The sequence below is a fragment of the Pelodiscus sinensis genome, chromosome 3 (genome assembly GCF_052426305.1).
Source record: "Pelodiscus sinensis isolate ZL-2025 chromosome 3, ASM5242630v1, whole genome shotgun sequence".
Lineage (NCBI taxonomy): Eukaryota > Metazoa > Chordata > Testudines > Trionychidae > Pelodiscus > Pelodiscus sinensis.
Window position 1 is genome coordinate 145310480 of NC_143054.1, and position 144179 is coordinate 145454658.

Here is a 144179-nt window from a genome sequence, read left to right on the forward strand (position 1 = left end):
ATGAGTCCCATCAATAATGGATCATTATTGGCTGTCACTTTTGCATCTGGAAGTTCTGCGCTCAAGGGCTGGGGAAAATTCCTTACACAGCTTCCAAGAGAATGGTTTTTCTTATCCAATGTTCTGGCCACACAGCTGAGTATCCAATGTTTCCATCCCAATGGAGTCCTGCTCATTCTGGTTCAGAAGAGGTCTGCATCGGGGACACCTGCCATGGGACACTGCATCTGCTCAGTCCATGCCTCCATGCACATATGGTCCCCAGCTCTTATTGTTGTGCCTCCAGCTTCTTCAGTCAGCCTCTGAAGTGCTTTCCACTATTTCTTGGCAGAAGCATCTCTGAAGGCACACACACACAAATATAAAAAACCCATCACCTCCATAAAAGGCCACAGCTCTTGGTCTGAGTTACCAGGGCAAGCACAAACCATACCTTTGATATACCACCACATCGCCTGAGTCCTACCAGGAAATGTCCTCTCAGGACCCCCAGTGGGCAGACAAGTTGCTCCACAACACTTTAGGAATATGACCAGAGTGTGACACTGTGAATAGTAGCATTATGAATCTCAGGAGATGCACCCAGATAGCTGTATTGCTTATCTCAGTCAGATACAGCACCAGTGTGGATGAACGGCCTAACAGCAGAGTGCTTACATAAACTATATGGTTATGCTAAAGCTGATTATGCAAGTGCATATTGACAGAGCCATGAGCACTTAAACATGGGATCTAGTCTTAGTCAGATGGAAATATACTGAGTAGAAACTTCATAATTGCCTACATGTATGTTAATGAACATAAAAGTGACACAACAGGATCTCACAGCTCTCTCTCAGATCTGGGCATAAGACATCTTATTTTATTTCAAGAACCCAGGCAATCCGCATTGAATGTTGGTGGAGTGAGGGTTGGAGTGTTAGGGGTTTCTTATTCCCGATCTAGTATCTGTATTCACCGTGCCGCTTTGTTTTGACGAGTTCTGTTTTTAGTTCCTCCTTGTTATGGTGCCCTGACACCTGCAGGCTCCGGGCAGCCAGAAATGGAAAATTATTATTATAAGAATGAGGACAGGAACCAATTATTTCTGATTTCTAACAAGACCAGGAAATGGCAATTAAAATAAACGTCTGTTAGAAAAATTAAATTTACCTACTAGGAAATGCTTAAAAATAATTACACCTATTGGAAAAACCTGCCAACAGAGGTGGTAGAAAAACCATCACTGGAGCTAATCAAGGATGATATCGAGGAGGTTGCTAAGAAGGCCAGAGAGTCTTTCTTGGTGGGAGAACATATTCAGCTGGGTCCCTTCCATATTTGGCCTTGGGGCATTAAGACAGTTTTTCTGGTCCCTTTGTGTCATATTGCTGGCTGTTAGCTTTGTGCTGTGCTTGGTTTGCGGCATCTTAAAAAACTTCACGAACTGCATCTCCGCCCTACCTATCTCCACGCCCGAACAAGAGGGGCTGCTCGCCTTTGAGGAAGCGGAGACGGACGAGGAGGTGGAAGTCTAGGTCTTCCCAGATGCGGCCATGGCCACGGGGGCATGTTAGAGAAAAGAAACTGCTCCCCCAGTAAAAAAGTTTGGCCAGGCCGCTCTTGCTATAGTGGGCTGCAGTACTCCTTGGGAGAAACCGGCCGCTCCCTTCCTGCATACCATTGCCTTTAGAAAAAGGGAAGGTGTGAAAAGGGAAAAATAGCCTCAGACTCTCCCACCTGTCACCTTGGCGTGAGAACTGTGGGGCTTACCTGGTCGCATGAAACCTGCACAGTTTTGGCCCAACCCCTGGGATACAGACCCCCCACTTGGTGACCATTGGGCCATATATGGTCATATGCAAGCATGGGAAAGCGATGTGCAGATTTGGGGATAAATACCCATCGCACAGTTCGCTCTAAGAGGTCTTCGCAACACATGTACCACTGTGCGTGTGCCTTCTCGTATACTTCAAAGCGCTGCCGGCCTGATCAACCGACCAGCCACCTCCCCCGACTCTCGGGCATAACCAAGGCCTTCATAATCGAACCAATATCTGTGAAATGTTCCGTGTGCTGTGTAAGTTGGTATGTATGATTTGATTTTTTCTTGTTGTATAAGCGTAGTGTTGTAGTTGTTTTGGGTAGTACATAGAGTTTGTAGTTATCACTGTTATTTAATTAGTGTAGCGCCGTTCCCATCCTTATATCTCTGACACGTTTAACTAGAAATCATAGAATAAATATAATAAATACTGTAAATTCATTATTAACACGGTCTATTAAAAATCTTAGAATAAATACTATAAATTCACCATTGTCATAAATAAATATTTTTTATTTGATAAAACTGTCCACCTGGTTCTGTCCTTCCCCCCTTGGGTATTTATCATCGGACCTGTGATTCTCGCGACATTCTACAGACTAAACAAACCCAAATCCCTCAGGGTATGTCCACACTACAGTGTTATTTCAAAGTATCTTATTTCGAAATAGTTATTACACGTATAGACACAAAACGCATTTCGGAATAATGTTTTGCTATTTCAAAATAGCGCGTCCACACTGATAGGACGCTGAATCGCATTTAAGGCTGGCTCGGACTGGTTCTGGCAGGGCATCAGTCCAGGAGCTACCTTGTGTGGTTGCTGCCTGAGACTATCTGAGACCTGTACTTAAAGGCTGCCTCCTCCTCTCCCTCCCCGGATAGCCAGTTCTAAGGTTTCCCTGCTTGCTTGCCTACCTCGCTGAGGGACAGCAAAGCATTTTTTTCTCTGCGTGCTCTGGTTGCCCTCACTCAGGACACCACAGCACTCTGTGGCATGGAGCCGGAGCTGCCCCTGGGCACTCTGGTGCTTCTCCTGGATGTGTTGCTGCGAGCCTGGGAGCACGTTCTGCAGGCAGTAACAGTCTCTTTGGTGTGCCCCACTGGGAGCTTAGGCCTCATTCCTCCCTCAGGTCTTTCCATTTACCCCTCCCTAACCCCCCTTCCTGCTGTACTATAAAAGACAAATGTGTTCATTACAACAAAGCTTCTTTATTGAACAAAACTGGGGTGGGGGAGAATGAAACTGAGGTGAGACTGGGAAAAGAAGGTGGGAGAGGGAAACCTGGGAGGAGGGAGATGGCAAGGAGATGCAAGGGGAGGAAGGGAGAGGAGAAGCTCAGGGCTCAAGGTTGGGGGGTCTCGTCAGCCCAATTGTCTTCCAGCACCACAGGTGTGGGGGCCTCGGCATCTCTGGGGGTGTGGGGAGGAAGAAGCAGGAGGGGGAGAAGGAGTGGGAGGAGGAGCAGTAGCTGGGGAGGCAGCAGGGGCTGGAGCAGCAGGAGGCAGCAAGCTCTGCCCCAGGGTCAATGACCACCCGGGGGGGCATGGACCATCCTGCCCCCCAGGATGCAGTCCATGGCATCAAAATAGGGGCAGGGGTTTGGATCTGCCCCTAGTTGGGAGCTGCCCCCTGTGGACCTGGCCTACACCTGCCGCAGCGCCTTTATCTTCATGTGAACCTGCTCCTGGGTTCACATGTGGCCTTTGGTGGCCAGGCTGGCAGACATCCATCTGTAGAGGATTACATTCCTCTGTTTAGTGCGGAGATCATGGACATTGGAGGCATCCCCCCAAACCTAAATTAGGCCCCAATCTCTGCACTGGACCAAGCAGGCGCCTGCCTTTTCCGGCCCCTGGCAGGCTCCTGGGAGCAGGCAGACTGGTCTTGGGGAGCGATGTAGAGCTGGTTGGCACTGTCTGCCTGGCTCATGCTGGACCTACTGGGTCAGATGCAATGACTGCTGGCTCTGGGCTGGCAGGCTTGGAGCTGGCACAGGCACTATGGCCAGAGTCTATCCCTTTAAGGGCTCCAGGGAGGGGGGAGGGAGAGGAGTTTTCTTGGTTGTTCCCAGAGTGGCCACCAGGGTACCCTGGGAAGGACCGGAGGCCCCCTATTTAGAAATAAGCGTCTACACAGCACTTATTTTAAAATAGCGATTTCAAAATTGGTGCTATTCCTCATGGAATAAGGTTTACCAATTTTGAAATAAGCCCTCCACTATTTTGATTTAATTTCAAAATAGCGGTTTGGCTGTGTAGATGCTGGTAAAGTTATTTCGAAATAACAGCTGTTATTCTGAAATAACTTTACTGTGTAGACATAACCCCAGTCTCTCCTCATAGGTCATGCGCTCCAGCCCCCTTATCATTTCAGTCGCCCTCTGGATCCGCTGGCAATGCTCCTCCTAATCCACCCTAATATGCCATTAGCCTTCTTGGCTACAAGGGCACACTGTTAACTCATATCCAGCTTCTCATCCACTGTAATCCCCAGGTCCTTTTCAGCAGAACTGCTACTTAGCCATTCATTCCCCACGCTATAAGAATGCTTGGGATTCTTCCATCCCAAGTGCAGGACTCTACTCTTGTCCTTTTTGAACCTCATCAGATTTCTCTTGTCCCAGTTCTCTAATCTGTCCAGGTCACTCTGGACCCTATCCCTGCCCTCCAGCGTATCTACCCCTCCCCCTCATTTAGTGTCATCTGAGAACTTGCTGAGGGTACAATCCATCCCCTTATCCAGGTCATTAATAAAGATCAGATCCTTGGGGTACTCCACTGGAAACTGACTACCAACCTGACATTGAGCCATTGATCACTATCAGTTGGGCCTGACAGTCTGGCCAGCTTTCTATCCATCTTACAGTCCATTTATCCAATCCATACTCTCTTAACTTGCTGGCAAGAATATTGTGGGAGACCGTATCAAAAGCTTTGCTAAAGTCGAGGTATATCACATCCACTGACTTTCCCATATCCACAGAGCCAGTTACCTCATCATAGAAGCTAATCAGATTGGTCAGGCACGACTAGCCCTTCGTGAATCCATGTTGACTATTCCTGATCACTTTCCCCTCTTGCAAGTGCTTCAAAATGGATACCTTGAGGATCCCCTCCATGATTTTTCCAGGGACTGAGGTAAGGCTGACTGGTCTTCATTTTCCCAGATTGTCCTTCTTCCCTTTTTAAAAGATGGGCACTACATTTGTCTTTTTCCAGTCATTTGGGATCTCTCCCGATCTCCATGAGTTTTCAAAGATAATGGCCAAAGGCTCTGCAATGACATTTGCCAACTCCCACAGTACCCTCGGATGCATTAAATCTGGGCCCATGGATTTGTGTGGGTATGTTTACACTAGCCCCCTAGTTCGAACTAGGAAGGCTAATGTAGGCATTCGAACTTGCAAATGAAGCCCGGGATTTAAATATCCCGGGCTTTATTCACATGTTCCCGTCCGGTCGCCATTTTTAAATGCCACTAGTCCGGACTAACTGTCCGCGGCTACACGTGGCCGTTAAACGGTAATTCGAACTAAGTCCTTAGTTTGAATTACCTGTTACACCTCATTCCAGCTAGCCCATTGGAATCTCCTTCCAAATTCAAAGAACTTTAATGGTACTGATTTCCCTGCAACAGGAAGGTATATCCTTGACAAAGAGCAAACAATTCAGCCTTAGTTGGAGAAGTTTGGTTAGCAGAGACATTCCGCACAGGAATGGGGGCTTACCGACACCCTGAGGATTAAATTGAGAGTCTTGTGTAGCACAAACCCCAAACAATTCCTGATATCAATCCAGGGGATCTCTGAAGATTCTGCCACCTTGGATTTATTGGGAATAAATGCAATATGGAGAGGAAACATGGGTACGATTTTCAAGCATTTTACAGAATGCTACCAGAAATATTTCATAGCATAAAAGCTCCCACTAAAACTGCCTGGGTTGCGCTGGCTGTTTCTGACTCGCATCCTTTCTCTTTGTTTTCACTCGCTAGGTCACCATGTCTTCAGTGAATATGCAGGCACATTTTGCTCTGTTCATTTTCTTTTCCTTTGTTGAACTGCTGATTTGGAGCCAAAGGTTTGTTTGTGTAGGTGACAATTTAGTGGCAGACACCAGTTTAAATCGCATTCACCCTACAAACACAGTCGTGCCAGCAGAGCTGAATACAAAGTAGTTCAGTTACTCCTTTCCAGAGCTTCGGAAGGATTCCTAAAGGAGAGGGAGCGCTCATCCATATTGCAGACGGGAGCTGTGTTTTATACGGGTGGGGACTCTCAGCTTGAGGGCTAACATGGGAAGGGGGAGCATGGTGAAAGAGAGGCAGGGAGGCACTCGGGTACAGTGTTATAAAGGGACTACAGCGGGAAGAGGTGGGACAAGTGGGGCTGAAAAAGAAGCAGCTGCAACTCACTCAAAACAGGAACAACTCTTAACGGAACACCAGATCCACTGGCAATGGATTAGATGTGTCCATAATCCAGTTCCTGGACCAATGTGCAAAGGGTCCAAATATTTAGAATATGTCCATGCTCTCTCATGTGACCCCAGAAACAAATCCACATTGGATAAAATAAAGTGTTCACGCACCAGTATCCTTGATGGGAAGAAGCCCAGAACTGTAGCACGGGCCCAATATTGCTTACAGCAAGTAGCCTCTGAACAAACAGTAAGGCCCTTTTAGAAAAGGAGACTCAAGGGTTGGCTCTCCTGTCAATGCACAATGGGGGGTGGCCATAACGGACTGCATGGGAACAGCTACCAGAGACAAGCTGGGCTGGGCAACTTCTGATTCTGACAGAGACAAGATTGAAAGAGGAAGTTAGCAGGACACAACGATCTGTAAACCTCTAACCCTCCCTGTTAGCCTAAGGATGGCAGACGTGCTAACGGGCCACTCCACCTTGATTAGTCCCTCCTGATATGCACTAGGGCATGTCTAAACTAGGACATTATTCCAAAATAACTAAATCTGAAATAATAACTCCTGAAATAACTATTTTGAAATAAGCCTATTCCCCAAGGAAAGCAGGAGTGCAGATTTTGAACTATCCAGCCCGTTATTTCGAAATAACAGGCATGGTAGCCTGGACACTCTGCTTAGTATTCCAAAATAAGGGAAGTTATTTTGAAATAACTTCCTGGTCTAAACCAGGACCTAATTACTTGTGCTAAACAGTCCAGAGCATTTTGCTGAGAGAGCTCTGGTGGCAAGCATGTCCCTCTCATCAACATGAGTGGGTCCAAGAAAAGATATTATCTCACCAGGTTGTTTCCCTTATATCTTCAGCCCACCATGACTACTCTACACTGTGTTTTGACTAGCATGACATACTTGCATGACCATGGGAATTGTTATAAAATAGGATAATGCAGCACAGCAGAGAAAAGAGTAATTAGGATGAACAGGAAAGGGGAACAAAGAGAAAGACAGGGAAGTGGACAGAAATAACACCCCTTTTTAAAGAACAGCCTGGGTGTTTACTGCATAAAGTCTGAACGTAATAGTTTTTGGGAGCTGTCACTGACCTCTTAGTCCTAGGTCTTGTTGTTTTTGAAAGAATTAACACTTAAATAAATAAATTATGGCAGTCTCTGAGTCTTTTCCTCCCTTCCCCTCTCCAGAAAAGCTTCTTTGGCCCAAGGGAAGATAAGTTTATCTCTCCGTATATCTACACTTGCACCTTAGTTCGAACTAGGGATGCAAATGTAGGCATTCAAAATAGTCAATGCAGCAGGGATTTAAATATCCCACGTTCCATTAGCATGATCTCACCGACGCGTTACTCCGATCAACAGCTGTTTTGAAAGTGAAAGTGTGCGCCGAGATGTGTTAATTCAAACCAAACCCCTTGGTTACAACTAAAGTTACTTCTCAACAAATTAACCCCGCTTCATTGACTATTTCAAATGCCTACATTCGCATCCCTAGTTTGAACTAGGGTGCAAGTGTAGACTTACCCACAAATATTTCCAAGACCATACGCTGTATGAATTCACAAGGTCACATATTGGGTCAGAAGGCAACCATTTATTTAAAAAAAGAAGCAAATTTTGAGATGTAATCCATTTCCCCCTCTATTTAAACAGATCAAGTATTTTGAGATAGAAAATAATGTTCCTCATGCCTGGGCCGTTTTTAGGGGTAGGCAGTGTTAGCTGCCTGGAATGACTCATGACCATTAGTGCCACAGGGCAGACACCTTGCATTGGTGGTAAATTCTATCATTAGATTTCCCTAAGCCAGTAACAAGCAAACTCCTGAATCACTCTGACAGTCTCATCAAGCACGAAAGTCCTCTTAGCATCTCTAGTCTATGTTGGCAAGCCGGACTTTGTGCTAACTGGTCACTTCTACCAAAAAAATCACACAACATTCCAAGTTGCTTCCAGTCCCCAGAGACCAGTCACTTACTCCAAATCAATTTGAATCTTATGATCTCTCAGATAAAAGCACCACCATACATGGGTGCCATTTCAGATTTGGGGGATGACTTGTGCATGCCGTGATGTGGGAGGGAGGGGAGAGAAGAGAATGAGAGCATGAGGGGGTGGACTGAGGACAGAGGCTTCAGCAGTGTTACTGAGCATGCTCAGTAGAAGCCAAGCATCAAATTGGGGGAGGGAGGGGCGACCCCATCTGCCCTCCAACCTATACAACCTATACAGACCATCTCTATCCAGGGGCTACAAAGGCACTGGAAACATCTACTTTTTTGGCAGCTAACTTAATAGTTAGCTGATAAGAGCACTGTATCTAATTCCTATATAAAAGAAAGAAAATTAAATAAATATTAGACCCACTCAGCTCTAACACTAACTTATTCTGACACCTTGAGGCAAATCACTTAAGGAACACTAGTTAGCCTTAAAATTTGAATGTATATTCTTTCTTTGTTACTAACTCTTTGGGCAGAGAGAGAGAGACACATTGCCAGGACTCTTGGGCTCGCTCTCAGCTCTGGAAGAAGAGTGGGGTCTAGTGGGTTACAGCAAAGGGGCACATTCATTTCAGTTCTATAAAATAACATCAGAATGGCCAGAATGGGTCAGACCAATGGTCCTTCTAGCCCTGTATCCTGTCTTCCAACAGTGGCCAATGTCGGGTGCTTCAGAAGGAATAAACAAAACAGAATCATTTTCATCATGATCCATCCCATTGCCTATTTTGTTTGTTTTAAATCTGCTGCCTATAAATTCAGTTGGGTCAGCTTCTTCTGTTATGTTAGTGAGGGAATGAATAACATTTCCTAATTCTATTTTCCCTACACCATTCATGATTTTCTAGACTTCTAACATGTCCCTCCATGCTTTAGTCATTGCTTTTCCAAGCCCAAAAGTCAGTGTTGTTAACTTCTTCTCATATGGAAGCTGTTCCTTATCCCCTATTCATTTCTGTTGCTCTTTCTGTACCTTTTCTAAGTTAAATTTATTTATTTATTTATTTTAGATGGGGTGAGCAGATCTGCATACAGTATTCAAGATATGGGCGTACAATGACTTTATGTAGAGGCAATATGGTATTTTGTCTTATCTATTCCTTCCTTAATGATTCCCAACATGCTGTTCGCTTTTTAGTTTTTAGACCACCATTGCACACTGAGCAGATGTTTTCAGGGAACTATCCACACACATTCCAAGATCTCTTTCTTAAGTGGTAACAGCTATTTTAGACCCCATCATTTTTTGAATCTTTAGGTGGGATTATATTTTCCATGTGTGTTACTTTGCGCTTATCAACACTGAATTCCATCTGCCCTTGTGTTGCTCCATTTCCCAGTTTTATGAGATCCCTTTTGTAACGCTTTGCAGCCAGCATTGGATTAGTCACTTTTTAGCCCTTTTTCAAGAACATTAATGAGAAATTTAACAGCAGTGGTCCAAGTGCAGCACAACACTCATTCCTACACTTTCTCCCTCTCCCCAGTCTTTTAAGTGGAGTACCCAGCAATGTTTTCATAATGATGTAATGATCCTTGAATTACCTGAATAACCAGCCTTTGGTTATTCTTAAATCACCCTGCCTCCCTCTTTTTATAATAAACTCCCTGACCCAAAGGCAAAGCTGCAAGCAGCTCAATCTCTGTTGCAGTTAAGGACTGCCTTTGGAGTTAGGACATGGGGTATAAGCAGCCTCAAGTATGAAATCCAGGGGTCTAAACTCAGGAGGGCCCCCCTTAATCTCCATTAATGGAGCCTTGCCACAACACCTGTAGCCATTCCTGTTCTAAATGAATGGTTTGCGAGCTAAGGAAAAGATTTACAGGTTAAAACAAGAACACATATATACACAAAAGAGTTATCGGCTAGGATTCCTGAAGATGACAAAATATCTGCCAGGACAGATCCAGGGTGTAATTCTTAGGAATCTTTAGCTCAGGGGTCGGCAATGTATGGCTCAGTATGGAACTTCTGTCAGTCCCAAAATACATGCAACTTTTAAAATTAAAATGAATTTGACATTTTTAAAAGCGCAATTACTCATGTCAAGATGATCTTTGTGTGTCTATTTTGCTGTTAGCCAGTGGTGAAAGGAAGGCGGTGCACCCACTAAGACCTGGTTGCACTCCGGCAAGCGCTGGTGGGAGGGACTCTGCTCGTTTAAAAAGAGGGCTGAGGGCATGCTGGAGGGAACACATGCACACTCCACGCTGGATAGGGGCTGGTGGCAGCAGACGCCTCCATCTGGTCACAGTGGCCTGGCTCCAGCCCACATCTGACAGTCGCCATCTGTCCTCAGCTGCCATGCTCCTGGGGGAGACCCTGCGGCCCAGCCATGGCAGCCCTGCAACTGCTGCAAAAGCCCAGCCATGGCGGCCCAGCTTGGGCTCCTACCGAGGCAGCCTGGCCAAGAAGGCCCCAATCAGAGCCCAGCCCCCATTTGGCTGCAGCATCTTGTCCCCAGGAACCCGGCTGGACATTGGCCTGAGCAGACCAGGGCTGTCTACACTGTATCCCTCTTGCGCAAAAGCCTATTCAAATAAGTGTGGATTATCATATTGCCACACTCCATTTGCATAGTTAATTAGGGGCCGTTGTCGTGCAAGAGGCTTTTGCGCAAAAAGGAGCCATGTAGACATCTCCTTTTTGCACAAACTCCACCGCCTGTGCAAGAGCCATTCTTCCTCATTTTTTCAGGAAGAACAGCTCTTGCGCAAGAGCTGTTTAGACGGCTCCTTTTTGCGCAAAAGTCTCTTGTGCAAAAACGGCCCCAATTAATTATGCAAATGAAGCAGAGCAATATGCTAAGCTGCACTTCATTTGCATGGGCTTTTGCACAAGAGGGATGCACTATAGATGTAGTCCAAGAGTGCACCTGCTATCACAGAACTCCAGTCCTGTTTTGCCAGTACCAGCATTATTGACTATATGCCAGGGCCTAGCCATGAACCACAGAAGGATGATTCTGAGCATAAGAATGGCAGTAAATCCTTCTCCATACGCAAGAAAGACACTGAACCATCCATGAGTTCTGGCCACCAAGGAGAGGTGTGTTCCAGGGCCCATAAGAACAAGACATTGTTGCGTCATTTGTTGAATCTGCTGACCCTGGTTCCAGAATTGTGTACTCCCCTCCACGATTGGCTGCCTCTAGCTGTTCCCCTTCCCGGTCCCGATTCTGTCCATGGACCAAGCCCTGTTGATGCTTTTCCTGTTCTGCCTCTGTTTAGCAGTATTTCCACCTTTCCTCAGCTCAGGACTCAGCATTCTTTAAATCTCCCATGATGTTGTGTGATGCTGGGTTTATAGTAGCTTAATTCTGTAGACAGTTTCATGTGAGATCTCCTTTTTCATGCACATAACCACTCTTAATCCCCTTCCCCATCCTGGCTATAGAAAAGCTTTCTTTCTGTGGCTCCGGAGCACACAGCACAAGAAAGGAAAGCAGTCTCCAGTCTTAGGAATTACTTTCCTGTTCATCACTCCTTTCTGCTTCCTCAAGAAACTTCACAAGGAGGCGTCTCTTCCTGGGCTGTCTCTCTTATCCTACTGGTTACAACATCCCTGGATAAGCTCTCTCTTTAACTGCTTGTTTCTACAGGCAGGCAGGCAAGGTAACTAGGGTGAAAGAAGAGGCAGACCCACATGGCCATCAAGCATGGAATGGTATGTGCTTTGAGAACCTGTGATCAACCAGCCACTACTGAACTGTTTGCCATGGTGTATTTATTAGTCAAGTTTAAGGTGTTTTTTTTTTGTTTGTTTCTTCTATGACTCAAAGGATGGGACTTCCCCCTTTCTTTAGGAAACCACAGGACAAGACAAGCAGGTCTCTCACGAATTGCTGCTTCTTCGTTTCATCAGAGCCCTCTTTTATGAACACTTCTGATTTTCTTTGGCGTAAACCACCATATCACTGTGCGATAGCAGGTGGCTATAAAATTAGTACAATAGGCAATGGTCCCCAATAAAAATGCCCACAGCATATTGCTTACTGCTAGTTTTTCATTAATTTCCCATTTTAGTCAGACATTGAAAATCACATACATTTCCTTACTAATTTTGCCTTCTTTTCCCGCTGTGCCAGTGATGGAGCTGGCAGCAGGCCCAGCCTGAAAGTAGAAAACTATTGGAAGAGGTAGTTCATGCCTTGAGCTGCGCCCCTACTTTTCCACTGATTGTCAGCATAGAGCAGATAAGCAACAGTTCTTCCCATGCAGCCCGCATGCAGAACAACCTTGGCATTGTAAATGAAACCTTTATCACCCTTGCTTCACAGGGTGTGGGAGTGAAGACCAAACTGAGAAATACAGCATTCATTTCTGGCAGTAAAAATACAGCCAGCCACATGCAGGAAGGCAAAGAGGAAGCTTTATTAGGTAGTCTCTACTTGTTTTATAGCTGCTTTCTAGTTTTTATGAAGCTTTTCCTACAGGCCTGCATGCTAGGGAACAAATTGATTTCCTTCACACTTTTGGCCATACATCTTTTTTTATACATAGGCTATGTCTACACTTTCCGAAAATGCTTTTAACGGAAAACTTTTCCATTAAAAGCATTTTCGGAAAAGCACATCTAGATTGGCAGGATGCTTTTCCGCAAAAGCACTTTCTGCGGAAAAGCGTCTGTGGCCAATCTAGACGCGGTTTTCCGCAAAAAAGCCCCGATCGCCATTTTCGCGATCAGGGCTTTTTTGCGGAAAACACTACTGTGCTGTTTACACTGGCCCTTTTGGGCAAAAGTCTTTTGGAAAAAGACTGTTGCCCAAACGGGAGCAGCATATTATTTCCGGAAAAGCACTGACGATCTTATATGAGATCGGCAGTGCTTTTCCGGAAATTCAAGTGGCCAGTGTAGACAACTGGCAAGTTTTTCCGCAAAATCATATGATTTTGCGGAAAAACTTGCCAGTCTAGACACAGCCATACTGTGCATGGATAGGATGTGTAGTTGGGATAAGTGTTTCTCTCTTTTTAGCATCTGAATTTTCTTTGTAAAACAAAAATCCTGTGAGAAATTTTAAAACATTTATAAATAAAAGCATTTTAAACCAAAATATGTTTCACTTCAAAATGTCAATTCAAAAATTTTAAAAAAGTTTTGAATGTTCATACCTACAGTTACTCCAAACAATTATTGACCTTTCCAGGAAGAAAATTAAAATATTTCAATATTTCATCAATGTTTTCAATATTTCATCAGTGTTTTCACATGATAATGCCAGTGTCAAAAACTACTTTTTTCTTTTCCAGACAAACTTTTACAGTTTCAGTCAACTTTTTGTTTTATCATCTCTAATAAATACCAGTTTTTGAAGATTGTCATACCTAAAGTCTTATATCTTGTTTGACCCCACTGGATACCTTACATCATCAGAACATAAAATGTGTTCACCCACTATCCTGCATGTCAGAAGGATTCTGTCCATAAGTAATAGCTCAATATGGGAATGTGGACATCATAGAAAGCATTTCTAGCCTAGCTTGTTTTCAAGGTCTGTTTCTGGGAGATGGTATCTCTTTGAATTCTTTTTGTGTGCCCATTCTTCCTTTTGGGTAAACAGCAAAATAGAGACAATGGATTTCAGGAAGGCAGATTTTAGTAAACTCAGCTTGTGGGTAAGGTTTCATTGGAAGCAAGACAAAGAGGCAAAACAACTGAAGAGAGTTGGCCTTTTTTCAAAGGGATATTATTATAAGGGCCCAAAAGCAAACTATACCACTGTGCAAGAAAAATAGAAAGTATGATAAGAGACCATCTTGGCTTAATCAGGCAATCTTGCATGATCTAAAAATCAAAAAGGAATTATAAAAAGTGGAAAGTAGGTGAAATTACAAAGGATGAATATTAGGAAACACCACAAGTATCCAGGGGCAAGACTAGAAAGGCAAAGGCACAAAAACAAGCTCAATCTAGCTAGAGACATGAAGGATAACAAGAAGACATTCTACATATATTGTACAAGCAAGAAGACGACCAAGGACAGGGTAGGCCTACTACTGAGTGAAGAGAGAGAAACAGTAACAGGAAACTTGGAAATGGCAGGAGGTGCTTAATGACTTAGTTTTGTTTCTTTGTCAAAAAGATGAATGATGATGGGATGCCTAACACAGTGAATGCTAGTGGGAATGAGGTAGATTTAGAAGTTAAAGTTAAAAATTACTTAGAAAAGTTAGATGCCTGCAAGTCACCAGGACCTGATTAAATGCATCCTAGGATACTCAAGGAGCTGATAGAGGTATCTGAGCCTTTAGTTATCATCTTTGAAAAATAATGGAAGTCGGGAGAGATTCCAGAAGACTGGAAAAGGGAAAACAGTGCCCATCTGTAAAAAGGGAAATAAGAACAAACCAGGAAACTACAGACGAGTCAGTTTAACTTCTGTGTCAGGAAGGATAATGGAGCAAATAATTAAGGAATTCATCTGCAAACACCTGGAAGATAAGGTGATAGGCAAAGGCCAGCATGGATTTGTAAAGAACAAATCATGTCAAACCAATCTGATAGCTTTCTTTGATAAGCTAACAAGTCTTGTGGCTAAGGGAGAAGCAGTGGACATGGTATACCTTAGACTTTAGTAAGGCATTTGATACAGTCTTGCACGAACTTCTTATCAATAAAGAAGGGAAATACAACATAGATGGGGCTATTATAAGGTGGTTGCATAACTGGATGGATAACTGTTCTCAGAGAGAAGGACATAACGAGTGGGGTTCTGCAGAGTCTGTTTTGGGATGGGTTCTTTTCAAAATCTTCATCAATGATTTAGATGATGGCATAGAGAGTACGCTTATTAAGTTTGCATACAATACCAAGCTGGGAAGAGTTGCAAGTGCTTTGGAGGATGGGGTCGTAATTCGAAGTGATATGGACAAACTAGAGAAAGGGTCTGAGGTAAACAGGATGAAGTTTAATAAGAACAAATGCAAAGTGCTCCACTTAGAAAGGAACAATCCGTTTCACACATACAGAATGGGAAGTGACTATCTAGGAAGGAGTACTGCAGAAAGGCATCTAGGGGTGATAGTGGACCACAAGCTAAATATGAGTCAACAATGAGACACTGTTGTAAAGAAAGCAAACGTGATTCTGGGCTGCATTAACAGGAGTGTTGTGAGCAAGATAAGAGAAGTCATTCTTCTGCTCTACTCTGCACTGATTAGGCTGTAGTTGGAGTATTGTGTTCAGGTCTGAAAAATTGGAAAAGGTCCAGAGAAGAGCAATAAAGATGATTAAAGATCTAGAGAACATGACTATGAAGGAAGACTGAAAGAATTGGGCTTGTTTAGTTTAGAAAAGAGAAGACTGAAAGGGGACATGATAACAGTTTTCACATATCTAAAAGAGTGTCAAGGATGAGGTAGAAAAAATTGTTCTCCTTGGCCTCTAAGGATAGGATAAGAAGCAAGAGGCTTAAATTGCAGCAAGAGGTGTGTAGGTTGGACATTAGGAAAAACTTCCTGTAAGGGTGGCTAAACACTGGGATAAGTTGCCCAAGTTGTGGAATCTCCATTTCTGGAGATATTTAAGAGCAGGTAAGACAGACATCTATCAGGGATGGCGATGCTTGGTCCTGCCATGAGGGCAGGGGACTGTTCTTGATGACCTCTTGAGGTCTCCTCCAGTTTTTACTGTTCTATGATTCTATATCCACGTGCACCTTGCCACCCTTTAGTAGACTTCTATTCCTCTCTCTCCTCCCTCAGAGGCTTCTTCTTTTGGCTTGATTTTGTTGAGAGTTAAGTGCAAGAATGGGCGGAATGATGTCCTAATTGAGCAATGTTATAAAGACAACCTCTGTTCTGCTGGAACATGCCTGCACATGCGTAAGCAGAAATGATGCCAGATGCCATGGGCAGGCTGGCATCTGACAACATAGAAACTAAATAATATTCCCCTTAATACATGAAATATCCCAGGCAGTGCAGGGTCCACATGTAATAATTGAATCTAGTCACCCTGGAAAAAACTACCCAAAGGACTCCTGGGGAAAGCAGGGGCTGAAAACCTAATCTCAACATCAGGAGATGTACACCAGGAAGAGGGAGGGCAGACTTCCCAGCAGTCCCATGGCATGGTCCTGCTTTGATCCACAAAATGCTCTGTACTTGTTGAGGTGGCTTCTGTACTGGAGAGCTGGCTATACTCAGTGGCTCTGTGCCATCTCGCCAAAACTGCATATGCTGTGTGCCAGGTTGCAATGCCTTGAGCTGGGAGCTGAGCCCAGCCAGTCCTGCAGAATCAGAGCTGCTGCAGTGAGGGGTGTGCTTGCTGGGCAACTCCTCTCCCCTCCCCCCAGCCTGCCAACCATAGGGTGGCAGGACCTCTGCTGCCTTCCCAGCTAGAAATGTTGACAGGAATGGATTTGGACTCTTCCTTTCTGTCTCTCTGTATTCTTGGTTGCAAGGGTTGGGGAGCTCCTCAAGCTCCACGTCATAGGAGCAAATGTGTTGGGGGGGGGGAGAGAATGCTCCCCTCATTTACAGTGTCACCAATATTCAGGAGACTGTGGCAACTTCAGCCAGGGCTGAATGGAGCCAATCTAGCGAGGACACCGAAAGTGCCAGGCCTGTGGAACATTTGAGCCCTGGCTGGAAAGAGGGGGTTCCCCCTGCTGGCTGGTTGGCTTCTCTAGTAGACATGTGAATGGTTAACTGGTAATAGACGAGGTTTACTGGTTTTGGTTAACTGGTTGGGGATGGAACAGCTCCCTGCCTGCTGTGTGTGTGTGTGGGGGGGGGGGGGGTGTGCTCCAGCCCAGTGGGGCCTGCCACAGGTTGGGGGGAAGTCACTCCAGGCAGCTGAAGCAGCCCCCCCACACACACAGCTGGAGCAAGTCCCTCCTCCCCAGCCTACCTCATTTAATCGGTTACACATTGTGTTTAACCGGTTAGCTAATTCAATGAGATTTTACATCCCTGTTCTCTACTGCCCTGGTCTCGCCTCAGGAGCAGAGCGGAAAGGGGAGCAGACCGTGGCACTGAAGGAGAGGAGGACCCACGGCAGGACTCCTCACTGGCGGTAGGGGCAGTGTCACTCCCTGTCACGGCCAGCCCAGGGAACAGTGACAGCCATCAGCCAGGGCCATCCTGCGGGGCCCTCTCCCCAGGGCTGGGAGCTGGAGGAGTCAAGCAGCCAGGGATTGCATAGAACTAGGCCTCCTGCCAATGCAGGGGAGAGACCAATCTGGGCGCAGACTAATCAGAGCTCTTTCTGAGCTGCAGCCTCTGCTTGACAAACACACTCGACATTTCCTTGTATTTGAAACTCTACCCCAGAGGGCTGAGGCTCAAATAAAGAGGCATAATCATGGAATACCAGGCTGGATAGTAACCCTAAGAGGAAACAGCCCAGTTGTTCAGGGTAGCTCCCCTTCCTGAAACAGGTAGCTCCTCTCTCTGTTCTCCCTGCAAAACCAATCCAGGGAAGGGGCCGCGGGGACTTCCCTGAAGTTCCCCCAACCTGGGAAAAAGGGGCAGGGGCTAAACCACCCCAGAAGTGCAGGAGGAGTGTAGCCAAACTGTATATTTTAGTATTGGTTATAAGAACATAAGTGTGATGCATAAAGACTTGCTTATAAGTTCCGCCTGCTTCTATTTCACCCTCTCTCTCCTGATTAATGTTTATTGGAAGGCTGTACTGTCTGTTAGCATAACTAATGGAGTTGTGCCTCAGGGCTGAATTGCGAACTAAGTTGTGTCTTCCAGTAACTATGTATGTCTGCACACTGGTTGGTGGGAGTGGAGAATGTGTGTGAAATTTATCAGGAAGGTCCAGACTTGAAGATGAAGAGAGAACACCCTGCATGCCTGAGGCAGGAGGAGGGCTGAAGAAATGAGCAGAAGAATTGAGCCCTGGAGACAGGCAGCCACTCCCGAAGGTGAGAGACAAACAAGAGCTAAGAAAGCCTGACCACAGGCATCAAAGGATAACTGCGGGAAACACAGATTAACACCATTTAAGGATGGATGATTGCACCATGGCACTGCAATACCCATAGACCCAAATGGGTACTTACATGTATAAGACAGGGAGCTGTGGTCAGTAAAACTCTGGGTTCAGTCCTCAGAGGAACCCTGAGCTCGTCTCTCAGCCAGCAAGACTGATTTGGGACACGACCGACTGGTAACTGCATCATCTGCAAGACCTGTGTGTGCATCCACGCAGGTTTGTCTTTCTGAAGCAGATGCTAACTGCTTTTCTACTGTATTCACAATAAATGTGGCATGTTGCCTTTTCCCTGGAAAAATATCCTGTGTGCCTCTTAGAAGCACAACAGAAATAGAGAGGTGCAGGAGCAGTAGGAGAAGTGGGCAGGATGAATGTGGGGGTAGGAGGCAGAATTAAGTGCTGGGCAGGGGAATAAGCAGGTATAAGAGAGATTCTGCACTGGGGGAGCCCCACCGTCTTACCTCAATATCTTTCGGAGAGTTGGCAACACTTGACAGACAGGGCATGGACTGGGGCGGGGGAGGAGGGGGCGCACACATGATTAGAAACTGAGAAGACAAACCCAACCCCATTTTTTAAAGTCTTGTCTGGCTCATGATTTTCACCATTAGGCTAGACAATATCACATTCCCTTTCTTTCATTGTGTACCCTCCTGTAATCTGTCCTCAGTGAGTCACAGCAGCAACCACCTCTTCTTTCTCAAAGCCAAACAAGAACGGGAACAGCAGAGACAGACAGACAGGATGCCTGCTCCTCATCACAACTCCAAGAACCCCAGCTCCTCTCCCAGGAGGCTAGCAGCTTGTGAGAGGAAAGCAAGCAGAGCTTGGGGTCAGTACTGGCTCACCTTGAGCCACCGGACTGCAACCATCTCCTCCCAGCTGTTCCCTCCCGGCCGAGACGCAGCTGGATGACCCCCAGTCAGTCTGGTGCCTGCTCACCCCTCAGCTAGATGGATGGCACACCAGAGAACCCCAATAAAATGCAGGCAGCTGTGAGAGGGCCGTCCGTGGGTGTTGCACAGGTGATACAGGACACCTAGCAGTGCTGTGTATTGTGGGCAGGGCTAATTTCATTACTTATATATATAACCACAAAATCGAATTCCTCAGTCATTCCAGAGTCCAGGCATTGTACATAGGATCAGCTCCATCATCCAGACCCTGGCTCAGCATGTCATTCTCTGTTTGTAAGAGGGGCAAAATCTAATAAACCCTGTACTTGCATAGTAACCTTTCAGTCAAGGATCTCACAGCACTATGTATCATCCATGTTCTACTGGAGTGTACACACTAAGGTGAAGTGACTTGCTCAAAGAGATATGATGAGTCAGCAACAATCAAACAGAAACTGGCTGGCTCTAACTAATAGACAGCACTACCTCATAGCAGCAGGGATGCCACCACATAAAAGCTGACCAGAGCACTTTCCCAAACTTCGAAGCTCAAGGCCGGTTAGGGCCCTTAGGTGAGAGCACTAAAAGAAAAGTACCAGATATTACAGATACTTATGTCAGATTGCAAAAGGTAGAACTTACCCTGTAAGTCACTGCTGAACAGTGTCCCAACCTCATAGGCAACTGGTGCCTGCAGGGGCCAGGGAGGACCACCTTGAGGGACAAGGAGAGGACAAGAGGGAGCACCCCAGTTAGTAACTGACATTGGATGGGATCATGCAGGGGCAGAGTGGGGCGGGGAGAGAGGCAGTGAATCTCTTGAATGCTGCCACGAATCCCCTGTGCCTGGCTTCGTACTTTCTGTCATCAACTGCTAGATATTAAATAGCTAGAGTGCGCCATTGGAACATATACAAGATATTAGGCCATATTCAGACTTGGGTACCTGTGCAGTAAGTGTTTATCACCCCCCATCTCCCGCTGATCTTTATGGGAGCTTCTGGTGCTCCATATATTAAACTGCTGGAGACAAAGTGCTCTTCAGTATTCTAGCTCTTTCAATGGTCAACTGAGGATTGTTCCTAGTTTTAATTCGATTATTTTTTATCTGCCTCCCACTTAGACATTGTGGAACGAAGGATTTAGAGCACGGATATAGGTACACAAGCATACATGTGTATAAAATGTCATTTTGGCTAACCTTCCAAATGCTGGGTTCTGGTCCAACATGTCTTTGACAAACTTTGCTCCCTCAAAGTACAGTGTATTTAACTTGCAATGGTATGGGGTCACAGAAATAAGACTCAGTTCCTTGATCCCTCTTCTGCTCCCTTCTCTCCCCACCCAATTATGAATGAAGGAAACCTACACAATTCACGTTTTATTGCAAAATATTAAAATAAATTACATTTGACAGAGTTATCCAATATTTACATACATTGTGATTCCAGTGACAATCACCAAACACACAAAGAACAAACAGACGTGTTCATGTGACGGAGTGACAGAAATGAGATCACCGGGGCTGCACAGACCTTAGGGTCTCTTAGTAGACTGAAGCCTAGAAGGCAAGAAGAATATAGAAAAGATAGAGCTCTCAAGCTCCTATTAAGGGCATTAGGGCTTCTGTGTTTTTTAAATTCCTATTTTACTGAGAATGGTGGTATATTTTTATATGTACCACTGAAATCAAATGAAGAAGAGTCAGATCTTATGTAGGATAACAAGGTCAGTAAGCACTGGTTTTAAGTTTATGACATTCATTGGCAGCAACAGATTCACACAAAACCCCAGCATTGGAAGAACCCGTGCTCATTTTGTCTATTACTCAGCAGTTTTGTACCAATGTATCAGATTTATTAGTCTGCCTGCCACAAAACAGACACCACTGAAACCCTTTTAGTCACCCTAACTGGCGTAAGACAAAGGGAATAACACTGATCGAGAGCTAAGTGGAAGATGAGTCTGCCTTGTCTTTATAATTTGGATGTAGTCTTCATCACAAGACCCTGTTGTGACTGCCAATGTCTTTTACAGCCTTAGATCATCTTGGCAAATGGTAATCAGGCATGAAAGGGGAAACCACATTCAAATTTAATGGCCCAGAGATGGCTAGAAGTAGGTTAACAGTTATTAGTCAGCTGGAAGGACTTCCCCTCTACATACATCTATATCTGCCATTCATGTTTTTATTAAAGTTAGCAGCTGACCACATAATCCCATTTATAAAACTGAAATTACTGAAGAACAAAGCACAGCCTCGGTTCACAAACCCCAGTCAAATTCTAAATGGTGGTAAATCGTAAACTTAAGTTTCTTTGAACTACTTCACATTATACAAAATTTTCCCCAAGCAGCATCTGGGAATTGATACTAGCTAGAGGCACTTTTATGATCAAGAGCTAAAACATCGGGCACACGTCTGGTTCACTACACGTGGCTCAAAGGGCAAGGAGACAATGCTAGTTTTGGCCCCAGACTATTACTTTGCTAAAACACGGATGACAGAGACAGCTGGCTGGCTTAGAACTCAAGCAATTCTGAGATGGCACTAGGATCTGAAGAATACTTAGGGAAACAAAAATCACCTCTTTGCTTTTGTGTGGGCCCTCTGCAATATACCAATTCAATTCTACTTAATCTGTGGATGCAAAGCAGGATTTAATTGGTGCACAGCCCTTGTGCTGGCCCACTGCAAAGAGGTGAATTTTGCTCAATAGCTTTACGGTAAGGCACATGGGTGGGCTGTCTTGAGCACAATACTATCAGGTGTGTTTGTCTCAAAAAAAAAAAAAAAAAATCTGCATTTAGTTCCAGGAAAGTTAATCAGTATCTGAAAATCCATGGTGTTTATACTGTAGACTTTTATACTGTAGGTCAGGAAAGTCCAAACAAGAGCCATGTCAGCAGCATGGCAGAAGGCTGCAACTAATTTGATAACATGGAACAGATTATGTCCCTCTACATCTCTAAAAACAGATGCATTTGGATATGGAGGTTATAAATTCCAAGGTACAACATTCTATCTCAGTCAGTCAGAGTAGCCAAGCAAAGTGTCTGGGTCATGTAATTCCTGTATTAAAGAACCATATTCTAAAACTCTACAGACCACATTTTGGCTGCTTCTCTTCTCTATTTAACATAGAATACCGAGCAGCTAGACTTACTTTCGTTATCTCTTTGGTGTGCCTTTCTCCCCTACCTTAACCCGCAGGTAACTGTCACTAGAGCTTTTGATTTTGGTGTCAACAATGGAAGACAAGCTGGAGAACAAGAACAGTTTTTGGAGTGTTTTTTTTTTTTCCAAGTGATGTGCATTTTTTTAAAATGAGACTATAAGACCTGCTACAGTAAAGTCACACCTCCATAAATGGGGCCCTGCCTCATTTCTTATGGTTAGAAAAAACCCTCAGTGGCACTAAGATATACCTGTTATCCATGACTCTCTACACAAGGAGGCATACCTGAAGGGCTGGAGTCATAAAAGGCTGTGAAAAAATGACCTATTATAATTCATCAAAACCATCCTAGTACAAACACTCACTTGTTCTTGTCTATTGCAAATCTGATGTATCTACTCATCAAGACTCCAAAAAGCAGTAAAAGTATGAAATTATGCTTTGAGCTAGATTCCCTCTTCCACTATGACACTGTAAAGGTGGAATAACTGCTGAAACCAATTCAGTTAATTCTACTTTTCCCCTCAACATTTTTTAAACAGAGCAGGATCTTGCCCTTTGTTACAATCAGGTTATACGTTCATGAACATAATACCAATTTCCAAAGCGCAATCAATACAGACATTCCTGGTTTTACAGTAGGTGGCTTCAGAACTTCTTGTCAACAGGATATCTAACTGAATACCCACATGGATCATGCTTTTAAAAATACCATAAGCAAAACGCGACTGTTTTTAAAACGATCTCAACTCTAAATCTAATCTGAAGTACTAAATTGGGGAGATACAGCAAGGATATCTAAAACAGAGATACTGGTCATATTGTACAGGTTTCTGTAGCAGCTCTTCAGGTCCATTCGACAGGCATTGAAACATGGAGACAGGATCAACTACTAAAAAAAGGTGATTTTGTTAAAAAGGAGAGAGAAACTAAAACTTCATCTCTACAGACAAAGTGTATTCAAGTATTTTCTTTAGACTATGGACCGTAGAAGGACACTTGCAATGTAAAAAGTCTGTCATATCTTTTGTGCTCCTCTATGTTGATCAAGCAGGCCTTGTACAGTTCTTGGCTACTGGACACAGTGAACTTTAACCACAAGTGCTTTTCATGCCCCTAAGGATGATTTTGTCCCAGGTAGGTTTTTGTTTGCTAAACAGGCTCTCTCTAAACCAGTTTCTTTGGTGTTTTTAGTTTAATACTTTTGTTCATAAATTTACTGCTCACCATTTACTAATAGCATTGGCATAATCCAGACAAACACCATGATAGCACTTTGATGCTTCTTTACTTACTGTTGCCAATGCACCTCAACTCTGACCTTAAGTACATCCTACTATTCTAGTCCCAAACTTCTATTAGAGAGACGCTACCAATTATGCCACATCTAGCGATAGCAAGTTGGCAATGGGTAGCTGGAATAAGACCCCAAATTTATTTTCACTTGTGATCCACACAGGACTTGTATCCACCTTTCCAGAGGTGAACACCTAGTTCAGTAATCTACCATGGTTTATATGCCTAAACCAATTTGTCTGCAACTGGATAGTTTCACAACAAATGAATTCTCCCATAAAAAGCACAAAAAAATAGGCCCAGTGTAACAACTTTAGTCATTTCCTCCCACTTCAAAGAACTAGAGTCCCAAGAGGAAGGAAGATGCGTTAAGCTTTGAATTGTCATCTTGTAACTGGTCTAACACAGACAAGCAAAGCTGATTGATTGGACTCCAAAAGCAAATAACTTTTGATGACATTAAGACATAAGAGGTTTTTGGTTTGGTGTTAGAAAGAGAAGGTGCTAATACATTTGCCTTCCTTCTGCGTAAGTTCTGAACAGACAGTATTAATCACCTTCAAAAAACCATTGCTAAAACATGTGCTGGTTCATGTTGCAGCTGTTACATTGTTTACTGTGTTGTACACATTCATTAGTTGTTCATAAGGCACTGAAATCTCTGACTCGTTACTCGTACAGGTAGATTCATCAGAGGATGGGAATTTCACCAGTTTTTTGGGAGTCTCAGGTTCCTCTGCAAGATTGTCATCCATGGAGGACTTTGAAGTTTCCTCATCATCTGAAAGATCTTCCTCATCGTCTTCTTCCTCATTTACAAAAGTTATATTGGCACTTTCTAAGATCAGGGGTCGGTTATCCCTGGAGTCCCAAGTTTCCCCTTCTTCCTCGCTGATCCGGTCTAGCTGGTTTACAAACATGGTGTCCTCCAGATGACTCTCTCCAGTGCATTTGTCATTTAGGTGCCTCATGACATGGCCATTTCTAAGTCCCAGGGACACCTTGTCAAAATCAAAGGATTTCCTCTTTGTGTATATCACCTGGGCATCCTTGTTGGCATGCTGGATATTTGGTTTGGCATTTTCTGCTTTACTCATTTTCTCATTGCTTGTCTTCAAAGCCTTCTTTCCAATCTGCTTGATGAGATCATTGTAAGTTTCTTCCTTCTTGGAAAGGAAGCTGAAGATGTTCACATCCTTGGAGCTGCCCATCTGGAGAGACTTTTTAGAGGGAGAGTGGTTTCCAAAGGACTCTTTTCTTTTTTTCCTCCTTTTCTTGATTGCTTTGTGGACTTCCACAAACATGCTGACCTTCCAATTGACAAAGAGTGAAAGCCAAGCTAAGCCCAGATAGATCCACAATTCCACAAAATATCTGTAAAGGGCATGGTAGTTTGCATTCGGGTTTACGCCTGTAAAGAAGGCAAAACAAAACAAGTATATATAAAGCTGAAGGAAGTTTTTGTCTGGATATGATGTAAAATCCAATAAAGAATCTTGAAGTGTTTTCAAAACACCATTTTCACACCAAGAACAAAGTTGAAACTGAAAACATGGGGAGGTCTGTATTTAAACTCTCCTAGAATTAGTTACTCTATATAAATCATTTTTCTATACAAAACCCAATGTTTTTAAATGGGTTAGGGAGAAAGAACAATTTAATTATCCAAGTCTAAGCCAGGAATCATTCTGTTTCAAACTCTACTGGGTGGATTTGGACAAGCCAGGTCCACATTTTCAGGAGTGCCTTCTACATTATGACGATGAACTCTGAATATTGAGCCCAAGATATCTAGAGGTGCTAGTCATCCACAGCTCCCACTGCTTTGAGTTAATTTATGAGCTCACTGCACTTCTGGGAAACTAGTAGAACTCAAAGCAAAGTCTAGGTGGCTGAAGTTGAGCACCCAAGATGGAAAGTCACTCAAATATTAGGCCTCAAAAGCTGGTGTCTCATTTTCTCCCATCTGAGAAACAGCGACAACACTTGCCTAACAAGTATCAGAGCGTTAGCAAAAAAATGTTCTGTGGCACCTTACAGACTAACAGATATATTGGAGCATAAGCTTTTGTGGGCAAAGACCCACTTCGTCAGATGCAAGCCTTACATTGACTCTATGAGGCTTGTTTCTAAAAAGTTGTGATTGTTGCAGAAGTGTGTGTGCGTGAAATATTTATAACTCACCTTATGATTATTGAGATAGCCATAAAGAATTCAATTGACTTGCCTGATGTCAACTAAAAGTTGGGGGCTTCACGGTTCCCCAGCTCTTTGGCCTAACCCAAAGCTTTTTAATTAATGAGGTTAGACCACAAGTCCTCTGGGTCACACCTAAAATGATGAGACACTAGCAAAGTCCTGTGATTGCTATGATCAGCACAAGTAAGGATAAGAAAGGAGCAGCATCTCCTACTCCACAGTGTGGAGACAACTCTCCTTACCACTCACTCTCGTCAGCTCAGTGCTCTGCAGAGACTGGGGAAAGAAAAGAGTCTAGAAATTGCCATTTTTGAGAAGTTGCTTGCAGGGCCAGCTCCAGAGTCTCTTGGAATAATGCTGATCTTTAATAAAAGCTTCAGTAATGCAAAAGCCTCCAGATGCATCCACACCTCAGGAAGCTGAAAACACACACACACTCACCACTGACATTTACACAGACATTACATTTACATTACACACCTCAGGCAATATATAAAAAAACAGGGAATTAACTGACCAGCCACAAAGTCTCCAAATCCTATGGTGGTGATTGTGATGAATGAGAAATAGAGACCTTCAATGTAGTTCCAGCCTTCAGTCACCATAAAGACAAAGGGAGGAATGACCAGATGAACTAAAACTCCCCAGACAATGAAAATAGCTGTGCATGTAATTTGTGCCTTTCGCTGTGAAGGAAAAAAAAAAAAAAATTTACATACAAGTCGTTTTCTTCCACCCCATGCATTTTATCTCACATCCATCAATACTGGCCATAAATACTGCCCACAAGCCTATCACCGACCCTGCACAGTTGCTGCTGGAGTAAAAGATAAGGCATGTTTCGGTAGAAAGGAAGGGGGCTGCAAAAGGACAGTGTAGGCAGAAGCACAATTGTCAGAAAGGGAGCAAATGATCAGTGTAGGAGTACTATGGGGTTGACAGGGCTCAGGAGAAAAAGGAGAGCCAGGATATGTTACATGAATTAACCATGCAGAATTCTGAATTCCTAGGCTTCAATTCTAGCAAAGGTTTTTGGAACCCACACAAGCCACTCAAACTGCATTAGGGGGGAGGTGACACCACCAACACCTTTGAGAGAACCGGCCTGAAAGTAATACACATCTGCCTGTTAATTCTCTACGGGCAAAACTCGTTCTGACACCGAGCTTGGGCCCACAGCACTCATACTCTGTACTGAGGGCTGAGGATATTGCGATGGGAGTAGCTGTAAGAATAATCACCACACACACTGCAATTCATGATATATATGGAGAGAATTTTAGCAATTTCCTTCCCATTCTTCCCCAACTCCTGCATATACCCCATTTACTTGTCTGCATACATACACATCTATATTTCGCCCTCAACAGTGTCCTGTACTTGCTTGGATTTACTGCAAACACTCAGCTATGTATAATGTTGTACGCATCTCTGTTACACTCTTTTGTAACTGTCGCCATAGCGACTAGAACATTATTAAATGTCTGTATGACAGTATAAGCTAGAGGCCCAATCAAGGCCCCTTTGCGATAAGTGCTGTACAAACTCTAGTGGACATGGACCTTGTCTGAGAGAGCTTACGAACAGGGCTCAGTCCTTTGCTCAGTTCAACCCATGTAACCCCATTGCAGAATATGGCCCTTAAGAGCAAAGTACACTACCAAGATTAAGCAGATAGCCGAAGAACTAGATGTTCAAGTCATATACCAACCACACCCAACAAGAAGAAAAACAAGCATAAATCCATACCAGGCTTACTCCTCTCTTTGTTAGGAACTGGCCTAGCCTTTTGGCACGCCCACCGAAGAACTTTCCCAAGGCACTGATCCATGTCAAGCAGAGAGGAACTCCAAAGAGGCCATAAAATACGCAGAAGACACGTCCAGCGGGCGTCTTTGGAGCAACATTTCCATAGCCTGAAAGAGATAAAAGACAATTACACAGATGCCAATTCAAGGCAGTTCAGAATATACACAGGGAATTGTAGTCTCTCTGTGGACCAGATAAGCAGGAAATTAAAGAGAGACCTGACCTGGAGAGTTCTAAAAAGAATTCTTTCTTCCAGTAAATATTGTGAAAATTTTTAGTCTTATACATTATTCAAACCTGAGTCAGACTTCATCCTCTACACATTTACTAATGGAGACATAAGAATAAGAAAAAAAAAACAACAAATGGTTGAAGTGCCACGAAAGCTCATGATACATCTACATGTTTTGTTAGCCTATAAAGTGCTACCAGACCATTTGTTGTTTTTTTTCCTGTACAGACTAACTCAGCTACCCCCTGAAGCATAAGAATAAGAGTATGTCTAAGACTACAGATGTCTGCTGACATAGATGTTCAGTCAGGGGTGTGGAGAGGTGTGATTCCTAATAAACACTGCTGTGCGGGCAGAATTCCCTACTGTAGATGCATTACCAATAAAGCTATTCTGTTACCAACATGGTTTGCTTCTCCTGTGGGCTGTGTCTAGACTGGCAAGTTTTTCCACAAAATCATCTGCTTTCGCGGAAAAACTTGCCAGCTGTCTACACTGGCCGCTTGAATTTCCGGAAAAGCACTGATGATCTCATGTAAGATTGTCAGTGCTTTTGCGGAAATACTATGCTGCTCCTGTTTGGGCAAAAGGGCCAGTGTAGACAGCACAGTACTATTTTCTGCAAAAAAGCCCCGATCGCGAAAATGGCGATCGGGGCTTTTTTGCAGAAAACCACGTCTAGATTGGCCACGGACGCTTTTCTGCAAAACATGCTTTTGCAGAAAAGTGTCCTGCCAATCTAGACACACTTTTCTGAAAATGTTTTTAAACGGAAAACTTTTCCGTTAAAAGCATTTCCGGAAAATCATGCCAGTGTAGACGTAGCCGTGGGATTTATAGGTGGGGGTGGTTTTACTTTACTAGTACTAAGTGCACCTTTAACCATATAGCTACATCCACACCAGGAGTACTTTGTTGGTGTAGAACACTGGCATTTCTATACCAGTAATATGCTCCTAATGAAGACACAACCCAAGGAAGGAGAAGCCAAAACTGTCCCTGGGGCATAAATTTTCTTTTTATGAGATCCATCTAAGCTTTGTCCTGGCATTTCCGCAGCTAAAGAAAGCCTGCTAGGGAAGAGGTGGAGGAAAGGTTTGACAGAGCAAGATGCCTTGGCTAGGGCTTGGGCCTCCGATAGTGCTGAACAGATATTCTGACCACAGTCCCAGTAAGGACAGCTAGCTACGTGTCTAACCCCTCGGCGTCAGTACTTCCTTGTTTAAATCCGTTTTTGCTTTCTTTAACTTTTTACTGGAAGTTTAAAGAACAATAAAATCAGGGTTCGCCCCCCCTCCCCCCAAAAAAGATTTTTAATAATAGTAACAAGCAGAACAATTTGGTTTAGCAGCAAGGTTTCCACCTCCCATGGTCAGTTTGTGTTTGCAAACACTTTATGTGTTCCTTGTCAAAACAAAAGCAATAAACAGTGCCCCTAATGTTTTCCTGCATCTTGCAGGGCTCTCTGGGCCCATGGGAAATCCATATTTTCTGCAATGGTAAAGAAGATCTTTGCAAAAGAGCTGCAGCTAATTTTCCAAGTTCTGCAGCACCATCTGTTTGCATACCCTATGAGGAATAAGTTTTATGGTACTACAGGGTTTCACATGAACAAATCAGCACACAGATTTAGGAGAGTGACTCAATTCTGCTGAGCTTTACCTATGAAAAATACAAGAGACAGACAGGACAGCCTTCAGATCTGTCTCTTTCGCTAATAACAGTGCATTTATCAACAGATTGTTTGGGAGCGCGTGGAACTATACGTGATAGGAGAGTTTCACAAAATCTCTCACATATGCGGATGCTCCAAGCCCCAAAGAACATTCCTTTAAGTTAAAGGCAATACTCTGGGCAAGCGTAAGCTTCGACTGGCACTAAGAACACATGAACCCCACCTTGTCAGCACACTGCATCTGCAATGACTCTGCAAGGGAAACATTTCTATGATGTATTTCAAGGGATTGAGTACTGTGGAAAACAGACTGAAAAAGTGTCAGTTCCCCACCAAATGTGCCTCAAAGATACATTTTCTAAGTTTTTTTTTTTTTTGATTTATAGATACTTCCTATAAGCTTTTATTGTCCTTCAGCGGACAGCCCTTTGGACATGACACAGCATCATTGGGGCTTAAAAATTAAAGGCCAGACGACTTTACATGTGAAATACCCACCGATTGTAGTGATTACTGTAGCAGCAAAGATAACAGCATTAGGCCAATTCCAGTTGTTGAAAGTGTTGTTCCCAGTGATAGCAACCCCTTGCCCAGCAGCATTTGACACCTCCTACAAGGAAAAAATTGATACATAAAGTCATCTGGATACAATGCCCAACACAAAGCTTGAAGTAGAATGCCCATCATGTCAGTTCAACCTTGAAAAATGACAATGAAATTTTACTGGGCACCAAGTTTACTCACCCATCCTTACTAAGATTGGGGGAGTGGGGAAGGAGATGCAACCAACTATAAGAATGACCCAAAGTGAGTCAGATCAAAGATCCATCTAAGCCAGTGTTTGGTCTTCTGACAGTGGTCAATGCCAGGTGTTTCACAGAGGGAATGAACAGAACAGGGAACAGAATAGAATAGTGAGATAAATAGAAAGGAACATAAACACTGTCAAATCAAGTGTAAAAATGTAATAAGAAAAGCAAAAAAAGATTGAGGAACAGCTAGCCAAAAACTCAAAAAGAAATAACAAAATGTTTTTTAAGTACATTAGAAGCAGGAAGCCTGCTAAAAAACCTGTGGGTCCCCTAGATGATCGAGCTAGAAAAGGAGCAATCAAGGACGATAAAGCCATGCGGAGAAACTAAATGATTTCTTTGCTTCAGTCTTCACGGCTGAGGATGTTGGGGAGATTCCCGAATCTGCACTGTCCTTTGTGGGTGATGAATCTGAGGAACTGTCCTGGATTGAAGTGTCATTAGAGGAGGTTTTGGAACAAATAGAAAAACTTAATGTTAACAAATCTCCGGGACCGGATGGCATTCATCCAAGGGTTCTAAAAGAACTCAAATGGGAAATTGCTGAGCTATTATCCGTGGTTTGTAACCTATCCTTTAAATTGGCTTCCGTACCTAATGACTGGAAGGTAGCCAACGTGACACCAATATTTAAAAAGGGTTCTAGAGGCGATCCTGGCAATTACAGACCGGTAAGTCTAACTTCAGTACCGGGCAAATTAGTCGAAACAATAGTAAAGAATAAAATTGTGAAGCATGTAGAAGAACATAATTTGTTGGACAAAAGTCAACATGGTTTCTGTAAAGGGAAATCCTGTCTTACTAATCTATTAGAGTTCTTTGAAGGGGTTAACAAACATGCGGATAAGGGAGATCCAGCAGATATAGTATACTTGGATTTTCAGAAAGCCTTTGACAAGGTCCCTCACCAAAGGCTCTTGTGTAAATTACATGGCCATGGGATAAGAGGGAAGGTCCTTTCTTGGATTGAGAACTGGTTAAAAGACAGGAAACAAAGGGTAGGAATGAATGGTAAATTTTCAGAGTGGAGAGGGGTAACTAGTGGTGTCCCCCAAGGGTCAGTCCTGGGACCAATCCTTTTCAACTTATTCATTAATGATCTGGAGAAAGGGGTAAGCAGTGAGGTAGTAAAGTTTGTGGATGATACCAAACTGTTTAGGATAGTCAAGACAGAAGCAGACTGTGAGGGACTCCAAGAAGATCTCACCAAACTGAGTGACTGGGCAGCAAAATGGCAAAGGAAATTTAATGTGGATAAGTGTAAAGTAATGCACATTGGGAAAAATAACCCCAACTATACGTACAGTATGATGGGGGCTAATTTGGCTACGACAAATCAGGAGAAAGAGCTTGGAGTTATCGTGGACAGTTCTCTGAAAACTTCCATGCAGTGTGCAGCGGCGGTCAAAAAGGCAAATAGGATGCTAGGAATTATTGGGAAAGGGATAGAAAATAAGACCCAGAATATCTTACTGCCCCTGTATAAAACTATGGTATGCCCGCATCTTGAATACTATGTACAGATGTGGTCTCCTCACCTCAAAAAAGATATTTTGGCCTTGGAAAGGGTTCAGAAAATGGCAACTAAAATGATTAGGGGTTTGGAACGGGTCCCATATGAGGAGAGGTTAAAGCGACTGGGACTTTTCAGTTTAGAAAAGAGGAGACTGAGGGGGGATATGATAGAGGTATATAAAATCATGAGTAGTGTGGAGAGGGCCGATAAAGAAAAGTTATTTATTAGTTCCGTAAATAGAAGAACTAGAACACACCAAATAAAATTAATGGGGAGCAGGTTTAAAACGAATAAAAGAAAGTTCTTCACACAGCGTGTAGTCAACCTGTGGAACTCCTTGCCAGAGGAGGCTGTGAAGGCTAGAACTATAATAGAGTTTAAAGAGAAGCTAGATAATTTCATGGAGGTTAGGTCCATAAAAGGCTATTAGCCAGGGGATAAAATGGTGTCCTTGGCCTCTGTTTGTCAGAGACTGGAGAGAGATGGCAGGAGACAAATCGCTTGATCATTGTCTTCGGTCCACCCTCTCTGGGGCACCTGGTGCTGGCCACTGTCAGTAGACAGGATACTGGGCTAGAAGGAACTTTGGTCTGACCCAGTACGGCGTTCGTATGTTCTTATGGGAATCATTACGTGATCCATCCCCTGTTGCTTATGTCCAGCTTCTGGAAAATTGAGGCTAGGGACACTTCAGAGCATGGTTTTGCATCCCTACCCATCCTGGCTAATAGCCAATGATCTTCCATGAACTCCATGCTGCGTCCTCCCCTGCCCCCAGGGATTATAGAACAGCACAGGACACAGAGCCAGGAGACGTGAAAAGTGGACATCCGGCTAACTCCAATCATGCTGGATGTTTCCATCTCAGAGAGGTTTAACCTGTACTGTGTGTTCTAAGGAGAAGGCTTTTTTTTTTACCTTGGCCCACACCATGCAGCTGAGTCTCTCTCCCACCCACCTTTCCTTCCTTACTAAAGTGGATCAGTTACTGTACTTATCACAGAGACCCAAACCCAATTAATAAAAACAAAGCACTAACTGAATAAATATTATACAACCCAGGTTATTGAATTTTGAGCCCCACTATACAGAACAACACTTCCTGCAACTAAATTGTCCTTAAAGTGCATTTATTGGGTACATAGTGTAGAAAACCATTAAAAAAAATTAAACTGCATTTCACTATAGGAGCCCATTTAGAGATTAAAAGAAAAGAACCTTGGAGTCTGGGTGACTACAGATCTCTCTACTGAGGAAGCTTGAGAAGCATGCAAGATTGTACACAATATTTGTTGTAGGCTAAAGGCTGTAACTAAGGTGCAGATAGACAGCAGGGCTGGTCTGCTGAGGATTGTTATCAGTTGACAGAAACCACAAAGATGGGTGTTGCTGTGATCATATTCTTCAAAACCACAAGTGTCACTAGAACGGCAAGAAGGAACTAAAAGAAAGCTGAATGCACACCCCTCCCCTCACCACTTGAAATAAACACACACACTATTTTAAAAAAGACTCACTATGTGTTTGATCCCTGTTAGTCATGCCTCTGGAGGTAACACACTTGGGGCAAGATGGACACATGAGCAGAAGTAAAAGGTGTCATGTCACCCCTCTCATAGACTTTAAGGTTAGAAGGGACCATTATGATCATCTAGTCTGACCCCCTGTACAGTGCAGGCCACAAAATCTCACCCACTCCTCCTAGAATAATCCTCTCACCTATATCTCAGATATTGAAGCCTTCAAATACTTTGAAGACCCCAAGATGTAGAGAATCCTCTAGCTGTGAACTGTACCCCATGCTACAGAGGAAGGTGAAAAACCTCCAGGGCCTCTGCCAATCTACCCTGGAGGAAAATTCCTTCCCGACCCCAAATATGGCGATCAGCTAAACTCTGAGCATGTGGGCAAGACTCATCAGCCAGACACCCAGAAAGTTCTCTATAGTAACTCCTATCATCCCTCCATTGACCTATTTCCCACTGAAGGGCTTTTCCCACCATCCTCCTACCAACAGGGATTAGTATGGCTCCCACCAAACCCCCCGCATGAAACTATCCTGCAGTTGCATTAACCCAATGTGTGTGACATTAACTCGGGGGCAGAGAGGCTGGGGGAAGTGTTCCCTCTAAGGCTATGTCTACACTCGCGGCTTCTTGTGCAAGTACAGCCATTCTTGTGCAAGAACCCACAGATCATCCACATTGCGCAAGAGCAATTACAGTACGGCATGGTAAGACTGGGCATCTTGCGCAAGAGCTACGCTCTTTTCTAACAGGTGTAAGCTCTCTTGCACAAGAGGGCAGCATGGATGCTTGGCAGCGATATCTTGCACAAGAAACCCGAAGGGCTAAAATGGCCATCGGAGCTTTCCTGGGCAAGAGAGCGTCCACACTGCCATGGATGCTCTTGTGCAAAAGCACAACTCACACATGGCAGTGTGGACGTGTTCTTGCACAAGAACCCTTGTGCAAGATGTTCTTGCACAAGAAACTGCCAGTGTAGACATAGCCTAAGAGTTTCCTGCCAGGAGCAGAAAGAATTTTGTGTTGTGCACCAGTAATGAGTTCATGTGGCTTGTTTGGATGTGCCACTGTGGCACCCAAGTTATTAATAAATATTTTTAAACCTTTATCTTTTCTCTCTGCTGCCATATCTCCTCCCCCTTGTTCCATCAGCTCCCCTGGTGCCTGCTGCCCCCTCAACTCCTCACCCTCCTCTGCTGTTCTGACTCCTGCCCTTCTCACTGCCCTCAGCCCTCCTGCGACCTGCCCCCCTCCACCAGCCCTTCTCTGCCCCCTGTGCCCACTCCTCCAGTAGCCCCACTCTGATCATGTGAGCTACCCTCCTTATCCACTCTTCTAACACCTCCCTCTACACACATGCCCTGCCTCTCTCCTCTGGTGCTGGTCCCTTCCTTGCAGGTGTCTGCCCTTCTGCTTTACCCTCAGAATCCCCTGGCACCTGCACCTTCCCTTAGCCCTGCACCCTCCTGGTGCCTCCCCCTTCCCTCACTGCCCCTGCCCTTTTCCCTCTTTTTCCCTGATGCCCACCCCCTCACCACTCTCTGCCCCCATTCCCTTCATGCCCCTCTGTGCTTTCACACATGACTTGCGCCATCCTGGCCTTCCTCATGCTCACTCCTTCTTTCAAGCCTTCTCCCAGCGCCTCCTCCTCCAGCCCCCAATGTCTTTACCCTCTCCTCTCCAGTATCACCCTGTCCCCTTCCCATTGACACCTCCCCTCCCACCCTTTTCCTCTTTGTCTGCACATGGCCCCCTGTCTCTCCTCTACCCTGTCCCTTTGGTGCCTTCCTCTTTCTTCCCCCTCTCCCCCCCGTACAAGCCCCTGTCCCTAAAAGCTAAGTAATGTAGATACACCCTTAGATTCATAGTAATTCCCCTGTCAAAGGCACACCTCCCTCTTGTCCCTGATGCCAAGCAATTCTAGCAGCTCCAGTCTTGTCTGAGACTCCATTTGCATTCTTGTCTTAGTATCTTTTGGCTGTAAAGAGCCTGTGTGTGTGTGGATCAGAGGCCACAATGCACATTCAACATCTACAACCCAGCAGTAGAAGCATAAGATAAACCCTTCTTTTCTCTCCTGCTTCCTGTAAAAGTAATGTCCCTTACACAGTACACTGAAAAAGTTTTAGTTAGTATCATTATGGACAGTGCTCGAGTCCTTTGTAGGAAAAATGTGCAGCCTTGAATTGCAGACCATGTGTCTGATCAATCCAGCATGAAATAAGAGCACAAGAGCAGAAAAGTTAATTTTGCTGCAGAAGGAAAAATATGTAGCAGTTTTCTAAGGAGAGTGCAACGTCTTGACCATTTTGAAATTATCATTTTTTTGCCATCAGTAGAAAATTCAAGCCGACGCTAATACCATTAAACCACAAATGCACTTTTTGGGCAGAAGATTGTTAATCTGCTAAAATCTTTTTTAATTCAAATAAACTGTATCAGAGAGACAGCCAACTCTGCCATTCCTCACTACAGTATACAAGTTCCTAGGCTTCGGAAGTTATTATTGAAATTAAATAGGGATTGTAGAAATGGAATCCAAGAAAGGGAAAAAACCAATACATCTTTAAATAATCTCAACAAATATGATCAAGAAGGAAAAAGATCATTTCAACATAATCAAGGTTACTAAGTTCTCTCCCTTTCCAACGTAATTCCCCTGGATAAAATAAGGCTCCAATGTAGCATTAGGTTTCCTTCGGTGACATCTTTACTGTTAGCTATTAATGACCAGCTTAACTTGATGATTTATCAAAGGTAAAAGTGCCACTCTAATAACTTTCTACCCTTTGCCCAAGGCTACATATACAGGAGCTAATGCTTAAAGAGTTTGAGATATGTGCCGCATCGATTGTCCATAAAAATAAAGGTCTGACTGCAAACAAGAACAAGAGAGCACATTTAAAAAAAAAAAAAAAAACACACCATAAATTACAGGCAGTCCCCGGGTTACGTACAAGATAGGGACTGTAGGTTTGTTCTTAAGTTGAATTTGTATGTAAGTCGGAACTGGCGTCCAGATTCAGCCGCTGCTGAAACTGGCCAGCGGCTGACTACAGGAAGTCCGAGGCAGAGTTGCTCTGCCCTGGGCTTCCTGGAATCAGCTGCTGATCAGTTTCAACAGCGGCTGAATTTGGACGCCTGGGACAGAGCAGCTGGGGCGCTGCCGGGTAGGTCCCCGCAGCGCTGCACCTCAGTGCTGCGGGGACCAACCCGGCAGCACCCCAGCTGCTCTACCCCAGGTGTCCCCAAGTCAGCCACTGCTGAAATTGATCAGCTGCTGATTCCAGGAAACCCGGGGCAGAGCAACTCTGCCTCGGGCTTCCTGTAGTCAGCCGCTGGTCAGTTTCAGCAGCGGCTGACTTGGGGACGCCTGGGGCAGAGCAGCTGGGGTGCTGCCGGGTTGGTCGAGGAGCCCCAGCTGCTCTACCCCATGCGTCGTCGGCGAGAAAAGCCTGGTCTGCTGGGGGGGGGAGGGGAAGGGGGCGCACTAGCTGTGCCCCCCCCCCCGCAGACCAGGGAGACGTGGGTGGCGGGACCGCCGAGATGCACCACGGTCCCGCCTGTATCCTCCGCGGCTTTGCTCCGTGTCTCCCTGGTCTGCTGGGGGGAGGGGGGCTCAGCTAGTGCGGGGGGAGGGGGGCTCAGCTAGATTCTACATTCTGAAATGCTGTTTATAGTCTTTGCATAGTTTAGAGGTTTTGAAAGTCGTAGTTAATTCTGATACTGTAAAGTGATTATGCTTGGTCTGAGGGGGTGTTTAATCTTTACATTAGATATTTATCTCTGCATAGGAGATTTTCGCATTCCTGTTTTTTCTTGTGTGTCCTCATATACAATAACCAGGGCTCGACAAATAATGCAATCTACTCGCCCGTGGCAAGGAGATTGCAACCCAGAAGAGCCGGGTTCGGGCGATCTGCTCATGCGCAGATTGCCGGACAGCGCAGCTGGCGAGCGGGGCTCGTCGCGGTTCGGCAAGCCCTGACAATAACCATATCAGGCTCAGCTGTTAGCTACCTCTTCATCCAGTTTTAGATTCACCTTTAAAGGCTTTTTTGTGATAATAAACTTTTAATTCTAGTTGTTTAATAAATATATCAAATCTGGAAACCGCCCCACGTTCATATTCATAATTACGCACCAGTTATTAGAAGAATTTAATAATTGAGCATGTTATAGGTTATAGGGCTGTAGTAAATAACACCCCTAAATCGTTATTTTATAATATTCATTGCAAAGTATATAAAATGAAAATTTTGTATAACCAATAGCCTTAAGTGATTTTGTATAACCAACAGCCTTATAATCAGCAGCTAAACAGTTTCAACAAAGGAACAACAATGAAATTTCAAGAGATCTCTGTGCTGAGATTGCCTTCCTGAAATGTAAACATTCCACCAACTTTAAATCGGACTGCAAGCCAAAAGAACTGCTTCAAGAAATATTCGATCTCAGCCCCTCGACTATTTCCTAATATGACAATTGCATTACATATTTTTGTCAGTCTCCCTGCATCCGTGGCTTCAGGTAAATGCACATTCAATGTGTTAAAAAAAAGAACTATCGTCGTTCTACAATGGGACAAGAGCACTGAATGGGCTCACAATACTTAACGTTAACAGTGATGTTGCACATAAATTAGATTTTTCTTCAATTATAAAGGAGTTTGCACACAACAAAGCCAGAAAAGCATTGCTAAAATGAAGAGTTTTGCTTGCAGTGGAAACTTACAATTAAAGTTACATTTTTAATATACATGCCATTGGTATAATGACTTAATTGTTAATACATAAATGTCTCAAGTGTTCAGTTTCATATATTGTTTTGGTTTTAGTGTGACCCTGTGGATGAGAAGTTAGATACATCAGGGGCCTGAGGCTGGGACTGGGCTGGGGCCTCTTAACTCAAAGTGACCAGGCCTCTGTCATTCTCTGAGAGTGCCTGGCTCCACTGTTAAGCAGGGATGAATGTGTCACTAAAGACAAGTGACCCGCAGGGAAATCTGCACTGCCATTCTCATTCAGTCAAGATCTTTAGGGCCAGTTAAAAGTGGACAAAGGAAAGCATGCATCAAGACCTTTGAAAAAAGAGCGAGAGAAGAGGGAGGGCTTCTATGAAGAATAGAAATGCAGAATGACAAACAAGCTTGGCCACAGTGCCAAGCACCCAACCATGTAAAATTACAGCTCTTTAAACCATTAAGCTAGTGGTTCTCAAACTTTCTAGCCCATAAACCACATGGCTCAATGCAAACCTTTCTGCGGACCACCAGATGTTAATGGAAATTCACTATTAATTACATCATTACACCTGAGCCATTTTGCTAGTGCTACAGCTGGGGAGAACGGTTTAAATTATTAAACAGATTAACCATTTTAGCTGTCTCACGTTAATTTACTAAAACTAATATTTTATTAAAATGAAGTTAAGTCCAACACAAAAGGTATCAATGTTTTCTTCATTTATGGCAGGGGTGGGGAACTTTGTGTGTCGGGGCCACAGACCTAGACATAAATCAGTTGGGGTATGTCTACACTACCCCGCTAGTTCGAACTAGCGGGGTAATGTTGGCATACCGCACTTGCAAATGTAGCCCGGGATTTGAATTTCCCGGGCTTCATTTGCATAAGCGGGGAGCCGCCATTTTTAAAACCCCGCTGGTTCGAACCCCGCGCAGCGCGGCTACATGGGGCACGAACTAGGTAGTTCGAACTAGGCTTCTTAGTTCAAACTACCGTTACTCCTCATTCCACGAGGAGTAACGGTAGTTCGAACTAGGAAGCCTAGTTCGAACTACCTAGTTCGTGCCCCGTGTGGCCGCGCTGCACGGGGTTCGAACCAGCGGGGTTTTAAAAATGGCGGCTCCCCACTTATGCAAATGAAGCCCGGGAAATTCAAATCCCGGGCTTCATTTGCAAGTGCGGTATGCCTACATTACCCTCCTAGTTCGAACTAGGAGGGTAGTGTAGACATACTCTTGGGGACCACACAAGTGAGAAGCAAAAAAACTCCTCCAAACCCCCCCAACCCTCACTGATGTGGCTCCCAACTGAAACACCTCACTCCTCTAATGTTCCAGCCCCACGAGGCGAGGGGAATGGACAGGACAGGGAGGACTGAGGTTCAGGGCTTCTCATAGGCCAGATTTACTTTTCTGGGGTTCCACAGCTAGTAGCTTTTATGGACCCCTTTAGGCTTTGGGATGGGAGCAAAAATGAGAGGTTCAGTGTGCAGGACAGGGCTGCCAATGAGTGGGATAGGGATGGGGTGCAGGATATGGGAGGGAGGTGGAGTGCAGATGCATGGTTGGGGGGAGGTAGGGTGCAGAAGCAGGCTGGGAGTAGGGTGTCTGGCCAGGGTGAGTGAGTAGGAGCAAGGAGAAACCATGGATGCAGAAGCAGGGTGGGGGTAAGTGTCTAGCCAGGGGGGAGGGTGTAGGATCAAGGGAGGGTGCAAGAGCAGGCTGGGGGTAGGGTGTCTAGCCAGGGAGATGGGGGCAGGGAGTGGCTGGGGCTTCCTGGGAGCCATGTGCCCTCCCCCCTTGTGATGGGCGTGTGTGTGTTAGTACATAAGAACGGCCGTACTGGGTTAGACCAAAGGTCCATCTAGCCCAGTATCCTGTCCGCCAACTGTGGCCAGCGCCAAGTGCCCCAGAGGGGGTGGACCGAAGACAATGATCAAGTGATTTGTCTCCTGCCAACCATCTCCAGCCTCTGACAATCAGAGGCCAGGGACACCATTCCTTTTATGGACTTAACCTCCATGTGTTCTGGGAGCTGTGTGCCCTCCCCCCTCGTGGTGGGGGAGAGGGTTCCAGGAGCCATGTGCCCTCTCCCCTTCCTGGGAGGGGGAAGGGGTCCATGAGCTGCGAGGCCTCTACACTCATGGCAAGAGGTGCAGCCAGGCCTCAGCCCCCCTCCCTGGTGGCTGGCTGGGTGGGACAAAGAGACTGGGGTAGTTTTGGCCTCTGGGGGAGGGGAGGGAAGAGAGAAGAGCTGGGACAACTTCAGACCCTCCCCAGCAGCTGTGAGGGGGAAGAGTCAGGGCTAGAGTGAACTTGGTCTCGGGCCCTCCCTGACAGCCAGGGAGAGAGCTGGGCCAGCTGCGGCCTGGGTCCTACCCCGGCCTGGGTCCTACCCAACTCCCTGGCAGACAGAGGGAGGGAGCTGGGGCTAGCATGGCCTCAGGGGGTCCCGGTGGCTGGTGGGAGAGAGCTGGGGCAGACCAAGGCTGCCACGCCTTGGCCTGGCCCTCCCCAGCGGCAGGAGCTGGGGCTGCCTAACCCCAGAGGGGGGTTGGCCAGTGTAGCAAGGAGGCAGCACCACCCCCTAGTTAAACTTTAAAAAGCTGACTTATCTTGCGTCTATTGAAATAAGCCCCATTCAAGGTCCGAGGCTTTATTTTCCTCTTTTTAAAACAAACCATAACATAGGGTCATATCCACAGCAATAAGATACATTTGTTTCACAAAGCTGCAGTCAATTTTGCCAAGACAGTGAGCCTCTAAAATCACAGAATACCACTCAGGAGCAAATGTACACTTCATAATAATCTGGTTGCATAGACATTAGAAAAAAATCACACACATCACATCTCACCTTGCAAGGGAGGAAAAGAAAGTGACATTGATCATCCAGTCCCCTTGTTTAGACACCTGCAATGATTTTCTGGCTCATCTCCCATCCAGGTAAGCTCTTTAATTGGATTGTTATGACTATAACTAGCATAGCGTTATCTGAAGATAAGTTGGTGCATTCAAAATTTTAATCTGCCCAGATAAGACCAAAGAATGAGATGTACATATAAAAATCTGCTTTGTTACAGCAGTAACAAGTTTTGCCAGGCAATGCCTGTTATCACAGTGTCCCTTGGTACAAAGCTGATAGAATGTCTGGGCTAGTAGAACACCCAGCAACAACGGAGCCAGATTAACTCTTCTATGGGCGCAGAGCTATTAGACTTTGTTGGGCCCCACAAACAAGTCCTTTTTGTAACTGAAAACAAAATGATCACAATTATGGTATCAAGGCTATTCTCACTATGCTAAACTTGCCTTTTAATTAACAAAAAGCCTGCTTCTTACCTTAGAACAGCCGTTATATAGGTTGCATTTCTATAAACCAGAACTCTCTGGCGCAGCAACATATGTAGTCCAGACGGGGCCGGGAATCTGGGGATACGCCAGGGACCGGGTGAGAGAGCCTGGCAGCCTGGTGATGAGGGGAGGCAAGGCAGGGTTTGGGGCTGGCAACAGGGGAGCCAGAAATGACCTCCTCTGGTCTGGCAAAATCCCTCATCCAGGACCAACCAGGTCCCGAGAGTACCAGACCAGAGAGGTCCAACCTGTATTATGCTGTAATAATTAGAGGTTGGACCTCCCTGATCTGGCACCATTGGTCCTGAAGGAAAGATTTTGCTGGACCAAAGGAAGTCATTTCTGCCCCCTTGCTGGCCCCAGCCTGGCTATTGTCTTCCAGGCCGGCCGCTCACCACCCCAGCTGCCAGCCCTCCACTGAGATGCCCTGATCCTTGAATATGTCTGGTGCAGCAGGACCATGGCGTCCCAGTTTAGAGAGGTGCCAACCTATAAGTTTCTTTCTGGGAGGGAGTTAGGGGGGTGAGGGTCTCCAGTCTGGGGCTGAGTGTTGGGGTGCAGGACATGATGAAGGGTGCAAGCTCTGGGAGGCACTTTGGTGCAGGAGGAGATTCTGACCTAGGGCAGGAGTTGGGATGGAGGAGGGGGGGCAACGTGCAGGCTCCTGCCAGGAGGTGTTTACTACAAGCAGCTCGCAGCAGAGCTCCACACTACTCCCCAAAGTGGCTGGCTGCTAGCACATCTTTGTAAGGCCCCTAGGAGAAGGAGGGCAATGGGTTGTCGTCCGCTGCTCATGCCTGCAAGCACTGCCCCTCCAAGGGACAGTGTGCATATTTGCCAAGGCCACAATCATGACGCACCAGCAGCTGGCTGCTTCCAGGTGCAGAGTGGGACCACTACAGGCAGCCTACTTGAACCCTAGTGCATGGCTGGACTTTTAGCAGCCCCTAAAGCCTCTGCATTCATCTTGCCCTGAGTAAGAGATACTCCGTTAAGAGCTGAGGACCAGAAGAGGGATGTACAAACAAGTCTCCATTAGCCCTTTTTTTTTTTAATTAAAAAAAGCAATGATTCCTGAAGTCAACTTGTATATGTTTGGAAGGGAATGGCTAGGCAAGGTTAAATAAGCAACAGAAAAAGAGATTTCCTGAGACTAGCCAGGTGGGGTTGAACTTGGTAAGTAACTACAGAGATGCTACAAGCCAAAATAACTCACCTGCCCAACAGGCACTTTATGTCTCTCTCTAAAGGAGAGCAAGGAAGCATTTTGTCCAAAGAATAGGCCCCGCTGGATTAGCTGCATTTCATCCTTTCCCATAATCCCAGCCATGCTGTGCAGATCTGACCACACAGGTCCATGGCAGCTGCATAGAGAAATTCCTTCACACACTCTCATCCATTTACCAATTAGATTCAATGGCCCTTAACTTGAAATTTGTTTTATAGTGGATCCACCGCACAAAACATTAACCAAGCTTCTCATTTTCATTTCATTAAAAAACCCCACCATGTGAAAAATTATCTTGCCCTAATACAAAATAATTCTCTTCAATCAGAAAGGGTAGGAGTAGCTGAATCCTTTAAACCTAGAATCAGCCCAGTCTGCCCTCTTTATGGCAGTACCAGATTTACTCGATATGCATCAGTGGTCAGTACTGAATATGGCATTTGAGAGCAGAGTTCTCAAACTGGGGTCTGCGGATGGCTTAGGGGTAATTATATCATTAATGGTGAGTTTCCATGAACAGTTTGTAGTCTGTGGAAAGGTCTGCATTGAGCTGGGTGGGCCATAGAACAAAAAGTCTGAGAACTGCTGAGCTAATGGTTAAAGCAGAGATTTATATGCTGTGCCAGGGGCCCTTATTCCCTGCTCTAACACCAATACCTTAAGAAATGAAGTAACTTACCTAACACCTCACATATTCTTCCTCTGCAAAATGAAAACAGCCCTCACTGGGTGCTTCAAGAGGTTACAGGTTTTCAAAGTACTTTAAGACCCTCCAGTAAAATGTGCTAGATAAATGAAAAGCATAAAGTAAATGGAAACTACATGATAATGTATTCAGTAACCCTATGGCTTCTTGGGATTGCCCATTATTCCTCAGCTGAAGTAGAACTTTTTCCCTCACAAACACATCAAAACATATACTAAGCTGGCACCTAGATTTTTATGCAATCCTCAAATCCTTTTCCTGATCCACCACCTTCTACATAGCACACACTTAGTATTTAGCTCCTTTACAGAAGACTTAGTTAAGGTTTACTGGCCCAAGTCAACAAAATGCCCCTAACTGGCTCATGTATCTTTTCATTACAGGCAGTCCCCGGGTTACATGGATCCGACTTACATCGGATCCCTACTTACAAACAGGGTGAGGCAACCCCATACTAGCTGCTTCCCCCCAGCAGACCAGGGAGACGCGAAGCTAGTGCCGCCCCCCCCCCCCCCAGCAGACCAGGGAGACGCAGAGCAGCTTTTCTCAGCAGACACCTCAGCTTGAGAATAAAGGACTGAGGGAAGTGAGGTGTGGGAGAATAAAACTGAGCTCTGGAGAAATGTTTGGCTAGAGTTTCCCCTACAATATGTACCAGTTCCGACTTACATACAAATTCAACTTAAGAACAAACCTACAGTCCCTATCTTGTACGTAACCCGGGGACTGCCTGTACTTGCTGTATCTCTGATTTTAATTCTTTTTCCATTCCTACATCCAGAGTCTTGTATCTAAATTTAAAGATAGAAAACACTGTGGATCAGTTATCTAATCATGGGTATATGCAATACCAACAATTTAGCCAATCACAATAAAACTGTCCAGAGACATGGGGTTTGCTTTTATAATCAGATGAAACTTTACATTACTATTCCTCTTTCAGCAATTTTTATTTTAACTAAATACAGCAGCAGCAGAGTGAAATAGCAGGCAACAACAAATTCTCAGGCAAATCGGCACTACAATAATGAGACTGACTTTACCACAAGCTATTTCAAGAGGGGCAGAGAGATCAAGTCAACAAAGAAGGCCCTCCAGGGGTGCAGCAAGAGCAAGATATGTTTGTACCTATGCATCCACAGGATAGCAGTGGCTCAGTCCAAGGGGAGAGACTCCTCCTCCAGTCCCTACTCCTTTTTGTCCCTGGTTGTAAGAAGACCACTGTGGTAAAAACATTCATGTAAAAAAGAACCTGAAGTGATAATGATGGAACAGTTTATAGTTTCATTTGTAGAGGGGGAAAATAAACTTACTTGAAAAGAGCTCATTCAGATTTTACCAGAAAATTCTACATTAATGCAGATATGCTCGTTCCCAAGATGACCAGGGAATGTCTCCCCTATACGGGGATCTACAATCTAAACTGATTGCTGAGCGCTCTCCCATCACCCTTACTGCACACAACACGCTGCAGTAAGTATGGCAACTTCAGCTATGCTATGTACATAGCTGAAGTTATGTAGATTAGATTGATTTCGGGGGTTAGTGTAGACAAGGCCTAAGAGTCTCAATCCCAACATGTACATATGGCAAGAGAGGTAAAAGCAATCATGGTGCATTATCTCCAGCTTCTTGGAGACAGAAGCCAAGTGAATATTCAGAGCTGCAACCAGTTTAATTCTAGGTGTTATTTATTTTTAACTCCATTCCATAAATCAATATAAACCAGATTATTAACCTAATTTAAACAGAATTAAGAGTGTCTACAATAGATTTTGCATAATTTGAACTAAACTGGTTTAAAGCCACACCTAAAATTCAACCTCAACAAGTATGAATATGGATAAGCCCGGAACACAAGAGACAATATTAGAAGTATGCAAAGCTCCTTATATGCTGGTAAAGGAGTGATAAGCATTTGGCTTGGATACAATATTTTGACCATTGCAATATTAAAGAAGAAACTGATTCATTCACAGGGCAAATTATTCACTAAGGGTATGTCTACACTACAGTGTTATTTCGAAATACAGGCAGTCCCCGGGTTACATGGATCCGACTTACATCGGATCCCTACTTACAAACGGGGTGAGGCAACCCCGCACTAGCTGCTTCCCCCCAGCAGACCAGGGAGACGCGAACCTAGCGCCTCCCCTCCCCACAGCATACCAGGGAGACGCAGAGCGGCTTTTCTCATCAGACACCTCAGCTTGAGAATAAAGGACTGAGGGAAGTGAGGTGTGGGAGAATAAAACTGAGCTCTGGAGAAATGTTTGGCTAGAGTTTCCCCTACAATATGTACCAGTTCCAACTTACATACAAATTCAACTTAAGAACAAACCTACAGTCCCTATCTTGTACGGAACCCGGGGACTGCCTGTATCTTATTTCAAAATAGCTTATTTCGAAATAATGCATCTACACACAAAATGCATTTTGGAATAGCATTTTGCTATTTTGAAATCTCTTGTCCACACTGAGTGGACTCTGAATCGCTGGCCAGAACCAGTTCCGGCAGGGCACCAGGTCAGGACATACTGTGTGGGGCTGCTGCCTGAAGCTATCTGAGGTCTGTGCTTAAAGGGACCTCCCTGGACAGCCAGTTCTCAGGTTTCCCTGCTTGCTTGTCTACCTCAATGAGAGTCAGAAAAGCATTTTGTCTCTGCGTGCTCTGGTTGCCCTCACTCTGGCACCACAACACTCGGCAACATGGAGCCAGAGCTGCCCCTGGACACTCTAGTGATTCTCTTTGATGCGTTGCTGCCAGCCTGGCTGCACTTGCTGCAGGCTGCCATCCGGGAGGTCCATTGGGGAGGCTGTCAGTATCGAGGCGGCCCTGCGGGAGAGCTTCCACCCGGAGGAGCATTAAGAGCCTCCCTGGTCTGCCCCACTGTGGGCTTGTGCCTCATTCCTCCTGCACGTCCTTCCACTTACCCCTTCCTAACCCCCTTTCCTTCCTGAGGTCAAATAAATACACGTATTTTCATGAACACAAACTCTCTTTATTTAAAAAAACAGGAGGGGGGGAAGGAATGAAACTCTGGTGAGGCTGGGAAAAGGAAGTGAGAGAGCAGAGAAGAGAGGGTGGAAGAGGGGAGGGGGAACCTGGGAGGAGGGAACTGGAAGGGGGAAGCAAGGGCAAGGGGAAGCTCAGGGCTCAGGGTTGGGGGTCTCGCCAGAGCAACTTGATTTTCATGCAAACCTGCTCCTGGGTTCGCATGTGGCCTTTGGTGGCCAGGCTGGCAGCTATCCTGCCATCGACGGCCGATTTCCTCCATCTTGTGCGGAGATCATGGATGCTGGGGGCATCCCCCCCCCAACCGTGAATAAGGTCCATGATCTCCACCCTGGACCAGGAAGGCACCCGCCTTCTCCGGGCCCTGGCAGGCTCCTGGGAGCTGGCAGACTGCTCCTGGGGAGCAGTGGAGGACTGGCTGCCAGTGGCTTGGTGGCTCATGTTTTGGGGCCACTGGGTCTGGGGCAGTGCCTGCTGGCATAGACTCTTGCCACAGTGCCTATCCCTTTAAGGACTCCGGAGAGGGAGGGAGGGAGTGGAGTGTTCTTGGTTGAGGCTGGAGTGGCCACCAGGGCACCCTGGGAAGGCTGGATGCCCCCTATTTCGAAATAAGTGTCTACACAGCACTTATTTCAAAATAGCTATTTTGAATTTGGCGTTATTCCTTGCAGAATGAGGTTTACAAAATTCGAAATAAGCGCTCTGCTATTTCCAATTTATTTTGAAATAGCGGTTTGGCTGTGTAGACGCTAGGAAAGTTATTTCTAAATAAAGGCTGTTATTTCAAAATAACTTTGCTGTGTAGACATACCCTTAGGCAGTCTTGCTTTTGAGAGTCATACACATTATCTATGATAGGGTTGAAGTCTGAAGATTTCAACAAACCTCAAGGGTATCAATACAGGCTGACAGCATTCCACACTTGTCTGCAGTAGACACAAATAAAATGACCATGTTATTATTTTAGCAATGAAGTTTTCCTTATATGAACACTTACAATCTATTCTTTGCTATGTGACTTGCAGTACTACATAAGAGGATTTAAAGCAAACAGTTCTTTTTGTGCTGTAGCCTGATACAGATACAGGGAAAAATAAACAAACAGTCTCATCTGTATTTTCATATTGGGCCGGAGTGGGAAAAAAGTGACTTATCAAAGTGTAAATTTAGCCATTAAACCATTTTCTGCCCTTTTCCTCTTGATAAAAAGTTATTTCTATACATGGTTCCCCCTCTTATGCCTTCATGTCTGCCTAAAGAGGTGAAAATTCTATATTTTCCCTTGATTTCTGAAAATAACCACTCTACTGTTAAGGAACCTTGTGTGTGCAACCATCCTTGCTGTTTTTAGCGAAAAACAAGGTGGCATGGGACCAGAAATTTGGCTTTGAGGACAGCTGAAAAAACTGCAAAGCCACTAAAGCAGCATATGAAACAGCTGCATCCTTTAAGATTCGCCTACATTTCTGTATTTCTCCCAGTCATTTGGCCTGAGGCAAGTTGTTCATGGTATGTGTGTAGTGTATAAGTTCTCGAAAACAGGACAATGACTCCTTCCAAATGGATCTAAATGGCCAGGAAAGCCCGCATGTTTAGTTACTGCCCATCCCAGTTTTTTCATCTCAGAGAATGACAGACTCGTTATGATTGTTCACTTGGCCTCTCAGTCCTCAGCTGCTTGAAACATACTGGCACATGACCAGGGTCAGTGTGCACAGCCAAGCAAGCAAGCCTATCAGGAAGCCTCAGGCACTTGATAAAGTCTCTGTGGGACTCTGGAAATGAACAGAACTTAGGATGGCTGACCTTTCATTTCCATCACTTCCCCCTCCCTCCCTAGGATTATCTGGGGCTGGAATAGGATTTTGATGTTCATCAGGCAAACAGCCATACCAGATGAGAAAGAGAGAGTCCTGGATTTCTTACTTTGCTTTTGTGAGCTTTTTTTATAGGATGAAAAAATAAGACAGGTGAACCACACTGTCTCAGGCTAACAGGCAACACCATCGTGACTTACAAACTGGGAACCTTTAACTGTCATTTTATGATTTACACAGAATGCAGTGTTAGGAAGTATGTGGGGCAAAGCCTCCAGGATATGAGTCAACAACAGCACTCATTTGCACCTGCGTTAGGGATGGATGGTAAGTGATAAATCAAGTGAGAAATAAAGTCCAGATTTTAAATAAGAGACATCTGTTTGCTGTACAAATTCAATTCCTGCTTAACAGAGCATGGTGTAAAGAGTTAGAGAAAATGCTTTGAGAGGCAATTCCTCCTAGCCATCTACAGCACGGTGGACTTCAAGGATCTCTGCATCTCCTACAATGTCTGTATAATTTGATTCTTCCCAACATGAATATCTAGCAGCAGCATACAGAATGGGAAGTGACTATCTAGGAATGAGTACGGCAGAAAGGGATCTAGGGGTCAGAGTGGACCACAAGTTAAATATGAGTCAACAGTGTGATACTGTTACAAAAAGCAAACATGATTCTGGGATGCGTTAACAGGTGTGTTGTGAGCAAGACACGAGAAGTCATTCTTCTGCTCTACTCTGCGCAGATTAGGCCTCAGTTGGAGTATTGTGTCCCGTTCTGGGCACCAAGTTTCAAGACAGACATGGAGAAATTGGAGAAGGTCCAGAGAAGAGTAACTGGAATGATTATGGGTCTAGCGAACATGACCTATGAAGGAAGGCTGAAAGAATTGGGCTTTTTTAGTTTGGAAAGGAGAAGACTGAGAGGAGACATGATAGTGTTTTTCAGGTATCTAAAAGGGCGTCACAAGGAGGAGGGAGAAAAATTGTTCCCTTGGCCTCTGAGGATAGAACAAGCAGCAATGGGCTTAAACTGCAGCAAGTTGGAGCCCTTCGATGCCTGGCCAAGCTGGGGCCAGCACTTGGTAACCCCAGGCTCTGCCTGCCCCAACCCTGGAGTCGCAACCTGCAGGCAAAGGGCTGGTCCGGGCAGGGAAGAGACTTTGCTCCCCTGCCCCAACCTCTCCTCAGCCCAGTGCTGCTCCCCTGCTGGTGAGTGCGCTGGGGACAAAGAGATGTGAAAGCAGGAGGGGGATGTGAAGGAGGAGGCAGGGGCAGGATGGGAGGGGTTGCACTGACGGGGATGGGGTGATGCAGGGGATCAGGCTGGAGCAGAGGGAAGGTGTGTGTGTGTGTGGGGAATACAATTTTACTTCGCAGAAGCTGCACTTTCCTTTACTCCCCACTTCTTTGTCTATCTCCCTAAGTACCCATTTGGCTGCATTCTCACCCTCTCACCATTTCTGTGTTACCTCCCCAACACCAACCCAACCCCAAACTTCCTCTTGTAGCCCCGCCCCAAACCCTCTCCTGCCACTAAACTCCCTTCCAGACCTTGCCCTCCTCACCCCATCCCGCATCACACTTGCTGGCAGCCCCTTCCCACACACCGAACCTCTCATTTTTATTCCCACCCCAGAGTCTAAAGGAATCCACAAAATCTACTAACTCTGGAACCCAGAAAAGTAAATCTGGCCTACAGGAAGCCCTGAACTTCTGTCCTCCCCGTCCCTTCCCCTCAAACAATGGGGGTTGGTGTCTCAGTTGGGGAGCACATCAGTGAGGGTTGGGGGATTTTAGGAGGAGTTTTTTTGCTTCTCACTTGCGTGGTCCCCAACTGATTCTTTTTGTGGGTCAGTGACCCCGAGCCCAAAAAAAGTTTCCCACCTCTGCCATAAAGAAAACACTGAAACCTTTGAAGTTTGACGTAATATTTTACTTTATTTAAAATGAAGTTTGATAAACTAACATGAGAAAGTTAAAATGCTTAATCTGTTTAATAATTTAAATTAAATCGTTCTCTCCAGCTGTAGCACTAGCAAAATGGCTAGGGTGTAATTATGTAATTGACAGTGATTTTCCATTAGCTACTGGTTGTCTGTGTTTGCATTGATCCATGGGGTTCATGTGGTGTGTGGTGGAGCGCCCCATCCCTCCCGGGACAGCGGCAAAGCCCAGGGCAGGAGGGTTAAATATCAGCACACCACTTCAGAAAGATTTCTGACCCCTGATCTAGAAGGTGCTTTGTCCTGCCATGAGGGCAAGGGACTGAATTCGATGACCCCTCAAGGTCCCTTGAAATTTGCAGGCAGAGGCAGCAGTGAATTTCAAGGAGTTGAATGTCATCAAGGTACAGGAATTAGGTATTGATAACTGCCAATAAGAATAAGACCAATAAAACCATTGTGAAAAATACTACCAGATTAACTAATTAGTAACACATTTAATATCACTGGAGGGATAGTTACCTCTCCCTCAATAAAGGGAAAAAATCCCAAAGAACAGGTGTATACTGTTTACTTTCCAAGATAACATTTACTCATAGACCATACACATTTTTCTCTTCTGAAGTCATATATAGCCTTTAATAAAGGGATGTATAAATGATATCAGCTAGCAACAACCATTTCAACAAGTGCTTAAACTGACTGTATTATCTTAACAGGTTCCCATAGCAAGTCAAAAGCAAAGTTAACCAAGTTTCAAATGCTCTTTTTCCAGCCTGATACAATGTGCAGGTTGGAGGAACACTAACAAGTTTTTACTTTGAGGTGCATAAAAAATAATCTGGTTGTGTATTCGTCAACATTTTAATGTTCAATTCAGAAGTGTACACATGTGACCTCCATAGTTTTCCTCAGCCCTCAGAAGAAGGGGAAGCTCTTCCACAGGGGTCAAGTCTATGATGAGACAAATTTTAACAAGATGAGTGGCAACTTTCTACTACCTACACTAGCAATTTGTTTAAATAAACCATAGATAGCTTTAAAGGGAGAACAAGAACCTTTAATGAGCCCTTAGACAAGTCATATGAAATTTAGTTATCAAAATAAGATAAAGAAATAAAAAACAAAAAAACTTTGGCTCTATAGTAGCGAACACCTGTAAGCGATTAAACTAACATTGCTTGTGTTGTTGCTTTTCCATTTGCCTAAGCAGTTTCCCCACATTTCATGCTAATTATGCAATTGTGCAGCTCTGTACACAGACATTTGGAAGATCCAAGTTATGTTACTTTGTATTTATCACTCCCAACTTTACTCAGTCCACAACCAGGATGTAAATCTGAGCAAATTTCTCCTTTCTTCAGAGTCACCAGCAAGCAACATGCTGTCCCAGCCTATGAGTCTTGCATTTAAAATATGCAAGTAAATACATGTCTAGTTACTGCTTTGCAGATTAGTTTTGCAATAGGACAGCAAACCAGGTATGATTTGGGAAGTGGAAAGCCAGGCCAAACTATTTTCCTGCCTTTTTTACAGTCTAGGTCTACTAATTAATCGCTCAGCATCTTCAGAATTCCCGCTGGATTTTTAGAAAGCACTGGTGGAGGCTTTTGTTCCTTTCCCCCCCATTTCTACTCTTTGCAATGCTGCTTTGTCAGCAGCCTGGCTACTTTCTCAGAAGAAAAGAATACCTAACCAGCTTACAGTGCACAGGACTTTGAAACCAATTAGGTTCCAAGGAAAGCTATCAAGCATGGATGAGGCCAGGAGGCCAAAGATCAGTGCTGGAGGTTCTTCCAAATTCACTGATTAGCCAGAAAACATATAACAGATTGGTTTTAGCATAACTACATGAAGATGACAAAATATAGCCAGCCACATAGGACACTATTAATGAAAGCTATTAGTGTGTTTTGATATAGCAAAAATATACTTGCATCAAACTCTGCACTACCCAACTCCTTGCCTTGAGAATGGGCATGTTTAGTTCCAAAACAAAAATCAATATGGTTATCCAGAGCAGTGTTTTTCAACCAATGATATGCGTATCTTTAAGGGTACACGAGAGTCTGGGGGGTATTCAACACAACTAAAGTTTGGCAAAAAATGTCTGGGATTTTGCCCTGCAAAGGGGATCGGGCAGGGGGGCGGTGGCACATGATTGTCAAATTGAATGGTCAGAGCCGTGTGCCCGGATGTTAACAGCTACTCTGCACACCCGCCCCAGTGCTGGTGGGAAAGGGTGTGGTGGCAGCAGTGGCTCTGGTGAGACCCAGGGCAGTTCCAAGTTGAGGGACGGGTTTGGGTGGGGAGGAGAAAGAAAGGGAAAAAAAAAGCACTTCTACGGCCACCTCTCCTAGTTCGGTTCCTCTCTGGCAGCCTCCCCAGGATGCGCCAGCAGGAAGGGTGGCTGAACCTGGAGACATGCATCATCCCCACCCCCGCCAGCCGCTCAGTACAAGGCATCCCCGTCGCCCCTTCACCATGGCACTGCAGAGAGGAGTTAAGGTGGTGAAGCGGCACAATAAGCTTTTGCTCCAAAAAAATCTCCCCCCGCATCAGTGGTGTAGTGAAGGGGGTCAGTTGCCCCCAGGCACCATGCTAGGGAAGCGCCGGGCAGGGGTGGGAGTGGACAGTCCCATGCGCTGAGCCCAGAGCTGGCGGGCCACTTGCTCCCTGCAGACAATCCGCTGAAGCAGGGCCGGACGGCGCCACTTCAAAGGTAGGGTTACCATACGTCCAGTACCTGGCTCTGCGGGAGGGGAGGGGCACTGGGTTAGAGCAGGAGGGCTGGGGGTGCCTGGCTCTGGGGCAGGAATGGAGGCATTGGGAGGCACTTCTTTTTTTTAAAAGGGGTACTTTTTTTTTTTTTTTTTTTTTTAAATAAAGGTTGAGAAACACTGATCTAGAACAGAGGATTAAAAGAAAAAGAAAGGAGCCATGCTGTTGCCGCATAAGCTTTAATGATATCGTGGTCATAGAGAAGTTTTCGGTCTTTGTACAGGTATGAAGATCATCAACAACTGACAAGGCTCTGAGTTTCCAAAACTACTAGGATACATTACATAACCAGACTATTGGAGAGACAGATGTGACTCGGTTGTCCAGGACTCTGTCCTACAGTGTCTGATAACACTAGCATTAGCCCCAGTAAAGTTATCGAAAGGGGTTCAGGATGAACCTCAGACAGATACTGCTGCCGTTGAACTTTAGACCTGCTTGCATAGTCTATAAACAAGAGGCAGAGAACATGGGGAAAGAATCTACTTTCAGTTCTACATCACCAATTTTAAGAACACTTTGCTACTTCTTTAACTCTGACTAATACTAGCCCTTTCTGGTTAATAAGTTACAGGTCATCCTTGAAGAGAACGACTTTTTCTGATAAAGGGAGGATTAACTAATCTTCTTTTTAGGTTCACTTATTCTGGTTAAACTGTAAACCTCTGACAAGAAACGAAGAGGCACCCTTTCTAGACAAGAGAAAGTGAATATTCCTGGTAATACAGATTCCTATCCAGGACACTGATTCTCTGTGACCTGCCTGGAGAAAATGAGTTTGTTTGGCTGAATCCCTCTTCAGAAATCAAGTACAATGATGCAACACCACAAATACAATGGAATGGTGGATTAAGATGCTGCCTCTAGCCACAGATCTCACTTTTTCACAAGCGGAAAAACAGAGTTCCTCTCTAACCATGGCTGCCACTGTCAGTCACAGATGGAGTAATAAGATTGATACCCACCACCAAACAGTTTCTGCTTTTAAAAGTCATCCTTCCCCATTACAGTTACCCTCCCCCAACTATAAATTCTTTTTCCCATCACTCATAAGACTGCCCCCATCCCCCCAAAATTTCTAGGGCGTTGCATCTGTAAAAAGGGGAGGCCACTGGTCTATTTTGTAAAATGTTTTGATATCTATTGAGCTAGTTATTATTCTGGAATAAGACTATCCATACATGGTTTTACTTGGGAACAACTATTACTCCAGAATAATTCCATGTGTAGAGAAGTCCTCAGTAGTTGATTCTTAACACTTGTAATTAGAAGACATTTGAAAAGTTAGTTTAAAATTTGACTAAGATATTATTTCTACAGCACTGTTCATGCACACAGCATGGCTTCAAAAACAATTTCTTGCCTTGGACATTTTACAATCAAAGTTGGAACAGGACAGCACGGGATAAAATGCACAGGATACAGAAAAAGGATTATAAACTTGGGAGTTTCTAGTGTGCTCATTGTTAGTATACTTGTAAAAATCATGTAGTCTAAATAAAAAAGAGCAAAGTACACCCCATCCAAATCAGGCAATTAGGTAATTGCCTTCATAGTTCATGTTACCAGAGACTCCTTAAAAAAAGTTATGTACTTGGATACAATAAATTCCAAGAGATCTGTAATTCTTCTGAATTACACTGTTCTTATACGCCACTGTAAAGTAGTCTAAACTATTTGTCACAGCATTTGGTAGCATCTACAATAAAAATACTCTGAAACTGCCAGTTTTGACTGTTGCTGATATTCTTCCCAGAGCATGCGTGTGGAGTGTGGGGTGACTGGCAGTGAACAGAAGTTTTAGGGAATTCTTTGACATTATCACACAGAAATGTACATCTGAACAAGACGCACTAATATAGTGAATCTGCCTGCTGATGGGATTCCTCCAGAGACACCAATGCCCCGGGGCTCTTTTTTTTTGGTCTCTCAGCAAGACAAGGGCTGAGAACTTTTAAGGAAATGGAAAATATCCTGGGAAATAATGATCATTGACATGACAACACCACACTCCCCTGGGGGACATTATTTTATTACAAATAAACAGGCAGAGCCAATCTCCCCTCTCTTAAGCCCTCCCACCCATCCTGTGATGTTTGAAGATAAATGAAAAGTAGTGAATTGAGGAATAGGAGTCCTAGGAAGGGATTTGAACTGCATTTACGCCACAGATGAATTCTTAAACGATGGATGTTAAGCCCCCCCCACCCCCTCCTGACAGTGGAAATGAGCCTGACCTGGATTTAGATTAACATACAGAAAGCCAAAACCGGTACAAATGGGAAGCTAACTATCCATATATTAGTCCTTTGGGCTCCTAGCGGAGCACAGGGCCTCCACCGTCATTCTCCATCTCCTGCAATCCTTAGCGATAGTCTTGATTTGATCCCATGTTAAGCTAGCTGTTTTTACTTCATCCAGGAAGCCAACTGACTTGGCTTAATTCTGTTCTCTCACAGAAAGAAGCAGGCTCAGCCAAAACAAGACTTAAAAGTAGGCAAGTAGGTACAACTTTTCTCTTGCTGGTCTAAAGACCGAATCAAAGTAAAGAAGGGTCTAAAACTCAGTTTTGGGCTAGATGCAAGAGTGATGCCATATAAAAATGCTTTTTAAGATATCACTCATATGGCATATGCTGTTAATAACAAACTAGAAATCCTGAGTTCAGCCAAGCATTACCACCTCACCTGGGTATGCAGGTGCCATGTAAAGCAAGTGCCATTCATTAGCACTTAAGACTCCCTACAAACCTGCAACATATACAGCATGGCTGTGTCTACATTGGCATGATTTTGCGCAAAGCAGCCGCTTTCGTGCAAAAACATGCTGCCTGTCTACACTGGCGGGGAGTTCTTGCGCAAGAACAGTGACGTTCTAATGTGTGAAATCAGGGCTTCTTGCGCAAGAACTACGATGCTCCCACTCAGGAAGAAGCCCTCTTGCGCAACTGTTCTTGCGCAAGAGGCCAGTGTAGACAGGCAACATGAATTTCTTGTGCAAGAAAGCCCGATGGCTAAAATGGCCACCGGAGCTTTCTTGCGCAAGAGAGCGTCTACACTGGCACGGATGCTTTTGCGCAAAAGCACATGCCAGTGTAGACGCTCTCTTGCGCAAAATAACGCAAAAACTCTTGCATTAAAAGTATTTGCGCAAAATCTTGCCAATGTAGCCCATATGTTTTGTACTGATTTCAGCTCTGATTCTGCAAATACCCACATTCAAGTGTAACTGTGCACATTAATAATTCTATTTAGGGCTGTAAAGTGATTAAAAGCTAATTGTGATGATCATACCATTAAACAATACCATTATTTTGGGATGTTTTCTAAATTTTCAAATATACTGATTTCAATTAGAATACAAAGCATACAGAACTCACTTTATTTTGTATTTCAAATACTGGCTCTGTAAAAATGTTTAGACATTTATTTTTCAATTCACCTAATAAAGATACTGTACTGCAGTATTTGTATCATAAAAGTTGAGTCTACAAATGGAGCCCTGCAAATCCACTGATATTCGCTTTATATCTCCAGCTTATTTTTGTGAATATGGACACAAATTTTGGATCTAGCACCATGCAAATGTACAGATACCCACTTAATGAACTGTGAATATCCGCATTCATGTGTTTCAGATGTAGATACCAATTTTGTATCTGCACAGTCCTCTGCCTATAAACATAGAATTATGAATAAAAATAACTATTAAAAATTACTTTAGATCCTACAAGTGCACTCAGTCCTACTTCTTGTTTAACCAACAGCTCAGACAAACAAGTTTATGAGATGAACTGAAAATAAGGGATGTACTCGTTTACATGATTTATCGGGTTCATCTTAACAGTCACATAAACCCCTCTCCCTGACCCTGCTGCCTCTGTATCAGAGGCAGCAAAGGGCGAGTAGAGGTGGGAACAGAAGCCCATAGACAGCAGGCTTTTAAGCTGGCTCCCCTGCAGTGTGTTGGTTCCCAGAGCTATCTGCTTCCCCTACCCCTGCTACCTCCCACAGGCAGCAGCGTGGAAGCAGGAGGGTTGGGGGGAAGCGGATAGGTGAAAGCCAGTGCTCAAGGGAAAAGCCCAGAGTTCTTTATATAGAGAGAGCATACAATGCAGGGACATTCAACAGTCACACCTTTCCACCAGCATGTTTCAAGGGCATGCAGGAATTCTCCCTTAGGAGCTGCCAAAATGTTACAAAGGTGTCTCAAAGAAAAGGAAGGCTAAAGGGTGAAAATCAATCACCGTCCGGGCACATCACTATGGAAATTGGTTGTTTTTATTAGCCAACCTAACAAAACAGCACACAGTAGAAACATGTTCATTTCCATTTCTGTGCAAAAGACTCATTACAAAGATCCTAGCTTTTTGGCCAAATTTTAAAAAATCCAAGTGAATGAATCAGAAGATGTATTTTATTCCTCTGACGTGTGCCCCACTGGTGTTCTAAAAACTGATACATATTGTTTTATGAAGTTTTGATACTTCCTTATAAACTTCTGCTATTAAAAACAGATTCACATTGCAGATTTCTTTTTGTGATAATCCGCACAGTTCTTTACTTGTACAAAAGCTTGGACACGCCTCAGAGACAATACACAAAGCTGTCCTCAGATTAAGGACAGTTTGTATGCAAATATTTTAATTTGTTAATGTAAATAGGAACAAAATCAAGGTGTATAGTGTAACTATACACAGGAATAAAAACACACACACACACACACACACACACGATATTCCCAAGCTACACATTAAACAAGAGCAGGGTGTTGATGTCTTTCTTACCACAGCAACAAAGCAAACAATTTCATTACCTCCACTTTAGGAGATTCATTTATAAACAGACTATATTTTGACTTTATACAAAAGAGATCAAGAAATGTTATTCCCACTTTGTAAACAATAAATCATTCTTGCACTCTGCTACGTTCTAGTTTGATTCCTGCTACTATTTTTTTATATTCCTTCTTCAGATTCACTTGAAATTTGCAGCAACTGTAGAGGCAGTCTTTCTTGCCACACAGCCCCTTGCACCTGCTTTCCCTCTCTGCTGCAAAAGGTTTAACTTTCACAGCTGTGAATTCTAGAATGATTTTTTGTAACAAGGATGTTCAGCATTAGAACCAGAATTGGATTTTGTTTCCTCTTTCCTTTTAATAAAAGCAAGCAGAAACCAGACAATCCCTCTTGGGTCATATCTACACTACCAGAATTACACTGGCGCAGGCCGGATCTATATCACACCCAGAAGGTCGGCTTAAGGTAAGCAACTACATCTACGTAAACAACATAAGCCAAGTGGGGCGCCATCTTCACAGTGGGAGGTCTACAGGAGCAAGTCATAAAATCATAGAATCCTAGAACTGGAAGGGACCAAGGGGTCATCCAGTCCAGTCCCCTGCCCTCCCGGTAGGACCAAGCACTGTCTAGATCAGTAGTCTCCAACCTTTTTACCCACAAGATCACTTTTTGAATTAAAGTGCAATGTAAAATCTACGTCAGACCCAAATACCCTTGTCCCGCTTCCTTCTGCCCCTTCTCCAAGGCCTCACCATGCTCACTCCATCCCTCTTCCCCCCCCCCCCCCATCTTCACTCACTTTCATTAGGCTGGGGTAGCAGGTCGGGGTTCAGGCTCTGGTCTTGGACTAAGGAGTTTGGAGTGCGGGAGGGGCTTCGGGCTTAGCCCAGGGTGGGGGACTGTAGTCCAGGAGGGGTTTCCAGGTGCAATCTCTATGAATGAGTTTGAGTGCAGGGAGACTCACGTCTGGGGCAGGAGGTTGGATGTAGAAGAAGGTTCAGGATGCAGGCTCTGGCTGGGCACCGTTTAACTGAGACGGCTTCTGGGTGGTGGAACAGTGAGTTAAGGAAGGCTCACTCTATCCTGGTCCTGCACCACTCCTGAAAGCAGCTGGCATGGACAGCAATGGCTCCATGGTGCCATGTGCTGCCCCTCATCTACAGGCACTGAGCCAACAGCTTCTATTGGTTCCCCATGATTGATCAATGGGAGCTGCAGGAGTGGTGTCTGCAGGCAAGGCCAGCATGTGAAGACCCCCTGCTCTGCCTTTCTCAGGGGCTACAGAGAGATGCCAGCCTCTTACAGGGGCAGCAGTTGCCACAGGGATAATCACCGCAGCCACAACAGGTACGGCATTTGAGAACTCACTGCTCAAAGTATTAAATTTAAGCTGAGAGAGAAATGAAAATGATGAAATGCACAGGCCAGTCAAAAACCTAGAACAACACACTTGGCAAGCAGTAAAAGTAAGTAGTAACAATAAGAGCCCCGGGGCATTGGTGTCTCTCCCTCCTCCTCCTCCCCCCCGCCCCGTATGTGTTGGGCCGGGAGAGCACAGTGAAGGACAGCGTGTGTTTCTGAGGATGACAGAGACACACAATGTGCGAGAGTGCAAGATTTGCATTGCCAAGCTCCCTCCATCCCCTTCTCTCTGTGTGGAGATAGGGTACAGGAGTGGGGGGCACCTTAACATCAGAACACACACCCATTTCTCCCTCCCTCACCCTGCACAGCAAGCAGGAGGCTCCCAAGGGGAAGCTCCAAGGCAGAGGGCAGGAGCAGGATGACAGTGTGGGGAGGGGCAACTTAAATGCCAGCGCTTGATAGCTTCCCAGCCAAACCAGTCAGGGTCTCCTGTCAGAGGCTCCAAGATCTACCAGTATATCCCTATCTATTGGCTGGTGACCACTGGTCTAGATTATCTGTGATTAGTGTCTGTCTAGCCTGCTTTTAAATATCTCCAGTGATGGAGATTCCACGACCTCCCCGGGCAATTTATTCCAGTGTTTAACCACTCTGACAGGAAGTTTTTCGTAATGTCCAACCTAAACCTCCCTTGCAGCAATTTAAGCCCAATGCTTCTTATCCCATCCTCAGAGGCCAAGGAGAACAATTTTTCTCCCTCCTCTTTGTGACACCCTTTTAGATATCTGAAAACCGCTATCTTGTCCCCCTCAGTCTTTTCCTTTCCAAACTAAACAAGCCCAATTCTTTCAGTCTTCTCTCATAGGTTATGTTTTCTAGATCTTTCATCTCATTTTGGTTGCTCTTCGCTGGACCTTCTCCAATCTCTCTGCATCTTTCTTGGGAGTAGTGTGTCCAATTCTGAGCACCACACTTCAACTGAGACCTAATCAGCACAGAGTAGAGGAGAAGAATGACTTCTTGTGTCTTGCTCACAACACTCCTATTAATGCATCCCCAACTCATGTTTGCTTTTTTTGCAACAGCGTCCCGCTGTTGACTCATGTTTAACTTGTGGTCCACTATGATCCCTAGCTCCCTTTTCAGCAGTACTTCTCCCTAGATATTCGTTTCCCATTCTGTACGTGTGAAACGAATTGTTCCATCATAAGAGGAGTACTCTGCATTTGTCCAAATTAAACTTCATCCTGTTTCCCTCAGACCATTTCTCCAGTTTGTCCAGATCATTTTGAATTTTGACCCTATCCTCCAAAGCACTTGCAACTCCTCCCAGCTTGGTAGCATCTGCAAACTTAATAAGCGTACTCTCGCTACCATTATCTAAATCACTGATGAAGATATTGAACAGAACTGGTCCCAAAACAGACCCCTGCAGAACCCCCACTTGTTATGCCTTTCAGGATAACTACACTCTGAGGGTATGTCTACACTACCCTCCTAGTTCAAACTAGGAGGGTAATGTAGGCATACCGCAATTGCAAATGAAGCCTGGGATTTGAATTTCCCGAGCTTCATTTGCATAAACTGGGCGCCGTCATTTTTAAATCCCTGCTCGTTCAAACCCCGTGCCGCGTGGCTACACGCGGCACTAACTAGGTAGTTCGGACTAGGCTTCCTAGTCCGAACTACTGTTACTCCTCATTCCACGAGGAGTAACGGTAGTTCGGACTAGGAAGCCTAGTCCGAACTACCTAGTTCGTGCCGCGTGTAGCCGCGCGGCACGGGGTTTGAACGAGCAGAGATTTAAAAATGGCGGCGCCCAGTTTATGCAAATGAAGCCCGGGAAATTCAAATCCCAGGCTTCATTTGCAAGTGCGGTATGCCTACATTACCCTCCTAGTTCGAACTAGCGGGGTAGCGTAGACATACCCTGAGAAAGGTTATCCATCCAGTTACGCAGCCCCTTTATAGTAGCCCCATCTAGGCTGCATTTCCCTAGTTTATTGGTCAGAAATCCATATCAAATGCCTTACTAAAGTCTAGGTATATCACCAGGGCTCAACAAATACACACGCCTGCTCGCCCATAGCGAGTAGATTTTACCAGCTGGAGAGTGCACAGGCGGACTGGCCCAGTGGGCCATTGTGAAGGGCTGGCCGAAGCCCGCACTATGGGCAGCGCAGCCCCATCCTATCCACCAGCCAGCAGAGGAGCAGAGCACCGCCGGGAAGGGGAAGCGCGGCAATTCTTGCTGCCGGGCTGCCTGTGTGCAGCTTCAGCGCGAGGAGGCAGGGCGTGAGTCAGAGGGATGCTGGCAGATGCCAGGACGCTGGCGTGATGTGGCCCCGCCGATTTTAAAGGGCCGCGGCAGCTCAGCTCTGGCCACGTGTCCCCAAGCGCAGCCAGGCCCCGCCCCATCCCACCAGCTCCAGTCCTGCCACGGCCCCCTCGCCGGCAAGAGACTGCTCCCTGTCAACCGCCCAACTCACTGTGCCCGTCCCGTGCCCCTTTGTCTCCATGCCGCCCGTTCCCCATGCCGTCCCTGCTCCCCGGAGTCCCTGCTCTCCCTCTTCCCTGCGCCGCCCTTGCACCCTGCACCCGGCTGCCCCTGATCCCAGTTCCCCCCCCAGCTCTGTGCTGCCCATTCCCTGCACTGCCTCTAGACCCCGATCCCTCTGCCTCTCCCATTCCCCGTGCCTCCACTGGACCCTGCTCCCCCCGATCCCTGCACCTCTCATTCCCCATGCCACCCCTGTATCCCCACACTGTTCACTGCACCCCTCTGGCTCTCTGCTGTCCCTGCACCCTGCTCCCCCTGTGGGTCGGGAGCGAAGGGTGCTTGCCCATAGGTAGGGAAAAGGCTGCTGTGACCCAGCAGCGAGTGAAAGGGGGAGTTCACTTGAAGCGACTTTACCTTTATGAAAAAAAATGAATGAAAATGCTATGTGCTATTTATAGGGCTAAAATCCCGAGACAACAATGAAAACAAGACAAACAAAAAACCCACTGCAAAATGCAAACGTGTAAAAGATAACAAAAAGGGGGGGGGGCACCAAAAATGTTTTGCTTGGGGCATCAAAAAACCTAGAGCTGGGCCTGGGGGAGAAGAGGGGAAGTGGTTGGGCTGAGGGGAGGGGAGGGGAGGGGAGGAGGTCAGGAGAAGAAGAAGAAGAAGAAAGCACCAAGGGACAGGGGTGTAGAAGAGACAAATCCCAGGGGGCCAAGTGCAGACAATGAGGAAAAGGGCAGGAGGGGAGGTCATAGAATCATCTCTTCACCTTAGAATCATAGAACAATAGGGCTGGAAGAGACCTCAGGGGTCATCAAGTCCAGCCCCCTGCTCTAGGCAGGATCTACCCAGCCAGGGCTTTGTTGAGATTTAAACACCTTTAGGGATGGAGACTCCACCACCTCCCTAAGTAACCCATTCCAGTGCTTCACCACCCTCCTAGGGAAATAGTTTTTCCTAATATCCAACCTGGACCTCTCCCATCACAACTTGAGACCATTGCTCCTTGTTCTGCCATCTGTCACTACTGAGAACAGCCTCTCTCCATCCTCTTTGGAACCTCCCTTCAGGAAGTTGAAGGCTGCTATCTAATCCCCCCTCACTCTTCGCTTCTGCAGACTAAACAGACCCAACTCCCTCAGCCTCTTCTCATAGGTCATATGCTCCATCCCCCTAATCATTTTGGTTGCCCGCTGCTGGACCCTCTCCAATGCGTTCACATCCTTTTTGTAGCGAGGGGCCCAGAATTGCACACTGTACTCCACTCCAGATGTGGCTTCACCAGAGCCGAATAAAGGGGAATAATGCCAGCAGATCCAGAGATGTCAATGCTCCTCTTAATGAAACCTAATATGCCATTAGCCTTATTGGCTACACAGGCATACTGACGATTCATATCCAGCTTCTCATCCACTGTAACCCCCAGGTCCTTTTCTCCATAACTGCTACTTAGCCATTCAGTCCCCAGCCTGTAACAATGCTTGGGATTCTTCCGTCCCAAGTGCAGGACTCTGCACTTATCCTTGTTGAACCTCATCAGATTTCTTGTGGCCCAATCCTCCAATTTGTCTAAGTCACTCTGGACCCTATCCCTGCCCTCCAGTGTATCTACCTCTCCCCCTAGCTTAGTGTCATCTGCAAACTTGCTGAGGGTGCAATCCATCCCCTCATCCAGGTCATTAATAAAGATATTGAACAAAACCGGTCCTAGAACCGAACCTTGGGGCACTCCACTAGAAACTGACCGCCATCCTGACATCGAGCCGTTGATCACTACCTGCTGGGCCTGGCCTTCTAGCCATCTTTCTATCCATCTTACCGTTCATTTATCCCATCCACATTTCCTTAACTTGCTGGCAAGAATATCGTGGGAGACGGTATCAAAAGCCTTGTTAAAGTCAAGGTATATCGCATCCACTGACTTCCCCATGTCCACAGAGCCAGTTACCTCATCATAGAAGCTAATCAGATTGGTCAGGCATGACTTGCCCTTTGTGAATCCATGCTGACTATTCCTGATCACTTTCTTCTCATCCAAGTGCCTCAAAATGGATTCCTTAAGGATTCCTTCCATGATTTTTCCAGGAACTGAAGTAAGACTGACCGGCCTATAGTTCCCTGGATCGTCCTTCTTCACTTTTTAAAAGATGGGCACTACATTTGCCTTTTTCCAATCATCCGGGATTTCTCCCGATCTCCATGACTTTTCAAAGATAATGGCTAAAGACTCCTCAATGACATTTGCCAACTCCCTCAGTACCCTTGGATGCATTAAGTCCAGATCCATGGATTTGTGTACATTTAGCTTTTCTAAATAGTTCCTAACCTGTTCTTTACCCACCAAGGGCTGTCCATCTTCATCCCATCTTGCGTCACTTAGCACATTAGTCTGGGAGCTCACCTTGTCCGTGAATACAGAGGCAAAGAAAGCATTGAGTGCTTCAGCTTTCCCCACATCATCTGTCACTAGGTTACCTCCTTCATTCAGTAAGGGCTGTATACCCTGTCTGATCACCTTCTTCTTGTTAACATGCCTGTAGAAACCATTGTTATCCTCATCCTTAGCCAGTCGCAATTCCAATTGCGCTTTCGCCTTCCTGATAACCCCCCGGCATTCTCAAGCTATACATTTAAACCCATCTCTGGTCATTTGTCCAAGTTTCCACTCTTTGTAAGCTTCCTTTTTGTGCTTAAGTTCACCAAGGATTTCCCCTGTAAGCCAATCCGGTATCCTACCATGTTTGCCTCTCTTGCTACGCGTCAGGATGGTTTCTTTCTCTGCCTTCAATAAGGCTTCTTTAAAATACTGCCAGCTGTCCTGGACTCCTTTCCCCTTCATGTTAGCATTCCAGGGGTTTCTGCCCATCAGGTCTCTGAGGGAGTCAAAATCTGCTTTTCTGAAGTCCAAGGTGTGTATTTTACTACTCTCTTTTCTTCCTTTGGTCAGGATCCTGAAATCTATTATCTTGTGATCACTGCTTCCCAGGTTGTCACCCACCTCTACTTTCCCTATTAGTTCCTCCCTGTTTGTGAGGTCAGTGGGAGCGGGGAACAGGGTGATGCTGGGAGAGAAGAGGGTAAGGGCATTGGGGGCTAGAGGCGGGAGGGGGTGGTGCTGGGAGAAGGCTCGAAAGAAGGGGTAGGCATGAGGAAGGCGGGGATGGAGCAAGGCATGTGTGAGGGCACAGGGCATGAGGGGAATGGGGGCAGAGGGTGGTGAGGGGTGGGTATTAGGGAAAAAGAGGGCAAAGGGGGCAATAGCAGTGAGGGAAGGGAGAGGCACCAGGAGGGTGCAGGTGCCAGGGGATTCTGGGCATGAAGCAGAAGGGCAGACACCTGCAGGGGAGGGACCAGAACCAGAGGAGAGAGGTGGGGCAAATGTGTAGAGGGAGGTGTTAGGAGAGGGGATGAGGGGGGGTAGCTCACATGATCAGAGTGGGGCTACTGGAGGAGTGGGCACAGGGGGGAGAGAAGGGCAGGTGGAGGGGGGCAGGTCTCAGGAAGGCTGAGAGCAATGAGAAGGGCAGGAGTCAGGACAGCAGAGGAGGGTGAGGGGTTGGGGGGCAGCAGGCACCAGGGGAGCTGATGGAGCAAGGGGAGGAGACATGGCAGCAGAGGGAAAAGGTAAAGAGGTTCATAAGATATTTAACAACAACTTGGGGGATATTTATTAATAACTTATTAGTAATTACTGTTCTTATTCTTATTAGGAATTTATGCCGTTAAAAAAAAAAAACCTTTTTGGGAGGGGTGGGGGTGGCGAGTCCCTTTTTTGTCTGGCGAGTAGGATTTTCCAGAATTTGTCAAGCCCTGTATATCACATACACCACTTCTCCCTTATCCATAAAACTAGTTATCCTATCAAAGAAAGCTATCAGATTGGTTTGACGTGATTTGTTCTTTACAAATCCATGCTAGCTGTTACCTGTCACCTTATCTTCCAGATATTTGCAGATGAATTCTTTAATTACTTGCTCCATTGTCTTCCTGGCACAGAAGTTAAACTGACTGGTCTGTAGTTTCCTGGGTTGTTCTAATTTCTCTTTTTTATAGATGGGTACTAGATTTTTCTTTTTCCAGTCTTTTGATCTCTCTCCTGTCTTCCTTGATTTTTGAAAGATGATAGCTAAAGGCTCAGATACTTCCTCTATCAGCTCCTTGAATATTCTAGGATGCATTTCATCAGGCCCTGGTAACCTGTAGACATCTAACTTATTTCTATGTAATTTTTAATTTGTTCTTTTTAAATTTTAATTTCTAAACCTACCCTATTTCCACTAGCATTCACTATGTTAGGCAGCCTGTCACCATCCATCTTCTTGACAAAAACCAAAACACAAGTCATTAAGCACTTCTACCATTTCCAAATTTCCTATTATTGTTTCTCCCTCTTCACTAAGCAATGGGCCTACCCTGTCTTTAGTCTTAGTCTTGCTCCTAATATTCTTGATGTTGTAGAACATCTTATTACTCTTTATGCTTCTAGATAGATCTAGCCATGAAAGAGATACTTCTTGGAACAAAAGAGAAATACTGTACATTCTACCTCCAAAAATAAAAGGTTAAAGTTAGAGTATTTGTCATTTGTAAGAAGAAGAGTGAATAGTACAGTAAAAATAATTTAAGCACCTAGGAAGACGGAAAGCACTGCCAGAAGAAAGGAAAATGAAATGTGAATGGGGAGGTTAAAACTTGGGAGCTCTGGTTCCATTCTGTATTCAATACAAAAACCTGGATATGTTACTAGCCTCGCTGCGCAACAATTCTGATATGTTTGTGCATTAATCTTTTGGAAGCATGCCAATATTTTCACAGAAAGTACCATTTAAGATCTGCTTGTGTATGAAGAATGCCATAGCCAGCTTAGTTTTCCTATAAAGTCATAATTCATAGGAAAGACAAAAAAAGTGAATGATATTAATGTGAAGAGAGCTAAGAGGTGACTTCCTCTTGTACTTTTCTGCAGAGTTAAACAATAACTTGCTGAATTATGAGTTTTAGTTGGATGGAATTGTTCTGTCATTGCAGTAATGAAAGCTATCCCCAGCACTAACAAATTCCACATGATATCTATTTATCAGCAAGTCAAATCCTACTGCACTTAATACAGAATTTCCATCATCACATTTGCTTATGATGTACTTTAAAAGGGCTGTACCAGCTATATAAGCCATTGGCATCTTTGTCAGAGGACATGGACTGCATAGTCTCAGAGGAGCAGCCATATTAGTATGTATCTGCAAAAAACAACAAGGAGCTCTGTGGCACCTTAAGGACTGACAGATTTATTTGGGCACAAGCTTTTGTGGGTAAAACCCACGTCATCAGTGCTGTTAGCTATTCCCCTCATGGCGGTGATTTACATAGAGCGCTAAGTGATCGCACTTTCACTTGAAAGCCTTTGCCACTGCCGCCCTGCTGTAGCTGAGCTTTAATTATATAAGTGTAGACAAAGCCTCAGTGAAGGCTACTAGAGATTATCTGGAAGAGAGAGGATTTAGCTTTGATGTGAAAGATCTCACATGGCTAAAATTAAAATTAAGTTAAAGATTTTATTAGTCTCAAGTTTGTTTTGAAGGTTAGCAAGTTTAGCCATTACTGTCAAGGCCTCACTTCTGTTAAGAAAGAAAGCTGGAAGACACTGTCCAGATATTTTACTCAAATAAGGATTAACTAACATTAGTTCTCCCACTTCATATGTAAAGCTACTAAGATATGGCACTCTTAGAAAGTTAACATAGACACAACAACTTACATTAAGAATTTGCTCAATTTTCAAACCCAAATAGGATTTTTTCCCAATGTGTTACAATCTAAAAGCTACAGCAGGAGGAGATAGAACACTATCAAGGATTTGAAAGTCTAGCCAGTACTGGGGTTTTTTGTCTGCTTCGAGGGTCGGTGAAGGGGGAACACATCTCCAGTAACACTGTCTGGAGAACAAAAATACTGGCCCAACAACTCTGGAGTATGCATATGACAGATTAAAATCCTGCTCTTATTCCACAGCTGTATGGGTGCTGCCAGGCTAACAGAAATAAGATCAGTAGTTATGACTCAAAACACACACAGTGTACACAGGTGTTGCTGAGTAAGCTGATGGCATTTTTACTGGGTAACTTTTTGGACTACAAAAGAGGCAGATATTGCATTGTAGTGCCTGATGCAGTACCTTTACTAACTTTCAGGTAGTTCACTACCATAGGAATACTTCTGCTGAAAAACCATGCATGTTAGTTACTTTTCTGCTCTTTAAAATTTCAACAAAAGATAGAGAGAAGCAGGACATTTCCAATGTCAACAATGACAGGATACATTTTAAGAGCAACCAGGTGACAGTTTTATTTTAACAGGAGTAGTGGGAAAAATTACTTGGAAAAAAAACATAGTTACATCTATGCTACAAACTCTACAGTGGCATAACAGCATTGATGGAAAGGGTTCTTCTGTCATTGTCATTAATCCATCCCACTAAGAGGTGGTGGTTAGATCAAGAGAAGAATTTTTCCAGTGCTTAGGTCAACCCAACTACATCTCTCATGGATGTACATTTTTATACCCCTAAGCAATGTATGTGTTTTGATCTAAGTTTTTTATTCAAAGCAGAATATTTTTTCTTTGAGACTTCCATTACTACGCAGCCAGTTTAATGCATGCCCTGACCACCACAGTATGGTGGGTCCATGTTTTCCCAACTGTTAGGAGAAAACACTGGGTAATATCTACCACAGTTCCATCTGTCATGGCAACACAAGTTCTGCACTCAATTCTGGATGCTTTTAAAATGAAAGCTATTGTGTATCTTGGATGAATGTTTGTGAGCAATTAAAAAAAAGATAACAAAAACAAAACAAAATACCAAAACGTACACTCTCCTGCTGCTTTCTTGCTATGCCCACCATAATCATGTTATTAACATTGTGCTCAGTAGCATTCAGTACACAAGAATAAAGACAGTCCCTGTCCCCAAAGAGCACCCAAACTAAAAGTCAGATACACACAAAGGATGTGCAGGAAAATAAATTTGTTTTTCTAAGCAGGGTCTTGTCAGTTTTGCATCACATTCAGTTCCTGGGCAAGAACCCATTGTAAACAAGTGGTCACATTTAACTGGCATCTATCCTGTGGAAAATATCTTGTATAAATAAATAAAAAGCCATTTTATTTGCGTGTGACAGCTTCAGCAAACTTATTTTCATAGCTTGAGTTCAGCTTTAAAGTTTGGCCTTATAATTGTTTTACTGCTTTATAAAATTAACAGTTCCTAGTGGTTAACTAAATTATATCTTCATGTTGAGTCTTAGAAATACAAAGTCGCACATGCCGGTTTTAACATGCATTCCTACCCCAAAGACAAGACTAGCTTTGTTTGGGTTTCAGCATGGTCGTGGTATGCAAAATAATTCAAAGTTGTGCCATTGTGCAAAGCTGAATTGCTGTGGTCACAGAGGTGGTGATGTCAAACAATTCACAATAAGGGTGATTTTCTAGTGAATACTGAGTGAGGGCTTGCCTACACTGGCATTTTACTACACTGCAACTTTCTCGGTCAGTGTGTGGAGGAAAAAGCCAAAAAACCACAACTGCAGCAAGTTAGACCACTGTAAAGCACCTGTGTAAACGGGCTCCCAGTGCCTGCCCTTTAGGAAGTTTTCATACAATGCTGGGAGAGCTCTCTGCCAGTGCTGGTATGGTGACTATAGTTTCATTTTAAAGTACTACTGCTAGCTTCGAGACTGAAAAAAAAAAATCACAAGGGGAAGGGAAACAGGGAACCCCTAAGGGATGGGGGAAATCATTGCATGACAAGTCATGGGTGGCCAAACTTGCAGGTTCTCTGAGCCACATCTGACAATATTCAGAAGTTCAGGAGCCAGAGTGCACCTGCTTCAGCCCCATATGAAAAACAGCTGTTGGGGCTCAGGGCTTCTGTCCTGAGGTTGGGGGGGGGGGGGGGGAGGAGAGAGCAGGTCTCAGGGCTTTGACCATGCAGGAGGCACCTATTGAAACTTGGGATTAGGCCTTACTTCTGCTGAAGCCCTAAGCCCCAAAGGCACAGCCCGCAGAGCAAAACTCAGAGATTCCCCTCCCTGCGGAAGCCCCAAGCGCTTCCCTCCCCCACCTCCAGCCCGCTAGACAGAGAATGGGGAGCTCTGAGAAACACATTTTAACTATGTGGCTATGAGCTGGGGTTTGTGTAGTCAAACATCCTAGCTTCAGTTCATTCAAGCCACATAAGATAAATGATACACAAAACAGGGAAGAATGCATGTCACTAGGGTTTTTCAGTGAATGAGAAACATCTCTCTGGCCTAGCATACAATTCAACCAGAGCAGGGGTGGCCAACCTGTTCCAGATGAAGAACCACAACAGCAGTGGAGACAGTGTGAAGAGGCGGGGCAAAGTTGTTGGGGGGAGGGGCAAAGCACCACAGTGGGGGAAATAGGTGCTGGTACACTTTGGGGGGTGGGGGTGGGGTTAACAACTTTTCCCCAGGTCTTCGTGGCCATGCTTTTTTTTTGGCTCAACAACTTTGCCCAGATTCTTCAAGCTGTCTCCACTGCTATTGTGGCTCACAAAAAAAAGCAATTGGAAAGGAGTGAGAGGTGCAAGCTCTGGGAGGGAATTTGGGTGCAGGCGGAAGTAGAGAAGAGGATGCTGGCTCAGGAAAGGGGCTCCAGGCTGAAGAGTGTTGGGGTCAGGTGGAGGGCTGGGGTGTTGAGCAAGCTGCAGGCTTGTGGCTGTGAGGGTGCAGGAGTTTGGGCTCAGGTGCATGAGGGGCTCAGGCTGGGAGAATGATGGGCTCAGGACACAGATTTGCAACGTGTGGATGGTGCAGGAGTGTTGTGGCAGAAGACTGAGGATGTGGGGGTGCAGGAGTTTGGGGATGAGAGGCACAGGACAGGGGTTTCCAATGTATGATAGGCTCAGGTTTGGGGTTGAGGGGGGTGCAGGAGTGTTATGATGCTGTGGCCAGATGGGGGCTTGGCCCCATTTGGGGGCTTGTTGACCAGGATTCATTTTTAAATAAAATATTACGTCAAACACAAAATGTTTCAGCATTGCCTTTATTTATGAGAGGGGCGGGGAACCTGTTTTGAGTCAGGGGTCACTGACCCACAGAAAAGTCAGTTGGGGACACACAAGCGAGATGCAATAAATAAATAAATAAATAAATAAATAAAAATAATCAACCACTCCAAAATCCCCCAAGCCTCTTTAATGTAGCCCCAATTGTGCTGGTGGGTGCTGGGGCAGGATACTAGCAGGGGGAGAGAGGGGTCTGGCCAGGAGGAGGTGACAGACAGCTGGGGCCAGGAAGCCCCCTGGCTGCTCTCCTCACCTCCCCTCGGCAGTCCCCCTGCTCTAACTCAATCCCCCTCCCCTTCCCCAGAGCCAGGCACACACACCCCTAACTCAATCCCCACCCCCAGAGGCAGGCACCAGCCCCCCTCTATACCAAACTCCCCCCCCCAACCTAATTCTCGGGTCCCAGAGCCGCCACCACCGCTACATCCGCATGTCTTCCTCCAGGCGGTGGGGCGTGTGCACTGAGCAGCTGGCATGCCGTGCGCACCCCCTCCCCACTAATCTTATGCCCAGGTCCCGCAGCCACCGCTGCACCCAGAGCCGCTGCCACTGCCTGCACTCAGGAGCTGACTGCTAGCATGTGCAGGCTGGGATGCTGTGTGTGACCCAGCTTGCATGTGCAGGATATGATGTCGTGTGCTGGAAGCCGTAAGCAGAACGGTGCGGGCCATGAGCACGCATGCGGCTCACAGTGGCCCAGCCGTGAGAGGGGCTTACCTGAGCAGTTCCAGGTTCCGTTCTGGTTCAGTCAGGAGCCGTGGGTTGGCCACCCCGAACCAGAGAATAGAAGAAGGGTGTGACAATGTAGCTATATTAGGAGGAGATGTACACTGGCTCTTTGTTGGAGGCTTTCGGTACATCAAGAATGCAAGCCACTAGCCCCCTAAGACTCAAAGTATTTGGTCTTCATTCCCGCCTCACTGACTCCGGTGCAACTTAATGGAATTACACCAGAGAGCATGAGAGCAGATCCATTCTTCTAGTGTTTCTCCTATTAAAGAAAACACAACTTATCATATAATCATGTTGGAAGAAATGGTGATGTGTCAGCATCCACTTTTATATCTATATCTGCAAATATTCCTCAGCAATATTCCCTCGCCCCTGAGCAATAAGCTAATTTTTACAGTTGCTCTTTGTGCTTTAAATTGGTTTGGTGGAGGATGACGTTTTGCTCCAATTCCTCTTTAAGAGCAGAAACACAATATAGGAGGTGGACGTTTTCCACGGTATATGATAAAAGCTGACTGTACAGATAGAACAAATGGAGAGCTTCACAGTACACACACCCCATTGCCACAGGCATGTTCTCCATCACTAGAAGGAGCCAAGATGAAACAGCTCATCGTGCTACTCAGGTTGTAAAAGACTGCATCTATCTATTCACACTTAAAAGTTTCAAGTGCTGCCACCCCGGCAGCACTTTAAGCTGAACGTGTGGCCACGGGACAATCATGAGCACCATGAAAGAGCTCTCCCGGCTCTCTAGGAAAACCACCTCCACAAGGGGACTCCCAATACTGTATAGGACTTCATCTACAATGGCATTTTACAGCTCCGTAATTCTTTATGCTTGGGGGTGGGGAGGGGGGGTTTCACACCCCATGAGCCAGAAAGTTCTAACACTGTAAAGTTATTCTAGTTTCCTCATTTTTGCCATGGACTTGTGAAGAAACCATACTCCAAGGATTCACAAAATTTGTCACACTACAGACTAGGGATGTGAAAGTGCAAGTCAACGGATGAGCCTGGGCTCTTTGGTTAACATTCAGTTACATGCAAGTTCCCGCTACTCACCACCTCCCACTCTGTGCTGCTGCCTCTGTATTAGAGGCACCAGCGTGGGGTAAAGGGCAAGTGGGAGCCCATACATGGAGCCTGTCTCCTTGTGCACACCAGCTCCCAGTGAATTTCTCAGCGGTTACAGGATTACTTAATTATATGCATTTTAGCATTTCTACTATAGACCTCAGCTTAAGACTACACTGCCTCATGAACATTTCCTCTCCCAACTATCACACTGACTCACACTCTTTTACAATTGCATAAGATCCCTGACTACTGAATTTTTTGTTATATTTATTTCATATATAAAACTAATATTTTAAAAAGCCTTCCATCGATAATTCCTGGTTCTTCTTCTCCAAGAACAAAAAAGTCCAAGAAGCTAACTGGAAATTAACCTACAAACATTTCAAATAATTTCCAAGAGCCAAGAACATTTGAGATTATATGCAAATCAACAGTCAAAACCCACAAAAATTCGCAAGTCTAAGACTTCAATAATGACTCCACTTCAGCTAGTGGATTTTACAATGTAGTAAAGTAAACTGCAGGGCAGTAATCACTTAATTTTAAGAGCACCACTTAGCATAGAACAGTTTCAATTTATTTGGAACTGGTCCAAAAAGTCAGATGAGCATTATTGCCTGTGGAACTGTGTGCACTTCTATACCAGCAAGATAATGTGCTGCAAATACATAAAACCTCCTACATATCCAACATAGATTGCTACTGGAAGCAAAAGGCAATATGCAATATCGATATTAGGGACAAGCAGCGCAGAACCCCTCCAAACTGGGAGGGTTCAGAAAGCTCAGCCACACTTTAATCTTCTAACAAAGAACAATTAACTGGCAAATTTACTGTGAAGTTGCAGGCTTCTATTTACAACCTCTTCTCCCCTTCCTGCTCTTGTAGCTAAGTGTCACTGACACCAAGTGTCTCCATTTACTTCTCCTTACATGCCACAGGATACAAGGAAGCCATTGCTCAACTAAACTTCCCTTTTTGCTATGCAGAAACATCTTCAGCTTAAGATCTGCTCATCATCATGGCACAGTAAAGGTTATCAGAACTGTAGAAAAATTGTAAGCAGATGAACTACACACCTGCCTACTAAAGACACAGAAATTCAAGTTTCAGCAGCAAGCTTTTCTGGTATCTAATCTGAAATTGCATTATAAAAACATTCTTCAGCCAGAAAAGAGAAAGCAGCTGTTGCAACATCTGTCTAGCTGGCCATAACCCACAAACCTGAATTTGTATTCTTATGTGTGTGCCAATAAGCTCCAAAAATATAATCTAAATCTTACATTTAGCCCAAGTCAAACAAAGAAGTGTATCCACATAACTTCGCTATAAAGTATCTTTTTGGAAGGTCTTAGAACTTGCATCTTACTCAGTAAAAGTAATCACAAATAGACCAAATATACAACACACAAGTGTTAGGTACTAAAACAATATAAATATACTTCACCAGGAACCCCAGTAATAGACCAGAAACCATAATGTAGTAGGCAGTGTATAAACAAAGACCAAAAGGACAGTCCCTGTCTCAAAGATCCAGTGGCCTTGTCCTATGATCATGCCTTGAAAATCTAAACGGGCTATTACAATTTACCTACAAAGGAGTAGAGTGAACCTGATTGTGGTATTTTTTACCACTTTAGAGTGAAGACAGGAAGCCAAAGTCTCCCACATTAAAAAAAATGTAAAAGATACAAATCACACACATTTAGGTTCTGCCCTGATGCCCAAAGAAATGTTGCTACCAGTCACGTTCACTTACCCTAATTGATCTTTCCAATTATGTTACACCTGCACTATGAAAAAAAAGTGTATTTTTAAAATATGACAGATCAACATCTTTTGGGGGCAAGCAGTAGTTGTGTTAGAACTCTCAACCTTCAAACTTGTCTGTTAGTCACAGAAGCCCTAAGAAGGGGACAAAATGACATTATCATGCAATTGAAAGTCCACGTTTGACAAAATGACAATGGTTTAACTGTTAAACCTACTTTTAGCAATATATGGGAAAACAACCAGTTTTGCAGGGAGTTACAGGTGTATCCGTGTATATGGAGTCAGTTGACAGGAAAAAAGTTCTTGGCAAGGCTGTTGCATAAGGGGGTTTGTGGAAGGAGAAATTAGCCTTGCCCAGTTAGGTTAGGCTTGACTTTGCCTTTCTGCATGGCTCTTTCACTGCCACTGGCCCAGTGTCCTCTGGAGGCGGAATCACAAGGGGAGCTTGGGTGAGGGTTACAATGCTCTACTTATATTTTAGGTGCCTAGGCCCCCAATGCAACAATTGGGAAGAATTAAGCACTTAGAAAACGCATTCACAAAAGCTAGCAAGCTGAATGGAGAGTAGGGATGTGAAATTCTGTGTACAATGAGCCTGGGCTTATCAGTTAACATTCACAGTTACATGCAGGCTCTCCGTATACACGGGGAGCCAGCTTTTAAGCTGGCTTCCAGTGTGCACCAGCTCCCAAGGAACCGCCTGCTGCCCTGCACTATCAGAGGCAGCAGCGCAGGGCGGCAAGTGGGAGCTGGTAAGCGTTAAGCTGGCTCCCTGTGTGCACTGACTCCCAAGGAGCCACCTGTCCTCTGCCCCACCCCCGCGTGCTGCTGCCTCCAATACAGAGGTAGCAGCATGGGGGAATGCAGATGGAAGTCAGTGCTTGAGGGGGAGCCAGCTTTTAAGCTGGCTCCCAGGGAACTAACTGCTGCCCTGCATGTAACAACTAAAATTTTCAGCAGTTACACAGTTACTTAGTTACACCCATTTTAATAGAGAGGTGCCTGAACTAGCTGACAGCAAATCCTGAGAAGAAGAGAATGGCCTAAGTGCTGCTCTTCTAAGTCAAGCACCTAACCCTGGGCTGTAGGCAGGTGTCTCCATCTACTCAGGATGCGTAGCTGCCAACTAGGGACGTGAACAGGTAACCAGTTAACTGGTCACCCAGTAAGCATCACCCTTAAAGGCCAATGCTTACCAGGAGCAGACCCCCACATGCAGCAGGGCAGGTGCAGGAGCTGGCCACCCCACACAGAGGGTGAGTGGAAGTGGGATCCCGCTTAATTGATTAATCAGGATTTTACATCCCTTCTGCCAACCCTCTTTTGGAGTTTGAGTCAGAGCAATTCTCTCTCAAAGATGTGAAGAGGAGTCTCCGAGACCCATGACTAATGTTCCCTGCAAGATGTGTGCTTGTGCAGCCACTCAGGAGAGATTGAAATACCGCCCTGCTGATCAGCAGAATGCCCAAGGCTAAGTTTTGTGTGTCTACTGAGGGTGCACGCCTTGGTGCATATAAAAATATTCCGCACATGGATGGAAGAAATTAGAAGGAACACTGCCCACAGCACATTGCTGCATAGCAAACTCATGCACTGGCAGGTAGATGAGCTTTGAATTGACAATATTGGGAGCTTGAGCTGACTACAACCTGCAATTGATCACACAATGATTTACCTTTGAGAACTCTGTTCTAGCTTCTTTTCCACTCCTAGTCTTATCTCACTGGAGAGACAGGCTAATGTAACAGTTTGCTTAGGCGCCAGCTTCCCCCAGGCCCAGGGTTGCTTCCCCGACTCCCCAGACAATTGGGCTTCATCTTTCAACTCTGGGCCGCAGCAACTCTAATCCTGGCATGACTTGGCAGCCCCCCTGAAACCACCCCAGGCCCCACTCTTACCAGCTCCTGCCCCCAAACTTCCACCTCTGCCCCCCCAATCCCTTACCATACCTTTCAGCCCCCACTCTGCCTCTTCCTGACCAGTTCCCCACTCCTCCTGTTGGCAGCTGATCACAAAGGGTGGTAGGGATTGGGAGAGGAAGGAGTTAATCAGTGGTGCTGCTGGCAGGAGAGAGGCACGGGGAGGGGAAGAACAAGCTGGCTGGTGGTGGGTGAGTCTCACATATGATAGTTCTGTAAACTCTAGAGACTGACGGATGAAAGGTCCTTTGGGAATCCAAAGCAGCATTAAAACAACAGACACATGGAGCCTTGATACAGACAGCCAAGATTCAGAATTGAAGGCTAGCAGAGGAAGTTCCCCTTGACGGGGCCAACTCAGACATAGCCATTATCCCATTTTATTAAGCTACGGCACCTGCTGCAATTTCAGAAACAAGCTAGTTTACATATACACATCACACAAACCCACACAAGTCTGATTTGATTTCTGAGCAGCTGGAAACTGGTTCACATCATCTTGGGAGGATGCATTCTCAAAAACAAACAGAACCCCTTGGGTGTTTGCAGATTTGTGCAAGCATGCCTGGCTCTTACCTCTTCTAAGGAGGCAACAGGATCCTCAGACCAGGGGCTCTCCACCTTTTTCTTTCCGGGGTGCCCCCACCTGCCAAACATGCTACAAAAACTGTGTGTTTTAGTCTACCTGTGCCACACCAACTGTTTTTCTTCATATAAAACCCAGGACCAGCATTAGGGGGACAGCAGTTAGGACAGTTCTTAGCTTTCCACCACAGTGCGCCCCACAACACTTAGTTGCTGAGGCTTCTGCATCAGCTCTGGGTGGTGGGGATTGAGGTACCAGACAGTAGAGCTTCATCTTTCAACTCTGAGCTCCAGCAATCTAATCCTGGCACGGCTTGCCAGCCGCCACGAAACCAACTTGTGGTAGGGATGTAGAGAGCATGGACTACTCACTTCCCCTCTCCTTTGCAGGGGGAGGAAGGAAGGGAGGGACCAAAAGCTGATGCTAGGAGAATCCATCTTAAAAGCTGGTTCCCCCTAGCACCATCTCTGTGGTATCAGCTCCCCCTCTCCTGCTTCCTCTAGCAGAGGCAGCAGTGGAGAGAATGGGGAGGCTGCTGCTGCAAGGCAGCCTCTGCACGTGGCAGTCCAAGGCTCACTGTGGGCATAAGCTGTTCTGGCAGCAGCCCCTGGCCGCAGCCAGCCCTGGCAGCCACAAACAGGGACCAATACAGGACCAAGCAGTCCCAACTCACAGTGGTCCAGGACGCTGCACCTCTGCATTTGAAATGTAGTAAGAGTCTGACAGCTGTTACTACATTTAAAATGCACAGCAGCAGCACGGGTGGCTCCGGGCTCGCGCTGGCTCCTGGAGCTACCTCCGCTGTGACTCTGCATAGTGGTTCTTCTCAACTAGTTGTGTAGTCAATACAATTTGTATCCGCTACACGATGAGTTAGATAACTGCAATTTAACTCCCCAGCTTGTAGTACCCCAGTGGGCCTGGGCGCACAGTTGAGAACCACTGCCCTAGAGAAAAATTACTGCAACACCAGCCCCACAGAAAAGGCTATGGTCAAGTGAACAGCGTGAAAACCGTACAGACCTGCATACTGATGGAACAGGAGTTTTTTAAATATCTCATGGTGTGACAGATTCAGCCTCTTCTGAAAGGCCACAGTCCACAATTTGTTTATATTGCTTCCATGTCCTTTCCCTCTTTATGCTGTTTTCCTAGGGAAAAGGAAGAAACACCCCAAGATCTTGAACTAGCAACAGCTTTCAGAAGCTACTTGACTCATGCACCAGACTGAGAAAGTGTTTACAGTCAAATAAGGACAGATGCAAAAACAGAGTTGCTTGGGCAGCGTATGGGAAAATAGCTTGTTCTGCTGTTAACTTAGATTTTTTTTCAATTGTATTTGAACAAATCATTTATGCAAATATACTTAGGCCTACGTTATGCCACATGACATAGTAATACTGCCAAAACGTATCTCAACTATCTGTAAATCAAAAAAGAATAGGAGTACTTCTTATCAACACCAAGCTAATACACCAGGCGTTGGTCGTGCCAGTGGTTAACAAACCTGAACCTGAAATAGAATGGAGTATAGATGACCAAATTCCGCCCCTGACTAAATGTATCGAAGTTGGTAAAGGTAGTATCTCTCTTGGGATATTTAAATAACACTGTGATAAATGCTCACGAAAATTCTGATAGTTTAGTTATATGTTGGAAACTTGCCAAACACATTAGCAGTAAGATACTAAGTTATAGGTAATAAGCATTCAAAAATTTCTTGTTTTGCATTTGACAAAACTGCATTTTGAAATTCCAGTTGCTTTTTGATGAGCATAAAATCCCCTATAGATTTTAACATTACATAAAAAACCCAAACCACTGCCATGCAAATTAACTCTGCTAATACGTAACCCACTTAATCAAAATTAACAGTTGTATAACACAGTGATTCCCAACCTGTTTCATATTGCGGATTGGCGAACTCATTAAAAAACTTTTGGCAGACTGGCAGACACGTTTGCATATGCATTACGGTAAATAACAAATTTGCATATAAAATACCATATGGCAATTAATTTTAAGCGGTCACATTTTTTTGCCAACCGCTTGCCTGCCATGTGGTTCCTCTGGCCCGGAGCAGCCACCTGCCCGCGAGCCATGCGATTCCTCCAGTCCTGGCCAGCCAGAGTAGCTGCCCCCCTCCCTTCCGCCAGCCACACAGTTCCTCTGGCCCTGGCCACCTGGAGCAGCCACCTGCCCGCCCATCAGCCATGCGGTTCCTCCAGCCCCAGCTGTCCGGGCATGCCTCCTGTCACACTGCTGCCCAGCTCTGCTTAGGAGGTGGGCAGAGTTTCCTTTGCGCACACAAGAGTGCAGCTTAGAGGGAACTACGGCGCCTGGCATGTGGCCCTGAGCAGTCACTTACCAACCTGGGCGGCAGGGTGCTCCGAGCCTCACTGGAAGGGGAAGCAGAAAAGCAGCTTGTTGCTGCAGCTGCCCGAGCTCACCAGGATCACTGATGGGGCTGGAGCTCTCACCCAACCCCCACACTTCCCCATAGGCGGAGGCTCCCCCTTGCCTCCCAGGTCCCCACATGAGCTGCAGCTGTGGGCCATAGAGACACCTCAGCTCAGGGGCCCACAAGGGCCCTAAGAAGCAAAGGCTGGCAGGCCTCTATGTGCTCTATGGCTGGATAGCACTGCTGCTCCACATCTCCTGGAGCGGATTGTGCTGCTGTCAGGCAGCGCCTCTCCCGGGGCTGCAAGGCATGACACACACCTCGCCTCCCACATTTCCCTGCGCCCACACCTGCATGCACCAAGAGGCCCAGCACAGACCCCTCGAGTACCCGCCTGCTGCACCACTCACCACGCACTTCTCCAGCAGGCGGGGCCAATGCAATAGGCGTGGCCTGGATGCAGCCCAGGAAGCAGCAGTTTGCAGCCTGCTGCCACTCCATGGATCGGCAGTTGGGAATCACTGGTGTAACAGTCTGCATTTTGCCTTTCAAAACCAATCAACTGGATTTTCAGTTGGGTTTTTTTAAGGAATTTTGCTGCACAAGAAGATCCCTCTAAGACAGTATTTCTCCTATGTGTACTCCCGTGGGTGTGCAGTGGTCTTCCAAGGGGTACAGCAACTCATCTAGACAGTTGCCTAGTTTTACAATAGGTAACATAAAAAGCACCAGTACAGTCAGTAAGAACTAAAGTTCTATATGACAACGATCTGTTTATACAGCGCTACATACCAGAGCTGACCATATTTTCCAAAGTGAAAAAGACGACACTGCTTTAGTCTGGCCTGAGCGGCCATGCGGTAACACTTGCATGGGGCTCACTCAAGCCCCACTCCCACCATTCCTGAACAGGGCAGCCTAATTCACATGGCGTCTCGGCTAGCACTGGGCTGGCTAGGGCAGGGGCGGACTGCCTGAGTCCCACTGCACCTCTTGTCACGGTTAGCACCCCCACACACAAAATCTCTGAACATTCCTCCATGTCCTCATATTTGGGATAATCAGTGGAGAAGAGCAAATGGGACAAATGCCCATTTTTGCCAAAAGTGTCAGGACGTCCAAGGCAGGGCTTACAATGGAGATTGGCATGGCCAAAATGGGATGTGTGATTACCCTAATGCAAGAAAAATATTTTATAAAAGCAAGCTTTTCTCTTAGTGCTCCCTCCCTGGTGGAGAAATACTGTCTTAGAGGGATCATCATCATCTTTTCTATTTTTACAGCTGATTTTGTAAGCAGCTAGTTTTGAAGTGAGGTGAAACTTTGTGGCATGCAAGACAAATAAGACCCCAGAAAGGAGTACAGCAGAAAGGCTGAGATCCACTGTGCTAAGAAACTACTCTATCTGTGAGTTCTAGATTCCCAGGAAGGCTATGACATGGTTCAAGTAAAAGCAGGGCCAGACTTCCAGAAAATGGTGCCTTGGACAACCCTTTATTTTTGGCTCCCCTTCTTTGAGTACAACTATTCAGTAAGGTCAACCCTCTTGAGTTTATGGAGAATGTGGATCTGCTATAACACGGATTGTGTGCACCAACAGCAGAGAATGTGTGAAGCACTGGGGGGGAGCAGTGACACAGGGGGATGGCTGCTCTGCACGGTACAGACTGAAGATCAAGTACAAACTCAAGACACCCAGCACTGGGTCAGCTTCCCCATGCGACCTCCGATGCCTCGGCTCTTCAGTGCCACTCAGCTTCACACACTGTTGTGTACTCCCACTAGCCCAGGACATCCCTTCTGCATGGGCATTTGGGGGCGGGCAAGCAGCGACCCTGGCTAGCACACTACACCAGGCAGCCCAACCCTCCACCTGAATGCTGGAAACACCAGATAGAAATAGCTCTTCCTTGGATGCTCTCTTGGCCCCCCCACCCTAGTCCATGAAACAGCCCAAGGGAAAGGCTAGCTCTGGCTCTAGCCCATCCTGCAGGGCACTCCCCTGAACCTGCTGGGACTCCCCTAACTAATCCCCGGTGCAGACCCTCCTTGGGGTCAAGCTGCAACAATAACCTCCTACAACTACAACCCCCTCCCTCACCTGAGAGCCATCCCAATCCGCCCACCCACTCTGCTATGCCAGGATATCACACAGGCCAACAAAGCCACCCACAAGTGCAGCGTGGGGCCTGGTTTGTGGGTCCTCAGTTCTGACCCTGCCTGGGTGCCAGCACCTTTTGACCATGGCACCCTCCCCCCCCACTCCGTGACATCTGCCTAGCTGGACACCATGTCACCCACTCATAAGGCCAGACCTGTGTACAAGCATTTTTAAACACGGTACAGTAAAACTCCAATTGTCCGGCATCCAGTGGTCCGGCACTCCTGATAGTCCGGCACCAACTGGAACCCGGAAGTGCTCCAGCCAGCCGGACAATTAGAGCTGCTCTGCCCCCGGCTACCTCAAGTCCACCGCTGGTCAGTTTCAGCAGCGGCTGACTTGGGGAAATTGGGGGCAGAGCAGCTAGGGTGCTGCCAGGTTGGTCCCGCAGCACCGCCCTCTCCCAAGCTGCACAGTTCCCCGCCAACCTCCCACCCCCACCCCAGACCCCTCATAGCCCCCCTTCCAGTACTACAGCATATCTGATAATCCGGCACCCAGGTGTCAGATTATTGGAAATTTACTTTACTATGTGAGATGACTACAAGTGTTTCAAGAGGGACTAAACATGAACTTCCAGCCATGTGTCCCAACTATGTTGATGTATTTTATTTTTTTAAATAGCAGCAAATGTTGGTTAGTTGGCTATTTTCTAAAGAAACTGCACACTTGCTTGACTGTTAATGTCAGTTGCAACACAGAGATAGACAAGAAACAAAAACTATTTTGTTATAATGTTTGTTAATAAATTGGAGGAAAATAAATCTAATGAAAACAAACTGAACTCTTATTTACAGTGAAAGTAACATTTTGTTCCAAAAAGGAGATCAGTGAAAAATGGAATGCAATCCTGAATTTTTACAAGATACAGAAGCAAGGGTTGACGCAACAGCTGTATGGTTATGAAATAATGCATTGTATCATGCCACAACAACCAGGAGGAAAGCATATTAACAGCATGGATGAGTGAGTCTAGAGTATGAAAATTAGGATACATAGTTCTCCACTGACATTAGCACTAGGTGAAGCTGTAGCACTGAGGGGGGTTCAGGCATTTTTCCGTCTTACTATTTAACTCTGTTACAAATAGGATTAGATGACAAATCAACTACAAGCAAATTAAAACCCCGTAAGATACCCAACCCTTCCCAATGCTCCACCTACCCACTCTCAAATTATCAAAACTAGAGTAGTGTGGTGCTGTCTTCTATTGATGAATGATGTCTCTCAATTTTCCTAGTATAGATATTGCTTACTAAACAATGTAACCTAGTAGTTAGAGCAGAAAGACTACTAGGTCTTCCAATTTTGGTTGGATATATTCCTAGAGGTTTCATCAGGTGACACTCTTCAACGAAATATTAATCTTTGATTCCTGGGGGCTCCAGGACACTGCTGGAGGGTTGGAAATCCTAAAGAAGACAGGGAGTCCTAAGCACCATTTCCAGCTCTACAATTGGTTGCTGAGCAACCTCAAGTCAATTAAGGCCCACACTCCTCAGTTTACCTATTTCTAAAATATGTAAAACCATACTGACTTCTCAGAGATAAGACTTAATTTGTGCTTTAAAAATTCTTGGGCTCTAGACACAAATAATGATTATGTTTCCACTTAAGAAAAATTTTGTACAGGTTGAACCTCTAAAATCCAGGACTCTCGGGTCCAGTTCCTTCCTGTGGGGGTAGCTGCGTTTTCTTTTTTAACCATTCAGTATTTGGAAATGTTCTAGGGCTTTAAACTATGTTGTATTTTGGTTTGGGAAAAAAAATCAGACAGCTTGGAATGCAAACTACAAAATTCAGATTACTATTAAATTCTGCCCCGTCCCTTAGTACTTTAGTTAGCAGCAAATCCAGATGTCAGGACAGCTGTATGGTCTGTGAAATTATGTGCCCAATTTTCATGCAACACAAATCTGAGTGGATAAAAACCAATTATTTTTATTTAAAAAAAATTAAAACATCTAAATTGGATTTTTGAAAAAAATCAATAAATACTAAATTTCTCATTTAAAAATAACAGTTACAATTAAATCTCATCACAGATACACTGCATGTAATACAGTCTCATAAAAATGAATTAATTGCTCTAGTCTGTCCAGCTTAACTACTAGCTCTTGCTTTTTAAATGTTCTGGGCTACCGATTTCTATTTCTCAGCAGACTGAAAAGCAGTATATGCAAAGACAAGACAAGCTGGATAGGATTGGGTTGGTTTTTTTCTGTGCATATGTGGCGGCAGATTTTGGCCAAGCACGGCAGAGAAGTTAATTAAAACATGTTAAAGACAATGAAACGATATATAAAAAAGGATGGAAGCAGCACAGAATGGAATAATAGAGTCTACATTCCCCCATAGTTTTGTCACTGAAAAACTGTCATGGCTTCTGGGAGTAAGAGGGATCCTAACGGAGAATATTTTGGAGAAATTTGTTTTCTGGGTAAAAAAGGAAAACGTCTCAAGTGTAAGCAGTTCAAGAAGATGCAGGGCCTACTTGCAAGCATGAAACATCAGAAAGAAAATGGCTTGTATGGAGAAAATGATGTACTTGTACAGATTGCACCTCTCTGAACTAGGACTCTCAACCACGGATGTTCCATGACCAGGGAGCCCCCAACGTCAGCAGGGCAATCCACTGGGACCAGGAAGCCTGGGGTGGCTGGCAGGGTGGGGGAGGGGTCTGGCTGGGAGTCCAGTGGCTGGGGAGGCCTGCGGTGTGGGCAAAAGTGACCTCCCCATAGCCAGTAGAATCTCTCAGCTGGAACCAGTCAGGTTCCAAGGGTGCTGGACCAGGGAGATCCAACCTGTAGATGAAGAAGTGTAACTGTTTACGTGGTTAACTTATAAAACCAGGATACGCTCTCCCCTGCGCTGCTGCCTCTGATGCAGAAGCAACAGTGGGTAAGGCAAGCGGGAGCTGGTGCAGAGCCACCTCTGCCTCCCATGCACTGCTGCGTCTCTTATCAGCCTACCCCGTCCATGTGTAACCACTGAAAATTTCAGCAGTTACATGGATTACATAAACACATTTTAACATCCCTAGTTAGTAACTTAATTCACTTTGCAATGCATCATTCTTCAAGTCTCTCTCTGTCTGTCTTTTAGTATAAGTGTGATTTGACAAGTAAATTCCCAAGCTGTTCATTGTATTGGATGTTGCTAGAAAAAAGAAGTTTAGCTTATCTAATCCTTATGACTTTGTTAAATTAGTTAACTAGGTTTAGAATCTGTCACTCAAGTATACAATACAGAAACTGCAGTAACAGAAATTTAGGAGTTGCCAGTTGCAACTGACATTTTCTTATTTAAAATTACATAATACATGCCCTTTATTTTGGAACATTATGGCCAGAGACCATAAAAGTGATACCTTAAATCTATTCCCCATTTTATTTCAGCATACCTCAGTTTTTCTAAGCAAACCCCATTCTATACTTGTTTCCTCAATAAACAGAAGTGCCAGTGAGTTCAATGATGCTTACTCCAAAATTAAGTGCACTATAAGCACAGTCAGTCTTAGCTTTTTTGGTAACTTGATTTAAATCAAAGATTTTATTTGGTGATTTAAATCAATTCATTCTGAACACAATTCTTATTAAAGTCTTTCAATGACATCCTTCAGTGAAGAGCAAACCAAATTTAATGATTACTTTATTAACTTGGAAGGGAGTGAATCACCACTAAAAAATCTCTACTCTTTTTAGTGAGTGTTGAGTAAGTGGAATTAAATCTTAATTGCCCTTCAGCTTTTGTAAAAGTATTTTACAGATGCTGTCAAGCCTGACAATAAATACCACCTTCAAAATTAAACCTTATGATGTTCACTTTGAAGTAATGAACCCTGGAAATACTGCATTCAACTAAAGTATTCTGTGCTTCTTATATAGGAAAGAAGTGAGAAGGAAACAAAACCACCACTGCACAAGTCTGGTAATGAAGCAAAATCCTTAAATCCATGTAGAAGTTGTCAAACAGGAGGTTATAGAAGTTGAGTACTCAATGAAGTCACTTGCAGATATTTTTCTTAAGGAAAAAACACACATGCACACAATCTGAGCTCCCCTTGAGGTTCTCTGAGCATTTCTTCACAGTAGTTTGCTCTGGTCCAAATAGTCAAGCTATCTGGTTACTTAGATATATTTTAGGCCTTTTGTTTACAGTCTTGTAAAATCTTTAAATCAAGATCTTAATTATATGTTGAAAAACCTAAAGGAAGCAATCACCACCAGCTAGAATAGGCAGTTTTTCTTCCTTTTTTATATTTTTCTTCCCAAATGCGTTTCCTAACCCACAGCTTTGAATTCTTACGATCACTACCTCACTACCATGAACAAAAATTTCTGGCTTATCAAAAAGAAGTATTTTGACTTCACACTACCCACCAAAAGAAAAAGTTCCCAATAAACAAGGTCAGCAAGACTCACTGCATGACTAAAGCTCACAACTGTTAAAGTCAGCGTTTTGCAAGATGGGTGGTGCAATAAAGAGCAGAAGAAAGTGGAGTAATGGAGAAAGGCTACATAGCCTCATGCCTACCCCTATTTAGAAAATGTACTCACATAACAGAGGAAGAAGTCAGAGCAGCAAGGCCAGCTGGTATCAGAGGCTTCCTGTTGCAGCTGGCTGCAACAGCAGGGTGCATGTACACCTCTGCAGATTTCATCATCTACGCACAGAAAACATTACACTACTTTATACTGTTATAGTTGAAGTGGTACAACCCCAATAGAGGACACAGCTTTTCACTTTTATAAAAGGGTTCATTATAGGATAGCTATTTCCATACGGGAACAAAAATAAGTTGTAGTGGTATAAGGCACCTTGAAACCAAACCAGTAGAACTCCTCCCACACTAGTGGGAGGGTACCAGTACAACCATATTGGCTGACCCCCCCCACCAACATAGCTATACCAGTACAAAACTTGTGGTTTAGATTAAGCATTATGCTACTATCCCAGGTGTTCTCAAATGGCAGGGGAGAACCCCAAAGCAAGTCACGACCCCGTTTTCATTGGGCATGGGCAGTCAGTAATGTAGGCAAGGGAAAGCCGAGCCGTCCCAAAATTGCCTACATGATCAACCTAACCTCTAAGGCTGGGGCTGCTGCTGGGGAAGACTGGTTCCGTTCAGCAGCCGGGGAAGGCAGCCCAGCTCAGCAGTGTGGCTGCCTGGAAGGAATGAGGCGCAGCACGGCAGCCCGGCTCCGCCCAGCCGCCAAGGAGAGCCAGGCCAGGCCTGCAGTATGGCAGCCACAACTTTCCATGTGGCCCGAGAGCCTCCGACGGAAGGGGTGGGGGCCTCAGGCAGCAGGGAGTGGGGCTGGGGCTTGCCTTCCCCAGCTGGCCTTTCACCCGACACCCATGTAATGGGTCACCAGGGCCGGCGGTAGACTTGCTGACAGAAGCCACCATCCAAGCCCCATCACCTATGGCTGATGCGGATGTCCAAGGGCATCAGCCACAGGCAGCAGAGCTCAGACATTGGGTTTAGCCCTACCTGTCTTGGGGTGACAGGGCTTGCATTTTGAACCTTTCCCCCTAGGGCAGCAGCACTCAGGTGGGCTGTCTTCGTAGCCATTTTTGTCGTCAGAAATGGGTCACTCTGCAATGAAGTTTGAGGACTTCTGTTAACTATCCAAAGCTACTCTTCTATGCCACTGTGGTGGCCAGCTCAGCTGCAAGATAACTTTGCCTGGCTCTGTGAAACCAAACAACCATCTTCCTCACCTGAAACAACATGCAGCTGTTTGTTGAGTTAGCCCAGGCAGCATGAGGAAGCAAAAGGCTTTAAAAAAAACAAAAAACAAAAACAAAACAAAACAAAAAACTTCTCAAAGGCATCAGGGTGTCTCTGCTTTGTGTGTGCATCACCTGATGGTAACTTAGTTAACTGTAAATTATAGTTATTCCAGATAAAAAGCCAATTAATGTGTGCACTATTTTGAAATTCCTCAAAATCTTCTTGATTGTGGAAAATTACACAACATTTCTTGAAATGATGTTTGTGGGCCCTCAGAAACCAATTTCTGCCACTGAATATGTGGCTGCCTCTCGACACATTTTCAACATCTCCTTGTAGGCCCGGGTAAAGTTGTGAAAATAAAGACAAAAAAGAGGTTGATTAGAGGGAACTGAAACATGGCTTAACTGCTTTACATAGAAGCATAGTGTCACCTGGCTGAAAGCATTTATAGAACCTAGAAGCTCACCGCACACACTGGAATAATTCTACGCATCTCAGTGTAATCTACTTTAAAAATAGTATTTGAGAATCCTTTATACTGGGGTTGGGAATCTCAAGCCGGGAGCTGCATCCAGCCCCCAGACCTACCTAGATCCAGCCTTAGGCTCAGGGCTCCACCCCAGCATTAGCAAGCTCGCAACCCCACCACGGGGCTGGAGCACACAAAAATCTACCAGCCTGGCCCCCCCTAGGTTCTGGTGTGCAAGGGAAATGTAGGGAGTGTCTTTTTCCCTCTCAGTTAGGGACCACATCAGTGAGGGAGTTTGGATTTTTCCCCCACTTGTGTATAGCCCCCCAATTGATTTTTCTGTGGCTCAGCAACCCTTGACCCAAAAGATTCCCCACCCCTGCTTTATAGGGAATTTCTTGTCTTGATTACAAGCACGGTATAAGGTTATCAGAATAAAAGTTTACTTTTCATTGAACTATTTACCTTTTGCATTTCTCTCACTGTAGGTAGTGAAAATAGACTTGATGGATTGACTTGCAGGTTTTCATGCTCTATCATATGCTGCAATGTGCCATTTATAATTTCTGTAGGAAATCTTTGTTAACTCATTTCCAAGAAATCATATTTTAATTCAGAGCATTCTATTGTTAAACATAGTGAAACTTTGTTTTACAGAATCTACATTTTAAGCCAAACTGACCTGACATTCTTCGCCCTTAAAAGCAATTTTAGTCTGTTAATATAGAAATACTAGTCTAAATGGGACTTGACAGGAAGATAAATAAATTGATAAGGTCCCTGGTTCCTTGGCGCTTAAGATCACAGGACCAGATTCTGCTGCCACTACACACAAAGAATTTCCATTGTTCCTGTGCCCTATGTGTCTACTTAATTGGACACTAAATCAGAACAGAGCGTGCTGGGCATGAGACAAGACAGTGCGCAGCCCTGCACTTGGGACAAAGTCACTTATTATTTTTGTTTTCTTCCCCATCATCCTGTTACACAATGCAGATCAGCAGAGCTAATTTTTCTGCATGTTTCTTGTGGTTTCCTTGAGTTTGGAAGGCAAGGTAAGGTAAGTTTTGTGGACATTTGTTGAAAGGATTCACGGAGAAGTGTATTTTAAGAAGGGCTACTGAAGAGAGGAGAACAGGAGACAGACACACAAAAGATCAAGGGGGCTATTCAAAGCCTCAGATGGTTGCACGGAGGGAAAAGAATATAAAAGGAACCACCAAGAAGACGACCTAAAAGGAACAGAGGGGCAGCATGGAAGAAACAAAAGTAAAGATGTGAGTGGGTCTGGAGTCATGTAGAACCTTGGAAATAATTCAAACAGAGGCATGGCAGTTCGAGCAGTGGGAGAAGAAGATAAATTTGCAAGCACAGTATTGGATGTGCTGGAGGGATGTAAATTGACAGGTGGTACCAATACTTAAGGCAGGATGATCAAGGGCAGACAGGAAAAGGATGGATTTTAGAGAGGTTTTACAATCGAGCAGGAGCCAACAGAAGCACAAATACTAGTTAGGGGAAAAAAATTAACATGACCTAGATTGTAAGTGGTGTAGGCACTCTGGGTGAAACCCTGGGCCTCATTGAAATCAATAGGATTTTTGCCAGCGACTTCAATGTGGCTGGATGTCACCCCATGTTTTCATTTTTCTGTGAGAAATACCACGGCTACCTACAACACTATATAGAATAATAGTGACAGCAATTTTGTAAGCCTAGATTACCTGGAAGATGGTGAAATTATCTCCAACTATTACCAAAAGGGTTGAGAGAAGGGAAAATTAGCATCACATTTAACTGCATTGAGTTTAAACTTGGAACGGAACATCCAGGAAGAGCTATATGAGAGGTGGGAATAGACACTGAGGCTGTGTCTAGACCGGCCAGTTTTTCCGGAAAATCAGTCGCTTTTCCAGAAAAAACTTGCCAGCTGTCTACACTGGCCGCTTTTCCGCAAAAGCACTGACTTCCTACTGCAAGAAATCAGTGCTTCTTGCAGAAATACTATGCTGCTCCCGTTCAGGCAAAAATCCTTTTGCGCAAAACTTTTGAGCAAAAAAGAGCCAGTGTAGACAGCTCAGATTTGTTTTCCACAAAAAAGCCCCAATTGCGAAAATGGCAATTGGGGCTTTTTTGCAGAAAAGCGCGTCTAGATTGGCACAGACGGTTTTCCACAAAAAGTGCTTTTGCGGAAAAGCGTTCATGCCAATCTAGATGCTCTTTTCCGAAAATGCTTTTAACGGAAAACTTTTCCGTTAAAAGCATTTCCGGAAAATCATGCCAGTCTAGACGTAGCCTGAAAGTGTGGTTATTCTGGAAGTAGTCAACATGGAGATGGTGAATGAAGTCATAAGAGCGTGAAAGTCTAACAGGCATAAGAGTGTAGAACAAAAGCCTGCAAAATGTGGATCACCTCTCCCTCCTGGGGGCAGTGAGGAGGAAAATTCAGGGGATAGAGCAGGCCTGGGCCAACCTCCATGGGAAGGAAAAGCACCGTCCCGTCCCACACCCAACTGCAGCCCCATTCTTGGCACTGTCCCCAGCTTTGGTCCCAAGCCATGGTTCCATTCCAGGCTTGGAGCCAAGGCTGGGGACAGGGTTGGGGACAGGAGCAGAGTAACACCCATCACAGGCCAAGTTGCCAGCTTCCACCAGGGCTCAGCTGTGACTCCATTCCTGCCACCAGACTCAGCCTTTGGCTGTAGCTCCATTCCCAGCTCCACCCTCAGTTGTGATTCCAGCCTTAGCCCCCTCACTCCATCCCACCCCCAGGGTTACTACCCTGTTTCTGGCCTCGGCTCTGGGGGGGACAAGCAGAGGAGTATGGACAAGAGTAAGGGGGACAACTCTCAAAAGGTCAGAGTCGCCGATATAGAAACTGGCATAGAGACAGATAACGGACTCCTGAGCAGCACTAGAAAGAAGAGTAGTCATTGGGTACTTTTTCATTGCACAACTGACCAATGTAATAGGTTAGCCTCACCCAAGTGCCAGTGTGAACATTGCCATAACAAAGTCTACTCTTGTTACTGTGTTCTCGCTATTTCTGCACTCTCCCATGTGTATCTGGAAATGTATCCCCTAGTTCTTTTTGTCAAGACTCTTGGATACACTACCCGTCATTTTGGGAGAACTAGCCTGCCCTTTGAGGATAGTAAGGGCTTGGCGGTGTACAAAGAGCTCCAAGGGCAAGTCTACACTATCGTGCTACATTGGTGCATGTGCTGAAGGAATGCATGTGCTGAAGGAATACATGTGCTGAAGGAATGCTCTGCTATGGGCATAATTATTCTACTTCCATGAAAGATGGAAGCTATGCTGGCCACACTGTGCTAAATCGATGTGATTTAGGTTGTGATTTAGGAGTGTCATTTTCACACCCTTGAGCAACACAAGTTACATCCATTTCAGTGGTAATGCAGACTAGCCCTCAGTGCAGAAGAAAAGCATTCACAAGGGGCATTAGTGTATAATAACTATTGTGTTTTAAATTAACATCAGAGACTTTATCCTAACTTCCCCATGTAGACAAGCCCCAAGATAGGAACAAAAAGATCATTACCACAAGCTGACAGATGAGTTCTCATCTGTCACCAAATAAATACTGATAATTAGGAAAAAACTGAAAAATCCAATCAATAACTTTCCTCAAAGAAGCTGGCAAATTTTGCTGTAGAACAAAACCCCAGGTGGCTCATACTCTTTCCTGGGAACAAACATATGGCCAACCCCATTTTTTAAATTCTCTATTTCCCACTGGCCACCTCTATTCTTAAGGTAAGGAGTTTGTATAAATTATTGCATTGGTTCCAAAGAAACACCTGTTAGTGCCTTCCTATGTTATCTGTTCAGTCTAATTAAGTAGCTGTAAAGTATTTACTCCTTCACAGACTATGGTTCATAAAAATAAAGCTCAAACTTAACTTTTTCCATCCGAGTAGCAAACCATACAGTTTTGATTGGTCTCCCCTTAACCTAAGTTTTGCCTAGAGCAAGTGATTAGAGCTAAACACAGATCCCAAGGAAACTCTTCAAAGTAAAACTTACTAAGCACAATGAAACAAAACAAAATGAGGCTAAACAAAGAAGAGGATAAAGTGCATCAGTTGCTTGGCTTTATCTGTTGTTTCCCTGATTCCCGCACAGAGTCCATTCACATATTCAAAAGTATCCAGAGGGAGTTAAAAAAAGGGGAGAATCTGTTAGTTTTGGTAGTTCTGATAATTTCATGTTGTAAAAAGTTGCTACAGTAATGCAGCAATAAACAGTTCATTAGTTTAATTCCATATAATACCTTATCGAGTAAGAAGTCAATAAACTCTTGAAACCTAGGCAAATGGAATTAACATACAGTTTAACTGCTAGTTGAAAAACAAAACTTTTATACGTTCTAGGTAAAGATTGAAGAGAAATTTTAGAAAACCAGTTTAATTAGAATCTAACCTCTGTTTCACTAGCATCTCTTCCTTTGCTGGAAAACCTCACATCTTTCTAGTAAACAACTACTCCTTTCAGTTAGATGTGTTTTAAAATGATACAAGACACTCCATTATCTTAAATGGAAAAAAAAAGACCCTACCACACCTGCTGATATAAAACCGTCTATTGGCGAGGAAAGCTACAACTGGCAAACATATCTGAAAAAACCCTCAGCACTGTGGATTTTGCAATGTGGGAAATTTATAGGAAGTTGATTCAAATTCAATGCACCAATTAAAGGAAAGTATTTGTAAAAACTTCCCTCTCTCATGTTAAAATAAAATTATTCATGTAGTCTCAAATGTTAAACTACTACACACACAACATGAATGAAAATTTGTTAGAAAACCATTGCTGTTCCCCTCCCCCTTCCTTAAAGGCATGCATACTTACGCCTCTATTTAAGTGCACCCTACTTTCAAAAGGGATTTGCTCTCGAAACACATGTCCCACCTAGCCCTCTCCCATGTTATAAATCTCTGCCAGAGGCAAACTTGGAGTTACTTAAGTCCTATATTGCTGTGCATGGCAGGTGTCCCAGCTAAGCCAGGAACCTGCTCGGGCAGGAAGTTTTAAAGAAGCTTGTGAGCCATTTAGGAAGCTTATGAGCCATTGGGAACTCGCAGCACTACTGCTGTAGCCCTTCATTCAAAGTTTTGGCTCCGAGGGGTAACCGTATAGGGTCAAGGAATCACCAGCCCCAGCTCTCTCCCTGACTCAGCTGCGGTTGCTCCTGCTGCCTGGCCTCAGAGGGAAGTCTGATGACTCTATTATGAGCCACACTTTAAGATCCTCAACGGACACGGCTCAAGCGGCCAACCCACCCTAGTCCCAACCGCGACCCTCGGCGCCAGGCGAGAAGAGGCAGCTCCCTCCCCTTCCCCCCTTACCTGCAGGATCTTCTCCAGGCCCTCCTGGCCCAGGCAGGGAAACTCCTGGAGCAGCTCCGTTTTCTTGCGCTTGTAGCTGTCCGTCTCCTTCCGCCAGTGGGGCTCCTCCAGCACCTCGAAGATCGCTGCCCCGATGGACAGGTAGAAGATGATGGCAGAGGTCAGCAGGGGGCCCCTGTCTACCATGGTGAGGGGAGGCTCGGGCCAGTGGCAAGCAGGGCGCTGGGAACGCCTAGTCGGGCAGCAGCCCTGGACTCGCTCTAGAGAGAGACTGAGGCGCACTGCTCCCCTCCCCGGCCCGCTCCCCTCCCCCCGCACCTTGCTCCGCGCCCTCCCTTTTTGTCTGTGTGGCGCGCGCCCTGCCTCTCTCGCTCGCTCTCCCTCCCTCCCTCCCTCCCTCCCACCGCCTCCGCCCGCCTCCCCTCGGCCGCCCGCCCGCCTCGCCGGCTCTTTCAATCTCGTGCTCTCCGACTCCCCCGGGCCCGCACGGCGCATGCGGGGCGACTGCAGGGGCAAGTTTGCCGCCCCGCTGCGGGAGCCGGGACGGACTGAGCGAGGAGGTCCCAGAACCTGCGCTCAGCCGCCTCTCGCCCGCTCCATGTGCCGCCGCGGCTGCCCCAGCCCTGCGCAGACACGTGTGCGCGCTGCCCGCTCGCCGGCCCTACAGGGGCCACCAGAGCTGCCCGGGCAGGAAGAGGTGGGACGGCATCTAACCTCCACCCGGGGCACTGTGTGCGTGGGAGTCACCCCTCCGCCTGTACTCGTGTGTGTGTCACCCCTCCGCCTGTACTGTGTATCACCTCTCCACCTGTACTCGTGTGTCACCCCTCCGCCTGTATTGCGTGTGTGCACCACCCCTCCACCTGTACTCGCGTGTATGTCACCCCTCCGCCTGTATTGCGTGTGTGCACCACCCCTCCACCTGTACTCATGTGTATGTCTCCCCTCTGCCTGTACTAATGTGCATGAGTGTCACCCCTCCACCTGTACTCATGTTTGTGTCACCCTTCCGCCTGTACTAATATGTGCGTCACCCCTCCGCCTGTATTCATGTTGTCACCCCTCCGTTTGTACCAATGTGTGTCACCCCTCCGCTGCACTCACGTTTGTGTCATCCCTCCACCTGTACTTTGTGTATGTATGTCACCCCTCTGCCTGCACTCTCTGTGTGTGTGTGTGTGTGTCACCCTTCCACCTGTACTTGTGTATGTGTGGGAGTCACCCCTCTGTCTGTACTCTTGTATGTGGGGGGAGAGTCACCACCTCTGCCTATTCTCAGTGTGTGTATGCGTGTCACTTCTCCTGTAATCTGCTTGTGTGAGAGTCACCCCTCCTCCGCTTGTACTGTTGTTGTGTTCATGAGGGAGAAAAAGTGTCACCCCTTCGCTTGTACTGTGTGTGAGAGTGTCACACCTCGGGTTCTACTGGGTGTATATGTAAGAGAGTATTACCCCATTTTGTATAATGTGTGTATGAGAGAGAGAGTCAACGCTCCACCTGTTCTTGGTGTGAAAGTCACCCTGTACTTGGTGTATGTGTGAGAGTGTCACCCCTCTGCCTATAATGGATATGCTGTGTTTGAGAGAGTGAGTCAGCCTCTCTGTCTGTATAGTGTGTGAGAGTCATCCCTCTGCCTGTACTGTATGTGTATGAAAGAGAGGGTCACCCCTCCGCCTATACTGTGTGTGTGTGTCACCTCTCCTCCTGTACGGGGTATGTATGCTTGAGAGTAAGTGTACTGAGTGTGTGTTTGTGTATGTAAGAGAGTGTAACACCTCTCTGCCTATATTAGGGTGTATATAAGAGAGTCATCCCTCTGCCTTTACTGTGAGGGTGAGGTGCCTGTATCCTGTGTATCTGAGAGACACCTCTGGCTTTACTCTCTCTCTGCATGTGAGACACTGCCACCTGTACTTTGTGTATTGTCATCTGTGTCAGGTAAATAGGGAATGGAGCATGACACCCTATTTAAAATTAGTGGTTTCAGGGCAAGAAGGGTGACCCGTCTTACTGTAGATTGGGTGAATCTAGGTGATAACTGACATGTATGGTGACTGGGGCTCCTCCTACCCATATATGTAAGTGACCACCCACATTAATGGAGTGTGAGATTGCTCAACTTCAGGAGAAAAAAGGAGCAAGAGAAAGAGGATGCAGCTCTCCTTATACCGCTTGAGGAGGAGATGTGCTGTAACTTGACAGGTTTTTGAAACATGCCTCTAGTTTTCATTTGAGCTGACCAAAGTGGCAAATACTATATGGGGAAGGAGCCAAAAACAGGGAAAGGAGCCACATGCAGCTTCCCTTTCACCGGGTTACCTTGACTGTTTTGATTGTAACATCTTCAGGACAGGGACTGTATCCTTCTCTGCAGTGGTAAAACCCACAGGACATTTTGTGCCTTTAATAAATAATGCACATGAGGGAGAGAGCCCTCTGCCAGTGTTTTTCCATAAAACGTTCAAAAACGACCCACTTGAGAGAGTCCAGTGTGGCATGTTTATAAAGCTTTGCCCAGGAATTGTATTGACCTTTACTTTTAAAGAAGGGGTTAAAGAGAGAGGAGAAGTTACAGCACTGTGTTGGATGAGAGGAGCTGGAAATGTGAGACAGTGGGAGGGTGAAACGTACTGAGAAAAAGGATGAAGGGGAGGGAAGAGAGGAGAAGCTGGAAAGAAGAGACAGTGCAGAAAGGAAGAAAAAAGGGAGCAAAAGAGGAAAACCAAAAAATAAAAATGAGAGAAACTGGAATAGGAGGAGAATCTTGCCTTAGGAATTGGTGTTCCTAGTCACTGGTGTGTAAAATGCAAAGTGACATCAAATCAGTGCTCTTATGAGACTGCTTATAGAAAACTAAGTTGTGCCATACACAAACAGCTTTCTTCAACAAATATACATTAATCACAGGCAACTATAACCAACAGTAGGTTCTCTTTTTTTCCAACTCAGCCATTAAGTCGCAGAGTGAGAAAAACCACAGAGGGGTTTAAGATAGAGGGCTATGAAATCATTAATGCTGTGGAGAAAGTGAATAATGAAGTGTTTACCCCCCTTTCCCCCATATAACACAAGAACTAGGGGTTACCCAGTGAAATTAGTAGTCAGCAGGTTTAAAATAAACATCAGGAAGTACTTCTTTGCAGAATGTACAGTCAGCCTGTAGAACTCATTGCTAGAGGATGTTGTGAAAGCCAAAAGTATAACTCAAAAAGAATTAGATAGTTCATGGAGGACAGGTCCATCTCTAGCAACTTCATTGCTCTGGGTGTTTCTAAATCTCTGATGCCAGGAGCTAGGACTAGATGACAAGGGAGTGGATCACTAGATAAATTGCTCTGTTGTGGTACCAGCCACTATTGTAGGGTTGGGGAATGTTTTTTGGGCCGGGGGCCGCCGACCCACAGAAAAATCAGTCAGTGGCCGTGCACAAGCGAGCAACAAAAAACAAAAAAATCCTCACAGGTGTGGCCCCTGTCTGAGAAGGAGAAAGACCTTCCCCACATTTCCCTAGCTCACCAAAGTCTACGGGAGCCCAAGCTAGTAGATTTTGTGTGCTCCAGTCCTGCGATGGGATGGCTGGGGGGTGGGGCGCCAGCACAGACTCCTAATGCTGGACGGAAGCCCTGAGCCTTGGGTCGGGTCCAGGTTCTCAATCCCAGAACTATTGGCAGACAGGATTGTGGGCTAGGTGGAACAGTGGTCTGACCCAGGATGAGCATTCTTACATTCACTGAGAACGTAAATCTGGTTAGTATCTCTGTCCTCTCTTAGGAATCCCCAGTTCTGTGCACGTTTCTTCAAAAGGTGTCATAGAACCATGGAAAAACTTCCTTATGAAGTGTGTTTACTTTAGAGATGAGACAAGTAAGAAGGGAGATAATAAACATAGCGCATAGGCTAGAGAAAGTAAATTGGACAAGTTTGTTTTCTCCCTTAAAACAAGAACAAGGGTACATTTAATGAAATTGGAAAGCAGCAAAGTTAAATCTGATAAAAGGGAAAACACTTTTTTCATGATGCACTTTCACCACATGGAACTAGCTCTCTGCCATGTGTCATTTGAACAAAAGCTTAGTATAATTTTTAAAAGTACGCAATAGTGATAGGGATGCTAAATTTAGTTCAATTGGCTAATCGAATAGTCGATGCAATTTGCATCGACTATTCGATTAGTCAATAAGGGCACCTTTGCCTTTGAAGTGTAGCAACAGTCCAGGGCTGTTGCTACACTTCAAAGGCGAAAGTGCTGCAGGGAGCACGGGGCCAGCGAGGGACTCAAGCAGCCCTCCAGAGGCCCCAGGCTCCCCGTGACATTTCAAAGCGGCAGCGCCATGTGACCCAGACTCCATGCGGCACTGCTGCTTTTAAATGCCACGTGCAGCCTGGGGCCAGCAAGGGACTGCTGGCCCCGGGCTGCACATGGTGTTTCAAAGTGGCAGCACTGCGTGAAGCCCAGGGTCTGGCCCTGGGATCCATGTAGTGCTGCCGCTTGAAGCACACCCTCGCCTCCCCCATTTGCTGCCTCTTTCTGATAGAGGCAGCAAGAGGGAGGGGGAATGACTAGTCGACTGGTGTGTCGACTAGTCGTTCACAACCCTAGATACTGATAGATAACAGAAACATTGACAGTTACATTACATAAGCTTTAAAAATAAAATTAAACTGAGGGAAAGATCTGGGCAAGGTATTGTATAATTGCCTATTTTAGGGGGTTCACAGCTGCCTCTGAATAATTTGAAACACTGAGCCAGATGGTCCACTGCTTTGATCAGGTAATAGCAGTTTTGTGTTCATAGATTACAGATCAGAGGCCACTGTGATCATTTCATCTGACCTCCTGTATAACAGGCCATAGAACTTCCCTGAATTAATTCCTATTTATTTAAACCTGATCATATCTTTTAGACAAACATCCACTCTTGAGTTCAAAATTGCCAATGATTGAAAATCTACCACATATTCCTATCTTCCTGTCCTTGCACATCTGTCTCTCTCTACTGGGTGGTATTTGATATTTGACTGCGTTTTTTAAATTGGACCTCTTTTCTTACCTATAAGTCTTTATGTTGTTGAAATAACCATGCTAAGGGAATTGCATGACCATCCCAGAACATGGTGCAGATTTGCAGAGCAGATGGGAAAGAATAAAGTTTCAGTGCAGTTACAGAACATACATTTAAGATTGGGTAGAATCTTTCTATTTTCCATCTCATACTCTACCTTAACTACTCTGCCAGATTTTTCAGGAAATTGAGTCAGTTGACATTTTAAAATATTACTACGCTTGTCAGACTGCTTCTTTGCATTTAGAGAGGTGACCCACATGCAAAAATAGTTAACCACAATTCAGTGGAAAGCAAATTCTTCCCTCTAGAAGCAGAAGTGATCTTATGAGTCGGTCAGCAAGCTCCTTTTGCTTGGATATTTCACTTCAATTCCTTTTTTCTGCAGCAGAATAAAATACATATTTTCTCAGACTGCAGTGAAAGTGAGAGTAGCAAGAAAGAATGTGTCTAAGTCATGGATGATTGTATTTGATATTTGTAGTGCTGTGCTTTTTCTAAGTAGTTTTCCATAGCTGGCACTTCTTAGTTGTTTTTCTTGACCTCATAAAAGATCCAATCTCCTTTTATCCACTATCCTTTTTTACTCCCTTTCTCCCACAGATTAAACAGTGCCCCTATGGTTCATAGCATAGCATCTGTCAGATGGGCCCTGCGACTTCCCAGGCTAGTTGAAATAATGAAAAGGCAAGTATGGCTCACTTAAAAGCTGGGGAAAAAATCAAGTTTGAAACATCAGATTGTGAGCAAAACTACAAGTATCAATTATTTTCACTCTTTGCAAAAGTCATCATAGTTTCAGGCTGTCCAGTCCAAAAAGGAAATCCTTTTCAGCCAAACTGTATGTCTTAGACACATTTGCTGTACAGATGTTTCCTAGAACAACCCTGAAATGAATAAATAACGGTTAGAAAATGTTTTAGATTGAGCACATAAAAATACTTCACAGCAAAGGAAACCTGTTTCATAGTGACAAGTGCTACAGCTATTACTGAGGATGAACTGTGAAAGGTGCAATTAGCTTTAGGCATCTGTCTTCTCAGACTGCATCACTTCTTACCTGGAGGTCCTTACTTTCCATGTGGCTCATGATCTCACTCCAGGTGATGCATCTCTTACTCTTTTAACAGCTTTGACTTACCGAGATTTGCTTTACAGCCCTTGTTGCAAATGTTATCTCTCTCTTTCTCTCTTTTTTTTTTTGTACATAGATGGAGGGGAATGTAATTTATTTGTGCAGCAAAGAAAAACTCTGTTGCAGTGTATTTTTTCCAGTGGTGTATTTTTAGTTTTCCTAAGCAACTTCCTGAGGGAACCCAGATAGCTAAACGTATCTTTTCTGTGCATATGATTGACTCTCTTACTCCTTGCTTATCTACAGTAGCAATCTGACTTTCAGTGTTGGACATATGGTCCAGTTTCGCTCAAATTGTTGCATGAAGAAACTAAACTTTTGTCCATCCCACTGCAACTCTTGCAGATAAACATTGACAATACCAATTTCTTACTATAACTCTTGATTTTAACATGGATGTCAATCTGGAAAATCTAAACCGTGACTATAAAAATCAATTAATTGCAGTATTGCCAGTCTTGGTATTCACTTTCTTTTATTAGTTCACCATCATGATAACCCATAACATTTGGCTGCCAGACATTATGATGAGATTTAGTAGTACATTGTGGAAGAAAAAAGGTGAAATTTGCCAAATATTGTCCTATTGTTTGTAATATAAAACATCTAACCTCCCAGTTGCAGATAAGGGCCATGCAAGGACAGATATTCTGGAGGTGAATACAGGGCTGCACAGATGGCGTCAACAGGAAGGCTTTGGCTTCATTGATCATGGGATGCTGGGAGGAGATGGAATCCATATGACAATGAATGGGAAGGGCATCTTTACATACCAATGCACCAACCTAATAAGAAGGACTCTAAACTAGGTTCATCATGGATCAGATGAGAAAGGCACACAGATAAGTATAAAAAAGATAACCTTAACAGAGAGTTAAATGTTGTAGGGGAAATGGAAAATTATACTAGGGATGTAGAAGCAATGAGAGTGAAAACAGTGGGGAAAATTGCTCAACATCTTAAATGTCACAAATGCAAGGAGACTGGGGAATACACAAGATAAGTTGGAAGTTTTAATACAGAAGCTAAGTTATGCCTTCATTATAAGGATATGTCTACACTACAGCATTATTTCGAAATAGCTTATTTCGAAATAACGCGTCTACACACAAAATGCATTCCGAAATAGCTTTTTGCTATTTCAAAATAGCACATCCACACTGAGTGGATGCTGAATTGCATTTAAGGCCAGCCGGAACCAGGTCCGGCAGGGCATCAGGTCAGGAGTTGCTTTGTGTGGCTGCTTCCTGAGGCTGTCTGAGGCCTGTGCTTAAAGGGACCCCCCTGGACAGCTGGTTCTCAACTTTCCCTGCTTGCTTGCTTGCCTACCTCGATGAGAGTCAGCAAAACATTTTGTCTCTGTGTGCTCTGATTGCCCTCACTTGGGACAGCACAGAACTCTGCAACATGGAGCCAGAGCTGCCCCTGAGCATTCTGATGCTTCTCTTGGATGCATTGCTGCGAACCTGGCTGCACTTGCTGCAGGCTTCCATCTTGGAGGTCCATCGGGGGGCTGTCAGTATCCAGGAGGTCCTGGGGGAGAGCTTCCACCCTGAGGAGCACTAAGAGCCTCCCTGGTCTGCCCCACTGGGGGCTTGTGCCTCATTCCTCCCTCATGTCCTTCCACTTATCTTCCCTAACCTCCCTTCCTGATGTCAAATAAAATATATGTATTTTCATGAACACAAACTCTCTTTAACAAAACGGGGCGGGGGGGATGAAATTCTGATGAGACTGGAGAAAGGAGGCGGGAGAGGGGAAGAGAGAGGGTGTGAGAGGGGAGGTAAAAACCTGGGAGGAGGGAGCTGGAAAGAGGAAGCAAGGAGGAAAAGGGGGAGGGGAAGCTCAGGGTTGGGGGTCTCGCCAGACCAACTTGATTTTCATGCAAACCCATTCCTGGGTTCACATGTGGCCTTTGGTGGCCAGGCTGGCAGCTATCCTGCCATAGACAGTCGATTTCCTCCGTCTTGTGCGGAGATCATGGATGTTGGAGGCATCCCCTCCCCAAACCTGAATAAGGTCCATGATCTCCACCCTGGACAAGGAAGGCGCCCACCTTCTCCGGCCCCTGGCAGGCTCCTGGGAGCTGGCAGACTGCTCCTGGGGAGCGGTGGAGGGCTGGCTGCCAGTGGCTTACTGGCTCATGTTTAGGGGCCACTGGGTCAGGGACAGTGACTACTGGCTCTGGGATGGCAGGCTTGAAGCTGGCACAGGCACTGTGGCCAGAGTCAACCCCTTTAAGGGCTCCAGGGAGGGGGAAGGGAGAGGATTGTTCGTGCTTGAGGCTGGAGTGGCCACCAGGGCACCCTGGGAAGGCTGGAGGCCCCCTATTTCAATATAAGTGTCTACACAGCACTTATTTCAAAATAGTTATTTCAAATTTGGTGTTATTTCTCATGGAACGAGGTTTACCAAATTCGAAATAAGCCCTCCGCTATTTTGATTTAATTTTGAAATAGTGGTTTGGCTGTGTAGACTCTAGGGGTACGTCTACACTACAGCGCTAGTTCGAACTAACTTAGTTCGAATTAGTTAATTCGAACTAAGCTAATTCGAACTAACGCATCTAGAACTAAAAACTAGTTCGAATTAGCGTTTTGCTAATTCGAACTAGCAAGTCCACATTGAGTGGACTCTGAACAGGGCTTAAGGATGGCCGGAAGCAGTGCCGGCAGGGCATAAAAGGAGGACTTAGAGCATGGAGATGCTGTCTCAGGCTAGCCGAGGGCTGCGCTTAAAGGGTCCCGACCCCCACCCCGGACACACAGTTCTAAGGGGTGCCCCGCTTGCAAAGAAGTTCTGGCTTGGAGTGCCCGGAGTACCCACACTGGGCACATCACACCACTCGGCCATCAACCCGGCTGCACTTGCCGCAGGCTGCCATCTGGGGAGAGGGGGTAATTGGGGGGCTGCAGGAGAGCTTCCACCCCCAGAAGCCCGCAGAGCCAGCCCAGTCCTCCCCATCGGGGGCTCGTACCCCATTCCTCCCTCACCTCCTTCCACTTACCCTTCCCTAGCCCCCCTTCTTATTGATGTACAAAATAAAGATAACGTTTCTTCCAACATTGACTCTGTCTTTATTGAAAAAAACTGGGGGAGACTGGGAAAAGGAGGTGGGAGAGGGGAAGAGAAAGGCTGGGAGAAGGGAGGGCAACTAACATGATCAGGGGTTGGAAACAGGTCCCAGATGAAGAAAGGCTACAGAGACTGGGACTGTTCAGCTTAGAAAAGAGGAGACGGAGGGGGGACAGGATAGAGGTCTAAAAGCAGGGGTTGGGTGGAGAGGGTGCATTCAGAAAAGTTCTTCCTGAGTTCCCATAAAGAAGGACTAGAGGACACCAAAGGAAAGGAATGGGTAGCAGGCTTCAAACTAGTAAGAGACAGTTGTTCTTCACAAAGCAAATAGTTAACCTGCGGAACTCCTTGCTGCAGGAGGCTGTGAAGGCTACAACTAGAACAGAGTTGAAAGGGAAGTGAGATCAAGTCATGGAGGTTGGGTCCATGGAGTGGTATTAGCCAGGGGGTAGGAGTGATGTCCCTGCCCAAAGTTTGTGGAAGGTTGGAGAGGGATGGCACGAGACAAATGGCTTGGTCACTGTCTTCGGTCCATCCCCTCCAGGGTCCCTAGGGTTGGCCGCTGTCGGCAGACAGGCTACTGGGCTAGATGGACCTTTGGTCTGACCCAGGACGGCCATTGTAAGCTCAGGGCTCAGGGTCGGGGGTCTCAGTGGACCCCCTTGATTTTCATGCACACCTGCTCCTGGGTGGCCAGGCTGGCAGCTCTCCTGCCCTAGACGGCCACTTTCCTGTGCCTAGTGCGGAGATTGTGGACGAGGTCCACGATGTCCGCACTAGCCCAGGTAGGTGCCCGCCTCTTGCGGTCCAGGGCAAGCTCCCGGGAGCCGCCAGCCTGGTCCCGGGAAGAGGGGTAGGCTGGGGGACATCGGGTGGGTGGCTCTGTGCCGTGCCAGGTGCAGGGTCTGCTGGCTGGGTGCTGGCAGGCTTGCACCTGGCACGGGCACCGTAGCCAGCCCGTGCCCCTTTAAGGGGTCCAGGGCCGGGAGGGGGGCATAGAGTTTCCCTGGTGTTGGCCAGAGTGGCCACCAGGGAAACCTGGGGAGGGCTAGCCTCCCACTAGTTCGAACTAAAGGGCTACACAGTCCTTAGTTCGAACTAGCTAGTTCGAACTAGGCGTTAGTCCTCGTAAAATGAGGTTTACCTAGTTCGAACTAAGCTCACCATTAGTTCGAATTAAGTTCGAACTAACGGAGCGCTAGTGTAGCGCCTAGGAAAGTTAGTTCGAACTAACGTCTGTTAGTTCGAACTAACTTTGTAGTGTAGACATACCCTAGGATAGTTATTTCAAAATAACGGCTGTTATTTCGAAATAACTTTGTTGTGTAGACATACCCTAACTGAGCATTGGTGGGATAACTCTCATGACTATAATATCAATTATAAGAGTACGGCTTATTCAGGAAGGACAAGCATGGACAAAAGGGAAGCATCAAAGTATCCCTGAGCGGAAGCATCAAAGTATTTGTGCAAGAAGCACTGAATTCTTACATTAGAACGTCAGTGCTCTTGTGTAAATTCAAGTGGCCAGTATAGACGCACCCAAATGAATATATATATTTTTTCAGAGGTCCTGAAGGAAGTGAGAGGCAGACCAGTTGAAATTGTCTGGGTGAAGATAAAAGGGGGGAAATGGGTGATGTCATAGTGGGGGTCTACTACAGACTTCCAAATCAAGAGAAGGCGGTGGATGAGTAATTTCTAGAACAAATAAATATCCAAAATGCAAGACGCGGTTGTAATGGAGGACTTTTAATTACCCAAACATGTATTAGAAAAGTAATACAGCAAAATTGAGGACAACTTTTTGTTTCAGAAGGTGGGGAAAGTAACTACGGGGACAATCGTTGGAGATTTGAATCTAACAGAGAGGAACTGGTTGCAAATCTTAAGATTGAAGACAATTTGAGTGACAGAGATTGTGAAATAATAGATTCCATGATTCTCAGGAAAGGAAGGAGTGAGAGCAGCAGAATAAGGATAGTGGATTACAAAAAAAAAAAAAAAAAAAGCAGACTTTAACAAAACAAGTGAATTGGGCCCATGGGAAGAAAATTCTAAGGCCATGTTTACACTAGGAAATTATTTCAAAATTAGTAAATTCAACTTAATAACTCTTGATTTAACAAATTTATACTAGCATGTCCATCTACAGGGAAGCCTCAAAATTAGTCCAAGGCAGGCTCTGGTAATGTGGACCCACTACCTCAGACTTTGAGCCCCAGGAAGTACTGGGGAGTAATTAGTTCGAATTACTCTGGGAATAATTATTTTGAAATAGCGGCACCAAAGCGTCCACACTGTCATTATTTTGAAATAACAATTTCGGAATTAGTGTTACTCCTGATGAAAAACTGGAGTACAGATTTCGAATTCCACAGCCTGTTACTTTGTAATGATGGGGTTGGTAGTGTGGATGCTCCGTTTATAAATTTGACCTTGAAATAAAGTCCTAGGGTGTGTCTAGACTACATGCCTCCTTCGACGGAGGCATGTAGATTAGCCAGATCGGAAGAGGGAAATGAAGCCGCGATTAAAATAATCGCGGCTTCATTTAAATTTAAATGGCTGCCCCGATCTGCCGATCAGCTGTTTGTCGGCAGATCGGGGGAGTCTGGACGCGATGCCCCGACAAAGAAGCCTTTCTTCATCGACACAGGTAAGCCTGGTTTCACGAGGCTTACCTGTGTCGATGAAGAAAGGCTTCTTTGTCGGGGCATCGCGTCCAGACTCCCCCGATCTGCCGACAAACAGCTGATCGGCAGATCGGGGCAGCCATTTAAATTTAAATGAAGCCGCGATTATTTTAATCGCGGCTTCATTTCCCTCTTCCGATGTGGCTAATCTACATGCCTCCGTCGAAGGAGGCATGTAGTCTAGACACACCCCTAGTGACCAGGGCTAAGGGAATAAGGAGTTCAGGAAAACTGGCAGTTGCTCAGAGAGACAATATTAGAGGTACAACTATTGTGATGCAAAGTAAAAATAGGAAGCACAATCAGAAGCTAATGTTGTGGCTAAGGCACAAATGAATTATACCTAGCAAGAAATGTAAAAGTAATAAGAGGCTCCAAAATACATTAGGAGGAAGAGAAAGATGAAGGAAAGTGGAAGTCCTCTGCTTAGCAGGGTTGAATAGCTAGTAATGAGTCAACATCAAGAAGATTGAAAAGTTTAATGCCTGTTTTCCCTCAGTCTTCACTAAAAAAAGGTTAATAGTAATCAGATACTTAACAAAAACAAAGGGGAAGAATGCAGGTCAAACCAGGGAAAGAATAGGTTAAAGAATATTGAAGTAAGTTGGATATATTCAAGACAGCAGGGCATGATGAAATTGACCCTAGAACTTTTGCACTGGTGACCTCTTTCACACTGTAAGCCTCTGAGTGTGGCCCCCATTATAAATTACAATATGTTTTTATTATATTTAACACCATTATAAAAACTGGAAGCAAGGCAGTGTTTGGCGTGGAGGTTGACAGCTTGCAATTCCTATGTAAGTCTTCAATCACAGAATCATATAAATGTAGGGCTATATAATATATCCCAAGTTTGAAAATCCTTGCCCTTGGTTATTTAAGGAAGTAGCTGAAGCAATATTGGAACCGTTAGCAATTGTCTTTGAGAACTCCTGGATGACAGGTGAGGCCCCCAGAGGACTGTAGAAGGGTATATATAGTACCTATTTTCAAAAAACAGAACAATGAGGACCTAATAAGTTATTGACCAGTCAGCCCAACTTTGAGATCAGAAAGATAATGGAAAATATTAAACCATCAGTGCCTAAGCATGTAGAGGAAAATTGGCTATTATTTATAATCCTATGTCAAAAACAAATCATGCTAATGAAACCTAATCTCCTTTCGCAAGGTTATTGTTCTAATGGAAAGTGGGGAAACTGTAGATGTGATATATCTTAATTTTTGGTAATGATTTTGAAACAGTCCCAAATGATATTCTTATAAACAAATTAGGGAAATGCTGACTTGATGAAATTTTCTATAAATTGGATGCAAAACTGGTTGAAAGACCATACAGAAAGTAATTGTATGGTCATAAAGGCAATTACAGACCAGTAAGTCTAACTTCAGTACCGGGCAAATTAGTTGAAACAAGAGTAGGGTACGTCTACACTACAGCGCTAATTAGAACTAACTTAGTTTGAATTAGTTAATTCGATCTAAGCTAATTTGAACGAACGCATCTAGAACTAAAAACTAGTTCGAATTAGCGTTTTGCTAATTCGAACTAGCGCGTCCACACAGATTGGATGCAGGGGGGCATTTAAGGGCAGCTGAAACCGGTTCTGGCAGGGCATCAGGTCAGTAGTTGCTTTGTGTGGCTGCTGTCTGAGGCTATCTGAGGCTCGAGCTTAAAGGGACCCCCCTGGACAGCCGGTTCTCAGCTTTTCCTGCTTGCTTGCCAACCTCGCCGAGGGACAGCAAAGCGTTGGTCTCTATGCCCGTCTGTGTCGGTGCTTCCCTTCGGGGGGGCCGCCGCAGGTGGCAACATGGAGCCACAGCTCGCCCTGCACCTTCTGGTGCACGTTCTGGACTTGCTGCTGCAAGCCTGCCAGCAATGGCTCGAGGCTGCCTGGCACCACCTGGTGCATGTCAGCCCCCTGCCTCTCCGCCTGGCCGCCCTGGGGGCCGTGGAGGAGCCGCGTCGGCGCCCCGGCACCGGCGTGCCCCGCCGCATCTGGTGTCTGGACACCAGCACCGACTGGTGGGACTGCATTGTCCTGGAGCGCTGGGAGAACCGACAGTGGACCCAGAATTTCAGGATAAGGAGGGACACCTTCCTGGAGCTCTGCGACTGGCTCGCCCCTGCCCTGCGCAGAAGGGACACTCGCATGAGACCCGCCATCCCCCTCCAGAAGTGGGTGGCCATTGCCCTCTGGAAGCTCTCCACGCCGGACAGCTACCGATCCATCGGGAACCAGTTCGGCGTGGGGAGATCCACCGTCGGAGCGGTGCTCATGCAGGTACGGCACTTGTCGGCCACCGAGCCGAGGGGAAGGGGGGCTTCGAGGAGGGGATGGGCCGCCCCAGGAACAAAGGGGGGGCGGGAGGAGGCGAAAGCGCCCTGCACCGGAGGGGTCGGGCTGTCCCGGCCGTACTACACGCTGCCAGGGGGGTTGCTTCCGGGAGTGGGGCGCAGGGCACTGCCAGGGCACGCACGCTCCCAGCCACCCGGGCGCCCCACTGATTGGCGCTTTGCTGTGTCTCTCTCCACAGATGGTCAAGGCCATCAACCGGGTGCTGCTCCGCAGGGTGGTCCGCCTCGCCAACCCGGCACAAAGTATTCCTTGTTGGCCTTTTTACTGGTAGGAGTAACTGAAGTTGGCGTTTGCCATATCTCGTCCGCCACTTCCATGATCGCTTCGTCAATTGGTAAGGTGATCCTTGCACGCTGCACTCCTTAGTCTTTGTGTAGGCCTGGCGCAGTTCTTTGACCTTTGTGCACACCCTCGGCTTCCCCAACTGCGGGGGGGCCATCGACGGGATGCACATCCCCATCCGTGCCCCGGAACACCAGGCGTCCCGGTACGTCAACAGAAAGGGGTACTTCTCCATGATCCTGCAGGCCGTGTGTGATCTCCGGGGCCAGTTCATGGACATTAATGTGGGCTGGTCCGGCAAAGCACACGACGCCCGGGTGTACCGCAACTCCTCCGTGTGCCAGCGGCTGCAGGCCGGGACCTTCTTCCCTGACCGCCACATCAGGGTCGGGGACGTGGACATGCCCGTGTGCCTGGTGGGGCATGCCGCCTACCCACTGCAGCCGTGGCTGATGAAGCCCTACACGGGGCACCTCAATTCCTCCCGCCAGGCCTTCAATGCCAGGCTGACCAGGGCCCGCATCGTGGTAGAGGGGGCCTTCGGGCGACTGAAAGCCCGCTTTCGATGCCTCCTCACCCGTCTGGACCTGGCCAAGCACAACATCCCTCCCGTGGTGGCGGCATGTTGTGTGCTCCACAATTTGTGTGAGCGAAAGGGGGAGGCTTTCCTGCCAGCCTGGATGGCTGAGGCTGACCGCATGGCTGGACACTACGGTCAGCCCCGCACCGCCGCCATCCGGGAAGCCCAGCGGGGGGCCGTCCGGATCCGGGAAGCCCTGTGGGAGAGCTTCCTGGTGGTGGAGGAGGAGGACTGACCTCTCCCTGCATGCCCCACTGGGGCCTTCTTCCACCCTACCCCCCTTCCACTTTCCCCTCCCTATCTACTGTAAAATAAAGACACCTGTTTTTGGAACACAAACGTCAGTTTATTTAACATAACTGGGTGCGGGAAGGGAGGAATGAGGGTTGGAGAGGGGAGGGGGAAACCTGGGACGAGGGAGCTGGAAGGGGAGGGAAGGGAGGAAGGGAAAGGAAAGCTCAGGGGTGGGAGTCCGGCTGCCTCTCCCATCTCGCCACATTGTGGGTCCGGGGGCGTCGGTGGGAAATGGTTGTGGAGGGGGGGGCAGGAGGGACAGGGGGTGTGGAGGAAGCAGGAGCGGAAACAGGAGCGGGAGCAGGAGGGGGAGCAGGAGGAGAAGGGGGAGCAGGGGGAGCAGCAGGAGGAGGAAATGGGAAGCGGTCGAGCAGGCTCTGGAGGTGGCCTCGCAGGGCCCTCCAGGGCCTCCAGACTCCTCCGGCGCAGCCTCAGGTCCTCCTGGACCCAGTGGTCCTGGAGACGGAGATGTTGATCCAGGAACCGGAGGTGCCGCCTCTGGTACTCCTCCTGGTTCCTGGCTGTCCTACTTCCCCGGGCGCGGGCGGCTGCTGCAGGTGGTGTGGTGCGCCCTGCAGTCCCAGGTGCTGCGGCTGTGGTGCAACAAGAACAGCCATCAATTTCCCCAGGGGCCCAGGTGTGTGAAACCCAGCTCCCCTCTGCAAGGCCAGGGCCCCTGCAGGATCCCCAGCTGCTGCTCCTTGGTGGGCAAGGCCCAGGCGCACGGTCCCGGGGCTCCCTCTCGCCCCAGCCCCCCGTACACATAAGGGGAACATGAGGGTACTCACAGGTGGATGCCTCCCTGGCCTCAGACGACACAGGCGAGCGGTTCTGTGGTGTGCCTCGGGGGTCCCGGGTCCTGGGCAGGCTGGCGGCAGGCTCCTGGCTCTCAGAGCCCTCTTCCTCCTCCTCCGTCTCCAGGAGCGGTCCCTCTGCCCCGGGGTCAATCACGTCCTGGAGGGCAGGGACGGCATGAGCCCCCAGGAGGCGGGTGTGGAAGTGGGGGCAGGCCTCCGGGTCGGCCCCTGGCTGGCAGGCCCGGGAGTAGGACTGCCACAAGTCCTTAATTTTGCAGTGGATCTGCTCCCGGCTGCGCTGGTGGCCTCTGGCGGCCAGGCTGGCAGCCATGCGGCCGTAGACGGCCGCGTTCCTGTGGCTAGTGCGGAGATCGTGGACATTGGAGGCTTCCCCCCAAACCTCAATGAGGTCCACGATCTCCGCACTTGACCAGGCGGGCGCCCGCCTTTTGCACCCCCGGGCAGGCTCCTGGGAGCTGCCAGGCTGGTCTTGGGGAGCAGTGGAGGGCTGGGAGCCCTCGGATGGCTGGCTCATCCTGTGGCAGGTGCAGGGTCTGCTGGCACGGGTGCTTCCAGCCTTGCAACTGGCACAAACTCTGTAGCCAGCTCGTGGCCCTTTAAGGGCTCCGGGGCCGGGAGGGGGGCAATAGAGTTTCCCTGGTGTTGGCCAGAGTGGGCACCAGGGAAACCTGGGAAGCCTTAGCCTCCCACTAGTTCGAATTAAGGGTCTACACAGCCCTTAATTCGAACTAGCTAGTTCGAACTAGGCTTAATCCTCGTAAAATGAGGTTTACCTAGTTCGAACTAAGCGCTCCGTTAGTTCGAATTAAGTTCGAACTAACGGAGCGCTAGTGTAGCGCCTAGGAAAGTTAGTTCGAACTAACGTCTGTTAGTTCGAACTAACTTTGTAGTGTAGACATACCCGTAAAGAATAAAATTGTGAAGCATGTAGAAGAACAATTTGTTGGACAAAAGTCAACATGGTTTCTGTAAAGGTAAATCCTGTCTTACTAATCTGTTAGAGTTCTTTGAAGGGGTTAACAAACATGCGGATAAGGGGGATCCAGTAGATATAGTATATTTGGATTTTCAGAAAGCCTTTGACATGGTCCCTCACCAAAGGCTCCTGTGTAAATTACATGGCCAAGGGAGAAGAGGGAAGGTCTACTGGTTAAAAGACAGGAAACAAAGGGTAGGAATAAATGGTAAATTTTCAGATTGGAGAGGGGTAAATAGTGGTGGGTCCAATCCTTTTCAACTTATTCATAAATGATCTGGAGAAAGGGGTAAGCAGTGAGGTAGTAAAGTTTGCAGATGATACAAAACTGTTTAGGATAGTCAAGACAGAAGCAGACTATGAGGGACTCCAAGAAGATCTCACCAAACTGAGTGATTGGGCAACAAAATGGCAAATGAAATTTAATGTGGATAAGTGTAAAGTAATGCACATTGGGAAAAATAACCCCAACTATACGTACAGTATGATGGGGGCTAATTTGGCTACGACAAATCAGGAAAGAGATCTTGGAGTTATCGTGGACAGTTCTCTGAAAACTTCCACACAGTGTGCAGCGGCGGTCAAAAAGGCAAATAGGATGCTAGGAATTATTAGGAAAGGGATAGAAAATAAGACCCAGAAAATCTTACTGCCCCTGTATAAAACTATGGTACTCTCACATCTTGAATACTATGTACAGATGTGGTCTCCTCACCTCAAAAAAGATATTTTGGCCTTGGAAAGGGTTCAGAAAAGGGCAACTAAAATGATTAGGGGTTTGGAACCGGTCCCATATGAGGAGAGGTTAAAGCGACTGGGACTTTTCAGTTTAGAAAAAAGGAGACCGAGGGGGGATATGATAGAGGTCTATAAAATCATGAGTGGTGTGGAGAGGGCTGATAAAGAAAAGTTATTTATTAGTTCCCTAAATAGAAGAACTAGAGGACACCAAATGAAATTAATGGGGAGCAGGTTTAAAACTAATAAAAGAAAGTTCTTCACACAGCGTGTAGTCAACCTGTGGAACTCCTTGCCAGAGGAGGCTGTGAAGGCTAGAACTATAATAGAGTTTAAAGAGAAGCTAGATAATTTCATGGAGGATAGGTTCATAAAAGGCTATTAGCCAGGGGATAAAATGGTGTCCTTGGCCTCTGTCTGTCAGAGCCTGGAGAGGGATGGCAGGAGACAAATCACTTGATCATTATCTTCGGTCTACTCTCTCTGAGGCACCTGGTGCTGGCCACTGTCAGTAGACAGGTTACTGGGCTAGATGGACCTTTGGTCTGACCCAGTACGGCAGTTCTTATGTTCTTAATTATCGATGGTTTACTGTCAGACAGTGGAGATACAACTAGTGGAATCCTGCAGGGATCAGTCCTGAATTCAGTACTATTCAAGAAGTCATTAATAACTCAGCTAATGGAGTATGGAATATGCATTATATAATTTGCAGATGATACCAAGCTAGGAGGGGGTACAAACACTTTGGAGGGCAGGATTAGAATTCAAAACATTGTTGACTATTTGGAGAACTGGTCTGAAGTCAAAAAGAGGAAAGTCAATAAAGACAAGTACAAAGTACACACTGAGGGGAAAAAAGCAAATAAACAAAAAATGGGGAATAACTGGCTAGGAGTAGTGATAGAAATGTAGCCGTGTTAGTCTGGGGTAGCTGAAGCAAAATGCAGGACAATGCACTTGAAAGGGAATCCTCTGAACTGTCATTTATGTTAAAATTCGACACTCTCCGGGAAGGAATGAATACGCAAACTATCTTACCCATTACCAAGACAGTTTCCCCAATTATCACCTCTAATACCATTAGCTCACAGACATCTACCTTTCCCCACCTCTAATATCATTAACTCACAGACACTTACCTTCCTTCCCCCCCCCCCCCCCCGCATCCCCCTTCTGTTCTGAAATGTGATTTGTCCTTTTCATATGTGTTCATTTTTTTTAATTGTATTCTTTGGTATATATGGTTGTGACTACTTTCTTCCACTATTTGATCTGAGGAAGTGGGTCTGGCCCATTAAAGCTCATCATCTAATAAACCATCTTGTTAGTCTTTAAAGTGCTACATTGTCCTGCATTTTGCTTTGGCTAGGAGTAGTACCACAGAAAAGACCCTGGCAGTTACAGTGGATCATAAACTGCATGTTAAGTCAGCAGCGTGATGCAATTACAAAAAGGTTATTAAAAAAGACATGAGAGGTAATTGTCCCACTCTACTTACCCTTTGAGGCCTCAGCTAGAGTACTGTGTCCAGTTCTGGGCACTACACTTTAAAAAAGACATGGACAAATTGAAGAGAGTCTAGAGAAGGGAAACAAAAATGATATTTAGAGAAACTGACCTATGATAAAAGACTACACATAACTGGACATGTTTAAAAGTCTCAGCAGGTAGCCATGTTAATCTGTAACTTTACAAACAAAGAATAGCCCTGTGGCACTTTAGAGACTAAAAACATACTTAGTATGATAAGCTGTCATGGGCAAAACCCACTTCTTCAGATGAGTTCATCTAGTCTGTAAGGTACCTCAGGAATTCTTGTTGTTTCTAAAACTGGACATGTTTAGTTTTGTTAAAAGAAGACTGAGGGGGAACCACATTATAATCTTCAAATGTGTTAAGGCTCATATAGAGAAGATGGCGATCAATTTGTCCTCCGTGTTTACTCCAGGTAGAACAAGTAGTAAGCACCTAATTTGTAGCAAAAGAGATTTAGGTTACATATTAAGAAACATGTTCAAACTACAAGGATCATTAAGATTTTAAATAGTCTTCCAAAATAGAAAATCCCCATCACTGGATTCTTTTAAGAACAGGTTAGACAAACACCTGTAAGGGATGGCTTAAGTATTCTTGGTTCTGCCTCAGTGCAGGGTGATTGATTAGAGGTCCCATTTTAGCCCTAAATTTATATGATTCTATGACTGAAAAGTCTGTGTAATTAGTTTCCTATGAAATTGTTAATTTCTGTTTGTCTCTAATAAAATATATTCTTCTCATTGAAGCAAATGCACCAGACTAATTCCTGTAGGGGAAAAGGAAACAGAAAGTTGGTAGCTTTTTCTCTTTGTTTCATGTTTTAAAATCACTTTTATGTGGCCTTCTAAGAATGGTCACCCTTCTTTGAAAGAACAACCCCCCAAAACAACCAATAACATCAGATTTTCATAATCGAACCCTTTCTCCCAAATCCCACAGCAACATCTTGTGGAGCTGGTTCTTTAGTTTTATTCGAAAAAGCAGTTACCTCCATACAGTTTAGTAGAGCCTGATGCAATCATTTGTCATTATGTTGGAGATACAGTGAGATAAAGCAGCATCAAAAGGCCATCATACACCATGAGTTGGGATGCAAACATCAAGGTGCTGTGCTGAATGAGGGCAGGAGGAATGGAGGATGCTTAGTACCTTGCAGAATAGAACCCTATAATACAGAATGACAATTAGAAGGAGCAGGCTGTGTGTTAAGACTGCCAGGCCTGATAGAACTTTGTGGGAGGCAGACTTTATCAGTTGTCCTGAGAAATGGCATCATCAGGAATGTATTGGGGGAGAAAAAGAGGTTGATACTATATAAACAGGAGGAATATTAACAGGGTTTGGGATTTCAACGTTCATTGTGTCATACTGCTTCCTTCAATTACATACTGAGATCAGATGCACAGGTATCAAGTAAAATGCAGGACAATGTAGCACTTTAAAGACTAACAAGATGGTTTATTAGATGATGAGCTTTCGTGGGCCAGACCCACTTCCTCAGATCAAATAGTGGAAGAAAGTAGTCACAACCATATATACCAAAGGATACAATTTAAAAAAAAGTGAACAAATATGAAAAGGACAAATCACATTGCAGAACAGGAGGGGGATGCGGGGGGGGGGGGGGAGGAAGGAAGGTAAGTGTCTGTGAATTGATGATATTAGAGGTAGGGAGAGTGGGATGTTTGTGAGTTAATGGTATTAGAGGTGATAATTGGGGAAAGGTATCAAGTAAACGTAGTTCATTAGTTGATATGACTCTAGGGAACCAACTTGGCGTAAAACTGGTTAATATACTGACGAGTTGGAAGGCCGGAAAAAATCCATCATAACCATTGTTTCAGTTAAAGACTTGACTTTTGCCACCGCTATAAAGATCAAAGCTGCCTGGAAATTATAGTTAGCTTTGAGACCAAGTCTGCAGAGTACTGAATGCATTGGACTCTCATTCACTTAGGAAGACATTAAGGAGACCTTATAAATTGCAGCATATTCCATTGTGCCCCTAGACCTGTTCGGGTGGGGACTCTCCCTAGTGATTTTTCTCCTGCATAGAAGTTGTCAGCTGATTCTTTAGCACCATTTCCCACACATTCTCCAGATCTTGAAGAAACCTGTCTGTGCCAGGGAAGGAAACAAAGGCCAGGCATGTTGGGGGTGAGTGAGTTTGGGTTGGGGCACATATAACTAATATATCTTCCTTCTGTGTTAATGCATAGTCCACACAAGAGCTACAGGAGAGGGATAGCTCAGTGGTTTGCGCATTGGCCTGCTAAACCCAGAGTTGTAAATTCAATCCTTGCAGAGGCCATTTGGGGCAAAAATTTGTCAGGGATGGTACTTGGTCCTGCTGTGAAAGCAGGGGACTGGACTTGATGACCTTTCAAGGTCCCTTCCAGGTCTAGGAGATAGGCAATTTACAGCAGGGCTACTCAACTTTAGAAGCCCTGGGGGCCACGATACATGCCAAGGGCCACAACTTAAGTGTGGTTGCAAATATATACAAATAGCTTCTTTCACACTGATGAGCATGAATACAACAACACACAGGCCCCATTTAAGTCAGTTCTGCTGATATTAATAAAAGACAATATTTACCTGATTCCCTCCTATATAACAGCACTTTTATGAGCAATGACAGTCCAGGAATTTAACTACTAAACGCATATCAACAGGAGACAAATGACTACTTTTTTGTTTTAGTTCCCATCCGCGGGCTGCAAACAAATGGGCCACGGGCTGCATGCAGCCCACAGGCCACGTGTTGAGTAGCCCTGTTCTACAGGGAATCCCTGCTTAGAGTTTCAAGGTAGCCACAATGCCAGGGATCTAGTTGGAGAGAGGCTTGCCAACCAGGAACCAGGCACAGAGGACATTAGCCTCCCACAAATACCTGGAGATCTGCTAGTGCTGGGGTGGTCCTGGGACTTTTTCTCTGGGTGGGAAGTCCTTTCCCTACTAGGATGTAATAGGATTCTCTGTAAGGGATGATTTATGCTGGGTCTCGTGTATATATCACATTAGCAACAAGGCTTATGAAAACTAATGATTACCAGACTGGACTTTTAAGTTGCCAAATCGGAAAAAAGAAAACAAAGCTATGTAATGTATTGCATCTGTTTTAAGTGTCTAACACCAATGCATTCAGTCTTAAAGATGATACTGCTATTAGTACTGAAAATTATGTTTTCCCTAAATATGATTAAAATTCATTTGGTACAAAGACTCCCATGAAGATTATCAGTCCAGTCTGCAAACATTTGAGTAGCTTTACTCACATATGCAGTTCCATTGATTTAGTGAAACACTTATAACAATAAAAACCCCTTATGTGAATGATGCTTTGAAGGATCTGCTTTTCTGTCTTGTTTTTTCCTGAGAGTATGTCAACACTTCTGAGTTTTGTTGAAGAAACTAATGTCGACATGCAGAAATTGCCAAAAAAAAAGTCACCAAAGCATGTTTATATTTGCTTCCTCTGTCGACAGATTGTGTCTACATCTTAGCTCCCATGTTGACAGCAGGAGAAATGCACTGTGATTATATATCCCACAGTGCCTGGGCATGGAAGTGGATTGAATTAAGAAAAGGTTGGGAGTAAGTAAAAAAGGGAAAAAGTGGATCTAGTTGCATTCGGGGTAATTTTTCTTTATTTTGTTGTTTGGTTTGAACTGCTCTGTGTGAATCTATGCCTCCTCTCTCCATTTACGATCTAGCACTGTGCCCAGAGACTTTTCTCTGTGTTTTAACTTGCTTTCCTTAGTTGCTCTGTATCATCTAGCAGCCAAGTATGCTTTATCGAGTTTATCTTTTGTTTTGTAATAGAAATCACTTTTTTAAGGTGATGATTTGATTCTTGTGTCCTGGAAGGTCTGTTTGTGTGTATCTGCATGCCTCTGACTGAGGGGTCAGCTACCAGAGACTGCAGCTTGTTTTCCTCCTTTCTTTTTTCAAGCTTTTTTAGAGCAAAGGAGCTTGGGGTACCCCTGGCGGTGGTTTCAAGTGTTCACCCCTGGTTTTTTAGGGATAAAAATCACTTGCTGGTAGCAGCGATTCCACAAAATCTGTGTATTGTGATTCTAGGAAGAAGTTTTTTGTAACCAGTGCCTGTGGAGGCAAGGTTTTGAAGCTCTCTTGTTGGCCCTCACCTTCTGCACTTGGAGTGCCAGCGTGGGGGACAGCCCTGACACACTTCTCTCTCATGCTCTGTTAACTGTCATGACGACTTTGTGCATGGCAGCAGAGATCATCTTGAAGTTACAGACAGAGGAAGACAACTTGGAAGAGCTTGACAGTATGCATGATATGGATAGCAGCAACCTGTCATTGTATTTGGCACCCATAGAGCAGCTGTATAGGGCAGATCAACACTTCTGGGCTAGGGTAACAGGCACTGATTGGTGGGATCACATTGTCGTGCAGGTGTCAGATGAAGACCAGAGGCTGCAGAACTTTAGGATGCATAAAACAACCTTCCTGGAAATGTGAGCTGAGCTGGCCCCCAAACTGCATTGTAAGGATACCAGAATGAGAGCCATCCTCCCAGTGCAAAAGCATGTGGCAGTTGGTGGCTGGAAGCTGGGCGATTCCCAATTGCTGCCGGTCAGTTGCAAGTTAGTTTGGCTGGGGAAGTCCGTTGGAGCAGTACTGCTGCAGGTGTGCAGGGCAATACATCTCATTATGCTGTGGAGAATGGTGACTCTGAGAAATGTGCATGACCTAGTGCATAGGTCTGTGCACATGGGCTTTCCCAGTTGTGTGTGTGTGGGGGGATATACATGGCACCCAATATTCTGATTTTAGCACCAGCCCACCTTGCCACCAAGTACATCAACAGGAAGAGATACTTCTCAATGATGCTGCAGGCACTTGTGGATCACCATGGGCATTTCACTGACATCCACATGGGCTGGCCTGGAAAGGTGCTTGCCATGCGCATCACCAGGAGCACCTTTACAGAAAAGTGCAGGTGGGGACCTTCTTTCCAGACCACTGTGATCCTGGGAGACCTGGCCTATCCAGTGCAGCCCTGGCTCATGAAGCTGGCACACAGGGCATCTGGTTAGAAGGAAGGAGTGGTTTAACAACAGGCTGAGCGGGTGCTACATGGTGACCAAATGTGCCTTTGGCAGGCTGAAGGCAAGGTGGAGGTGTCGCTAAGGCAGGCTGGACCTTACTGAGGACAATATTCCCATGGTTATCTTGGCATGTTATGCCCTGAATAATCTGCATGAAAATACAGGGGAATTGTTTGCTCTGAAGTGGATCATTGAGGGACTACGCTTGACTGCAGAGTTTGAGCAGCCCGATTAGAGCTGTCAGAGGAGCACAAAGGGCTGCTGTCTACATCACGGCGGCTTTGAGGATGCACTTTGAAAATGAGGGGCCCTGAAATAAACCTCTGTAACAGTTGTTTCCACCTCCCCCCACCTCCTTCCAATGCAACACATAATTGGGAATATGCCTTTAATGCTGCACCTGGAATCACTGTGCCTGGTATGCAACATTGTTAAGCAGTAAATAAAAATGAATTGTCCATCGACAGATAACATCGTGGCAGACATCTTGCTCAGAGTAAGCAAGGAAACCAGGGCACAACTGCTCTAGGCGGGTGGCTTCCACACTGCTCCTTATGCCTCCTTTTGCAGCCCACCTATGCTCTGATTTGTTTCCTGCACAAGTGACTGATGAATGGCAAAGGCAAATGTCTTACAGTGAGGGCAAAAGCTGCACTGCCATGGAAGTGTAAGCAGAAAGTCTTCAAACATCTCTCCAAAATGTTGGAAGCCTTTTCATAGCGTGCCAGAGAGATCATGGGGAGCACCAACATGCTGCTCCGCCATATGGATGAGCTACACAGGGATACATGCAGTGCCCAGAAACACAGCCAGCCTCCCACATTTGCATGCCCTCAGCCCTGCATGCCACAAGCCACAGCCATTGAGCCCACGTCTCTTCCCAAAAGTGGCTCCTCAGTCTGGCAGTGTCCCTCAGAATTGAAGAACTGTTCCTAGTTGCCAAACACAGAGGAGGGATGGGGGAGGGGAAGAAGGGAGCCCCTGGTCTTTGTCTACCCTCAATCTCCTCATCTGCAATTTCATCCTCTGGGTTAGGTCCTGCAGTCACTGCCCCCATGCCCTCTGAAGTAACGATGAGGCTCTTGGCGCTATAGATGGGGTCACCGCTGAGGACTGTGCCCAGCTCCTTATGAAAACGGCAGGTCTTTGGTGAAGCACCAGAGCATCAAGTGGTTTGACAGGCCTTATGATGGGCTTGCCTCAGTTCTTTAATCAGCACTCTGCACTGCAGTTTGTCCCTCGTGCTCCTTTTCATTTCACAGCGAGGCGTGAGAAATGTGCCCGTATGAGGGTCACTCGCAGCTGGGATTGAACACGTTCCCCTCCCCGTACACTGGTCAGATCCAGAAGTTCTCTGGCAGTCAAGCAGAGGAGCATTTGGGGCAATGGCACCTGAGAAGATGCCATGAGATCTCTGGACACTGAGCCAGCACGCGGGGGTAGGGGACAGAGAGGTTTCCAGGTGTTCAGGCAGCCGGAAAAGGGATTTAAATTGTGTGGGGCTCGCCAGGGGCCAGGCCACTTAGGGTATGTCTACACTACCCTCCTAATTCGAAATAGGAGGGTAATGTAGGCATACCGCAATTGCAAATGAAGCCCGGGATTTGAATTTCCCGGGCTTCATTTGCATAAGCGGGGCTCCGCCATTTTTAAATCACCGCTCGTTCGAACCCTGTGCCGCGTGGCTACACGGGGCACGAACTAGGTAGTTTGAACTAGGCTTCCTAGTTCGAACTACCGTTACTCCTCATGGAATGGACTTTTCCTCGGGGAAAAGACAAAAGTCCTTCGTGGAGGTGGAAGTTTATTGTTGACAAAAATGGCCATTTTTCACAACAAAAGTTGTGTTGCAGTGTGCATGCTCATACAACAAATCTTGCCAGCGTAGACAAGCCCTAACTTTTGCAACTCAGTAGCAATCAAAATTAGTAAAGGGTGTGTCTGTGTGTCTGTAGTTCACTTTGCAACATCAGCCTTTGTGATGCAGTTTAAAGAAGGAGGGGCCGCAAGGTTTACCCAAATGAGAGCTGCATTGGCAACATACCAAGAGCCCGAGGGCTGCTCTCATCTTTCATAGAAGAGAACCGAGTGCAGGTAGCAGCCTGTAGCTGAATACGGAAGTGCAGGCCCATATGCAAAGGAGGTGCAACGGATGCAAACACACCCACCCATGATACCCCAAGTCAACATGAGGGGGCTTTGCAGCCACCTTCCTGCTGGTCTGAAGCTTAAGCTCAGCTCCCCTCCTTCCCCCTGCAGTGGGGAGCCTGCACTGGCATTGCTGCCTTGCCCCCATGGCTGGAGCACCAGCACCAGCTTCCCACTCCGGGGGGAGAAAGTCCCAAGCCTCACTGTGCAATCTGAGGAAGAAGCACTCCCCCTCTCCCACACATGGCCGCACAGCTGTTCCCCCAGTCAGGGGAGGAGGAATGTTTCTTCCCCATGAGCCGGATCACACAGCTCTTCCCCCATGCTACGGGAAGCCAGTGCTGGCACTCCAATGAACTCTGGTCAATGGGAGCAGTGGGAGGTGGTGACTCTCATGAGGAGTGAAGTCAAGTAAGTGCCCCCACCCTCTCATGCCCAGAACCCCAAACCCTCAGCCCCCTCATGCACCATCCCCCGGCCTAGACCCTACAGCCCCAGCCTGCTCCTGCACACTCCTCCCTGGCCAAACACCCTTCCCCCAGCCTGCTCCTGCACCCACCCTTGCTCCTGCACTCTCCCTTTTGGCCACACATTGCACCTTCCCTTGCTTTTGCCCCCTCCCTTGGGCCAGGCACCCTGTTCCCAGCCTGTTCCTGCATCTCCCATCCAGACCTTGCACTCTCATCCTCTCCTGCATCCCACCTCCCGTCCAGATCCTGCACCCCCATTCCTTTCACTGGCAGCTGTCCCCTGGACTCACCTTTTTGTCCCAACCCCAGAGCCTAGGGCGTCCATAAAATCCACTAATCCTGGAACCACAGAAGAGTAAATCTGGCCTACAAGAAGCCCTGAACCTGAGTCCTCCCTGTTCCTCCCTGGAGCGCCAGAGGAGTGAGGTGTCTCGGTTGGGGGCCACCTCAGTGAGAATTGGGGGGTTTTGAAGGCAGTTTATATTTTTATTATTATTTATTATTATTATTTTATTTTTTGCTTCTCACTTGTGTGGCCCCCAACTGTTTTTTCTGTGGGTCAACGGCCCCCAACCCAAAAAAGGTTCCCCAACGCTGCCAGAAATATAGAAAAAATTGAAACCTTTTATGTTGGACATATATTAATATTTTACTTTATTTAAAATGAAGGCTGATAAACTAACATGAGAAAGTTAAAACACTTAATCTGTTTAATAATTTAATATTTCCTTCCTTACTGGTTAAATTAAACCAATCTCCCTCGCTGCAGCACTAGCAAAATGACTCGGAGGTAATGATATAATTAACGGTGAGTTTCCATTAGCGACTGGTGGTCCACGGAAAGGTTTGCATTGAGCCAGGTGGGTCCTAGGCCAGAAAGTTTGAGAAGCACAGTGTTAGGGAGATGAGAGAGCATTGTGTTGCAGGGGGATGGGCGGGCAAGGCTGGTGGCAGTGCGGCAGGGCCTGAGGAATAGCGCCCTCTACCCCCAAGGTGCAGTCCAGGCCTGCTGGCCGGAAGCCCTGCCTACATTCACCTGGGACTGGCTTTGCAGAGCAGGTAGAGCAGCAGCAGGCAGAGGCAGCTGAGGGAGTGGGGGACCATGGCGGCTGCACTACCCACCATGAACCCAGAAGGTAATTTCTATAAAACCTTTATTACTGCATACATTTTTAGTATGTTGTAATAAACTCATTTTACCAATCACTGTTTCCACTCAGGTTTCTCATTAACCTCTCTTATGCACACATTGCCTGACTATTTTGAACTCCTTGATATTTAAAAAAATAGTGGTCCACAGTTACAAAAAAAAGCACCCCCCCCCAAGTTATTTCTGCGTCTGGGCCTGAAGAGTGCCTTGCAGATACTGCAGACTTCGGTATGCACTATTTCATCTTCCTCCAAAGAGAGCTCTAAATTGAGAATTGCAGGCTGGGTGCTATAATCTTGCATTGCTGTCATTGTTATATTTATGGGTAGCCTTGAGCTATGTTGTACAGCTTTCTGGGATGCAAAGAGCATGCATCACCCATCCCTGCACTGGAGAAAATATCATCTCATTGCTCAGAAACATGAAAATACTAATCTCATTAAGCAGAAACTTGACAGGTAGAGTTAGTGCTTAATGTTATTTAAATATCTACTTATGTAAACAGGTCACAATGAAACTTTCACGTTGACTGATAACTGAGCGAGAGCTATAAAAACATTTAACAAATGAGTAATGTCTAGGTCACGTCCATAAAAGAACTAAATCATGCGTTTCACCCAATGCACTGTCTAGCTCAAGTAAAGCAACCTTTTATTTGAAATATAAATCTCAGTTAGGTTATACTTACACTTAAAATGCTACAGCGCTGAAGCTATGACTCATTACACTAATGAGAAGGGTTGTCCCATCACTTTAGTTGATCCACCTCCCCAAGAGATGATAGATATAGTGACGTAAGTTTTCCATCAACCTAGTGCTGTCTACACTGGGGGTTAGGCCAGCATAGCTATCTCTCTCAGGAGAATGGCTTTTTCACACCCTTCAGAGACACAGATATGCTGAAGTAAATTTTCAGTGTAAAGCAGCTCTTAGATGTTTACTCATCTCTGTGCTAATCTCTTGCAGATACACAGGGTCAGATCATTACGTGAATTTACATCTAATGAAGATCTGTCCCTCAAATTTCAGAGACATGCAGTCCTGCCTAATGATGGGAAAGATCCTAGCTACACAATTAGGATACGTCTACACTGCGGGGGTTTTCTGGGATACCAGAGGTATCCCAGAAAAACTCCGCCACATCCAGGGAATGCGTCTGCTCTTACGCTTTTTCCCCCCTTATTCCATGAGGAAGAAGAGGAGGATTTTCTGAAATTTGGCCCAGTGTAGACAGGCCACATTTCGGAAAAGCCTCTTCTGAAAAAAATGGGAAAAAGCGACGCAAAATGCAGAGTGCATTTTGCGTTGCTTTTTCCGAAAAAAAGCTGTAATGTCGACCTAGCCTTACAGAATAATTACTGACATGTTGTGATGGGGTGCATCCTGGGACTGCTGTGCCCCCTTAAATCACTCCAGCCTGGGGGTATGTCTACACTACCCCGCTAGTTCGAACTAGCGGGGTAATGTATGCATACCGCACTTGCTAATGAAGCCCGGGATTTGAATTTCCCGGGCTTCATTAGCATAAGCGGGGAGCCGCCATTTTTAAATCCCCGCTGCTTCGAACCCCGTGTAGCGCGGCTACACGGGGCTCGAACTAGGTAGTTCGGACTAGGGTGCCTATTCCGAACTACCGGTACACCTCGTTTCACGAGGAGTACCGGTAGTTCGGAATAGGACCCTAGTCCGAACTACCTAGTTCGAGCCCCGTGTAGCCGCGCTACACGGGGTTCGAAGCAGCGGGGATTTAAAAATGGCGGCTCCCCGCTTATGCTAATGAAGCCCGGGAAATTCAAATCCCGGGCTTCATTAGCAAGTGCGGTATGCATACATTACCCCGCTAGTTCGAACTAGCGGGGTAGTGTAGACATACCCTGGGTTATCCCTCACACTGCCTTGCTAGTGACCAGCAGCAGCTCTTCAGGTGCTGCTCTCATTCAGCACAACCACCGTGGAGACCCCATGCCGAGCTATGTTACATGCGTGCTCCCAGATCCACTCATGAAATGCACAGAGAAATGAACCAGAGCCAAATCCCCCAGCTCCACGCACTGTACCTCAGGAACAGACTGTCGGAGGGTACGTCTACACTACAGCGCTAATTCGAACTAACTTAATCCGAATTAGTTAATTCAAACTAAGCTAATTCGAACTAACGCATCTAGAACTAAAAACTAGTTCGAATTAGCGTTTTGCTAATTCGAACTAGCGTGTCCACACTGATTGGACGCAGGGGCGCATTTAAGGGCGGCTGAAACCGGTTCTGGGAGGGCATCAGGTCACTAGTTGCTGTCTGAGGCTATCTGAGGCTCGTGCTTAAAGGGACCCCCCTGGACAGCCGGTTCTCAGCTTTTCCTGCTTGCTTGCCAACCTCGCCGAGGGACAGCAAAGCGTTGGTCTCTGTGCCCGTCTGTGTCGGTGCTTCCCTTCGGGGACGCCGCCGCAGGTGGCAGCATGGAGCCAGAGCTCGCCCTGCACCTTCTGGTGCACTTTCTGGACTTGCTGCTGCAAGCCTGCCAGCAATGGCTCGAGGCTGCCTGGTACCACCTGGTGCATGTCAGCCCCCTGCCTCTCCACCTGGCCGCCCTGGGGGCTGTGGAGGAGCTGCCGCGGCGCCCCAGCACCAGCGTGCCCCGCCGCATCTGGCGTCTGGACACCAGCAGCGACTGGTGGAAGGCATGGCCCACGCACGCGGTCTCTGGTCTCCCTCCCACCTTCCCCCTCCCCTCCCCGAACTACTTAATTCAAACTACTTACCCGGTACAGTCTCCCTGGACGACCCTGCTGGAACAGCTGGCGGTGGCCCCTCTGGTGCGCCCAGGTCAGGGCCCTCTGGTCCCAGCTCGATGTCCCCCGGGCTGGCACAGACCGCCCTGCCCCCCAATAGTTGGTGGAGGGCAGCGAGGTAGGGGCAGGTGGCAGCCCCTGCAGCGCGCCACCCCTTGTGGCCCTGGCGTAGCCCTGCCGCAGCTGTTTCACCTTAATGCGCACCTGCTCCTAGGTGCGCCTGTGTCCCCTGCTGGCCATGGCGGCTGCTATGCGGCCATAGACTGCCGCATTCCTCCTCCTAGTGCGGAGATCATGGACATTGGGGGCCTGCCCCCAAACCTCAATGAGGTCCATGACCTCCGCACTAGACCAGGAGGCTGCGCGCCGTCTACGGCCCCTGGCTGGCCCCTGGGTGCTTGGGGACTGGGCAGGGGACGTCTCGCTGCCACTGGCTGCCTGGCTCATCATGCAGCCACTGGCTCAGGGGCAGAGACTGCTGGCAGGGCTGGCTGACTCTAGTGCCGTCTGGCCAGAGTCTACCCCTTTAAGGGCCCGGGGCTGGGGGAGAGGAGAAGAGTTTTCCTGGTTGTGCCCAGAGAGGCCACCAGGGGGAACCTGGGGAGGGCTAGCCTCCCACTAGTTCGAACTAAAGGGCTACACAGCCCTTAGTTCGAACTAGTAAGTTCGAACTAGGCTTAATCCTCGTAAAATGAGGTTTACCTAGTTTGAACTAAGCGCTCCGTTAGTTCGAATTAAGTTCCAACTAACGGAGCGCTAGTGTAGCGCCTATGAAAGTTAGTTCGAACTAACATCTGTTAGTTCGAACTAACTTTGTAGTGTAGACATACCCTTAGTAAGCATTGCATTTTATTCTGAGGTTTGCTTAGGCTTAATAAGCTGTTATTTTGAAATAACTTTACCAGTGTCTACACAAGCCAACCGCTATTTTGAAATTAAATCAAAATAGCAGAGGGCTTATTTCGAAATTGGTAAATCTCATTCCACGAGGAATAACACCAGTTTTGAAATTGCTATTTCAAAATAAGTGTTGTGTAGACACTTATTTCAAAATAGGGAGCCTCCAGCCTTCCTGTAGCCACTCTGGCCTCAACCAAGAACACTCCTCTCCTCACCGACTCCCTGGAGCTCTTAAAGGGGTAGACTCTGGCCATAGTACCTGTGCCAGCTCCAAGCCTGCCAGCCCAGAGCCAGCAGTCACTGCCCCTGACCCAGTGGCCCCAAAACATGAGCCACCAAGCCACTGGCAGCCAGCCCTCCACCGCTCCCCAGGAGCAGTCTGCCAGCTCCCAGGAGCCTGCCAGGGCCCAGAAAAGGTGGGCGTCTGCCTGGTTCAGGGTGGAGATCATGGACCTTATTCAGGTTTGGGGGGGATGCCCCCAATGTCCACGATCTCCGCACTAGACAGTGTCTAGGGCAGGATAGCTGCCAGCCTGGCCATCAAAGGCCACATGCAAACCGAGGAGCAGGTTTGCATGAAAATCAAGGAGCTGCAGCAGGCCTATGCCAGGGCCACAGGGGGCAGCTCCCAAATAGGGGCAGACACCTGCCCCTATTTTGACACCCTCAACCGCAACCTGGGGGGGTGGGATGGTCCATGCCCCCCAGGTGGTCGTCAACCCTGGGGCAGAGGGCCCAGACCAGGGCACGGAGGAGGAGGATGGCCAGAAGCCACAGAAGCGTGGGGGGACCGAGCTGCACTCCCAGGACGCCCGAGCTGTCCCAGCAGGCCTGTTGCCAGTGTCGTCCGAGGCCGGGGAGGCACCAACATGTGAGTGCCATCACTGTCCTCTTATGCAGGATGGGGGGACAGGACAGAAACCAGGGAATGTGCACATGGGCCTTGCTGTCCACAGATCACGCAGCAACCTGTGCATGTGTGAGCATGTGCCGTGCCACTCCTGGTCTTGTGGCCCCAGCTGGCTGCCACACAGAGGCCTTACCCTGTTAGCCACATGCATGTATGAAGAGGCATGACAGTCTCCTGATTCCGGGGTGGGACACAGCAGGACGCCCTCCCTCCACAAGGCCACTCTACACAGAGGCAGAGGATATCTCCCCCGCACCTCTCCCCCCCCCACACACTATATACACAGCACTGGGCCATGGGTGTGGTCTCGAGGTAGCTCCCACTCCTGAGGATAGCAGGACATTCCAAACATGGCCTCTGTGCAAGCACATTGGCTCTGATGGTGCAGGGCATGGTCATTCTCACCTTGCAGAGCGGGGCTGGGTTTCACCCACTGTGTCCCCAGGGATAACTGACCACCTCTCTTGTTTCTCCACAGCCACACCAGCTGTACATGCAGGGTGCACCACCCCGTCCGGGACATCCTCCCGCACCCGAGAGCTCTCCAGGACCACCCGTGGAGTGGAGGGGTACCAACAGGAGCACCTGGGGGCACTGTGAGCCCTGCACTGCACCCTCCAGCACTGGGTGCAGGAAGACCTGCAGCTCCGCTAGGAGCAGCTTACTCAGCATTGTGCCATCTGCCAGCACCTGCAGTCCCTGGTGCAGAGCGTGCTGCCTCCTGCTGCTCCAGTGCTTACTGCCTCCCTCGCTACTGCTCCTCCTCCCACTCCTCCTCCCCCTCCCACTTATCCCTCCACTCCCTTCCCAGCCCACCAGGGACACCGAGGCCCCTGCACCCACAGTGCGGGGAGACAGTTGGTCCGGCAAGACCCCCAACCCAGAGCCCTGAGCTTCCCCTACCTTCTTCCCCTTGTTTCCCCCTTCCAGCTCCCTCCTCCTATGTTTCTCCCTCTCCCTCCCCCCTCACTCCTCCCTTCTCCCACCTCCTTTCCCCAGTCTCACCAGAGTTTCATTCCCCTCTCCCCCAGTTTTTGTTAAATAAAGAGAGTTTGTGTTCATGAAAGTATGTGTCTTTATTTTACATCAGGAAGGGGGTTAGGGAGGGGTAAGTGGAAGGACATGAGGGAGGAATGAGGCACAAGACCCCAGTGGGGCAGACCAAGGGAGGCTCTTAGTGCTCCTCAGGGTGGAAGCTCTCCCGCAGGGCCTCCTGGATACTGACAGCCCCCCGATGGACCTCCCGGATGGCAGCCTGCGGAAAGTACAGCCATGCTCGCAGCAACACGTCCACGAGAAGCACCAGAGTGCCCAGGGACAGCTCTGGCTCCATGTTGCAGAGTGCTGTGTTGTCCCGAGTGAGGGAAACCAGAGCACACAGAGACAAAGAGCTTTGTTGTTCCTCATTGAGGTAGTCAAGCAAGCATGGAAACCTGAGAACCAGCTGTCCGGGGGGGGGGGGGGGGGGGGCAGTCCCTTTAAGCACAGGCCTCAGATAGCCTCAGGCAGCAGCCACACAAAGTAAATCCTGACCTGATGCCCTGCTGGAACTGCTTCCAGCTGGCCTTAAATGTGATTCAGCATCCACTCAGTGCATTTTGTGTGTAGACGCGTTATTTCAAAATGTCTTATTTTGAAATAACTATTTCAAAATTAGATATTTCAAAATAACGCTGTAGTGTAGATGTACCCTAAGTTGCTACAGGAACATTGTAGTTTCTTATGTTTTTTTAGTTACAGACTAACACGCCTACCCCTCTGAGACTTTTACATTTCTTCCTGTCTTTTGCTCAATTGACCACTGATAGAAACCACCTGTTAAGCATGGGTGAAGGACTCTTAGCTTGAAAGTTGCTTGGATCTAACCAACAATCTTTCCAATCCAGGCATTCAGGTATGACCTTCACATAGATAGAGTAGATAAAAAAAATAATTCCTGCTTACAAAACAGAATCTACTTTCACACAGTAACATAATCCAAGTTCCTCCAAGCCAGTGGCACATCAGGGTGACGTGGTTAAGGTATTTCAGTTTCATAGACAACAGAACACAAGGGAGCGATATGACCAGCAACACGTGCAACTGCCTTTGATTTTCCTAACCTAAAGGGTCAGATAACCATTATGCAGTTGCATGAACTACAGAAGATAAAGCAAGACTTTACCCATAAGCACCAAGATTGCAGTCAGGGGCCTTAACCACTCACCTATCATACCTCATAATCCTGTGCCCCTACTACACTAAATAGTAGTGTAGAAAGAGAGAAAATAAAAAACACTGGACTATGGACTATATTCTTTCCAATAACCATGCAGCACACCTCCATTACACTCATCCAGGAACCCACCCCTGTAATCAGCTCAATGCCAGCTCTGTCCACACATCTGTACAGGCGATATACAGATCATCATCATGTAAGCCACCACATCAGAGGCTCATGCAACTGCACATCCACCAATGTGATCTATGCCATCAAGTGCCAGCAATGCCCCTCTGCCATGTATATTGGCCACACTGGACAGTCTCTATGGGAAAGAATTAATGGACACAAATCAGATATCCAAAAAGGCAACACACAGAAACCTGTTGGAGAACATTTTAACTTGCCTGGGCACTCATCCATGGATCTCAAAGTCACCATATTATTTCAAACCAATTTCAAAAGCCAGCTTGTGATGGGGCAGAGAGGCCCCACACTGAAGGGCAGAGAGTAGCCCAAGCCCAGCTGGCTGAGAAGGCCCCGCCCATCCAGCCCCACTGGGCATGCTCCCAGCAGAGCCAGAGCATAGAAGCGGAGGAAGCCCTGCAGTTATGGAAGGCAGTGGGGGAAAGAGGAGGTCTGTCTGCACCCACCTCAGTATTCCGGCAACAGCTGACACCACCCTCGCAGTCGCAGTGGGGCCAGCAGCTGCAGCTACATCCCACAGCCGTGCCAGCAGCAACGCCGGCAGCCACTACTACCGCCTGGGGGAGAAGCGCCCACAACCCCAGTGCCAGCCTCAGCCAAGGACTGGCCCCAGAGGCAAGTAGCCCACAGGGGCACCAGGGCACGGTAGGAAGCAGCCCAGGGCAAAGGACTAACCAAGGGGCTTGGCATGTAGCAGCAGCAATCCCCACTGAGCAGGTGGTAGTGATTGTCTCTGCCTATAGGGCCCTGGGCTGGGACCCGGTGGAGAGGGAGGGCCTGGGTCCCCCATCCTCTTTTTTCCTTCCCTGGACTAATCAACCCTTGGCCAGGAGAGGTGACTAGGCCTCAAGGGCTGTATATGCCCTAATAGAAGGGCACATACTTTGGAGTTGGGCCTCAGGGGCTGCAGAGCCCCTCATAGAGGGCCATAGAGACCTGATGGAGGAGCCAATGCATGGGGACAGTAAAAGCTGAAGCAGTACCAACACTAAGGGGTTAAGCACCCTCCAACACAGCTCAACAGGGAAACTACAGAATTTAATTTCACTTACAAGTTTGAGTCCTACAAACAGAAGTTTAAAGAAAGACATTGGCTGGATGGCCCACTACATTCCACAGCTTAATTACATAAACCAAACAAAGGGTACTTAAAGTGGGTACTAAGTATTCTTACCAGCTTCATTTAGCACAGACACTCAGAACTGACAATTTCCTTCTTCTTTTTTCTTTTTCTTCCTCTCCCCTCCCCCTTCCATTCCCTCTCTGTGCTATTTATTTGAAAACTGAATTGACCCCTTACACTCCATTAATCTGAAGAAGTGGGTTGTGCCACGAAAACCCATGATACCATCTACATGTTTTGTTAGTCTCTAAGGTGCTGCTAGACTATTTGTTGTTTTTTAAGTTTATCCAGTTACAGACTAATTCAGTTACCCCTCTGAAAGTTATACAGGGTACAGGCAGTCATTAGCAGGAATATGGACCAGATGACCTAGCATGACTTTTCAATTTATAACTACTGGTCCTCTAAGCCTTCTCTTCACAATGGTTCAGTTTGCTAAATCACAGGCCTTGTGCAGGGATAAAGGATAGCTCATGACTGATCCATAAACTACAGCTGCTCCCCGAGTTACGACCATCTCCACTTAACGACCATCCACACTTACAACCAAAGCAGTCGTAAACGTGGATCTGAGTGACAAACAGTGATCCACACTTATGAACAGTGCAGTCGCCATGTAACTCTATGGGGTCCGAGTTATGAACACTTTGAGTTACGGACCAAGCGTTGGTCCGTAACTTGTTTGTCACTCAGAGAGTGGCAGTGCACCAAAGGATGCATCTCTCTAATAGTCTTTGGACTGAATTACGCTTTCTTTTCTTCCCAATAAAATAAATAGCAAGTAACTCCAGCCTAAAAAATGTCCAATCTGTCTTCTCCCTCCTCCCTTTCAGAAGAATATATTGTACCATGCAGTTAATGGGAGCATTTAAGTGTTTGAATAACAATGGAAAGAATGATTCAGAGAATCAATCCCTGCTGAGCTAACCTCAAAGTACATATCCAGCTCTCTGCCTTTTTTGGTCATCTTCATACCATTTATTCCTATTTTTGAAGTAGAGTGACTAGGACAATAGGAGAATCCTGCACACCTGACCCAGTTTGTTTGTTTTTCACAGTGAGATGCACAGAAAGAAGGGCATTATGAGGATCTCTGTATTTTCTGCCACAGCAAGAAAATGTGGAATCTCCACCCCTTTCCATGCACTTATATTTATTAAATTAAGTCTGTTCAAATGTGATTGCTGTTTGAAGGCAAGTTCAAATGAGAGTGAAAGCATAGAACTTAACTGGAGTGCAGGACACAGGGGGTCAGACTTGCCAGCCAGGATATGTATTGTCTTTGGACACTGAAGACTTCTTAACATTCCTCAGGCAACAAATCAGAGAACACAAATGTTCTTGGAAGGGCTGTTTAAAGTACAGGCAGTCCCCGGGTTACATGGATCCGACTTACATCGGATCCCTACTTACAAACGGGGTGAGGCAACCCCGCACTAGCTGCTTCCCCCCAGCAGACCAGGGAGACGCGAAGCTAGCACGCCCCCCCCCCCCAGCAGACTAGGGAGACGCGGAGCGGCTTTTCTCAGCAGACACCTCAGCTTGAGAATAAAGGACTGAGGGAAGTGAGGTGCGGGAGAATAAAACTGAGCTCTGGAGAAATGTTTGGCTAGAGTTTCCCCTACAATATGTTCCAGTTCCGACTTACATACAAATTCAACTTAAGAACAAATCTACAGTCCCTATCTTGTACGTAACCCAGGGACTGCCTGTATAGGGAGGGCCCAGCTACCCTGCCACTTTACTGTGCTGTAACTTTATTATTTGGGGTGTGAAAAAACATGCCCTTCCCTGAGCGCAACAAGTTTCAATGTTGTAAAGTGCCATTGTAAACAGGCTCCCAACGCTGTTAGCTACTCCCCTCGTGAAGATGGCTAAAACATTACGTGGCTGTGCTTTAAACTTACAAGTGTAGAGAAATCTGACCTTGAAAGGTAAAATACAATTTAGGATATTTGCATAAACCTGGTATTCATCTATAAAGTGTAGAATCACCAGGTTAAAGGCTCTCTTCCATGCTAGTGGGGGAGGGATAGCTCAGTGGTTTGAGCATTGGCCTATTAAACCCAGGGTTGTGAGTTCAATTCTTCAGGGGTGTGTTTAGGGATCTAGAGTAAATCTGTCAGGGTTGGCATATGGTTCTGCTGTGAGGACAGGGGATTAGACTTGATGACCTTTCAAGGTCACATCTAGCTTTATGAGATGGGTATAAACACTTCAGTATTATTGGTTGGGTTTTTTTGTTTTGGGGTGGAAATGAGGCACATATCTCACTCCCATGGAGCTCTGAAAAACTCCCATTCCCCACTTTGTCTAGATAGCCAGTCTTGCACCTGCTAGCATCTGCTAGCTGTCCAGTTTAGTGTGAGGCTTCCATATGATTCCCAAACTTGCTGAACCAAGTGGGGAGCTGATGAAACTGGGACTTGAGGACAGAGCATTAGCACTAGGGCATTTGGCCAGCTGTCCCTTGTTCCACTGAACATTCTTAGTACTTTGTAGGGGGTGAAATTTAACCTGGTCAGGGGCCTGGACAAGGCCTGTGTAATGCTTAAGTCCTATTTATCCCATAAGAGGGACTTATATGATACACAGCTCTGGTGTTGACCTTCTGCACCGCATAAGAGTGGATTTCACCTTGAAAAGAATTGCAGGTTTGTCCCTTGTGGCAGGGTCTTTACTTTTGTGGCTCTAAACCACATAGGTCCTTGGGTCTGTCAAAAATATACATTTAAAAAAAAAGGTTGCAGAAGAATAAAGTAGTGCGAACATTTCTCCCCTTGTGTAGTTGATCCTCTCTCCCTGCTTTGTTTGGAATCCGCTTTCTATTCCGAAACATTCCTGTTTGCGTATCTGTGCCATAATCGCCCAAGCTTGATGATGATTAATAGAACATTGTGTCAGATTCTTTGCTGTGTACAGTACATTGTTTTCCCTCCCCAACCTACTATGCAAGAGCTCAGAATGCCATTAAGACAGCGGCAATGCTATCACAGTTCAAGGCTCCCAACTGCACTTGCAGAGGCAGGGACATGCCTGACTTCTCCAAAAATAACGCTCCAGAATAGAACAAAAAGCCAAGCGGAAAACAACAAGAGTTTCAATGAAAACAAAACAAACTCAGTGACCTGTGTTTTTCAGAAGTTGCCTCTCATTAGATAGCTCCACTCAAGAATCTGCTGCTTAATCCCTGCAGGTGAAATGCACAATGTGCAGCTAATCAGCATGTGACTCAAGTCCAGAGGGACTTTAGCTGGGGACATGCCTCCTGCTAGTCCTCTTCAGAGGTGAATTTCACCCGTAATCCCAAATCAATTCAGCATACGCCCCCCGAGGCAGGCTCTGTCACTGTCCGCATACCCACATCAATTATTCATCTGGCTGAATGTTTCCCTTGTTTTGTTCTGTAGGAATCTCATTTCATAACAAAAAGACATTCCGGGCAGCATGTTTCTTGGATATTATTTCATTTCCCAAATGGTCAGTCAGCTTTAACCTAAGGCCCTTACAATCCCCTCAAAATTGCTCTGCTTTGTGTTTTGTTGTTTAAATATTATTTTCTGTATGCTATTATGGAAAAGGGCCATGGGATCCTGCTATCAAAATATTCACTGAGTCTCTGCTAGCTTTCTTGTATAGAAGAATACTGTCCTAGTTCCATTATGGAGTCCTATTCTGAGAAGCTTTGCAAGTGCTGAGGGATAGATACCTTAAAAAGAACAAATTAAGTAATCTTATGCGGATATACAAGGTCCCTGGTTCCTGTGTTCAGGGATGATGTACTAGAGGTGTTAGAATCCAGTACACAAATGCAAAGGCTTTCATTGCCACCAGTGGCTAAGGCAGAGTGAAACAGGAGTGGAAGTTTTCATAGCATCAGCCAGGAAGGTGGACAAGTGCTGCTTCTCTAAGCCAAAGAGAGAATGATAGAAGCCATGCTCCTTCTTGGTTGCCCTTTATTTTAACCCCTGCGTACCACAGAAAATAAATGCCAGGGCCCAGTTGATGGTGCTGGAGAGTATTTATGACACTGAACAATGGAGGGCTGCTTCTGATATCCAGAAACTGACATTTAAAGAGAGAGACTTTGCAGATTTGTTGTGGTCTCAAGATGATTACAAAGACTGATTTCTGGTTTGAACCTTCTCAAAGTTCAGGTGTCTTCAGAGCTGGGCGGTTGGATCGAGCCTCTTTCTATATTATTTATCCTGCTTAACCTCCATAGTCATGGAGCATTCATTAAAGTGCAAGATCATTGAGAGCAAGCTGTCACCTAAGGTAATAATAATAGAATCGTAGAACACTAGAACTGGAAGGGACCTCAAGAGTTCATTGATTCCAGTCCCCTGTCCTCATGGCAGGACAAAGCACTGTCTAGATTATCCCTGACAGGTGTCTATCCAACCTGCTCTTAAATATCTCCAGAGATGGAGATTCCACAACCCCCCTGGGCAATTTATTCCAGTGTTTAACCATCCTGACAGATAGGAAGATTTTCCTAATGTCCAACCTAAACCTCAGTTGCTGCCCATTGCTTCTTGTCCTATACTCAGAGGTTAAAGAGAACAATTTTTCTACTTCCTCCTTGTGACTCCCTTTTAGATATTTGAAAACCACTTTCAGTCTTCTCTTTACTAAACTAAACAAGCCCAGTTCTTTCAATCTTCCCTTTCAGCTCATGTTCTCTAGACATTTCATCATTTTTGTTGCTCTTCTCTGGACCTTATCCAATTTTTCCACATCTTTCTTGAAATGTGGTGGCCAGAATGGGTTATAATACTTCAATTGAGACCTAATCAACACAGAGTAGAGTGGAAGAATGACTTCTCCTGTCTTGCTCACAACACTCCTATTAATGCATCCCAGAATCATGTTTGCTTTTTTTGCAACAGTGTCACATTATTGACTCATATCTAGCTTGTGGTCCACTATGACCTCCAGATCCCTTTTTATCAGTACTCCTTCCTATACAGTCACTTCCCATTCTGTATGTGTGAAATGGATTGTCCTTAAGTGGAGTACTTTGTATTTGTCCTTATTAAACTTAATCCTGTTTGCCTCAGACCATTTCTCTAGTTTGTCCAGATCATTTTGAATTTTGACCCTATCCTCCAAAGCACTTGCAACCCCTCCCAGTTTGGTAGCATCTGTAAACTTAATAAACGTACTCTCTCTGCCATCATCTAAATCACTGATGAAGATATTGAACAGAACCTGTTGCAAAATAGACTCCTGCAGAACCCCACTCGATATGCCCTTCCAGCATGATTGTAAACCATTAATAACTACTCTTTCAGAACAGTTATCCAGCTAGTTATGCACCCACCTTATTAGTAGCCCCATCTAAGTTGTATTTGCCTAGTTTATTGATAAGAAGATGATGATGAAAGACCATATCAAGTGCATTACTAAAATCTAGGTATAAAGTCTAGGTATTTTCTTCCAGATGTTTGCAGATGAATTCCTTAATTACTTGCTCCATTATCTTTCCTGGCACAGAAGTTATACTGACTCACCTGTGGTTTTCTAGATGATTTTTATTTCCCTTTTCCAGTCTTCTGGAATCTGTCCCATCTTCCATGATTTTTCAAAGATGGTAGCTAAAGGCTCAGATACCTCCTCTATCAGCTCCTTGAGTATTCTAGGATGCACTTCATCAGGCCCTGGTGACTTGCAGACATCTAACTTTTCTAAGTAATTTTAACTTGTTTGTTTTTTAATTTCTCTTCTAAACCTACCCTATTTCCACTAGCATTCACTATGTTAGGCATTCCTTCATCGTCAGACTACTTGGTGAAGATCAAAACAAAAAAGTCATTAAGTACCTCTGCTATTTCCAAGTTTCCTGTAATTGTTTCTCCCTCTTCACTGAGCAATGGACCTACGCTGTCCTTGGTCTTCCATTTGCTTCTAATATATTTATAATATGTCTTCTTGTTACCCTTTATGTCTGTAGCTAGTTTGAGCTCGTTTTGTGCCTTTGCCTTTCTAATCTTGCCCCTGCATACCTGTGGTGTTTGCTTATATCCCTCCTTTGTAGTTTGACTTAGTTTTCACTTTTTATATTATTCCTTTTTCATTTTTAGATCATGCAAGATCTCGTGGTTAAGCCAAGGCAGTCTTTTGCCATACTTTCTATCTTTCCTATGCAGTGGAATACTTTGTTTTTGGGCTCTTAATAATATCCCTTTGAAAAACTGCCAACTCTCTGCAGTTGTTTTTCCTGTTAGTCTTGCTTCCCATGGGACCTTACCCACCAGCTCTCTGAGCTTATCAAAATCTGCCTTCCCAAAATCCATTGTCTCTATTTTGCCGTTCTCCCTTCTACCATTCCTTAGAATCATGAACTCTATGACTTCATGATCACTTTCATCCAAGCTGCCTTCTGCTTTCAAATTTTCAACCAGTTCCTACCTATGTGTTAAAATCAAGCCTAGAACAGCTTCCCCCAAGTAGCACCTTCTGAAATAAAAAGTCTCCAATGCAATCCAAAAATGTATTGGATAATCTGTGCCCTGCTGTGTTAATTTCCCAACATATGTCTGGATAGTTGAAGTCCTCCATCACTACCAAAAGGGTTTTATTTTTGAAAGATCCCAGTCTAAACTGCTGTTTTTCTGTCAAAGCCCCGTTTCGGAAAAACCCACAGCCGCCCTTATGCAAATGAAGTGTGGGAAACTGAAATCCTTGCTTCATTTGCAATTTTGAAGTGTCTAATTTACATCCCTTTTTCGAGAAAAGGGATGTAGTCTAGACACAGCCCCAGAGACTCTCAACTTGTCTGTCTCCTACGTTCATCTCTACCTCAGTCCAAGTGTATACACCTTAATATAAGGTAACACCTCCTCCCTGTTTTCCTGCCTATTCTTCCTGAGTAAGCTGTACCCTCCTTCTATATCAATATTCCAATCATGTATATTTATGGTCTCTGTGATACCAGCTATGTCCTAGTTGTGTTTATTTATTAGCATTTCAAGTTCTTCCTGCTTATTTATATATAGGCATCTAAGACACTGATTTGATTTTTCCCTCCCAGTTCTGCCTTGTCTCTCCTTTTTCTCTGCTATTATAGCCCACGCTCCCTCCCATTTCTGACCCAATTCCCAGGTCTCCATGTTCTTCACTTACCTGTGGGCTTAGGTCACCTGTCCCTATCAAACCTAGTTTAAAGCCCTCCTCACTAGGTTAGCCAGTCTGCATCCAAATACAGTCTTCCCCTTCCTCAGAGGTGAATTCCATCCTTGCTTAGCAGTCCTTCCTGATTTAGCATCCTGTGGTCAAGGAAGCCAAAGCCCTCCTGGTGACACCATCTTCGCAGCCAGGCATTCACCTCCAGGATGCACCTGTCTCTGCCTGGACCCCTAGATTTGACAGGAAGTATTAAAAAGAACCCAACCTGAGCTCCAAACTCCTTCACCTGTACTCCCAGAGCCCTCTAGTCACTCTTGATCCGCTCAGTGTCACACCTTGCAGTATTAGTGCCTACATGGATGAGTAACATGGGGCAGTAGTCAAAGGGCCAGATAATCGTCAACAGTGCCTCTGTAATGTCTCGGATACAGGCAGAATAACTCCCGAGATGACATGTCAGGGTGACAGATGGGCGCCTCCGTTCCCCTCAGAAGAGTACCTGTTCCTCTTCGCAGTGGTGGCAGCAGACCTCCCAACCTTGGGGGTACGAGGCTTCTCCTGTTCTGCTTTAAGGGGTGATTCCTTATCTCCCATATCCAGAACAGAGTAACAGTTCCCTAGTACCATGGTGGGAGGGTTGGGAGAAGTGACCAGCTGCCAGTGCCCCTCCCCCCAAGCAATCTCCTCCTCCACCAGCGGTATGTCAGCAGTCTCATGTAGCAGGACAGTTACCTTAGCTGTCTCCACATGAATACTGTCCAGGAATTGCTCGTGGATTTGGATGCTCCTCAGCATAGCCACCTCCTCCTGTAGCTCTCCCACCTGCGTCCTGAGAGATTTCACCAACAAGCACCTGAGCCCTGAGCCTGGATTTCAGTAAGTGGGAATTGCAAGCTGCAGTCCCTGTAAAACCAGGGATTTGGGTAGAGTCATCCAAGGTCAGGTTTTCTGTCTGGTTACAGGCACAGGTGGAGGAAACAGAAGCAGTTCTGGCAAAGGTGTTGTGGGTCTTCCTAATCATATTAGGACTCCCTCTTAAAATCCCCTGTCTGTAGCCCCTTAGGCTTTGTCTAGACTACATTCCTTTGTCGTCACAGGCATGTAGATTAGACACATAGGCAAAGGCAAATGAAGCCGCGATTTAAATGGTCGTGGCTTCATTTAAATTTACATGGCTGCTGCGCTGAGCCGACAAACAGCTGATCAGCTGTTTGTCCACTCAGCGCGCTAGTCTGGACGCTCCCCTGCCGACATCAAAGCCCTTTGTTGGCAGCCCCGTTATTCCTCGTGGGATGAGATTTACCGGGGCTGCGGACAAAGGGCTTTGATGTCGACAGGGGAGCGTCCAGACTAGCGCGCTGAGCGGATAAACAGCTGATCAGCTGTTTGTCGGCTCAGAGCAGCAGCCATGTAAATGTAAATGAAGCCGCGATCATTTAAATTGCGGCTTCATTTGCCTTTGCCAAAACAACAAATCTACATGCCTCTGACGACAGAGGCATGTAGTTTAGATGTACCCTTACAGAAAAATGCAGAAAAACAAGTTGTGAATATAATAGCCATCAGTATTTCATTGTTCAATACCCTTTAACTCATTTGGGTTTGAAAGCTAGGGACAAATGTCAGTAAAGTTTTTATTTAATATGATGAACTTTAACCATTATAAAAATGATTTGTCCTATGGCACCTTAGGGTGCATCCACACTGCACCGTTATTTCAAGATAACTGGCGTTATTCTGAAATAACAATGTGAGTATCTACACAGCCATTCTGTTTTGAAATAATTTCGAAATAATGGACGGCTTATTCCAAAATCTGTAAACCTCATTCTAAGAGGAATAACACCATTCCAAAATAGCTATTTTGGGATAAGGCCTGTGTAGATGCTTCACTGCTGCTATTTTTAAATAACTTATTTTGAAATAGCATGTCTACACTACAGGGAAGCCTCAAAATGAGTCTGAGGCAGACTTCCCTAATGTAGACATGCTATCTCGATTTAGAGCTCGAGAGGGCACTAGGAGAGATTAAGTTAGAATGGCCCTGGCGAGGGGCTATTTCAGAATAATTATTCCGGAATAGTTTATATAGAAATAAGTGTGCAGTGTAGACATACTCTTAGACTAACAAAAACACATATACATATCTATCTCATAAGCATTCATAGGCAAACCCCACTTCTTCAGATGAGATGAGCTTGAGTGGAGGAAAAAAGGGGGGACCCTCTGAATGAGAAAGGGGGAAAAATACCTGTTAATTGTAGCCCTGGTGTGAATGTGGCTAATGGAGTTGGCTGGACATGTCCCATACTTAGCTTTTTTATTTCAATGGGGGGTTGGACGTAAGGAAAGCTGGTTTTATAATATGTCATCCAGTTCAAGTCTTTGTTCAGGCCAACAGAAACAGTGTCACATTTGCATATGAAGCTCAGTTCTACACTCTCTGTAGTTGGCTTGTGAAATTCCTATGTAGAGGATCAGCTACTTTTAAACCCACTGAATGCTCAGGCAGATTAAAATGTTCCCCTATAGGAAAGGGAAAGGTGTGGTTGATCCTTTTCCCTTTCTGCTCCTCCCTAGTATCACAAATCCGGGCACAATTCCTCAGGGCAGGGTCCACTGGCTCCATAGACAGCTTCAAGGAGCAGTGGGTGCTGTCCAGGATTCTCTGCTCAGTGTCCCCATCTGCTTCCCTCTGTTTAAACCTTTGACGTGCACCCTGACCCTATTTCTTTTTCATAATTTGTCCCCCATAATCTAACTCTGGGTCCAGTGACCCTTCCTGTAAGGCTGGGGGAGAGGCTTTTAGAAGTGGGTGGGCACCACTTATGGGTGACTCACTACAGGCCAATACACATGGCAGAGGGGCATTGCTGGCACTTGCTGGCCTGTATCAGATTAGAGGATGTGCAGTTGCATGAGCCTCTGATTTTGTGGCTTAAGTGGTTGGGTCCTGTGATGATGTTGCTAGTATAGTTGTGTGGACAGAGTTGGCAACAGGGTTTGCTGCGGGGGTAGGCACGTGGGTGAATGTGTCTGAGGTGTGATGTGTGGCTGCTGGAAAGAATTTGCTTCAGGTTAGGGGATTGTCAGTAGGCGAGGATTGGCCTGTCCCCTAAGTCAGTGAGAGTGAGGGATTGTTTTCCAGGATAGGTTGTAGATTGCCAGTGATTCACAGGAAGGGTTTGAGCTGGAGGCTGGAGGTGCTGACTTGGGGAGGGGGACTGGACTTCACCTCCTGAGGTCTCTTCCAGCCCTAGGATTCTATTATTCTATGACTAATAGTGATGTTATTTGCCTTGTCAGGCCTGTGTTGAAGAAGCAGATGCCTGAGTACTTGTCTAGCTCTGTCAATCTGTTTCCTCACTTCCCCAGATGGGGAATACAGGGATATATTATTTTAGTTCTTGAATACCATGCAACATATTATTTACTAGGCAATATCCTGGTTAAATTATGGGGGGGGGGGCAAGAGTCTATCTTTCCACACAAGCAGGACCAAGCTGTTATAAACATACATGGATCATGAACATGTCACAGAACAATTCTTTAACATGGTTCCATAATATAGACGAGAGAATACAAAAGTCTCTCTCATTACACAGGAAGCTATTGCAGCACATGGTTGAAATATATCTATAATATGTGTTATGGGATGCCTGTCATGCAGAAGGGTAGTTTTATTTTAAATTGCTGAGGTGGGGGTCAGAAAGCTGGGTGCAATTCATGGCTAGGCCGTTCATTTTGTGTGTGCTGGTGAACAAGCCTCCGTCTCTCTGTGTACCTGAGTTTTCTGTCGAATGGAAATGCTAATACCCAACTAATATGGGTAGTTTGAGGATAAATACTACAAGGAGTCCTGTAGCACCTTATAGACTATTGGATGTATTGGAGCATAAGCTATCGTGGGCAAAGGCCCACTTCGTCAGATGCATGTAGTGGAAATTTCCAGAGGCAGGTATAAATATGCAGGCAAGAATCAGGCTAGAGATAACGAGGTAAATTCAATCAGGGAGGATGCGGCCCACTTCTAGCAGCTGATGTGGAGGTGTGAACACCAAAAGAGGAGAAACTGCCTTTGTAATTGGCTAGCCATTCACAGTCTTTGTTTAAACCTGAGCTGATGATGTCAAATTTGCAGATGAACTGCAGCTCAGCAGGTTCTCTCTGAAGTCTGGTCCTGAAGCTTTTTTGCTGTAGGATGGCTACTTTTAAATCTGCTATTGTGTGTCCAGGGAGATTTTTGTATATTGCCATTCCTAATATCTGATTTGGGTCCATTTATTCTTTTGCATAGGGACTGTCCAGTTTGGCCAATGTATATAGCAGAGGGGCATTGCTGGCACATGATGGCGTATATTACATTGGTAGATGTGTAGGTGAATGAGCCAGTGATGGTGTGGCTGATCTGGTCAGGTCCTGTGATGGTGTCGCTGGTGTAGATATGTGAGTAGAGCTGGCACCGAGGTTTGTTGCAGGGATTGGTTCCTGAGTTAGTTACTGTGGTGCACTGTATAGTTGCTGGTGAGAACATGCTTCAGGTTGGCGGATTGTCTGTGGGCGAGGACTGGCCTGACTCCCAAGGCCTGTGAAAGTGAGGGATCTACAACCCATCCTGAACAAGGATCACTGATGATGCATTGGAGAGGTTTTAGCTGAGGACTGTAGGTGATGGCCAGTGGTGTTCTGTTACTTTCTTTTTTGGGCTTGTCCCGCAGCAGGAGGCTTCTGGGTTCACGTCTGGCTCTGTTGATCTGTTTCCTTACTTCCTCATGTGGGTATCGTAGTTTCAAGAATGCTTGTTGAAGATCTTGTAGGTGTTGGTCTCTGTCTAAGGGGTTGGAGCAAATGTGGTTGTACCTCAGTGCTTGGCTATAGACAATGGATCGTGTGGAGTGTCTGGGATGGAAGCTGGAGGCATGAAGATAGGTATAGAGGTCGGTAGGTTTTCGGTATAGGGTGGTGTTTATGTGACCATCACTTATTTGTACCGTGGTGTCCAGGAAGTGGACCGCCCGTGTAGACTGGTCCAGGCTGAGGTTGATGGTGGTGTGGAAGCTGTGATAAATACTGTGAGGGAGCTGTGAGGGTAAAATCTGTGGGATGCTGAGATATGATGGAGATGGGGGCTCTACAAGCAGCTAGATAGTTCTGTGGGAAATATATGGTATAAAAATTGAGAGCTATTTAGCTATGAGTGTTTGGAGAGCTCTGCAAGTGAGAGAGGATCTGGCCATATGCACCAGGAAACCTTACAGCAGAGCCAGTTTTTGTGAAAAAGATGCTTATACAGTTTCCTCACCAGGTTTGGGCTGGGCCAAAGGGTTTGCAGTTAGTTAGTAGAGAACCTGTTTCTTGACACAAGCAGGCACTGACTATGTCAGGGCTCAGTGGCTATCCTAATTTTGCCAGCATTTCAAGTTAATTTGTATTTTTGTTAATTTGTGTTTCTTCTGCAGATACACCAATGGAAGCAAACTGAAGTCCATGTTTAACTTTACTATTAAAAGGAGAATCAGAGGTGGGGGTGTTGATGGCTCAAAGGGGGCTTGTTAGCCAAAGACTACTGTCCTTGCAAAATTGATAAATAACAGACAGTCCAAATTTTTGTAAGAGCTCCAAGGTTTCTTGTAGGATTCCTTTAGATAAGAATTTGAAGGGCACTGGTCATTTCTGAAGGTACATTCCCCTCTCAAGGTCCAGCATATGAAAGGAAACAAAGTTCTGTCTCAAAAAACCATTTGTCCCTTGCTCTCAGAGAGGTGGGCTGTTTATCGTTTCTGCACAGAGGCCTGTCACTGAGTCACACAGTAGGAAAAGTTAGAGAAATCTGTGGTGGGGAGTGAACATAAGTAGCAGCAGAATGTTAAAAACAACTCCTCCCCTCAAACAAAAAAAATCGAACATATATTGTCCTTTACATCCACAACATATCCTAAATACACAGTATTGTCTGAAAGACACGGGACACATAATATTTGTATTTCCAAGAAACTCATCAGCTCCATGCTTGTGAAATATTTTCTCTCCAGGCCAGCACGTGTACAGTATGTTGCTTTGATGAACAACTATGGGCCAGTCCTGCAAGATTCTGAAAGAGGTGCTGAAATGGCAGTAGGCTCAGGTCAATGAGCACTGCAATGCTTACACTCAAATAACCAAGTTCAGAGCCATCTCGGTGGATTATTTCAAGTCTTGCCTTGAGATTTAGGGTTTTCTACACTGCAGACACACCTGTAGCAACTGGACAGCAACTGTGGCACTGCAATGTAGACACTTGCTGGCTTGTGTTTCTATCACTGTGTAGTTCATCTACTTGCAAGAGATGGCAGCTAGGTGGCTGGAAGAATGATTGTGTGGACCAAGTGGTGTCTATTGGGGGTTTAGAGGGGCTTCATGGGTCTCTCATGGGTTTGAATCTTTCACGTTCTTGAGCATCACAGATCAACTTAAATTGTAGATGTGGACCAGGCTGTAGAGCAAAGGTGGGCAATAATTTTTTGCTGGGGGCCACTTCAGAAATTTTTGATGTGGCCCTGGGCCAGACTGGAAGGGGTTGGGTCACAAGCGGAAGGGGTGGGGCCAGGATACTTCCCTGCTTCCCCACCCACAGACCATGATTGGTCTGGGGGTGGGAAAGCGAGTGAAGTCTTTGCTCCTCCCCCAAGGTTCTCCCTTGGCATCCATGCCCCTGATGGTGGGAGGAGACTTGGTGCGCTCCCCCTTCTGCCCCCAGGCAAATCAGGGCTTCTAAGTGCTGAGCGCTCTTGGCAGGGTGGAGGAAACTTTGGGCATGTCCCCCTGCGCACAAGCCCTAATTGGTCTGGGGCAGAAGGAGCAGCAGGGCTTCCGTGGGCCGGATCAACCTGCTTGGCGAGCTGGATCCGGCCCACAGAGGCCCTTTTGTCCACACCTGCTGTGGGGTCATATTTTCAGTACGATTCCAGTGCCCCCATTGCCAGGAGGTGTATTTGAAAATAATCTCACATCTCATCACGCAAGTCTGGTAACTGTGCACTCATCTAATGCACTCTGACTGTGTGTAAATGACTGGCATTCACAACCTGATCCAGGTATGTATTGTGGGCAAGTAAGGGAGGCATATAAAAAGCTTCTCTGGACCAAAGTGGTTCCCTCTCACCCCCGTATTTGCTTATAAAAGCTGGAGTACCATCAGCCACTTAGTTGTTTTAAATTAATTTCTGGATCTGTAATAGCACTAGTACTCAGATCAGTACAATGGAATATTACATTTGATACTCTGTGGTTATTCAAGGAAATGAGAGAGAACCCAACATTGCCAACTGGCACTACTTGTGCTGATTTATTGCATTGGGTGTTTGTGTTTTAATTTGCACATCACTGCAAATTTTACTAAAGTTTTATATGGAGATTTTCAGTTTACATGACATGTTTAAAACATGTAATCACTGCTGATTCCTTAGCTAATGCAAGATACAAGATCTAGAAAGGAGGCAGGTCAGTCTGAATCTTAAAATGAGGGGTGGTGAGGGAGTGTCACTAGACACCCATACCCAGTCCTGGTCAGGGTGGCTGCCAGACTTCACTAGGCTCTGGAAAAAA

General features: G+C 45.9%; 1 protein-coding gene across 2 annotated transcripts; it reads right to left on the reverse strand.

The window, feature by feature from the left end:
• Window positions 1–20463: 20463 nt before the first annotated feature.
• Window positions 20464–93298, reverse strand: KCNK5 (potassium two pore domain channel subfamily K member 5). 2 transcript variants are annotated; one of them, XM_006126540.5, is made up of 5 exons: window positions 92933–93298; window positions 29984–30095; window positions 27519–27685; window positions 26287–26455; window positions 20464–24981 (listed from the first exon to the last, which is right to left on the reverse strand). In XM_006126540.5, exons 1-5 carry the CDS (start codon window positions 93116–93118, stop codon window positions 24161–24163), a joined length of 1455 nt encoding a protein of 484 aa, XP_006126602.2. In that variant the 5' UTR covers window positions 93119–93298; the 3' UTR covers window positions 20464–24160. The 2 variants fall into 2 exon arrangements, with proteins under 2 accessions (XP_006126602.2, XP_089633546.1); XM_089777420.1 differs by lacking the exon at window positions 92933–93298 and adding an exon at window positions 77813–81735.
• Window positions 93299–144179: the final 50881 nt, after the last annotated feature.

Excerpts from the sequence above, each read along its gene's own strand:
- KCNK5 (XM_006126540.5), bottom strand. The coding sequence starts at position 93,118 with ATGGTAGACAGGGGCCCCCTGCTGACCTCTGCCATCATCTTCTACCTG. Across the intron at positions 26,456-27,518 it reads CAAAGAGAGGAGTAAGCCTG|CGAAAGGCACAAATTACATG; the intron begins GTATGGATTTAT and ends TTTCCTTCACAG. Across the intron at positions 24,982-26,286 it reads ATTTGGAGACTTTGTGGCTG|GCGTAAACCCGAATGCAAAC; the intron begins GTCAGTTAATTC and ends CCTTCTTTACAG.